Genomic DNA, 131624 nt, shown 5'->3' with positions numbered 1-131624 from the left:
TCTGCTTGGCTAGGAGACTCCATCCCATCCTCGTGGACAAAGACCAATCCTCTGTTGTTCATGGCTCCATCACCTCTTGGCTAGACAACAGCAATGTAGTATATCTGGGCTTGAAGCCTTCAGTGTGCTTAAATTCCAGCTCGTACAGAACTCTGCAGTGCATCTCCTCACCAACACAGGCTACCAGGAATATATCAGACTTGTCTTCCACTCTGCACACTGGCTTCCCACAGACTATCGCAGTCGATATTTATTTATCACTGTGTAGGCCTCAGTACTTATCTTCAAAGGGCCGCACAACCTGAGCACAGGGCCAGTAAAAGATTGTCTAAACTTCTAGGATGAAGACCTCGATCAACAATTCTGTTCTTCTGGGACCATGGAATTCCCAACAAGAAGAGTGGCACTCGTCTGTATGGGAGACAGAACTTTTTCTGGGGACGGGGGTCTGACACTGGGGAAGAACTCTCCCAGGAACTTAAGGACTATCACAAACTTCACCACCTTCTGCTTCAAGCACAAGGTGCATTTCTTTGATCAGACCTTCTCTAACACACACACTGAGCAACGGGAATATTAAAAAGAGAGACACACACTACCAAAACAAGACATTCTGCTGCACAGGCTTCCCCCTCAGGGAAGACGATGAGAGAACAAATAACACATGACAGATGTGTAGTCATGTGGCTTAATGCACTACTGGAAGGTGCACAGATACTATGGTGATGCGTGTGGTTTAAAAACCTATGTAGAACAGACTAGAATAGAAGGTGTCCCGACTGGAGACAGATGTTTTTATTTCGCCACAGAAGAAGCACAGCAATAGCAGAACCCTCCCTGCCAACATTTTTCAAACCTGGCGTAAGGGGATCAGTCACTTTCCTTGCTGATTCTGTGCCTGCCCTTTCTTCTGAGCCAACCAAGGAAGATGTCAGTTGCAACATGGAATCATAGGACTGGAAGAACATAAGAACATTAGAATGGCCCTACTGGGTCAGACCAAAGGTCCATCTAGCCCAGTATCCTGTCTTCCGACAGTGGCCAATGCCAGGTGCCCCAGAGGGAATGAGCAGAACAGGTAACCATCAAGTGATCCATCCCCTGTCGCCCATTCCCAGCTTCTGACAAACAGAAGCTAGGGACAGCATTCCTGCCCATCCTGGCTAATAGCCATTGATGAACCAATCTTCCATGAATTTATCTAGTTCTTTTTTGAACCCTGTTATGGTCTTGGCCTTCACAACATCCTCCAGCAAGGAGTTCCACAGCTTGACTCTGCGTTGTGTGAAGAAAGACTTCCTTTTATTTGTTTTAAACTTGCTGCCTTTTAAAGGGACCTTGAGAGGTTGTCTAGTCCAGTCCCCCATCACTCAGAGCAGGACATAGGCATCTATATAACGCAAACAAGCAACTCCCCTCATACAGACCACCCCAAAGTCATTTTTATACTAACTTCAGCCACAGACAGATGTGAAATGGTGGCTTAGAACAGATCTACTCCCTTGAGCAATCTAGGTCCCCTAAGGTGCCACAAGTACTCCTTTTCTTTTTAGGTCCCCTAACAAATTCTACGAAGCAGCCAGTACTTTGTACAGACAATCTGCTACTGACTGTACAGTGTCCGAGTGAGGAGTCGGGAAACTTTGGGATGTTTCTCAGTCCTTTTAGCCTTCCAAGTTCTTCAGAAGCACCACCCGTACAAAACTGCAGGGGCCACAAGCTAGCAACATCATTCGTGTTCACTGACAACTTGTCTGCCCCTTTTCTTGACTTAATCGTCTGTGCAAGGTTCGTACGCTGTGTATTTTCTGCCTGTCTCTGAGGGTGCATGGGAGGACTTTGCTATCAGTGGAGTTCAGGGGCTGGTAATTTGGGGGAGGGCTCTGAAAACCAGAGAGTTTGGGATGTGGGGCCACAAGAAGGCCATGGTGGGACACAACCAGACTGTCCATTAGAAACCCAGGTGTTTTGGTGAAAGCGAGTGGGTGGTTTGGCAGAAATTAAAGGAGGAGAATGGGAAGGTGCATTGATCAGGAGGCTGTTCTATGTGTAATGGGGGGCCCGGGGGGGGGGGAGGGTTGAGAAACAAGGCACAAAGTCTGGAGCAGCCAGGTGTAGGAGACAAAGGGAACGGTGACGTTAGAGGCTTGGATGGAATGCAGGGTGATGGAGGAGGCAACGCAAGCAGAAATACCGTACTTCAGGGTTCTGGGGCACCTTGGAAGTGAAAAAGGAGACGTGCTTCGTTTAGTGTTTCTACCATAATCACGGGAGCCATTTCCCCGAACATGGAGCTGTTTTTATCTCCCATCCAATGGTGCTGGAACAATTTTCATAGTGCGGGTGCTAAAGGCGGATACCATGTATTTGGGTTGTTATTACAACTTCAAGCCAAGGGATGCAACAGCTCCCCCAGCATCCCTAGTTCCAGCACCTGCATTCCCATCTTGTTCCACATACAAAGAAAGCAGATCACTGGGTCCTGTGGATCTGAGATTCTGATCTCAATTACAGTGGTAAAAATCGAGAGTCACTCCATTGGCTTCCCTGAGGTTACTTCAGATTTCTCCCAGGCGAGTGAGATCAGAATCTGGCCTAAGGTCTGTATTTTCCATTGCACGGGGGCTCATGCATGTTATACTCTCATGTGTTTTGAGTCTGATCCAAAGCCCACTAATGTCAGTGGAAAGACACCCACGGACTTTAGTGGGTTTTGGATCAGGCCCTCAATGCATTTCAGGCTCGTACGAACATTGTCAGGTCTTTAAAGTGTCATTATACTGGAGAATATCAGCTTTCCCCTTCCCTGTACTTCAAATCTCACCCCAGGAAAGAGAGACAGCCAAACAGAGAGCTAAACGTGATAATCATGGAATGTTCTTTCAAACAACTTGCCCAGTAAAAGAGTATCCCTGGAGCTAGGTGGCTGGGCATATGGCACAAATTCAGGCTAGGTTCGGAATTGCATTATAGCTCTCCCTAAAGAAGGCTGCAATATAGTTAAAAGGAAAAGGAGGACTTGTGGCACCTTAGGGACTAACCAATTTATTTGAGCATAAGCTTTTGTGAGCTACAGCTCACTTCATCGGATGCATACTGTGGAAACTGCAGAAGACATTGCTCAAATATGCTCAAATAAATTGGTTAGTCTCTAAGGTGCCACAAGTACTCCTTTTCTTTTTGCGAATACAGACTAACATGGCTGTTACTCTGAAACCTGACAATATAGCTGTGTCCTTTGGGCATACACCAAATATAGAAACTGCTGGGAATCCTCTAACTTTGCAGGTACGTGATGGAGGGTGAGGGGGAGTTAAAATCTAAACAGTAGGGGTGCAAAAGGAAAGAACCACTCCAAATGCATATTGCATTTCAGTGGGCAAATGATGTGGATACAAAGTTGGGGGCATGGATCAAATAAGACTGCTCCCAGGAATGCACGGTAGGTGGCATGTTGGTTTGGGCAGCATGGGTAGGTACAGATGAGCTACCTTCCACACACAGCACCATGCATAGAACGGTATTTCCTGAAGCCTCAGTCACCCAGGTCTGTTTTTCCACATTTCCTTCACCAGCGTTAAGGGACTGGGCCAGGTCCTGCCCTCACTTCTCGCTGCTTTGCACTGCTCTGGCAAACCAGGCTTCAGCAGCCAGCTGGGGATGGTGTAGAAGAATGTGCATGGTGTGTTTTCAGATGCACCCACAGGTTCAGAGCTGGGCTGCTCCGGGGTGGCTGCTACTCGGTGTTCTCAGACGTGCCCCCCCGCTGGGCTTCCCCCAAGCGCCACCCACTTGTGGTGCCAAAGTGAGACACCACTCATGGCAGGTGGTGCATAACACAATCACTCCTCTCCCTTCCGAAGGGCTGTGGTTGACATTTCAACAAGGGGTTAGCTCAGGTGCGTGATGTCCTAGGTCTTGAACCCAGGCCTGGGCTTTGCCAGACAGCTGCTGCATCCTGGCCTCCACCCATTGTCTGCTGAAGGCTGGTAGGCTGAGGTGATGGTGATGGTCCAGGAGCCAGTAGGACTACAGCCTCAGCCAAAGCACCACCCACAGGAGCCCTGATTGGAGGATTGCCTGGCTCCACCCACTAGTCCAACCACTCTATTTAAGCCAGAAGGAGGCACTGGAAGTTTGTCAGAGCAACAAGGTGCTTTCCTGTTTGCCTGCCTGTTCCTGTTTCCTGCTGTACCCTGGCTCCTGCCTCACCCCTCCTTTCGCTACTGTTTCCACCATGCTCCTGCTCCAGACTTGAAGCTTGATCTTTGCCTCCCTGCCAGTTCCTGCCCTTACACCTCACCTCCAATCAGCAGTTACCAGTCCTGGCTCTGACCCTGGCCTCCAACTTCTGACCCTGACTTGACCCTTGGCTCTGGCATTTGGTATCTGACCTCGGCTCTGACCCTCAGCCTCAATTCCTGGTTTTGACTCTGGCTTGACCCCTGGCTTTGGTAACTGGCAGTTGACTCTGGTGCTGACCCTTGGCTTCATTTCCCAGCTTGGTGTCTGCTCTGCCCACTAGACATGACATCTGCTCTGACTACTAGGCCAGGCCACCCACATCCCAGTCCATAACAAGATGCTAGTATTGGAGTCAACTCTTCACTTAGATGATATGGGGTAGCTCAAACCCCTCAGACTTGTGGTTTCAGGCTCCCTGCAGACTCAGGCAGACACCTCTGTTATTCTTGGTTTGCATTCTGAAGGTTTTCTTCACAACCAGAAGATGTGCATTTTTAAAAATGAAATCTTAGATTCTGCACCACAGGTGGGTGCATGCCCTAATTTGCACAACTCCTCCCAATTCAAATACAGCTGGCAACCTAAGGTATGCTCAACTGTTACTCAGTTCCCTGCACCATCCAGTCCCTGCCTGTTGTCTGTTTCAGTTTGTCTAAACTCAACCTGACTATAAGAGCTGGAGAATCAAGGACTAATTGAATGGCATTTGCAAAAGCCACAAAATAATTGCTGGGGGCATGCTGACATTTTGCTGCAGAGAATCTATCCCTGGTATTGCATGGTTACTCATATTACTGTGGATTGTCATATCATTGCAAAGCAATGTCAGCAAGTTGTACTGTGATGTGTCTTTCTTCCCTCAGCACTACTTGATCCAGTCTCTCTCTCTCTCCCCTACACTGCCTGAACATAATGAAACACATTATAGTAGTAAAGTACTTATGGGTGTGTCCCATTGTGCTCAGATACTGGAGGGCATATGGTACATTTATTTGACTTGTTACACCCAGAACGTTACTTTAACACAGTGGATACTTTACCCCACCCAGCTAAGGCTGAAATTCAAAATAGATCCTATAAAAAGCTTTGCATGCTATTATCCCATTAGCATTGTTAATTATTAAGTCTTTACAGGTCTAACAGTGTATATACCCCATGAACCACTTACATTCAACAGATGGGTCGAAAATGATACTGTCAACTTGCTTTTTTTTAAAAAAATTGACTCTTTAAATAATCCACTTTGCCAGAGGCCTCAAAAGACTTTTTGTGTGTGTGGTAAGAAGTACATTTTTTATTTTATTTTTTTTTTCCTCCTTACCTGGTGACATTCATTAGGGTGCTTTCAGCAAGGGAGAACCCAGGTAATGACTGGTCTGCCTTCAGAAAACTTGCAGAGGTGATGACTACCAAATCAAGTTGCATTGTCATCAGCTCCACTTTGCAACAGCATAGCATGTTTAAAATTTTTATTAAAGCTAATGTTAAAAAATATATATAGTACACAGGTTAAGAAAAGAGTGTCTGTACATCTGGGCATCGTGCTTAGATTATCCACAAACACAAAGTTTGCTTTAAAAATCATAAGATACATATAGTACATTATCAGTAATAAGCCGAATATAGGTGAATACATTTAACAATACAGTTTAGATATTAGCATCCAAATAGTTGGGTACATCACTCATGAAAGGTTATACAGAGAGTTGGTTGTGGAAAGCTCATATATCAAAGAGTGCAGATTGTCCCTTAGTCATTGAGAATTTAGGTAGGTTGTCCGTTCAATACAATCCATCAGGGAAGTATTTCAGTTACGTTCCCAACTGTGCTTCTCATTGATCTACATTGGGGTTTTCTCCCAGTGTAATCATATCCGTGCATTTACACCCATGCACTTGACTTTATTGGGATTACTCTTGCGTCACGTTAAGCACGGGCCCACGGGCTGGGTCTTCACTCTGGTTGTATCTACATTGCAATCGGGACAGCACATGGAGGCATACCTGACCTAGCGTCCAAGGCAGAATTGTATTTTGGCACTAGTCCAGGAGTGGGCAAACTTTTTGGCCCAAGGGCCAAATCTGGGTATGGAAATTGTATGGCGGGCCATGAATGCCTACAAAATTGGGGGTTGGGGTGTGGAAGGGGATGAAGGCTCCGGCTGGGGGTGCTGGCTCTGGGTGGGGCTGGGAAGGAGGAGTTGGGAGTGCAGGAGGGTGCTCTAGGCTGGGACTGAGGAGTTCGGAGGGCAGGAGAGGAATCAGGGCAGGGGCAGGGGCAGGGGGTCAGGGGTGCAGGCTCTGGGCAGCGCTTACCTCAAGCAGCTCCCAGAAGCAGCGGCATGTCCCTCCTCTAGCACCTATGTGGAGGTACGGCCAGGCGGCTCTGCGTGCTCCCCTGTCCACAGGTGCTGCCCCGCAGCTCCCATTGGCCACGGTTCTTGGCCAATGGGAGCTATGGGGGCAGCGCTTGGGGCAGTGTGCAGAACCCCCTGGCTGCACCTATGCATAGGAGCCAGAGGGGGGACATGTCACTGCTTCCAGGAGCTGTGCAGAGTAGGGGAAGCCCCTGACCCCACTCCCCAGCTGGAGCGCCACAGTGGGGCAAGCCCTGGACCCTGTTCCCCACTGGTAGCTCAAGGGCCATATTAAAATGTCTAGAGGGCCGGAAGCGGCCCCCGGGCAGTGGTTTACCCACCCCTGCACTAGCCCATGCCTCTGTCTGTGCTGCTGTGGCTACGCTGCTATTTTTAGTGAGCTAGCTGGATCACAGCTCGTTCAGGTATGTCTACACTACATATGCTGCAATTGTGCCTCTTCACTGTTGTGTAGACATACCCTATGAAAAAAGATGTCTGCCCTAGGATTTTACCTTGAGTAAAGATCACAATACTCCCTGCATAGCCTTTAATTCAACCAGCTAACTTGTGTGAAAACAATAAAACTGCCTTGTCTTCACTAGGATTGTACCCCATGTCAGCTAGCTCATGTTAAGAACACATGTTTTTCCTAGTGAAGATAAGATAGTGTTTGCAGGATCAATGCCTTACAGCAGGGGTGGGCAAAATACAGCCCACGGGCTGGATCCGGCCTAACATTTCCATGACTACCATTTCTGTCCAGCCTCCTCTGCCCCCTCATGATCTCCGAGTCCAAGCCACTAAAAGTCCCACGGAGCAGCAGGGCTCTCAGGCAGGCTGCCTGCCTGCCATGGACCCATGCTGCTCCCGGAAGCGGCCAGCTGCTGCTGGCACGTCTCTGTGTGCCCCTGGTGGGGGGAGAGGGGAGGAGGCTCCGCGTGCTGCCCACGCCCTCAGCACTGTCCTCACAGCTCCCATTGGCCAAAAAACGGCCAATGGGAGCTGCGGGGGTGGTGCTTGCAGGCGTGGGCAGGGCACGAAGACCCGCTGCCCCCCTCGCCCCAAGGAGCGCACAGAGACATGCCAGCAGCAGCCAGCTGCAGCCACTTCCAGGAGCAGTGTGGGGCCACAGCATGTAGGCAGCCTGCCTGAGCCCTGCTGCACTGCCAGCTGGGAGCCGCCCGTGGTAAGCGCCTCCTGGCCAGAGCCTGCACCTCGCATCCTCTCCTGCAGCCGCACCCCCTCCTGCACTCCAACCCCTTGCACCAGTCCCAAGCCCCCTCCTGCACCAAACTCCCTCCCAGAGCTCACACCGCTTCCATTAATATAGTAGAGATGTGCGGCCCGCGACGACTTACCAACATTCGTGGAGGGGCCCCCAGCGAAAATTATTGCCCACCCCGCCTTACAGTATGAGGAAGTGACACTACCAAACACCTTTTGCAGAATGTACAAACACATAGAAGAAGAAAACGTTTTAGATCATATAGTCCCTGATTTAGGTAGGTATTTAAGCACATGTCTAATTTTTAAAGTTAAGCCAGGGCTTAAGTACGCTGCTAAATGGGAGCCTCCAATCAGACATTTTAAAAAACCAAGAACATCTAAAAGACCCATATGTGATAATCAGTAGTACGTTATTGGTTCGTGAGGCTTATGATTAACGTAATTTGCTAACCCTTTGGGCTTAAACGACAAGGAGTGGTTAAAAGAAAAGAAACCTCGACTTGAAAGCATTGCAAAAATCAGTTAAATGCCTCTCGACCTGAAGCGAAATCTCAGCCATAACAGAGAAATTACAGCTCACTTTTTTTAAAGTTATGAGTTTATTATTGTTAAGAATCCCTGAAGGCAATCTGTGGTCTCCTCTCCCCCAGCGCAGGCACATACCGTAATCCCCAGTGCTGTTAGTGGGAGCTAAGCGCTAAGGGTAAAATGGACTTCTATATGATTCACCGTCACTCACGAGAAGCTTGTACAATACAAGAAAGAGCCTCTTATGTTTTGATTCTATTTGGGTGGGATTTTCAAAAGAGCTCAGCATCAGCTTAATTCTATTGCCACTGAAGTCAATTTACCCTCGACATCAATGGCAGCGGAGTTGGGCCCATGCTGGAAAGCCCAGCCTTTGGATTCTGGAATCATTGCAAGTTAAATATCTTCAGTGACTATTGCTAGGTCGTGTGTTGTGTGCTGATAAACAGCTGATATGGTTCACCTCAGAGAAGGCTGCATCTCCAGGTGGACAAAGCGGTTCTTGTATCCTGTAGTTTGTATTTCAGTTTAAGGGCCAGACTGTGAGATCCTTATTCACCCTGGTGAGCAAGTTACTCCCCGGGATGGGATTGCTTGTGGGAGTCAGGTTATGGCAAAGACAGAGCTATGGCACTGTAGTAATAGATGCTTTCTGCGTACCTGGAAGGGAGTTTCCCGTCGCTGTCATTCATTCACTTTTCCAAGAAGTATTAGCTAGTTCAATGGAAGAAGTCTTCTGTTGACCTAGATTGGTCCACACAGGAGGTTAGGTTGACCCTAACTACGTCGCACAGGGCACAAAATTTTTCAGACCCTGAGCGACACAGCCAGGTCAATCTAATATTTACGTGTAGACCAGGCTTCATTGTTCACCAACGAAAGGGCGTTACAATCTGTCTCCAAAGGCCCCAGTCCTGAAGAACACGTGTGTAATTTTACTCATTGGAGGAATCTCTAGGATTACTCATACAAGTAACAATACGCACATAGAATCATAGATTTGTAGGGCTTGAGGCTTCTGAGAGCAAATGTGTTTTAACAAGTATCTGGCTGAATGTTTTCTTGTATCACAACAATCATGTCTAATTACCTGTATCTTTCTGAATTCTCACATCCCTGCTGCTGCAATCAACAGAGGCCCTTGTGTTTGATTCCTCCTTGGTGTAAAAGGGAGAAGGGATGCTAGAGGAGAGAGTCTCACCCTACCCCGAAACAAATACCCAAATAGCCAGATTTTGTTCCAGGCCCATCTGTCTGAGAGGGCATTGGCAAAGGGGATGGGCTGAGGGTGGGATTTCTGTTTGGTGGGAAAAGATGGCGGGGTTTAAAGTGGATTGGTTGCATGGCTGGTGACTGAAGGTTGGTCCATACTGAAAATTTACATCGGCACATCGGACTCTTGGGCGGGGGGTGTGTGAAAAATCCACACCCCTTAGAGATGTAGCTATGCCGACCTAACCCCTGGCATAGACAGCGCTAGGTCAACAGAGGAATTCTTCCGTCCAGCTACCGCCTTTTGGGGAGATGGATTAACTTCATCAATGGGAGAAGCCTTCCCGTTGGCGTAGTAAGGCCTGGTCTACACTAGAAACTTACATTGGTAAAGCTACATCTCTCAAAGGTGGAGGTGGGAGGGTGTGTGAAAAATCCACATTCCTGAGAGATATAGCTATATTGACCTAACCTCTGGTGTAGACAGAGCTAGGTTGACTGAAGAATTCTACTGCTTCTCGGGGGGTGGATTACCGACGCTGATGCTGCTGGAGCATTTTAAGCGTAGACATGCCCTTTAGTGTCTACACTGTAGCGTTACAGCGGACATACTTTGAATGGTAGGGTGGGAAGAAGAAGTGCTTTGCTTGGTTTTCACTCTGCATCGCCTAGGTTCTTGGGATTAGAGCTGAGTGGGAACTGGGTTTTCTTTTTCATGGGACAGTCCGTGATTTCAAAATATTCTGCATTCTGAAACTGAACAAAAAATGCTGAAATTTCAAAAAAGAATTGTTTTGTGTTGATAACATTTATTCCAGTTTGATCATTTTATTCTGACTTTGGACTTTTAAAAATTGTTCAAAAAGTAGATTAAAAATATGAATTCCCTTTCAAAAAGTTGTTTCAAAATGAAAAATTGAGCTGTTCTGCTCTGAAAATGTCAAAACAGGACTTTTTCCCCCCAATACAGTTTTTCTAAACATCTCAATTTTGTAAAAACCAGCCTTGTGGCTAAAAATGTCCAAACAGTTCTAGCTGAGATTTTTTTGAATGTAATTGCAAGGGGCCCCAGAGATTGGGTAGAAGTGTCCTTTGGGTGTGGGGTTTATTTTAAACTAAAGCTAAATGATTTAATAAATAAATATATGCTAGTCTTCCATAAATGGACACAATGGGGCCAGATTCATCCCAGGCATGATTACACTATAAATGAATACGCTACTGACCTCCTGTCATGTGGGATTTCATTCAGCAACTAGCTTGGTATCAGTCATGCAGTGTTTCTCAACCAGGGGTTTGCACATCTCTGGGGGGTAAGCAGAGGTCTTCCAAGGGGGTAAATCAACTCATCTAGATATTTGCCTAGTTTTACAGTAGCTGTAGTGAAGTCAGTACAAATTAAAATTTCATACAGACCATGATTTGTTTATACTGCTCTATATACGATACACTGAAATGTAAGTACAATATTTATATTCCAATTGATTTATTTTATAATTATATTATAAAAATGAGAAAGGAAGCCATTTTTCAGTAATAGTGTCACTTTTGTATTTTTATGTCTGATTTTGTAAGCAAGTAGCTTTTAAGTGAGGTTAAACTTGCGGGTACGCAAGACAAATCAGACTCTCTTGAAAAGGGTACAGTAGCCTGGAAAGGTTCAGAGCCACTGAGCTAACTCATCGTTGTGGAAATATGTTGGGCTTTTCTTTTTTTAAATAGTCAAAGAAATACAGCACTCATATTCTACCCAGAATTATACACAGAGTAACACGTATTAATCACTGCTGATAAAAGGTGAAATGAAGTTTTTTAAGCTTTTAATTACAATTAGCCTTTCTAAGGACTTGTCCACAGACAGAAGTTGTACTATTTTAACTATCCCTGTTTAATGTAATACAACGTCCCTGGTGTGGACACAGTTATATCAGTATAAAGCACCATTATACTTTATGCCAGTATAAGGTGATTTATATTTGTATAAATATTCGTGTAGTGGAAGAGGAAAGTATAATGTTCCTTTATACCAGTGTAACGTTGTCCACGCTCGTGGGTGTACTGATATAAAGATTTTGGCAAGAAATCACACTTCTAACTGAAATAGTTAAACACTGTGCATGGACCAGATCTTAGAACTTGATTCGTAGCCCACTGGCGTTGGTAGCAGTCTTTCCATTGACTTTGGTTTGGTCTATATTAGAAAACTTGCCCCAGTGTAACAAAATCAATTTAAAATCAATCTAGTTACACTGGTGCATGTCTGTATTATTTACCATTTCGATGGCAGTAGCATCTAGAGGCTCCAGACCCACTGTGTTAGGCACTGTGCTAACAGGTCAATGACAACCCCTGCCTCAAAAAGTTTACAAACCATAGCAGGGATTTGCAATAAACGAAATAAATCTATTTAGTTACATTGGTGCAAGTTGTCTAGTTACCTCTGGGCTTTGATCTGGCCCTTGCAGTGAAATTCTGACCCCAATGAAATTAATGACAAAAATCCCATTTGCTTCAGTAAGGCCAGCATTTCACCCTGAGCAAAGAAGGTTTAATTTGTAATACTATTTGTAGGAGTTTAGTGAGGAAGGATGGGGATAGATTTCCAGTGTGTGGTGTTTAATAAAGGTTTAACAAAATAGTTTTTAGTCAAGTTGGTTGAAAAATGCAAAAGGAGGGGAGAACTGCAAATTAAAAAAAAATCAAAGTCAATTCCTTTTGTGGATTTTGAAAAGGAATTGTTTTTATTTATTTTGGTTTTGTGAACACTTGTATTGAAATCTTGAAGTTTAATTTTTGTTTTAATTTCTCCCTCCCCTCTCATTTCTCTTTCCATTTTGCCACTGAAAAAGGGAGGATGGAAGAAGGGGGAAAAAAAAGAGAATGGAGGTGAAAAAATGAAAAAACAGCAAACCAAAACCAAATAACTCCCAAAACAACTGCATTTTTCGTTTTCCAATGGTGTAAATAAAACGGGAACGTTTGAAGAAAATCCTGAACATTTCCGATTTGGGTAAAAAGGCCAGTTTTGATTCCTTTTTTATTGTTCCTTGAAAAAAGTTCTGAGGACTCTAGGTTTTCGCAGGAAAGCTCTTGGGGGCATTACTTGTGTCCTGTCCCCAGCAGACTGTCAGCGATTAACGACTCCCAATCATCAAACAAAGGCTGAAGGTGTCAAAGAAAAGCCTGTTGACACACCAGGTTAGACACTACAAGGTGAGACTCTGGCCCCATTTGAGTCCATTACAAAACTCCCCTTGGGGGCCAGGCTTCCAGGCAGGCCTCACGCTGGTGACTCTCCCGCAGCACAGCGGGACACGGGGAGCTGCCAAGTGGGGGTTTAAAAGCCTTTAACAATAAGATCACTTCACAGCTGAGCCGTGGTGAGAATAGCTCGGTTCTGCCCCTGCTCGGGAGGGCAAAGGGGGGGCGCAGCTTGCCTTGTTTTGCGTTGCTCGGTTGGAGGTTTGAACCTGGACCCACGGATCTCAATGGAAAAGCTCCCGCGCACCTCAACGGGGCAGGATTAGACCCGAAGAGGACTGCAGTTTCCAGCGTGTAACAAAAAGAAAACGGTCTCCCCTGAGCCTGGAGATGAGTCGCTTGGGGCTGAAGTCCCACCCGACTCCATGTGAAGGGGACCAGCCCAGCGTGGCTGCCGCGCACGTGGCCTAGGTCTGTGCACCAGGCTGATGGGGAACCCGAACGGAGGCAGAATTGTTAATCATTCCCTGGGCTTGATTATCGCCTGCAACCTCCCTTCCTCCAGGGCTCATCAGCGGGAGCTCCAGGCAAGCCCGTGCGCTGCGGAGAAGCAGGCCCGCGGAGCGGGTGCCTGGGCGTCCCCATGGCTTCCCTGTCTGTATTCTTGGTCCCCCCGAAGCCAAGAGGAAGGCCCCCATTTTGGAGCAGGCCTTCAGGGAATTGCTTTGCTTTAAGGGAGCCCCGCAACGTGTAAGACTCACCCCGCCCTACAGCGGGGAAACCACTGCTGGGGGGGGGCAGCGCTCATGCTCCCGGGGAACGCTTCCCCCCCCCCCCCAAGCTCGCTGCTGTTTTAACTCGCTAGGGAGTCGTTTGAGTCTTCGCTGCATCCTACCCAGAAGACCGTTCCCCGTCTTTGGTTTCAGCCCCAGCCGCGGCACTGCCCCCAAAGGCCTGGCCAGGGAAGCAAAGTTGGGAGAACTTTCCCCTAAGTCCGTTAAGAGGCTTCCCCCGCCGGCCTGGAGAACCGTTGCATTTCCCCCGCCTGTTCAGGCGGCCGGGGCGCTGCCAGGCGCTCAGGTTTCCACCAGGTGAAAGGAGGCGGTGTGGGCTCTGCGAGCCGGGGCCCACCCCTCTCCGTTGCTGGAGGGCAGCTCCCTCGGCGCGCTCGGGGAGCCAGGCGGCTGAAGATCGGTGCACGCCTGCAAAGCAGACAGACAAACACCCCCCCCGAAACGTGCCCCGAGGGGCTCGGCTGCGCGCACATGTCGGGAAGGGCCGGTGCGTGGTTCCCGCACGAGCGCGTGTGTGTGCAAAGAGAGACACGTGCGTGCGTGTGAGAAGACGAGGGCCTGCGCGCCAGGCTCCCGGGACTCTGCCGCGCGCCCCGCACGCTCGCCATGGGGCTGGCTGCTGCAAAGGCAGCGGCTGGGCGGGAGCCCACAGGCGCAGCGCCCAATAAAGCAAAGCCCATTGTGCTGGGGATTGATAAACTGAGCAAACAAGCAAAGCCCCCGGGAAAGCCAGGGTGGCCTGCTGGGGGGGCTTCTACCTGGCTGTGGGGGATGGGGGGAGTTCGGGGGGGCAAGGAGAACATGGTGGATTCCCCCCCCTCCCCAGACGTTAAATTCTTTTGCAAACATTCATGCCTAAGGAGGAAGGGCTGGAACAAAGCGGAGCCGCTCCAACCGGTCGGACAGGTAAGGAGGCTTGTTGACACCGTTATGTTTGCAGCACGCATGCTCCCCGCCGAGTTTCCTGGTGCATTTTCTATTCCACCTTAGGAAACTTTCCCCCCCCTTCTTGTGGGTGCGTGCGGGCCCCGCTCCCCGCTCCGGGACCCCCTGCCGGCGCCGGGGGGGCCCCACCCTGGAGCTGCGGCGCCCCGGCTCGGCGCTCCCAGGGGCGCGGGGCAGCAGGAGGACCCGCCATCGGGGAGCCCGGCGCCCGCCCGCACCATGCCCAGAGCCTTCCTGGTGAAGAGGCGAAGCCCGCAGCCGGCCAGCCGCAGCTGGGATGAGCTGCCGGACGAGGAGCGAGCCGACACCTACATCCCAGGTACGGGGCAGCTGAGCCGCGGGGGCCCCCCGCCAGCCTGGCCCTGCGCTCCCCTGGGGCCAGCCAAGCGCGGCTCAGCGGGCGGGGCGCGTTGGGGGGCGGCTGGCCCCCGGGGGTGGGGGGGGATATGGGGCAGCGGCGCCCGCGGGCTAGGGAGGGAGGTTACCTGCCTGCTACGGACCCGCTCGCTGCCCAGCAGGGGGAGGGGAGACAGACTGACGCCCCCCCGTCCCCGAAATAGATCCAGGCGGAGCTCCCCGGGGACGGGGTGGGGGACCCCGAAGTTTTTGCGAGAGTTTGAGAAGGACGGGTGAAGAGGTTCGGTGGGGGTGGGTCATCGTCACAGCTGGGACCCAGAAATGAACGGCTGGGTGTGGGGGGCTGGGTGTGTGTGTGTGGGGGGGTTGGTTGGGTGTATGTGAGTGGGGTGGGGGTGGGAGTGGGGGGCTGTGAAGCTGGGAGTGTGGGGGGGCTGTGGGGCTGGCTGTGTGGGGGAGGATGGGGTGGGGGTAAGGGGGTTGTGAGGCTCGGTGTGTGTGTGGGGGGCTGTGGGGGTGGGAGTGGGGAGATGTGAAGCTGGGTATATGGGACTGTGGGGGGACTGTGGGGCTGGGTGTGTGTGTGGGGGGGGGTAAGGGGGCTGTAAGGCTGGGCGTATGTGGGGAGTGGGGGGATGTGAAGCTGGGTGTATGGGTCTGTGGGGGGACTGGGGGGGTGGGGGTAAGGGGGCTGTGAGGCTGGGTGTATGTGGGGAGGCTGTGGGAGTGGGGGGGTGTACCCCCTCGATCCTATATGATGCCCCGGGGACGTTCCCCCAACCGTGCTTGATCCAGAGCTCCCCCGGAGTGACTCCCAGTCCCTCTGGGCCCGATCCAAAAGCCCCGCGAAGCCGCGGGCGGGCGGGGGGGGGCTTTCCATTGACCTCCCTGGGATCGGGCCCTAGTGCCCGGGGCAGCGCCCCGCGAACAGCCCGAGGCTGCTGCCCAGCGGAGCCGGCTGCTGAGCGCACGGGGGGGCCCGGGCTCCTGCCGCCTCGCCCTGCGCGGGTATAACGGGAAGGAGGAAGCCCCGGCCGGTCCCGGCTGCGCTGTTTGAACTTTGGGACCATTAAGTGTTTGAGTTTCCGATTGCCCTGTTCGCCGCCCCGCCCGCCCGCTGCTCAAACAGCTCGGCCCGCCGGCCTCCCGCCACCTGCCCCCTGCCTGCCTGCCTGGCACCCCCCATCACCTGCCCCCACCTGCCCCCTGCCTGCCTGGCACCCCCCATCACCTGCCCCCCGCCTGCCTGGCACCCCCCATCACCTGCCCCCACCTGCCCCCCGCCTGCCTGGCACCCCCCATCACCTGCCCCTGCCTGCCTGGCACCCCCCATCGCCTGCCCCCACCTGCCCCCTGCCTGCCTGGCACCCCCCATCACCTTCCCCCACCTGCCCCCTGCCTGCCTGGCGCCGCCCATCACCTGCCCCCTGCCTGCCTGGCGCCGCCCATCACCTGCCCCCATCACTTGCCCTGCCTGCCTGGCGCCCCCCATCACCTGCCCCCTGCCTGCCTGGCACCACCCCCGCCACCTGCCCCCTGCCTGCCTGGCACCACCCCCGCCACCTGCCCCCACCCGCCCCTGCATAGCACCTGCCTACCTGGCACCACCCGCACCACCTGTGCCCTGCTAGCCTGGCACCCCTTGCCACCTGTGCCCTGCCTGCCCACCCCTGGACAGCACCCTGCCTGCTTGCCAGCCCAGCACCCCCCTCCACTTGTGCCCTGTCTGCCCCCTACCTGCCTGGCACCCCACCACCACCTCTGCCCTGCCTGCCCACTGGCATGGTACACACCACCTGTACCCTACCTGCCTCCTCCTGGACCGAGCCCTGCTTGCCAGCCTGGCACCACCATCCCCCGTCATATGCACCCTGCCTTCCCGCCTGCCCCTGGACAGTGCTCTGCCTGCCAGCCTGGCACCCGTTCCCCCACCACCTGTTCCGTGCCAGCTTGTCCCTGGATAGTACCCTGCCTGCCCAGCAGCCTGGCACCTCTCCCTCCACCTGTGCCCCCCCCGCCAGCCTGGCATGCCTCCCTCTGCCTGCCTGTTCGACCCTGGGCAGCATCCTGCCTGCCAGCCTGGTACCCCCTGCCACCTGCACTCTGCCTGCCCCTGGACGGCACAGTGCCTTCCTGCCCCTTGCCAGCTTGTCCACCTGCCTCTGGATAGTGCCCTGTCTTCCTGCCCCTTGCCAGCCTGGCACCCCACCACCACCTGCGCCCTCCAACAGCGCCCTGCCCCCTGCCTTCCCCTGGACAGCACAGTGCCTTCCTGTCCCTTGCCACCCTGGCACCCCACCACCACCTGCGCCCTCCGGCAGCGCCCTGCCCCCTGCCTTCCCCCGGACAGCACAGTGCCTTCCTGTCCCTTGCCAGCCTGGCACCCCACCACCACATGCACCCTCCAGCAGCACCCTGCCCCTGGACAGCACAGTGCCTTCCTGTCCCTTGCCAGCCTGGCACCCCACCACCACCTGCGCCCTCCGGCAGCGCCCTGCCTGCCCCTGGACAGCACAGTGCCTTCCTGCCCCTTGCTAGCCTGGCACCCCACCACCACCTGCGCCCTCCGGCAGTGCCCTGCCCGCCTGCCCTCTGCCCTTCTGCTCTCTGCATGCCTGCTCCCTGCCAGCCTGCCCTCTGGCAGCACCCTGCCTGCCTGTTCCCGTCCAGTCTGTCCCTGGGCGGCGCCCTCCCACTCTGCTCCCCCGACCCTCTTCTGGGATGGGCCAGAGCCCAGCCTGCCATCTGCTGCTGCTGCCCCTCCCCTGGCTGCTGCTGCTACTCTTGCAGGAGCTCTGAACCTGGGCCCCCCCTTTCCCCTGCAGCAAGCGTCCCTCCCTTTCCCAGTAACCCCCCCTTCTCTGCCTCGCCCCAGGAGGGATAAGCTGCGTGCTGCTGAACTACCGCATTGAAGACAGCTGCAGCTTGGAGAGCAATGGCAGCAGTGCCACCAGCACTAGGGAGGCTGAGCGGAGTGATCCCCCGACTCCTCAGCCAGCAGCCGAGACCGGGAACGCAGAGGGGACCCTTCTGGACTTGGCCATGAAGCGCCCAGTGGTCAGATCGAAAATCAAGGTACAGCACTAGCCTCCCATAATACGCCCCTCGGGGGCACAACCAGCCTGGTGAAATACCCCTCTCAACTGGGGAACACAGGCCCAGATCCCCCAAGGTATTTAGGCACCTGACTCCTACTGGAGTTAGGCACCTAAATACCTTTGAGGATCTGGGCCACACCACCTGCCACAGTGATCAGCTGCCACACTGGAGCCTACTCATAGGCATAGTTTGACTTCTGTATTTGGGGGGGAAACTCCAGTCAGGCCAATGGGGCTGCGTGTGGGGGAGCAATGCAGTTTGGAGGGTGACAAACCCCCTCTGCCCCCTCCCAAAACTATGCCCAAGGGCTTACTGTAAAAATGTCCTTTCAGTTAAATAAACACAAAGCTATGGAAATACCCGCCCTCAAAAACCGTGGATGAGATTCGCAAGGCAAACTAAGGGATTTAGACACTCATCGTGTGTTGAAATTCATGAATTGTCTATTAACTAACTACTTGGAAAAATTCACTCTCCGTGTGTGTTTCTTGCGTGTAACACACGGACATATCTGGAGCCTGACTGAGGCTGATTGTAATGGAGATTTCAGCAGAAATGGCAAGACAGAAAAAGGGCAGTTGACCGAGTGTTCTTCCCCGGTGTAAGAGAAAAAGTCGCCCGATCAGAGCGAATGAGTTCAGCCTCACTACAGAGCCTTCCTTCAAAATTTTGCAACTGGCTTATTATCTTTTCCATGAGCCAGTTTCTGCTAGCATTGCTTTGCTACTGATGATGATAAGGATCAGGCAAAATAGCCAGGGCTTCAGGAAAACCTAATTCTCTGCCTCTTCATTATTACATATTATTTGTATTGTGGTTAAATACAAAATAGCTTTGTGTTGCCTTAGGCCCTGATTCTGCCATGATCTCTGTGTAGGTAAAGCCTTGTGTTTGTACAGAGCTGATTGCAGGATCTAGGCCACATATGACCAGGAAGAATAGAATCTGCAGGGAATTTGGGGTTATTTTTTGCTCAAACTGGAATTTCTACGAGGATTTATTTTGCTCACTAGTTTACTGATGACCCTTATATTTTAATCCCCAATATTGTTAAAGCCACAGAGAAGATCACGGAGAAATATGTATCCTCTTATTAACCTTTCTGCAGAACACCCCCAAGCTTTCTAGAAACACCACTAAATGCACTGCAGATTCTCAGGAGTCTGCTAAACTCCCTTTCTGCTCTGACTGCTAAACTCACCTTTCACCCTGTGTTTTAGGGTATGTTTAGGATAAGAGACCCAGGGCACAGAGTGGCTGGTATGGGTCAGCTGACTTGGGCTTATGGGGCTTGACAATTCCAGTATAGACATTCCAGGTGGGGCTGGAGCCTGGGCTCTGGGATGCTCCTCCCACATGGGGTCTTAGGTTCCAGCCCCATCCTGAATGTCTCCACTGCAATTTTATAACCCTGCCTCCCAAGACCCATGAGCCTGAGTCAGCTGACCCAGGCCAGCTGCTGGTCTTTTATTGCAATGTAGATATATCCTTAATGGCCAGCAAGGACAAGCACTGTGGCTATCAAATTAATGTTCAACTATTAGCATAATCAAAACATTGAGCCTCCCCCATAAAGGATGTTCTTCCAAATAGCTGAATCACCAGCATGGGGTCCAGCCACTTCAGATAATCACATTAGCTTGACCTTTCTTGTGTTGGAATCAAGAATGAAAAAATTAACTCATAATAACACTTTCAAGTTAATTAACAGGCCAGTGAGATAAACTGGGGAAGACTATTGTTTCAGTCTCTGTAGAGTCAACACAATGGCATGCTGGTTTACTTTGTAAGGATTATCTTCACAATTAAAACCTCTAGAAACTTTTTTGGTAAACAAATCTTCTGTTCCATCAAACACCGCAAAAGGAAGTCCTTAGAGATACACTGAAATCTTGTTTACACGAGAAAGCTGCATTGATTTCACTAAAGGTGTGATTCTAAACTGATTTAAGCCTTGTCTATATGGGGAAGTTTTTTTGGTGTAAATTAAGGTGTTAATTCAAATAGATTTTATTATACCCTCATAATCCTCTGTGTAGATGCTCTTATTCCGGTATATGGGTGGCTTTTTTTTGTTTGTTTTAGTATGTTGCTTGGAAGGGATTTAAGCTAAACTGAAAATAACCCGTAGCAGAGTGGCTACGTGTGTTTATCTAGGGTAGTGGCTCTCAACCTTTCCAGACTGCTGTTCCCCTTTCAGCAATCTGATTTGTCTTGCGTACCCCCAGGTTTCACTTCACTTACTTAGAAAATCAGACATAAAAATTCAAAAGTGTCCCAGCACACTATTACTGCAAAATGGCTTCCTTTCTCATTTTTACCATATAACTGTAAAATAAATCAGTGTATAGTATATAGAGCAGCATAAACAAGTCATTGTGTGAAAGTTTAGTTTGTACTGACTTTGCTAGTGCTTTTTACGCAGCCTGTTGTAAAACTAGGCAAATATCTCGATGAGTTGGTGTACCCCCTGGAAGACCTCCGTGTACCCTCAGGGTACGTGTACTCCTGGTTGAGAACCACTGATCGAGGGGGTTCTACCTCTCTAACTGTTAACAATTTCCTGTGATGACGAGGCCTTAGTTAAATGGCATAACTCTATCCTGGAGACAAGGACCAAGGTCCTGATCCAGCAAAATACCTAAGTATGAGGAGTCCTATTGAAGCCAATGGGTTACTCATAGGCTTACAGTAAAGCATGTGCTGAAGTGCTTGGCTGGATTAGGGCATAAATCTTTGGAATGTTTTCATTTTTTCTCATGACTGCATGTTTCTATTGTCCCGGTTTATGACTCATGGAACAGGTTCCCTTTTGTCCCATGGAAAAAGCCGCAGGGATTCTGAGGTTGCTCCTTGTCTGTTGAATTGGGCTACAGACTTTGCCCCATAAGTTGCGGAACTCCTGAGATCTGTGTGGACCTCGGGAGAACCGCTGAAGTCTGTGGTCTGTGCCTCCGGTTGTATAACGCCTGGACAATTCTTTGTGACGGTGGAGGGAGTCTTCCTCATTTCTCAATGTCCAACCCAATATCGTGCTAGCTGTATCTCTTCCAACACAAAAAACCCACATTAACATGGCAATAAGGAACCTGGTATCCATGCCTCATTAACTGACATACTACAAATTCAAGAAATCCCAAATAAGGTTGTTTCACATGCTTTAGAAATCCCGTTCTCTTCCGTACACTATCATTCAGTCAGTCCTCTCTCATATAAGTTTGAACAAGAGTTTGAAATTCACGTAGCACCCTTAACTCTGACCCCCACACACATGAGCTTACCTTTTCAGCTCCTTTTATTAAATATATCCAGAGGCTCACAAAATGTTTGAGGCCTTTTCTGCAGAACTCTCCACTCCGAGCAATTAAATCCTTATATATGTCAAATCCTGAGCTGGTGTAAATTGATGTCGCTCTACTGATTTAAATGTAGAGAAGCCAATTGACACTAGCTGAAGATCTTGCCCAAGTCCAAATGGAATAATCTACACCCAAATCTGTGTCATTAAAATGCAATTCCACTAACTGTAATAATCTACAGACTCAAATCACTACAACTCCTTTAGTGGTACTGTAATGTTTTTAGCGTTCTTTTTAAAAATTATGCTTTCAAAACAAACCCTCGGGCACAATATATGTTAGCAAGTGTGGTCTAAAGGGCAGAATTAGGTGCACCCATCCATGGACACCTGGCCGTCCTTTGTGCCTTTGAGAATCAGGCCCTGGATACAGCTGGGCAGATAATTCAGTGTATTGTGAAATGGCACTCTGTTTTCAGACCCAGGTTGTTTCATTGATTATGGGGGCACGGGGAGGGGACATGTAACGCAGGGACATTACGTCGTGTTTCTATCGGATGCGATGGACCTCTGGCCCTAATGGTTTTGGAGACGAAAGCCCTGGTAATGCAGGGAGGTCAGTGTGAGGAATGAGGGTGCAAGGGGTGAGCCTCACACAGCTCACTGCAAGCGGGAAGCTAAGGCCTCAGACAATAAAAGCCGATTTCCCGTTTGCGATACTATTCAGTTTCTCCTGTGTTGTTACTGTGAGGTTTTTTTCACTGTGCAGGGGGAGAATCCCCCTGTTCTTTGCTCTTGCCTGTTGACCCAGAATCGGATCGAACCATGTTTTATTTCCATCCGTTAGTTCACGACGGGCACCTGCGATGATGCGGCGCTGCATAATTGTGTGCTGTGTGGCAAAGGCTTTCGCTTGCAGAGGATGCTTAACCGTCACGTGAAGTGTCACAGCCAAGTAAAGAGACATCTGTGCACCTTCTGTGGCAAAGGGTTCAATGACACCTTTGATCTGAAGAGACACGTGAGGACCCATACAGGTGAGAGCAGCTGGGAGAAGGTTCTGCAGCCTGACTGCGCTGTGTTCTTTTTCTAAAACTAAAGTGCTCTGCCCCCTACAGGCAACAGAAAGCAGTGGTTTGGTGAATAGTCAAAGGGTGCAATTCCACAGAATAGGATTTTATGTTCAGTACAATCTCAGATAACTACGGTTTGGTTTGGTTACATCCTACTCTGCCTCCCCTCCAGACTGGCTGGTTTGAGGGAAGCCAGACAGCAAATCTGACTTCTCCTAGCCCTGAGCACAGGTGCCCCACAGAGCCAGCTGTGGCAGAATCACGCTGCTTTGGGCTTCACAGAAATTGCACCCATTAAAGGAAGGGCTTGTGCTGCTCAGTGTGGAGACATTTAAAGTACAAAAGGCTGTGTGGACGTTGTTGTTCCAGTTTAGCTTCACTCAATTAGGAGCAGGATTAAGCTAAACCAAAATAAGCTGCTTTCAAACTGGAATAAGAGTGTTCACACAAGGGTTTGCACCAATTTAAGTAAACCTGTGCAAGTGTGTACGCAGAGGGAGCCTAAATTGGTATAATCCCTTATGTGGACACTCTTGTAAGAGTGGCAGATAACTGAATTAAGCTAAATAAGTATGGATTGATTGATTTTTAATATTGTCCACTAGAAGGTTGCCCTGGTTTAACTATATTAATCTAGTTACACCAGTGCAATTTCTGAGGGACCCCTAGACTCCAACCTCACCACTGCAGACATTCTTGGGCAAGCTGGCTATCCTATAAAATAAAGGTCTCTAAACCAGCAGGTGTTTAGCTTGTGCTGCAGGGTTTGGACACCCAGTGACTACTGGGCAAGCTCCCTGATTTCTCTCAGTTTCAGTACTAACCAGGACCTTAGGGATGCTACGGTGCAACCTTGATTATCCTTTTTGTTTATGGTATCCCCAAGCACAGAGTCATTAGCCAGGTACCCCACTGCACATCCGGGTGCAATAAGTGTGTAGGCAAACACGGCATTTATGGCTTAGCAGTCGCTCCCACACAGCCACTGACATCTAATTTACTGAGAAAACGTTGGCCAAGATACATGTTTTTCTATTTGAAAAGCATTGTGGGATCTTCAGTTTGTGCATGGAAACCTGTTGGAGACGAACAGCAGGGAACAACATTTTGAGACACACTGTTGGGTTCAATTTGGCCCAGAGTTTAGATTTTGTAAAGATTTTATTAAGGACAAAAAAAAAGCTAAGACCAGCAGACACATTTCCATATGTAGTATAGTGTGACGTTTCTGTTCCCTGCAGTGTTTGCATCCAAAACTTTGCAGCTCTCTGATAGTGCATGAGAATATGAAAGTGAAACTGATACATCACTTTCCATTGCCTGAGATGAATTCAGTGTAAAAAGTAACCAGCATAAATTCTTTCAGTTTAATCAGAGGTAAATTCTGTTTGTTCTAGATACGATTTGAAACTTGACTGGTTTCCCTGAATTCCAACTAGATTTGATGGGAATTGTGAAGAATTCCCACCCCGGAGCGCTGTAGCTATGCTGGTCTAACCTCCAGTGTAAAGGCGGCTAGGTTGACAAAAGAATCTGTTGACCTAGCTATCGTCGCCTGGGGAGATGGATTATCTACTGCAGTGGAAAAAACCCTTGTGTCACTGTAGGAAGAATCTACACTATGACGCTACAGTGGCATAGCTTTGGCACCATAGCTGTACTGGTGAAGCACCTGTAGTGTAGACGTGACCTGACTACTAGTGTGATTGGGGCAAACATTTCAACACTATTAGGAAAATATGTGATTGAGAATCTCCCTCCTCCAGCCTCAGATTAGCTAGATGTTTCTGCTAAAATGATCCAGTAGTTGAGTCATCAACAACGGGGGTGTCCATTAGTTACCATCCATTTATATGAATGGGGGAATTTTACTCCTCTTTTTCTTTTGTTTCTGTCTGCCTGCAGCAGTAACGCCCTGAGCTTACAAAGTGTTTTGCACATGTGTATAAATTAGGGCTGTAAAGTGATTTAAAAAATTAATTGCGATTAATTGCACTGTTAAACAATAATAGAATACCATTTATTTAAATATTGTTGGATGTTTTCTACATTTTCAAATATACTGATTTCAATTACAACACAATACAAAGTGTACAGTGCTCACTTAATATTTATTTTTGATTACAAGTATCTGCACTGTAAAAAACAAAATAAATAGTATTTTTCAATTCACCTAATACGAGTACTGTAGTGCAGTTTCTTTATCATGAAAGTTTAACTTACAAATGTAGAATTATGTACAAAAAAACTTGCATTCAAAAATAAAATAAGGTAAAATTTAAGAGCCTGCAAGTCCACTCAGTCCTACTTCTTGTTCAGCCAATTGCTCAGACAAACAAGTTTGTTTACATTTGCAGGAGATAATGCTGCCCACTTCTTGTTTACAATGTCTCCTGAAAGTGATAACAGGCGTTCTCATGGCATTGTTGTAGCTGGCATCACAAGATATTTACGTGCCACATGCGCTAAAGATTCACATGTCCCTTCATGCTTCAACCACCATTCCAGAGGATATGTGTCCATGCTGGTGACGGGTTCTGCTCGATAACAGTCCAAAGCAGTGCGGACCGACGCATGTTCATTTTCATTATCTGAGTTAGATGCCACCAGCAGAGGGTTGATTTTCTTTTTGGTGGTTCAGGTTCTGTAGTTTCTGCTTCTGAGTGTTGCTCTTTTAAGACTTCCGAAAGCAAACTCCACACCTCGTCCCTCTCAGATTTTGGAAGGCGCTTCAGATTCTTAAATCTTGGGTCCAGTGCTGTTGCTATTTTTAGAAATCTCACATTGGTACCTTCTTTGCATTTTGTCAAATCTGCAGTGAAAGTGTTCTTAAAATGAACAACATGTGCTCAGTCATCATCCAAGACTGCTATAACATGAAATATATGGCAGAATGAGGGTAAAACAGAGCAGGGGACATACGATTCTCCCCCAAGGAGTTCAGTCACAAATTTAATTAACGCTTATTTTTTTAATGAGTGTCATCAGCATGGAAGCATGTCCTCTGGAATGGTGGCCAAAGCATGAAGGGGCATATGAATGTTTAGCATATCTGGCACGTAAATACCTTGCAATGCTGACTACAGAAGTGCCATGCAAACACCTGTTCTCACTTGCTGGTGACATTGTAAATAAGAAGCGGGCAGCATTATCTCCTGTAAATGTAAACAAACTTGTGTGTCTTAGCGATTGGCTGAACAAGAAGTAGGACTGAGTGGACTTGTTGGCTCTAAAGTTTTACATTGTTCTGTTTTTGAGTGAAGTCATGTAGCCAAAAAAAAAAAAAATCTACATTTGCAGATTGCACTTTCATGATAAAGAGATTGCACTGCAGTGCTTGTATGAGGTGAATTGAAAAATACTATTTCTTTTGTTTATCATTTTTACAGTGCAAATATTTGTAAGCAAAAATAATATACACTTTGATTACAACATAGAATACAATATATATGAAAATGCAGAAAAACATCCAAAATATTTAATAAATTTCAACTGGTATTCTATTATTTAACAGTGCAATTAAAACTGCAATTCATCGCAATTAATTTTTTTAGTTCCCATTAATTTTTTTGAGTTAATTGCGATTAATCGACAGCCGTATTATAAATAGTAGAAGGATCGCAATGTCTAAACACAAAATTGCACCAGTTTATCTAAGGTTGGAAATTGAGCAAAATATCTCAAAACTTGTGAGCCAGGGTCCCGAAAAACATGAGATTGTCTTAAAAATCAAGATTTTTTTTTTTTTTTTTAAGTTAGTGTTTTTTAGTTGCCCTCTGGGTTTTGAGTCTTCAGGGGAAACCTTTTACAGCTTTTTCTCAGCATCCACAAAACCTGGAAACATAGGGTGAAACCCTGGCCCCATCAAAGTCAATATCATGAGAGTTGGCAACATCATCTAATTTAAGACAATGATTCAAGAAAGCCTCCCTGTTCAGCTTAAACATGTGCCTAAATCTCACTGAAACGCTTTTGTGCGTTCCTGAAACAGGGTGTTAGGTGCCTAATATGAATTTAAGGTGCCTCGCCTGAGGCACCCACTTCAGAAAGTCTTTGCCTAAGAAAGTGTAAATATTTATTTAGAATGTAAATGGTTTGGGGCAGGGACTATCTACTAATCAGTGTTTGCAGCCTAGCGCAATAGGGTGTTTTTTCTTGGTTTGTCCCAAAGTGTTACTGCAATAAATGTGATTCATAATAATTAATAATAAACAATGTCGTCTGGCCTTGTAGGAATTCGTCCTTACAAATGTGAGATCTGCAACAAGGCGTTTACCCAGCGATGTTCTCTGGAATCCCACCTTAAAAAGATCCACGGGGTGCATCAGCAATATGCGTACAAACAGCGGCGCGATAAACTTTACGTCTGCGAAGATTGCGGCTACACGGGCCCAACGCAAGAGGACTTGTATCTGCATGTCACTAACGCTCACCCCGGGAGTGCTTTCCTCAAGAAAACTTCTAAAAAGCTGGCAGCAGTCTTACAGAATAAACTGACCTCTGTCCTGCAGAGGAACCCTGAAGATGATGAGGAAGATGAGTAACACAGTGGATTACAGTGGTCACATGCAATGAAGTTTACATGTCGGGTATTTTTTCAAACCGCTTTGAAAGGGATCTGTGTAATAGCAGGCATCTTGTCCTTTTGGTGATGACAGGCTGTGGATGATACAGCCTCGACGTGAAATAAATGTTCTCAGCTTAATGCAAATACAAGGCTTTTTAAACATGAGAATAAAAGGGAAAATTTTGCAGCCAACATTGCCTGTGGATAGAGCCCTGCACTGGTACTTGGGAGACTCCACATCAGTTCCCAGCTCTGCCACTGACCTGCTTTGTAACCTTGGGCAAGTCACTTAACCTTTCCGTGACTCAGTTTCCCCAACTGTATAATGGGGATAATGACCCTGATCAGCTTTGTAAGGTGCTTTGAGATCTGTGAGTAAAAAGTGCTAGATAAGAGCTAGGTATCATTAATATTATTCCCAGAGAATCTACAGTAAAATGAAGTTAAGGATGAGAGTATGTATCATAAGGTAAGAAATGCACAGTCAATACACCCAAACAACCTTAACTCTGCCCTGTAGGATTTGTAATCCCAGGTTAGAAAAAAATGAATTTTAAACACATTAGATTTTCTTTCATATCATTCCCCCCCCCCCCCCCCGCTCACCCCCAACTTGGCATGACTCTAGGGCAGAGTTAAGGTTTTTTGGGTGCCTTGACTGTGCATTTCTTACCCTAACATGTTTGGATTTCTTTTGAGTGTAACCTTAACTCTGAATTGCCTGATTTTTGTAATGCTTTGTTTTGAGATCACTATCACATCCCTGTAGCAGTTGTTTAATCCTTTAATTACTGAGACATCTTTTCAACCTTAACTCCATCTTAATATATATTTTTTGTCTGGGAATTTCCCTAGTTCTAAACAATTTTCATAGATAAACACTAAATAAGAAACCCAAAGAGAATGCTACCAGATATTTCTAAGGATTTGAAGATACACGGCACCAACCTTCAATTATTTTAAAAAAATTAAACTTCCAAAGGTGGATTCGCTGGGATACCAAAGGAATGCAAAGCAGCCAGAGGACATTAGCCATTTCACCAGAGTAGCACAAATCAACCAAAGCTTACTGGTGAGTCTGGCCCTTGGTTTGCCATTGACTTATTGGTTTAGAAGGCTGTGTTAGTGAGACCAGCACTTTGCTGTGTGGCGGGAGCAGGGAGAGAAAAACCCCCAGGCCCAGAGTCCCAATGTCTCTGCTTCCCCTTCGCTCCCCCTCTGGTTCCTTCTGGCAGTGCTGGCTCAGTGCTCAATGAAGCCAAGCAGCGGTGCCATTGGGGAGCCTTACAAACACTGATGCCCAAACGAGAGTGCAGCCGCCAAACGGAACCTTTTGAAGAGCAGTGCCAGCTGGGCCAAGCTATCCATCAGTGAGAACTCCTGGCACGTGTCCAGTCTGCCTTGGTACCACTGGGTCATTACAGCCAATAGGACCACGGCTTGCAAATTAGCTGGCCAGGAAGGGTGGCGCTTGGTGCTGTACTCTGCTAAGATCACTCGGGACAGAGAAAAGACTCATGCCAACACTAATTTCTTAAAGGACCCAGTTTGAGTGTATAAACCAATGAATGAATTTACTTGTAAATTAGCCGAAAACTCATTCTGTGCTGGAAGAGTGAGTGCTGGACGTTTGGGGAGGGGACACACTTGTTTTGTATACAGAACAGTGGTTGCATCCCTGCTGTTATGCAAAATGGAACTCTGTCTGAACTACGGAACTGAACTCATCAGCACCTCCATGGTTAATATATGACAATGATGTTAGATTCTGGTTGTGTCTGTAAAAATTAAATTTTCTTTGATTGCTTCAGTCCTTGTACAGACATCTGCACAGGCTTTGGAGGGGGAAAAAAAAGCTTTTGGGTGTTCTTAAGCATTTCTTAATGAAGCAACTATTTTATGCAACAAGACCGGGGGTGCTTGGGGCCTGGAAAGCATCTTAATAAAGTGAAGCTTTGATGTAAAGAATAAGAAACTTACTGTCCTATGTAACAGGAAAGCTTGCGAGGGATATTTTCATAAACAGAATTCCATGTATAAAGTGTCGAGATGAATGACAGAATATTCACTTAGTGACATTTTGGCTACAGATTATATTTTGACTCTTAGTTGTTCCCTGGTCATGACTGTTTCATGCTTCAGAGATGAAAGCTGGCTTGAATTCTTAGGTAGGGCTAGGACCTGCACGAAACAGCATCCAAAATAAAGACTATTATTTTTGAATAAGGTTTGCCTCTCTGCAAGCACACTGATACGCGAGATCGGATAGCGTAAGATTGTAAAGTTTAGGTATGATCAGGTGGGTTAGCAAAATAAAGGTGGATAATTGTATTTATTTGTTTTTTTTTTTTTTAATTGTAGAAATTTTAGGTCAAAATATACTTGACATACCTGTAGTCCAGGAAATAATGTAATTTATTTGGTGGCAAACAGTTCTCTATGGCAAGGGCTAGCACCATTCTTCCCTGACAACTTTATTAAACCGAAAAAACAAAATTACTTCTTCAACCTTAACTCTGTCCTAAGTAGCAGGAATGTAAAAGAAAAAAGGCCCAAAGAGAACAGTGTCGCTTGAAATGACAAACTTTAGAAAGCCAGGGAATGCTAAAGTGGCATTACCTGTAAAAGTCCTTCCAGTGCATGGTTTCCTCTCACCACACTGCAGTCAATCCCCCCCAACAGCCACAGTTCAGAGCCAGAGTGCAGCAGCTTTACAACACGGGTAGCCCAGAAAGTGTGAACTGGGGCTAAGGCATCGGCTGTACTGCAGGGGACCCAGAGGACTGGGTAGTGTTTGAGACACGTTTTGAAATGTTTTGAGCTTGTTTTACCTGAGGCTCAGGAGGAGGCAATGGTACTGGCAGGGTGTGATGGGGTATTCATCCCACACTAGCCTAGAAGGGGCAGATCAACCAACTAGGCCACAGCTGAGGGGAATTAGGTGGCCCAAGTAATCCCCTGAAAGATGACCGAGCCCAGCTGCGAAGGAACGGGCAGGGCTAGGATAAAGCCAGGAAGCTAGCAGTGGAAAGGGGATGCAGTGTGGGGACCTGCATTCACCCTCTGGCTGTTAGGGTGAGAAACCTAGGGAAAGGATGTAGGAAAAGGCCCAGGGAAACAGCGGCCAGGGTTAAGATAGTGCAGGCCTTGGCTGCTGATTAGATGGTCCCTGGTCTGGAACCAGGACTAGAGGGTGGGCCTAGGTTCCCCAACCAGCCACTGAGGCAGTGCCACCAACTGGCCATTGAATAAGAAGATGGCTGGAGACAGTTTTTGTGGAAAGACTTTGATACCCCAGAAGGGGGAAACCATAGTGACATGGCAGGAGGGCCAAGCCAGGAAGGGAGAGCACCTGGAGTCTCTGGGAGAGAGGCATGCAACAGGTGGTAGAAGGGGGAATCAAACCTGCAAAAAGCTGATCCCCAGAGCAACCAGGAGGAGGTGCCCTAGCAGTGAGTAGGACCCCATGACACGGGTTGAAATCAGGATGCTGCCAAGAATGACCTTGAGCGGATCACTGCGGACTACGTGGCTCTGGGAAGAAGGATAAAGGAGTTGGAGGCGCAAGTGGTGTTCTCGTCCATCCTCCCCGTGGAAGGAAAAGGCCTGGGTAGGGACCGTCGAATCGTGGAAGTCAACGAATGGCTACGCAGGTGGTGTCGGAGAGAAGGCTTTGGATTCTTTGACCATGGGATGGTGTTCCATGAAGGAGGAGTGCTGGGCAGAGACGGGCTCCATCTTACGAAGAGAGGGAAGAGCATCTTTGCCAGCAGGCTGGCTAACCTAGTGAGGAGGGCTTTAAACTAGGTTCACCGGGGGAAGGAGACCAAAGCCCTGAGGTAAGTGGGAAAGCGGGATACCGGGAGGAAGCACAGGCAGGAATGTCTGTGAGGGGAGGGCTCCTGCCTCATACTGGGAATGAGGGGCGATCAACAGGTTATCTCAAGTGCTTATATACAAATGCACAAAGCCTTGGAAACAAGCAGGGAGAACTGGAGGTCCTGGTGATGTCAAGGAATTATGACGTGATTGGAATAACAGAGACTTGGTGGGATAACTCACATGACTGGAGTACAGTCATGGATGGTTATAAACTGTTCAGGAAGGACAGGCAGGGCAGAAAAGGTGGGGGAGTAGCATTGTATGTAAGGGAGCAGTATGACTGCTCAGAGCTCCGGTACGAAACTGTGGAAAAACCTGAGTGTGTCTGGATTAAGTTTAGAAGTGTGTGCAACAAGAGTGATGTAGTGGTGGGAGTCTGCTATAGACCACCGGACCAGGGGGATGAGGTGGATGAGGCTTTCTTCCGGCAACTCACGGAAGCTACTAGATCGCATGCCCTGATTCTCATGGGTGACTTTAATTTTCCTGATATCTGCTGGGAGAGCAATACAGCGGTGCATAGACAATCCAGGAAGTTTTTGGAAAGCGTAGGGGACAATTTCCTGGCGCAAGTGCTAGGGGAGCCAACTAGGGGGGGCGCTTTTCTTGACCTGCTGCTCACAAACCGGGTAGAATTAGTGGGGGAAGCAAAAGTGGATGGGAATCTGGGAGGCAGTGACCATGAGTTGGTTGAGTTCAGGATCCTGACGCAGGGAAGAAAGGTAAGCAGCAGGATACGGACCCTGGACTTCAGGAAAGCAGACTTCGACTCCCTCAGGGAACAGATGGCCAGGATCCCCTGGGGGACTAACATGAAGGGGAAGGGAGTCCAGGAGAGCTGGCTGTATTTCAAGGAATCCCTGTTGAGGTTACAGGGACAAACCATCCCGATGAGTCGAAAGAATAGTAAACATGGCAGGCGACCAGCTTGGCTTAATGGTGAAATCCTAGCGGATCTTAAACATAAAAAAGAAGCTTACAAGAAGTGGAAGGTTGGACATATGACCAGGGAAGAGTATAAAAATATTGCTCGGGCATGTAGGAAAGATATCAGGAGGGCCAAATCGCACCTGGAGCTGCAGCTAGCAAGAGATGTCAAGAGTAACAAGAAGGGTTTCTTCAGGTATGTTGGCAACAAGAAGAAAGCCAAGGAAAGTGTGGGCCCCTTACTGAATGAGGGAGGCAACCTAGTGACAGAGGATGTGGAGAAAGCTAATGTACTCAATGCTTTTTTTGCCTCTGTTTTCACTAACAAGGTCAGCTCCCAGACTGCTGCGCTGGGCATCACAAAATGGGGAAGAGATGGCCAGCCCTCTGTGGAGATAGAGGTGGTTAGGGACTATTTAGAGAAGCTGGACGTGCACAAGTCCATGGGGCCGGACGAGTTGCATCCGAGAGTGCTGAAGGAATTGGCGGCTGTGATTGCAGAGCCCTTGGCCATTATCTTTGAAAACTCGTGGCGAACGGGGGAAGTCCCGGATGACTGGAAAAAGGCTAATGTAGTGCCAATCTTTAAAAAAGGGAAGAAGGAGGATCCTGGGAACTACAGGCCAGTCAGCCTCACCTCAGTCCCTGGAAAAATCATGGAGCAGGTCCTCAAAGAATCAATCCTGAAGCACTTACATGAGAGGAAAGTGATCAGGAACAGTCAGCATAGATTCACCAAGGGAAGGTCATGCCTGACTAATCTAATCGCCTTTTATGATGAGATTACTGGTTCTGTGGATGAAGGGAAAGCAGTGGATGTATTGTTTCTTGACTTTAGCAAAGCTTTTGACACGGTCTCCCACAGTATTCTTGTCAGCAAGTTAAGGAAGTATGGGCTGGATGAATGCACTATAAGGTGGGTAGAAAGCTGGCTAGATTGTCGGGCTCAACGGGTAGTGATCAATGGCTCCATGTCTAGTTGGCAGCCGGTGTCAAGTGGAGTGCCCCAGGGGTCAGTCCTGGGGCCGGTTTTGTTCAATATCTTCATAAATGATCTGGAGGATGGTGTGGATTGCACTCTCAGCAAATTTGCGGATGATACTAAACTGGGAGGAGTGGTAGATACGCTGGAGGGGAGGGATAGGATACAGAAGGACCTAGACAAATTGGAGGATTGGGCCAAAAGAAATCTGATGAGGTTCAATAAGGATAAGTGCAGGGTCCTGCACTTAGGATGGAAGAATCCAATGCACCGCTACAGACTAGGGACCGAATGGCTAGGCAGCAGTTCTGCGGAAAAGGACCTAGGGGTGACAGTGGACGAGAAGCTGGATATGAGTCAGCAGTGTGCCCTTGTTGCCAAGAAGGCCAATGGCATTTTGGGATGTATAAGTAGGGGCATTGCCAGCAGATCGAGGGACGTGATCGTTCCCCTCTATTCGACACTGGTGAGGCCTCATCTGGAGTACTGTGTCCAGTTTTGGGCCCCACACTACAAGAAGGATGTGGATAAATTGGAGAGAGTCCAGCGAAGGGCAACAAAAATGATTAGGGGTCTAGAGCACATGACTTATGAGGAGAGGCTGAGGGAGCTGGGATTGTTTAGTCTGCGGAAGAGAAGAATGAGGGGGGATTTGATAGCTGCTTTCAACTACCTGAAAGGGGGTTCCAAAGAGGATGGCTCTAGACTGTTCTCAATGGTAGCAGATGACAGAACGAGGAGTAATGGTCTCAAGTTGCAATGGGGGAGGTTTAGATTGGATATTAGGAAAAACTTTTTCACTAAGAGGGTGGTGAAACACTGGAATGCGTTACCTAGGGAGGTGGTAGAATCTCCTTCCTTAGAGGTTTTTAAGGTCAGGCTTGACAAAGCCCTGGCTGGGATGATTTAACTGGGAATTGGTCCTGCTTCGAGCAGGGGGTTGGACTAGATGACCTTCTGGGGTCCCTTCCAACCCTGATATTCTATGATTCTATGTCCCAGCTGTGTTCAGAGTCCTTTGGAGGGGCAAAGGAACACTTAGGTGTACTGCAGCATCACCTAGGAGCCCTAGTCATGGACCAGAACCCCACTGTGCTGAACACAAAGAGCTGACAATCTAGGTACATGCCACTGCGGAGAAGGGATTCCTGGGAGCCATTGGCTGTCTTGTTTTAGTCTCTTCCTGCTCTTTGCAACAGGGGGGTGATTTTTCCCTCATCCCCTGGGAGTGGTCCCTCCTCACAGCACTTTACAATGGGAGGAGGAAGCCTTCAGTAGTGGTGAGTGTCAGACTTCCTCCTCCCCATTCAGGGAGTGTTTCCCTCTCACTCTGCAGCAGGGAGTGCTGTATTCCCTCTCCACCCAGGCTTGGGGACTGTCTATGCCATGTGATGTATTCATCTCTTAATAAGAACCCTGTGAAGCTTCCTTTGAGAAGGTGCCACAAACTCATCAAGTCTCACCTTTTCTCTTGAAATGCTTAAGGTCCACGCAGACAGTCTCTAGAATCAATTCAACTGGCAGAATGGGGATCTATTTACCATGCAGCAGGGCTACTTTGTGCGGTCTCCTCCCATCTTAGGAAATTAATTACAATATATTGCATCCCCCCCCCTTTGCAGCTGCTCCTGTTCTAGGGGTGTTTTTTTACATTTGACAGGTCTGTATGTGCCTGGCAGTGAGCTTATTCTATTTCCTCTGGAAATAGAAAGCACATCAGAAAGTTATACTATAACTTAAAAAACAAAGCAAAAAACCCCTCAAGGTGAGAGTACCGCTCTTCAAAATGGATGGAGATGAGCAACTACATTAGTGCATGGCACAGGTCAATTCTAAGGTAACTTTCTCTAGGCTTAGAGTAATTGCTTAAATTTGCACTTTAACCTCACTGTCTTGCTAGACTCCTTTGAAAATGCAAGTCCTTAAACTATTCTGGTATAGCTAAGGCAGTACAGCCCTCTGGGTTGATGATGTTACTGGTATAAAGCTTTGCTATACCTATTCTTGCATGGGAAGAGGAATAAGCTTTATCAGTAGATGGCATCTTTATACTATGTGACAGGGTCAGGCCAGATGGCTATAGGAGAGTAATTTTTTTTTTTTTGAAGCAAAAAAGGTATTTTTTTATTTGCATAACACATTTACAAAACAAAACAACAGCATATGCAATGTGTAACACAGCAATCAATCACAATTGTTTTCTCATTAGCTTCAGGGGAGGGAAGTGTTCAAGCTTGCCTGGGCCCAGAGTGGGGGGCTTCCTCGACTCTCGGGGTTTTCCAACCTTCCGAGTTACCTGGTGGTCCAGAGCAAGGGGGCTTCATCGACTCTCAAGGTCTGCCACCCCCTCGAGTTACCTGGCGTCACGCCCGAGTGTCACCAACAATTCCCTCCTCTGAAAGCACCCAACAAAAGGGGCAGGCTGTGGGGTGGACAACCCGGACAACCTGGGTGGACAATTCCCTCCTCTGAAAGCACCCACGTGTGAAAGGACCCCTCTAAGGTGGTGGTGCCCACAGCAGCAATGGCTGGGGCTGGGGTCCCTTACTCTCTCCCCCAATCAAAGGGTCAAAACAAAGGGAGCCGGACGGGGACACCGAGCAGAGAGCCTCGGACAGCACCCACCGCTCCTCAAAAGCATCAAGGGAGTCGGTGGACGCCGCCAAGAGGAACTCCGCCCGGATACGTGAACGGACCAAGGATCGGAAAATGGCCCCACAGTCACAGGAAACTCCATCGGCCAACCTCCTCTCTCTGGTTTTATAAATGGCCATTTTAGCCAGGGCCAGGAGGAGGTTAACTAGGAGATCCCGCGACTTTGTGAGGCCACGGACGGGGAGTGCATAAATAAAAAGGTGAGGGGAAAAATGCAACCAAAAACGTAATAAAAGATTTGAGAGGAGCTGGAACAGGGGCTGCAGCCTGGCGCACTCCAAATATACGTGTGCCAGGGTTTCCCACACACCGCAAAAGGGACAAGTATCTGGGATGGGGGTGAACCGCGCCAAGTACGTGCCCCTGCTCACAGCTCCGTGAAGGAGCCGCCAACTGATGTCCCCAACGGGCCTCAGAACCAAGGTGGAATATAGGCTGGCCCCCCGGGGCTGCTCACCCTCCAAAGGTGGCAGAAGGTCTCGACACTTTGTGTCGGGGCGGGACACTAGGGTGAGGGCGTGAAGGGTGTGGAGCACGAATGTGTATAGGTGTTTCCTTGGCGCGGTTTGGAAGCGTACCGGCTGCAGTTCATGCAGCCGGCTCACTGTAAAGGGGTGAGGGGGTCGATTGGGTCTACGGGGCAGGGGTCCAATTAAAAGGTCCGGCGGGCCTGGGGTAGAGGGTTGGCGGGGCGTGCCCTTGAGCAGGATCCGATCGAGGTAAACTCTAGCAGCAGGCGGCAAAGCGGCCTTCACCTCCTGAAGTACGCGCCGGGGGGTACGAGGTCTGGAGAGCCCCGTGCGCCGAGCGAGCGTCAGGGGATCCAGCCAGTCTCCCCGGTCGTAGTCCAGGAGGTCTCCGACTCTCGTGACTTCTGCCAGGATCAAGCTCTGGCGCACCAAGGAGGACTCTGCCACCTGCACGCAGAGCTGGGGGTTGTGTAGCAGGGGCTCCGCAAGGAGATCTGCCCCCTCGGTGGCCGCCACGGACCTGGTCATTAAAAACCGTTTCCAAGTCCGGAGGAGGTCCTGGTAGAAGACTGGCAGCCCGGAGAGGTCTCACGGAAGACCTTCCGGACAGAGATAAAAGAGCTGCCAGTCATATCGGAGCCCTCGGATGCGGCACAGGATGGCGTGTGCCAGTATGCTCCACGCCGAACTGCCTGCACTATAAAGGAGCCTCTGTAGGGCCTGGAGGCGGAAGACGCAGACCTGAGTGTGCAGACACTTCAGGCCCTGTCCTCCTCCCTTCATGGGTAGATGAAGAACCCCTAGAGGGGCCCAGTGCATTCCTGACCAAAAGAACCCCAGAATCGATGTCCGGAGGTTGGTCAGGAAACCAGGGGCTGGGACCAGGGTGTTGAGCCGGTACCAGAGCTTGGACAGGACTAGTTGATTAAGCACCAGCGCTCTCCCACGAAGGGAGAGACATCGGAGTAGTCCCGTCCATTTCCGGAGCTGCTCTATCACCCCGCCCTCTAAATTTTCCCAGTTCTCCGGTGGAGAGGGATACGTGGCAGAAAGGTAAACGCTGAGGTAGACCAGCGGACCCGCGCTCCACCGGATGGTCTGAAGCGCGGGTGGGAGGGAGCTCGCCTGCCGCCAGTCCCCTACCTCCAAGCCAGAGCTCTTGACCCAGTTGACCCAGGCGGAGGAGGCTGCCGAATAGATGGCCTGGCAAGCCTCCACCCGTGCCAAGTCGCCTGAGTCCTGGACCACGAGGAGCACGTCATCAGCATACGCCAACAAGACCAGCCGCAGCTCCGGCTCCCGCAGCACCAACCCTGTCAACCTCCTGCGGAGGAAGCAGAGGAAGGGCTCGATCGCCAGAGTGTACAGCTGGCCCGAGAGGGGGCACCCCTGCTGTACTCCTCGCCCGAAGCTGACCGGTTCGGTCAGGGTCCAGTTGAGCTTAACCAGACACTCTGCGGAGGCGTACAGCACCCGGAGAAAACCCACAAACTGGGGTCCGAAGCCAAACGCTCGCAGAGTGTTCAGGAGGTACCTGTGGTCCACCCTATCGAATGCCTTCTCCTGATCTAGGGACAGGAGGGTGAACGACAGACCGTCTCGACACCCGAGTTCCAAAAGGTCCCGAACTAGGAAATAGAACCAGAAATAGGTTATCAAAGATACTGCGGTCCGGGACGGTGTAGGTCTGGTCTGGGTGGATCACGTCCGCCCTAGCTGCAGCGAGATTGCTTTCGCTATGATTTTGTAGTCCGTGCTGAGGAGTGAGACGGGACGCCAATTTCGTAAATCGCGGAGGTCCCCCTTCTTCGGCAGTAAGGCGAGCATGGCTCGCCTGCACGAAAGAGGGAGGACCCCGCTCTGCAGAGACTCGGCCCAGACGGTGACTAGGTCTGGGCCGAGGACGTCCCAAAACACGCGGTAGAACTCCACAGTCAGCCCGTCCATGCCTGGAGCCTTATTAGTGGGCATACGATGGAGGGCTTCCGAGAACTCGGCCAGAGTGAGAGGCAACTCTAGCCGGTCTCGGTCACTCGCGCTGACTGTAGGGAGCTCCTCCCAGAGCACTCTGCGAGCGCCAGGGTCGGTTGGATCCGGGGAGAAAAGACTTGCGTAGAAGGCTCGGGCCCCTCCTGCACATCTCCGCCGGTTCCATGAGAGGGGTGCCATCTTCTGCCAGGAGGCAGGTGACGTGTTTCTTGGCCCCCCTCGTTTTCTCCAGGGCATAGAAGAAGCGGGAGCCGTGATCCATCTCCTGAAGGAGGCGGATGCGGGATCGAACAAAGGCGCCCCAGGCCCGATGGTCCTCGAGGGCCCGGAGCTCCTCTCGCTTCTCCCGGCACACTCCGCAGAGGAGCGGGTCCTCGGGGCTGGTGGCCAGACGCCTCTCCAGCTCTAAGACCTCCCGTTCCAACTGCTCTATCGCCGCATTTCTCCATCGGCTGGTGCCATGGGTGTAGTCGCAGCAGAAAAGCCTGGCGCGCACCTTCCCCAGGTCCCACCATCGCGGCGCCGAGGGAAAGGCACGCCGCTGCCCTCGCCAGGCCAGCCAGAATTCCCGGAAGGATGTCACGAAGCCCTCATCCTCCAACAGGCTGTTGTTAAAATGCCAGTAGGCCGGCCCTGGCCTCTCCGCACAGAGGGAGCCTGTCACGGTGGCTAGATGATAGTCAGAAAATGGGGCTAGCCGAATGCTGGAGGAGTGGGCTTGTGAGAGATGGAAGCGTGATAAATAAATGCGGTCCAACCGGGAGTGGCTCGACCGATGGGCTTCCACCCGGACAAAGGTGAACGTGGAAGTGTCATCCGGGTGGTGGTCGCGCCAGATGTCCTCTAGGGAGTGATGTTCGACTATCTCCTGGAGGGTGTCCATGGTGGCCGGGCTCTGCTCGGTCCCCGAGCGGTCTCGCTCCTCGAGGGTGCTATTAAAGTCCCCTCCCAGGACCAGGCACTCGTGAGAATCTAAGGTGCCGAGGAAGGTGGACGCCTGCTGGTAGAATTGCAGCTGCTCCGGGCCCGATGTTGGGGCATAGACGATAACGAGGCTAACCACGAGCCCCTCCATACAGACCTGGAGAGGCAGCAGGCGACCCGGCACGGCCTCGGCGACCCCTAGCACCTCGGGCCATAGGTCAGGGGAGAACAGGGTCGCCACTCCAGCCTGTCAAAGCATAGCATGGCTAAAGTAGACCCAGTCCCCCTACTCCAGCCGTCAACTGTCTTCGGCAGTTGGGTCCGTATGGGTCTCCTGCAGGAAAACCACAGAGTACCCTCCCTCCCGAAGGAAGGAGAGCACCTGGGACCTGCAGAGAGCCAACCTACAACCCTGGTGCGATGGTTGCGATGGTGAGAGGTGTCATGGGGAGGGTTGGGGGGGTCCTCACTGGCAGGGACGCTCGCATCTCCCAGCGGGCCGCGCAGCAGTCCATGACCCATCCCGTAGGTAATTGTTCACGGAAGACGCGGACCTGCTTCCTGCTTCCCCGTCCCTTTACTTTCCCCCATGAGGGCCCTTGTGGCCCGGAGGATTTGAGAAAAGTCCCCCCATCGCTGGAGAGCAAGTTGTACCTTGTTGCGGGAGCCACGGATATCCTCTAAAAACTTCCGCAGCTCTCCTCGCAGCTCATGGGGGGGTGTGGTTACAGTTTCCCGGTTGTTCCCCGGCGGGGCCCTTGGTGCAGCCCTGTGGTCCACTAAAACAGACAAGCAGGGTGTGGACCCCCGACGGGGTGCCTGATGGGCTGGAGCTTCTAGGCCCGCCTCAAGCTCTGGGGCGATAGGGGACGGTGGAGGGAATATAGCAGCTCCTAATGGGTCGGGGCAGGAAAACACAAAGGCCGCTCCCTGGGGGTCATCAGTTGGGAAAGGGAAGGAGACAGCCTCGGGGGCAGCAATGATATTGCAGGAGGTAAATTGGATAGGGGTAGGGGCAGGGGCAGGGGCAGGGGCAGGGGCAGAGGCGAGGTTCTGGGTTTCGGGAGGCAAGCAGCTGGATGGTGGCACCTCCCAATCAGGCTCAAGGGTTAAGGGGGTGGGGAGGGAGCTCTCAGTGACACTGGGCGCGCGTTCTGTGGTGGATTTAGTGGCCACAGGATCAGGAGGTGGATTATCTTCTGTAGGGCCCCCGCCCGGGAAGGAAGTCAATTGCTCCGCACCAATGGGGGGTGCCCCTGGCGACTTGTGCCCTGGCCGCGTGGCGCCGGCTGTCACCTGAGCAGGCTCGGTGGTCGTCAGCAGGGTGCCATCAGCGGCCGGGTCGATGGAGGAGTCCAGGGGCTCCTCAGAGGTGGGAGCAGAAACAGCAGTTGGGGGAGGGAGCATGGGGAAAAGAGGGGTGGAGTGAGGTCGCCCAGATCGAGATTTGCTGGCAAAAGGTCATCCTCCCCCTGGGCGACCGGGGTCAGATCTAAGGCCTTGATCTCCTCGAACATGGAAGAGAGGACACTTTCCACCGCCCCGGGGTTCTCCCCTCCGGCACCCGCCACGACGGTTGCCTCAGGGTTCACGGGGGCTTTGGGTAGCATCAGGACAGAAGGGACTTCCTCGAGGGTCTTGGAGGGGAGGGTCTCCCGTGGAGGGGAGACACTACCCTCCGGTGCTGCCATGTCTTTCCCGGCTGACACACTTGTCCCGGATGGGAAGCACTTGTGGGCAAAGCGGAAGGTTTGGCATTGGTGCCCCCCTTCCTGGTCTTCCGGGGGGCCTCCGCCTCGGGTGGATGAGGCGGAGCTCGAGCCTTCCGCTTGCCTCGCTTCCCCTGGACTAGGGCCCAGCCTCCATGGCATCATCTGGGGGCTGGGTAGCAGGGGTCGTGTCAGGGGGTAAAGGCGATGGCTCAGGGACTTGGGGGGGGGAACGGTGGGGCAGCATAAGGGAGGGAGGATTCTCCCTGGGGCAGGCTCTCTCCCATGCCTGGTGGTATCTCTGCCACACCCTCCTCCATAGGCCCCGATAGATTGTCAGCAGCGAGGGCGGGGCTCTCTCGCTTGTCTGGGCGTAGTAGGGGAGGTGCCTCTTGGGCTTGAGCGGGAGTAGCGGTGGTCCGAAGAGGAGGGGGGGTGGGTTCGGGTACCGGGTGGCCAGGGGTGTCGGCAATGACGGAGCCGATGTCCTGCCAGGTCTCGGGGATCCCAGGTGCCCCTCTTTGCCGGGCTAAGGGGCAGTCCCTCCGGACATGCCCTGACGCCCGGCAGAGGTAGCACCGGGCCTCCCCCTTGGAAAAGCACACCCGGTAACGGGCCCCCTCGTGGGGGACTAGGAAGGACCCTTCGAGTGCCACTCGGTCACGCACCGCCGACGGCAGTAAAAGTTGCACTTGGCAGCAGAAGGAAAAAATGTGACGGAGGGTGGGGTCCTTGCAGCCCCACGGGAGAGGGCTGATAACAGAAACAGGTTTCCCCAGGGTGGAAAGGGCGGGTAGCAGGGCAGCATTGGGGAGAAAAGGAGGGACAGAGGTCAGGACCAGGCGGACGCCCAGGTACTCTAGCGGCTCTAGGGGGACAAACACCCCCTCCCCCCGCCACTGCCAGGCCCCTCTCCACCGCTTCCTGGGCGGCAGCCTCCGATGCTAAGAAGAAAACGACCTTCCCGTACATTTTGGAGGCCGCCACAATGGCCGAGGGCCCCACCACCCTCGCCAACGCCCGCACGTAGGTCTCCACGTGGGTGAGGCAGGCACCAGGGGGCATCAGACACCGTGCTTCTTTGTCATGGTGGGAAAGGGGCCCTGGCCGCTATTGATGATGGCGGAGGTGGTGGGCAGGAGAGATGACGAGGCGGCAGGCGGGGGGGCTGCCGCTGCCCGGGCATACATCCTGGGGGCTGAGGGAGGGACATCCGCAGAGCTGGTGGAGGGGGCAGTGGGGGAGGACGCTGTGGTCGGTGGTGGGGCCGCAGCAGTGGGGGTGGCCCCTGCCATGGAGGGCCCGGTAGTTTTAGCGGGGCCCTTCCCCTTCTTCTTGCCCTGGCCTTTCCCGCCGGCTGGGGGGGCTTCCCTAGAGTCTGGGGAGGCAATGGGCATGGCAGCGGTGGAGTTCACCTCGGTGCTCTTCATTGCCGATGCCCCAGCGGGGGCGGTGACAGGTGATTAACAGGAGTTGGGTCAGATAGAAAGGGACAAGCTGTGGGGTGGACAATTCGGGGGGGGGGCACATGAACCACCGTACGCTTGTCCAGAGAGTCCTATTTGATTGGCTGGTGCTTCTGGGCCACGCGGTGGAGTCAGGGCGAGCAGCTGGGTCCAGAGGCAGATGTTGGACAGCCAGCAAAGATGGTGGAGTGGGGGGGTAAAGATCGTAGTGTGGGGGTTGGGAGGACACAGATGGATCGGGGGGCAGCTCCGTGCCACACCCCCTGTGTCCCTACAAATACAGTTAAGACACAGTCAAGGCCTCCCCTCACACAAGAGCACAGTTTGAAAGTTACTCAGTCTTAGGCCCCCTCCACGGCGATTTGTAAATTCCCCAGGCGGTGTTCCTCCGGTGGACAGCTGTTTCTCTGTCTGTTTTGGGCTTTCTTTTTTGCATTTCAGAAATGCCGGAGCAAGTGATCAGAGTCCTCTCGACCGGAGATGGGTTCGCAGACAAACAGCAAGCGGCTGGGTCTGGGGGCTGGGTCCTTCCACTCCCCCCTTCTGGGGAAGTGGGCCGGCAGGCCCCCCCCCCTCTCGGTCGGGGGGGGGGGGTTTCAGCACGAGCGGCAGCAGCGTCCGAGGGCAGGTGGGGGGGGCTAACAGCCAGCCAGCACTCTAGCAACAGCAGAGAAAGAAAAAAAAAAAAACAACAAAAAGAAAAGAAAGGGGGAAAGCGTCTGGCTCGGTCGGGGGGGAAGCCGAAAGCAGGGGCAAAAAGCAAGGAAAGCCCAGACCAGAGGACAGCAGCAGAAGAGCAGGCTAAGTAGGTCCCTTTTCCCTGGATAAGGTAACAGGGAAGGTTTCAGAACAATCAGGAACCTTCTGGAGACAATTAAGACAGGCTGATTAGGACACCGGCAGCCAATCAAGAAGCTGCTAGAATCAATTAAGGCAGGCTAATCAGGGCACCTGGGTTTTAAAAAGGAGCTCACTTCAGTTTGTGGTGTGCGTGTGAGGAGCTGAGAGTGAGAATGTGGACTGTTTGAGGACTGAGGTGTACAAGCATTATCAGACACCAGGAGGAAGATCCTGTGGTGAGGATAAAGAAGGCGTTGAGTGGAGGCCGTGGGGAAGTAGGCCAGGGAGTTGTAGCTGTCGCACAGCTGTTCCAGGAGGCACTCTAGACAGCTGCATTCCACAGGGCCCTGGGCTGGAACCTGGAGTAGAGGGCGGGCCCGGGTTCCCCCCAAATCCTCCCAACTCCTGGTCAGACACAGGAGGAGTCGACCTGGACTGTGGGTTCAGAAAAACGGCCAAGCTGAGGGCTGCCGTGAAGCTCCAAGGCGAGCAAATCCGCCAATAAGCGCAAGACCCACCAAGGCAGAGCAGGAACTTTGTCACACCTAGTATAACGACATCCAGGCTAGGGTTGTATTGGTATAAGCATTTTACTAATGGAAAAAGTGACCAGTATAGTTGTGGTGTTTACAAAATAAAATAAAAAAAGCCTGAGTAGACCAGGCCTAAGTGACTAGACCTGGAAAAGTCCTGAATAACCTTTCCTGCCACCCTACTGACCACTTTGGTGTAGTGCTCTTCATGCGTCTTTTGACTTCAGTGGTGCAGCATCAGACGCTAAATATGGCGTTAGAAACGGTCTTAAGAACGGCCACACTGGGTCAGACAAAAGGTTCAGCTATCCCAGTATCCTGTCTTCCGGCAGTGGCCAATGCCAGGGGTCCCAGAGGGAATGAACAGAACAGGTAATCATCAAGTGATCCATCCCATCGCCCATTCCCAGGTTCTGGCAAACAGAGGCTAGGGACACCATCCCTGTCCATCCAATTTGCCTGGTACGGAAGTCAGGTTTACCAGCCTGTAATTGCCAGAATCAATCTCTGGAGCCCTTTTTAAAAACTGGCCCCACAAAAATCCTCCAGTCATTTGGTACAGAAGCTCATTTAAATGATAGGTTACAGACTACAGTTAGTAGTCCTGCAATTTCATATTTGAGTTCCTTCAGAACTCTTGGGTGAATACCATCCAGTCCTGTTGACTTATTACGGTTTAGTTTATCAGTTGAGAGGTGATTCCGCCTCTCCTCTTTAAACAGGTGTTTTAGTAAATAAATCAACTGCAGCCAGATGCAAACAGGCTTACCCACAGCCCTTGTTCCAGCTTTGTGTCCTCTGGGCCACCTCCAGAGTGGAACTCCATACTGCACGCAGACATCTAGCGGCTGTGTCATATCCTACATTAAACAATTTCAGCATTCTAACCTTGTGCAGCTGTCGTTAGAACGCTCGGCGCTCTCTTTCCTAGTAGCCATTCTCCTGACTTTTGAGGCATTTGCAACATAGATGATCCAACCTGACTGCAGCTTCGCGCCTGGGGCTTTCCTCTCATTTCCTAGTTTAGATGTTCTTCGGTTGTGCCATCCCTTTGCTATATACAGGTTCACCCTTCCACAAAATATTGCCCATCGAGTAATGCACTTGAAACCACCCACCTAAACACTGCAATTCTGACTTGTGGGACATCCCTGCATAACAGGTAGCATAACTATGGCAGCCCTGACTAGTCATCGGCTCAGCTATCTAAATATGGCTTTTAGGCCTGTCCGGAATGTTAAGGTCACATTCCGGAGTGCAGTCCAGAGGGGTCGTATCATTGCCTGTCCTGTAACCCGCAAAAGGCTCTGCTCTTGTCTAGATGCTCCCAGGCAGCATACAAGCCTGGTCTGAGTGTCTGTGGGTTAGCTCTAATTCAGCATTTCTGATTCCAGCAGCCTGCTTGTTACCCCTGGCCCCACTCTGGTTACGCCTGGCAAGATGATCCCAACACGCTGCCAGTCCTGAATTTCCCGTGTTGTCAGCCCTGAAGAGTCGCAGCCCTTCCGTAGAACATGCAGAGTGCCAATAACATTTGTTGTCTCTTTTAAAGAGACAAAAGCACATTACAGCTTATTGGGGCTGGGGCAAATGCTCCCTTCCCTTCAAGCACAGCTCAGAGTTGGTGTGTTGTGAAAATAAAACAAAATAACACGACATAGGTTGTGACACCAAGTAGAAGCAAGAAAGTTAGAAAGGGTTGCAAACAAAAGTAAAAATACACATTCTAATGGCTAAGACCTAACTTAACAAGCTACAGTCTTTGTTCAAGGTTCTTCCCCATCTTCCAGTCCCAGAGACTTTGAGCCCCTTGGTCGAAGGAACTCCTTTCTTCACTTGCCAGAGCTCTGTTCCCTTGTGTCTGTCCAGTGATAGGTGCCAAGATGGCTTCTCCATACATCTTCCCAAACTTATTGTTTTGTCCCCTGACTCAGGCTGACCTCATGGAGTTCTTCCCTTTCTGTGGACTTCCCATCCCCCTGCTGATCTGTATGTAAAAAGGGCCTCTATTGTTTGTGGTCACAGCATGCTGAGTGGACACACTTTTATAATACAGTAATGTATACAATCAGTTGTTTGAATTACTTCTCATTTGAGGTTTAGATCCTCTGTCTTTATAGTCCAGATAAGGTTTCTCTTTCTTGCTGGGATGCAGATGTCAAGCTATCTTTGCCCCTGCTTGACAGCTTTGTTACCTTTTATGTAATTAGATCTTTGTTGTCTCTGCCTGACAGGCAAATACACATTCCTTTGTCTAGGACAGATTGGGTTTATGCACTGCTTGCCAAACACATTTTAAGAAATAATTCTAGCACATATTCATAATTCTTTGTACACACCCTGTACACGTATCATGCAAGAACGTTAACTATCAGTGAGTTATTAGTTTACTAATATCTAATGAGATACCATTTAGATATATTTCAGAGTAGCAGCCGTGTTAGTCTGTATCCACAAAAGGAAAAGGAATACTTGTGGCACCTTGGAGACTAAGGTGACAAAAGTACTCCTTTTCTTTTTTCATTTAGATATAGCTTATGACAAGTGTTAGGTGCAGTGAGTATGTCAGGCCTGAGAAGAGCTGCTGACACAAAGCAGTGAACCACAAATGCGCATCTGTGTCACAGTTGTCCTTTTAGTTATGAATCTAATTAGCTCTTATGTAAACACACAATTCACAGGCAAGATGTGAACAAGGAAGTGCCATAATAACGGATATGGAGTTTCACTGTATTGTTTTCCACACTGCTGTGTGCTCTGCATGAGCTGCAAATTCAAGTCTAGCTTTCTATTTACAGCTAGAAGCTTATCCAACTTGCTTGAATAAACAATCTCTGTGGATAGAAAGTCCATGCTTCAATAATAGAATATAGCACTATGAATATACTACTGACCCATTTCAGCAGGATGGTGACAGTTAAATGCTCAAGGCGATTAGAGAAGCTACACAAACAGAAAACCCAGTGATAAAGAGGGATTTCAACTATCCCCTCATTGACTGATACATGTCACCACAGGAGAGGAAGCAGAGAGAAAATTTCTGTGCAGCATTTAAATGACTGCTTCTTGGAGCAGCTAGTTATGGAACCCACTAGGGGAGAGGCAATTCCTGATTTTGTGGAGCACAGGATCTGTAGCACCCCGCAAATATGTGGATATCCGCTTTATAGCTGTGGATGTGGATAGCTGTAGACCATGTTGGCAGATTGCGGATGGATGCGGATCCAAATTTTAGATTAGAGCCCTGCAAATCTGCAGCTATATGATTTATACCCATGGACCATGTTTACGGATCACATGTAGACAGAAATTTTGTATCCGCACAGGGCTCTAAGGATTTGGGCCAAGAGGTGAATATAGCTGAACCACTTGCTGATCGCGCCCATAATGCAATTCAATTTAACATCCTTGTAAGGGGGGGAGGGAATACCAAAGAAACCAACCACAGTAGCATTTAACTTTAAAAAGGAGAATTACACAAAAACGAGGAAGCTAATTAAGCATAAATTAAAAGGAACAGTGCCAAGTGTGAAACGCCTGCATGGAAACACCATAATAGAGGCCCAAATTAAATATATCCTCCCTCCCCCCCCCCAAAAAAAACAAACAAACAAACAGTAAGAGGTCCAAAAATATGCCAGAATGGCTATACAGCAGAGTAAAAGAGGTGGTTAGAGGCAAAAAGGCATCCTTTACAAACTGGAAGTGAAGTCCTATTGAGGAAACTAGAAAGAAACAAACTCTGGCAAGTCAAGTATAGAAGTCAGGACAAAAAAGAATCTGAAGAGCAACGAGCAAGACATAAAAACAGCAAAACATTTTTGAAAGTACATCAGAAGCAGGAAGACTGCCAAACAGTCAGTGGGGCTACTGGACAATCAAAGTGCTAAAGGAGCACTCGAAGACAATGCTGTTGAACAGCACCTAAATGAATTCTTTGGATCGGTCTTCACCACAGAGGATGCGAGGGAGATTCCCACACTTGAGCCATTCTTTTTAGGTGACAAATCTGAGGAAGGGTCCCAGGGGTGCTGGAACAGGTTTCATAGTGGGGGTGCTGAGAGCTGTTGAATCAAACTGTAAACCCTGTATATGATGGAAACCACTTCAAGTGAGGGGGTGCGGTAGTACCCGTAGTTCCAGCTCCTATCAACTGTCCCAGATTGAGGTGTCATTAAAGGTGGTTTTGGAACAAATGGATAAATTAAACAGTAGTAAGTCACCAGGACCAGATTCACCCAAAAGTTCTGAAGGAACTCAAATATGAAACTGAAAAACAACCAGCTATGGTATGAAACCTCTTGTTTAAATCAGTCTCTATACCAGATGCCTGGAGGACAGGTAACGTAACACTGATTTTAAAAAAAAGGCTCTGGACGTGATCTTGGCACTTACTGAAGTTAGTCTTAACAGCCTGTACTAGGCACAGTGGTTGAAGCTATAGTGAAGAACAGAATTATCAGACAGCTAGATGAACATGGCTTTGATAAGGGAAAATCATGCCTCACCAATCTATTAGAATTCTTTAAGGGCGTCAACAAGAGTGATCTGGTTGACATTGGGTACTAGGACTTTCAGAACACCTTTGACAAGATCCCACACCAAAATCTCTTAAGCAAAGTAAGCAGTCATAGGATAAGGAGGAAGGTCCTCTCATGGATCAGTTACGCATTACAAAATAAGGGGATGGATCACTTGATAATTGTCCTGTTAATTTGCTCTGAAGTGTCTGGCATTGGTCAGTGCTGGAAGACAGGATATTGGACTACATCAGGGGTTCTCAAACTTCATTGTAACGTGACCCCCTTCTGACAACAAAATTTACTACACAACCCCCAGAGGGGAGACAGAAGCCTAGGCTCACCCAAGCCCCACCACCCTGGGTGGGGGGGCCAAATCCAGATCCCAAGGGCTTCAGTCTCAGGCAGGGAGCCTATAACCTGAAGACCCTGGGCTTTGGCCCTGGGTGTCAGGTTTCAGCTTCAGTGCCAAGCCCCAGCAAGGCGAATGCCAGCCCTGGCAACCCCATTAAAAAAGGGTCGTGACCCATTTTGGGGTCCCAACCCACTGTGAGAACTGTTGGGCTATATGGACTATGAGTCTGACCCAGCATGGCCCTTTTTCTGTTCAAAAGCAAACCTGTTCAGTCCTTTTTGGGTACTGTCTGGTTGGTAGTCTTTAAAATTATGGATTAGCTGTACTTAAATACGTAATTCTGAGTGATGACAAGAAAAGCTCAAGTGTATGATTCAAAGGAATGAAACAAATGAGAAAAGCTGACACATACACAAAGCAACACCACCTAAGAACCACCCCATAGTGTTTATTCAACATTTACAACACTATCTTGTTACTCTCCCTTCTTACAAACTCGTTTTTATGAAATGAGTCTCAAAAGTGACTCCTGTATTTTAGGACTAATTATTAATCAATAAACTTATTTAGTCGACTTAACGTATTAACAGAAAGCAAGATACCTTTCTAGTCCGTGAGGGATATGGTTGCCGTTTTTACTTATTTATTTTATAACTAGCATCAGCTTTCAGTTCTTAAATCGTCAGTTCTTAAATTTCAAAACCACAGACTAAGGTTTCTGAAAAATATTCGGGCATCACTATACATCTCTTCCCCCGCGCCCCAGGTTCTGATCCTGCAATTAGCTCTGCATGGGTGAGCCCCCTTCGTCTATGCAACACCCCAGTGAAATCAGTGGGGCTGTGTTTTGCATGGGACTTATTGCCCAATTGGGGGCTAAGATACAAAGCCTCAGTTTCATTCTCACTTTGCTCTATGTGAGAGACGCAGCTTTATACGAAGGCAGAGAAACCTGTAGGAGAGCTCCCTCTTGTTAGGGCAACCTCTTGTTTTATGTGGTTCTTAGGGGTAGTCTTCAGCTATGCAAATTATATTTCTGCTCCTCTTTTGTGGGCCATGTTTACTAAAGCAACCAACTTGTCTTAACATCCTGAGTGATTGCTTAATGAAGGTTTAATTAGAATTCTTAGCACTTGTAGTTTTTCTGCCTTCATAGGGACACTGTCAACATAAAAATCATACATTGTAAACAGATGAGAGATTAGCAAGAGCTGAAATGTTTAAAATTAAGTCTACTTGTCACTACCTATGCTTTTATTGTTTGCACTTCACTCAGCTCTGACAATGCAAGTTTTGCTTTGGTTCAGAGTCAATTTCACTTTCATGTTCTCAGTTCAAGGGTTAGGTTTCAAACACTGCAAGAGTGTGATAGTTTGCTTACATAAACTTTTAACTGGATTTTTTTCTTTAATTGTGAGAACATTTCTATTGATTTCAGGTTTTATAAAAGCTTGCTGCAAAATGTAAATATTAGCCCAATTTAAGTTGGCCCATTAAATCCTCTTTGTACCCCTGTGAAGTAGGCAAGTATTAGACCCAATTTTCAAATGGACACTGAGGCAGAGATATTAAGTGATTTGCCCAAGGTCAAAGAGGGTCAGTATCGGAGACTATATTAAAACTCAAGACTTCCTGCTTCACTTCTGTGCTCAGATCATACCCCTCTAACTTGTCTCAATTGAATTATTGTTTTTTTCCTTCTCTGTGTATTCTTCAAGGCGCAGGAGCCATTTGTTCCAATACTGAGAGCACAGATCTGAGTCCATGAAATGTGGATGTGCAGGGGAACCATCTTTATAAGAAACCACAATAAGTCCACAATTAACCTGCAATGAAAAGCATAACATCAGTTGTTCAATATCAACAGGCAGGTTCAGTAGACTATTCCCAAGATTAAACTGCATTTTCACCACGTAGATCAATGTAAAGCTAAAATAAAAACCACTAACTTTAATAAGCAATGTTATTCACAATGAAGCACTAGGAGCCTTGTTTTCCAAGGTATGGAAGTGCCCAATGACTTGGAGTTGTAGGTGCTCAGCAATCCTACATATCAGGCCTTAAGGGTCTAATCCTGTGTTCTGGACACTGACAAAATTCCCATGGACTTTGAGTAGATTTTTGCTTGTGTCAGTACAGATTCAGGCCCATGCCATTCAGCAAATCAGGCTGTAAGGAAATGGTTCCTTCTGCATGTTCCACTAACTATCAGACTTGTCAAATAAAACAACATAAAAAGTTAACAGTGAAGAATAAAGTGATATCATTGGCCTAACACAGCCACTAAAAAAAAAAAAAAAAGGAACAGAACCATGTAGCTACTTCCTATATTTCTCAATGAAATGATCCTGCCATAGCATTATACAAGTCTTCAGCTTAACTGATCTGTTTCTTTCCTTTCCTAAAAAGTCCTTAACAGGGCCTTGGGTATCCTGTCATTTTCTCCTGCTTTAATCTTCCCTCTCCAAATCAGGAACTGCCATCCTTCAGGCCAAGCCGACCCTCTTTGGAGTCTATAAACACATGTCCCTTCCTCAGCTGTTGAGTAACGGGCACCACTTCCCTTCACCGCCAAGGAATGGAGTAATGTTCCCGGATGGTTTAAGGAGGGCATTTAACCACATCCATTCAATTGCCAGTGGAGTAAGGCACTCTTCTAGGAGGCAATGAGGGGTGCTTGTTGCTAGCTCATTTCCTTGTCTGCCTGATCTCAAGTTTGATTCCTCTCCTCCCCTTTCACATGCCATGTTCACACAAAGCAGCATGGAGCTGGATGCTTCTTCTCCCCCACTGTGTGTTGCCACGTGCTATGTTCTCACTGTAAACTGGCTTGCTGCGTTAGGGTTTGACTTTCCGTAGGGCTGTGCACCTGTAGTTCCCACTGAGTTCAGCTGGAGATTTGGGAGCTCAGCACTTCTCAATAGTTGTGCCATTTGCTAAGGGCCTGATGAGTGGAAAGTCCCTTGAGTACACTGACAACATACTGCTGACCAAGGGAGGCAGCAGGAGCAGCAATGATGGTGGAATTAACTTAGGCTGGGACAGGTGCAAGTGTGTTAATGCTAGCTGCAGTTCTATATTGGATGGGGGTGACTAGAGGACGTGAGTGGGGAAAATGAAGTTGATGTGAGCACTGCTGCTTGTCTCAGCAGGTAGTAGGCCTACTGACCTGGAAGTCATAATTAGCATCATGGTTTATGGCTCCGGTATATGCTGCAACCTGTAGTGGGTTGTCAAATGTGTTCCGGAGATACGGCTTTGATTTCTCTGAAGTCTTCCAGTCAATCACACATAACTGGCCTCTGTAAAACCAAGCAAAAGAGGAGTATTTTAGTTAAACTACGTGCTAATGAAAAAAATGTGACGTCAGACACATAAGTCAAACACTTTACTCTATTTCTCCTGTTTCCTGCTGATGAGGTGTCATTTGTTATTATCACGTTGCTGGTGCCAGCCTGACTTATGAACTCCTTCTGCACAGGCTGGATTAGATCCAGGGACTAATATAAGTACAAATACCAGTGGCAGTTCTAAATGACACCACTTTGGTTCACTTAGCCCTTTCGTGAAAATGTGCCACTCCATTGCTGTGCAGAGATGGCTCGCTAAAAGAATAGCAGCACTGCTGTTAGCAGGGCAATCTGTGTGATCTCCCCTGTTCCTCTCCTCCAATCCCTATTTCTCATCCTCAACCTGCCTGACCTCCCCTGTTCCATCCCTGGTGCTGCTGCTTTGATGCCTCTTCAGCTTTGCAGTCTCTCTGGCTTCCTCTCCCAGTCCACTCAACCTCCCAGCTGCTATGCGACGTGTCCTACCATCTTAGCCACATAACATCAAATAGGTCAGATCTGGCCCACAAGCCAGCTGTTTGGTCACCAAAGTCATATAAAACACAGTGGGATATAACAGGAGAACCAGCATCTCACCGATACTCAGCCACACAATCTACAAGCCCTGAATAGTGAAGAGTCTCATGATGAACTGCACTTTCAAGAGCTTTTACTCCACTGATGTCTCTCAGGACATGCTGCACACTGGCTAAGTAGCCAGAGACCGTGCTATCTTTTTCCTGCTCCTTCGACGGGACCTCTTCAGATAAAAAGACAGATTCCAAAGCTGCATGGAATAGTTTTCCTTGAAGGAAGATGTCTATGAAAGATGACAGAAAAAAGATCTTTAAAACCCCTTTCTTAATAAGCAATGCTCATATATGGGATAAATATGTATTTTTAAAACTACTATATAGTTGAGACTCTAAAATCAGCCCCACTTTGGTGCTGAAACAGCTTCAAGGGTATAGGAAGGGAACAAATAATGGAATTATTTAAGGTATTAATCTAAATTAGCCTCTGTGTTCATGAATTGTCCTGGAGCAATTGACGATGTAGTCAGATTTATTCTTTAGTCAAACATATTTGCCTTACAATTTCTATGAATCAGTGTTGGCCTGTAGAATGCTTTTGAGCAGTTCATTGTATTTGATATCAAAGCTGTGATGGTTAGTTTTAATTGGATGCATCTGCTACCTGACAGAACATAACTCTTAGGATAAGGTTTGAGTTAGGAATGATAGCTGCTTAAAATGTGCTGTTTCTGTAGAACATTCTTGCTAATATGTTTGTTCATGAAAATATTCAAGAACACAGACGCAGTGTGAATATAGCAAATTCAGCTTTTCAGTTGAGCAAAAATTTATGTAAGAAGTTTCAAAGTATTAACCAAGCTCTAGGTATAACAAGAGCTAGCCAGCACCCCCAAGATTGGGCATTTCAGCAGGACTAGGGTGCCTTAGCCCCACTGACCATGGGGAAAATCAGTTAACAGTCTTTATGAATTAAAGACCTGATATGCACTAGGACTTCACAGAAAAACTTGGAATTCACATATAAAGTTAAGGACTTCAGTATATCAAGCAAGCCGTGTGGCTGCCCAAATGCTGGTTGGTTTGGAGCACACAGCAGGACCAAAGACTCTTAGAGCCTCAGACCTGTTGAGACAGAAAGTGGTCTAAAAATCAGATAACTGGCCAGCAGGCTTTGAAGTTTGCACTCCATGTCTGGGTCCCTGAATGCAAATATCAAAGTCTCCAGAACTGTCATCTCCAGTTATTCAAAAATTCTGGGTGTCCCATGACCCTCAGACAATCAGTTATATAGTGCAGTGAGCCACTTTATTCCCAAACATTAAAAAAAAAATCTTTCTATCTGTAGAAGTGCTAGTCAAACTCCATAAATCAGGTGGGAAGTATCAACCTGTTGCAGATTCTAGCAAGTACTACCAAAATAATGGGGGTTGGAGCAAGGAACTCCTAAATTTTAATCCCATTTTACCACTAAGTACTATTAGGTTATTGGTCCAACCCCTGTGGTTCTTGTAGTCAATGGGAGTATCCCTGAATAAGCAATCAGGGAAGGCCTCAAAATGTGGTCCATTAATACCAGGCATTCTTGTGAAGTGCTTTGGGATTCTGAAATGGATGCTGCTATATGGATATGCAAAGTGTGTGTCTTCTAGGGCCAGATGCGGCAGCTATGCTATTGAGCACGGCCCATTATTTTTAGAAGCACTTTGGTTAGACTTACTTTTAGTATATTCTGCAAAACCATCTTTTCCAAGTTCCAGAATCATCCGCTGCTTCCACCTCTTCAGGTAGAACGCCTGGTCCAAAGGCATGGTTTGCTGAAGAACACTCGTCACACCGGGCATCTTGTGCCTTTGTAAACTGATTTTCAGCAGGTGCTTTCTGTCACTGTTTGAAGGCAAAGCTCTCTTATTGGAGTTTATCAGAGGGACCCAGTTTTTTGGAATTTTTGCTTCAACATTCTTAACTGGAGGCTTAAATTTACTCACTGGTCCATATATCAGATTATCTTCTTCAAACAATGTTTCCGGTGTCTGAGGGCTGGCTTTGGAAGATGTGACAGAACGGACCAAGTTCATGTATCTTTCTTGGTCAACTTGTTCATAACCATTCTCTTTTTTCTTCTTGCTACAAAGGTAGGAGGAGATACACAGGCACACACATGGGACTTGATCTTTGCAAAAATGTTCTGTGAACAGCATTTTTAGTCTCCCAGATTTTCTGGTTAATAGCTTGAGGGATTTCATTCCCTGAAGCAGCATTTATAGATGGTTAAACAGAGTTTTCTTTCTTCTGTTAGGAGCATTCATAATCTTCCATAATTTCCTACTGTAGAAAAAGAATTTCCATGATTTGAAGAGTTACTGCACTTTAGTATCATCAAGCTATCATCTCCCTTTACAAATTAAAGCTGCACAGTATTCATTAGTGCCTTTCATATCAACTGAACTTCAACCACTTTGAGTTAAACAATACAGTAATAGTGAGAAATAATAGCAGATGGACAGATAAAATAAGAGGTATAGACAAGGAAAAAATATTTTCTGATTTGAAATGAGGTGGAGAGCAGGCTGTTGCAAGTGGGAGAAGCTGCAGTGCAGAAGGCTCTGCCTCTTACAGTAGCAAAACTGTAGGAAGGTACAGAGAAGATGGTACTACATGCAGGGAGAAAGAGACAAGCTACATGGGCTAGACAGAAGGAAGTCCCTGGAGTAGAATTAACTGACTAGAGAGGGAAGATGAGCTCTTCGGGAATGGTGGGGACGTGTTTGTTCTCGGTACGTGTGAGAAAGCAGCCAGCAGTTTTATGTACAGCCTAGAATCTGGAGAGCTGAGACTTGGAGAAGCCTGAGAGAAGGGAAATAAAAAATATTCGCAATCTTCAAATACCAGTTTAAGCTGTTTTGGAAAATATATATTTTAAATTAAAAATTTAGATTTTTTCCTAACTGAGAATAAAACAAGTCCTATTTTTAAGCTAAGACATTTTAGGATATTTCTTTAATAGAAGCTGCAGACCAAGATAGTCTAGTTTATAGCCTGGCTTTGAAAAGTATGTTGTAGTTGCAATTTTTGGTTCTGACCCTGAGTAGTTGCACTGAAATAACTGTTTCCTAGTATGCTTAAAATTAAACATAGGCACAAGTCTTTGCACTATTAGGGCTTAAGTTTCCTCTACTGAGAGCTATCCACTTAGCAATCAAAGTTACTTCATTCCATGTTTTGCAAATAAAACATGCAGGCAATATGTATTACAAGCTAACATGACTGCTTTGTTCTTGAAACATTTCAGTATTTTTCATTTCATTCACTGCATTTCTCAAACACTCCACACACTGTTCAAACAGTAAGAGTACTAGGAAAAAAAATACAGAGGTCTTGATCTTATAAATTATTCTAGACAGGGACATCCCTGTGCTCATACGGAGTCCCGATGAAGTCAATGGGGCTCACAGAACAACTTGCAAGATCTGTGCCCAAAAGCGCTTATAGCTTAGTAGATGGAGCAATCCTAGTGACAAAGGACCTTATGCAGTCCCAGTTAAGGTGCTTCCCTTACTAGCAATTCATCAAGGGAATTGCTAGTAATTTTAGGATTACGTCGTGGACTATAAAAGAGAAAGAGAGGGAAAAAAAAAAAATCACAATACAAGCTGTTCCATCCCAGAATTGTTTGCATTGGTTTGTATAATGTAAGTTAACCCCTTTGGGAAACCATAAGGAATGTAGTGGAAATGAAAAATAAATCATAACTTCCTGGTCAATATAGCTATGGTCATTTTTTCTGGTTTAGAATAAAAACAAAGTACTTTTAAAAAGGAAACCTTTCCTACTAAGACATTTTGAATACCAAAATATACAATTTCCCTATTATTACATTTGTACAGCAGAGAGGACAGTATCCAAGCTTAAAGGGATAAGTCAAAATCTTGATCTACTTAAAAAAAAAAAATTAGGATTGTGTTGTGTCCTGTTATGTTTGCCATGTCCTCTTATATCTGTTAGCTCTTTTCCAGTGTGCAACAGTGGGAAATTGACATGAATCTTGCTCTGAGCATCCTGACATTCAGACTCTTGTCAAGTTTAGTTTCCTGCCTGCACACAAGAATAGAGCAGTCAGGTGTAGTATGGAAGGGCAAACCAATCCATTCCAATCATTTTCTTACTAAGACAAAGTGTGCAACTATTGCCAAAATTAGATCATGAGTAGTAACCATGTAGATTGATTTTATGTAATGGGCTAAATTCTGCCCCATTCAATCTCATTGAAATTAATTGCACAAGCTTTGAGTAAAACCTGAACAATATCAATTTTTGTATTACTTCTCATTTTTACTTGGTGGCAGGATGTTTTTCTCCAGTTTTGCTCTTCCTACAGTAGGGGCTTGATCCCTTCTTTTTAGTAATACATTTATTCTTTCTGGTAGTGTAAAGTAGTACTGTACTTTGCATTAAATACACATCAGTTTCAGTTCTTCACAGACACAATTATAAAGTCAGTCCACCTTGGGCTTCTTGTGAACCTTATATTTCATGTTTGCTATCACTGAACAGAAGCTTAACGAATAGAGAATTGATTAAAACAATCCGTTCTTGCCAATAGGTACTCTTCTTTAATCCTGTGACCACTCTTCATTTTTAATAGAATTATTTCCAGTCTCTGATTTAGGTCAGTTACCGGTCATAATTTGCTACTTGCTAGACAAAGAATAAGGAGTGATGTTTGTAAATTATGAAAGAGGTATAAATTCTAAAGACTGTCAAAATATACTACCTTGTGTATGAAATGATGTGAAGTGGTGTGCATAGCAAAGTGATATCTAAAGGTCAGCCGTTGTTACCAGAAGCAAGTTATTTCAGGGAAGCTTTGTTTCATTACAAAAATCTGGGTAGGGAGATAATCCGTTCTCCCTTGCTCACACTACCAATTTTAGGGATTGGGGGAAATTTATAACCTACCTGCTAGCATGCACGTGCCCATTGACCTCTCATGCCGACATACAGAAGAAAGTCTTATGATGCATACAAACTAAAGGACATTCTTGAGTTTTTATGAAGGAGAATACTAAGCTCTATGCCCTAATCACATGATGTTTGTATGTAAAGAACCCATGATCACTTACAAAGGAAAATTAAACTCTGCCTACACTCGCTGTACAGAGAGACAATTAAAAAAAAAAATCTAGTCCTACTCCTTCAAATTCAGTGATAAATCCTGGTCACGTGCCTTAGAGTTGCACGTATGCCAAGAAGACTGCTGCCTACTGGGTGGCAAATACAAGCCACTAATTCCACCTCAGTGGTAACTGCAATGAGCATTACTTAACTTGTTTATAATAGTATCTAGTTCTGATATTGTACTTTTCATCCATAGTGCTCAAAGCCCTTTATAAAGAATGTCAGTAACATTACCCCCGTTTCACAAATGGGGAAACTGAGGCACAAAAGGCAAAATTATTTGCCCAAGATCCCTGAGCAGTCGAGTGCTCTAACCACTAGGCAACACGTGTTGCCAGTTTTCACTACATTGGGGTGAGAGTCCCCCTTCCTGGATGTTGACTTTAACAGAGAAAGTTAAAAGGTCTCTCTGGGGACGTGTGTTGCAGTGAGGCAGCCTAGCCTGGTGACTACAACAACAAACTGGGAGGCGGGAGATCTCGGTTCTGTTCCCAGCCCTGCCACTGGGCTGCGGGGTGGCCATGGCCAAGTCACTTTCCTGGCTCCGTGCCTCAGTTTCCCCATCTATAAAGTGTGGGATGACGGCGCTGTCCTCCTTTGCCAAGCGCTGGGAGGTCCGGGGTGAAGAGGGCTGGACGCTATTAGTACAGTGCCTCCTTCCCTGAGGAGAGCTCTGTCTCCACGCGGCTCGGGGCAGCTCCCCCAGCCGGCGGCAGCGGGAGGCTGTTGCCCCACCGGGGGCCCGGCCAGAGGGGGACACGGCTCAGCCCAGCCGAACCCGTCTCTCTCGCCGGACTCGGGGCCCTTACCCCGCTCCCCAGCCGAACGCCCTCCCTCCAACCGTTAAGACCATTACCTCCGCTCACTCAGCGCCTAGCCTCCCACTACCTTCCCGCCAGAACAGCGCGCCGCCTCTCGGGATTTGTAGTTCTCTCCCTCCTTCCCTCAGCCTATCGGCTGTACAGCGCGTTGATCCGGAGAACTACAACACCCACAATGCATTTCGTCTCCCTCCTCGGCGCGGAGTTCGGCGGTTGAGATTTACGTTAGCGGAAGGTTACAGTTGTGATCGGAGGAGGGGTGTGAACAAGTGACGGAGACGGGTGACGCCCACTTCCCAAGCCGCCCTCTGAACTAAGGGCAGGGTCGCCGAGCGTACATGCCTAGCCGGGCTTTCCCCCCCGGAGCCAAAATGGCCTCCCCAAGCCGGGCGCGTGCTCCCCCTTCTGGGAAACGCGTTTAGGTCTCTATGGTGGGCCGCGCGCGTGCTGCTGGGAAGGTGGGGGAGGTGCCGAGGAGGCGGTGCCCGGCCCCGCTCGCGTGGGTCAGGTGGCCTGAGCCTATATGAGCCGCCGCGGGCGCTGAGGGAAGGGGGTGGCTGTGGGCGAGGAGCGGCGGGCGCTATGGCTGCGCTGCCCGAGGAGGTGGAGGAGAAGAGGAAGGTACGGGGCGGGGCTCGGCTCGGCTCGGCTCGTGTCGCTGTAGGGCGCCCTGGGGGCTCAGCCCCCCCCCTCTGGGGGCTGCGACCCCCCGGCTCCCTCTCCCTTGGGGCCGCTTCGCCCCTTCCGCGGGCTGGATCCTCCTCCCAGTGGGGCTGTGACCCCCAACATCCCTATTCCTTGCCAAGGGGCTGCTGGCTGAGCCACCCCTGCTGGGGGGCGGATGACCCGCCCCCCCCACACCGGTGGGGCTGGCTGCCCGTCCTGGAGCCCCTGGCTGGGCTCTGCCCGGGGGTAGGTCTGTACTTGCCTCCCCCTTGTGCTGCGCTCTTTGCCCTGCCCCCGCTCCCTGCTCTGCTGCCTGCCCCCTGCTTTAAATTCCCCTGTGTGTGTCTTGGCTGTGCCAGTGCCCGTACCACTGGGGCAGGGCTGGTGCTGTAACTAACACGCCCTGGCCCCTCCCCAGGGCACCGTGACGACTGACCCTAGCCACGTGAGACCTGCGGAGGCAGCGCAGAATAGCTCTCCTGGAGCGGCTGAGTGACTTCAGTGTCTTTGAAAGCTGAAACCCCCAATGCCTTAAACAAAATGCGCCCTGTACCCTAGGATTGTGTGTTGATACAGTAGGGAGGAAAAGGCAACATCAGCTTAATACCCACAGCTCCAGTGAAGTACCAAGGGAGTATGTAAGGGCATGAAAACAGTATGCCTTAAGCCAAATACCTGAACTGTGGGCAGGATCTGGTCTCTGTCTACTTATATGGCTGACTTGGTCTGTCTAGCCTCCATGGTTGCAAAGAACTTTCCAGATGTGACCCCCCCCCCCCCACTGTTCCTCAGATGTTATTGTCAACTGCTGGAAATGGCCCACCTTGATTATCACAACAAAAAGCTCCCCCCCACTCTCCTGCTGGTAATAGCTCACCTTAAGTGATCCTTGTCTTTACAGTTTTCAGAGTAGCAGCAGTGTTGGTCTCTCTTCGCAAAGAGAAAAGGAGTACTTGTGGCACCTGAGACTAGCAAGTTTGTTTGGGTGTGGGCTTTCGTGAGCTACAGCTCACTTCATCGGATGCAGCTGTAGCTCACGAAAGCTTATGCTTGAGTGGATTTGTTGGTCTCTAGGGTGCCACAAGTACTCCTTTTCTTTTTTCTCTTTACAGTGTGTATGGTAACACCCACTGTTTCATGTTCTATGTATATAAATCTCCCCACTGTATTTTCCACTGAATGCATCCAATGAAGTGAGCTGTAGCTCACAAAAACTTATGCTCAAATAAATTGGTTAGTCTCTAAGGTGCCACAAGTACTCATTTTCTTTTTGCGAATACAGACTAACATGGTTGCTACTCTGAAACCTGTCATGATGTGCTGTTGTCTTCCTGAGTCTGCAGGCAGCTAAAGTAATGATGGAGGGGGGTAAACTCTTTGAATTTGAACTCTAAAGCTTATGTCAGCACTACTTAACTGCTGATCATTTTAACAGACTGATTGAGGAATGGGGTCTTAGTGAAGCTTGCAAGGGGGTTGGGGAAAATGTGAGTTGCAGGGAATAAAATAGAGGGGAGGAAGGAGGTGATGCACAAACTTAGGGAAAAGGGTGGTGAAACAAAAAGGAGGATGGGGAAGGAAGAGAAACAAAAGGCAGAAATAGCAGTAGCCTTAAAATGGAACAAAATGTCAAAATAAACTATATTGAATGTTTCATGGAAGTACTGAACAAACGAAAGTTCAGGTAATGCATATAAACTGCTGGTGCTCAAACAAGATTACCTCTTCCAGTTAGCATTGCTTCAGTCTTTTCTGGAGTCAGTTTCAGACAGCTGATCTTCTTTCATGATCCAGTCTCCCAGAGTCATGCTATTACCTGTGAGACAGCCATGATTTCTAGATGAAACACAGGCTGCATGTCCTTAATCACAGTCCATGTTGATAGTTTTCTTTTAATGGTTGTACCTTGCATCTTGGAGCAGTGAGCCCTAAGGGACTTGGCATGTTAGCGCTCTTGTGGGAGGACAGAATGCTCACCATCATCATAGAAATGACTGACACTAGCTTAGTGTGGTATCTGCTGCGACATGCAGACTTCTAACAGTGTTGTGCCAATTTAAAACAGAAACCTATTGAGTTATACTTATCTGGCACACCCCACCATGACTCAGAGCCCACTTTACACTTTCTTTAGCTAGCACTAGTTAGTGTTAGCCATTTTTCCAGGATATTAGCCAAGCTGTGTGAATGTCCATTTATAGCAGTAAACTGCCCCAGCATTGATTAAGCCCCTTGGCTGGCATTACAAAACGTAAACTTTTGTGTCCGTGATGGCTTTTAATAGGAGCATTGCCTTTTAAAATTGCCATGCTTGCTATACTTCTCCTGCACACTGAACAATGTAGTGGTCTTGCCCTTAGATCAGACCACCATCACTAGTTTGGCAGGGGGAAGATGAGGGGGGAGAGTTATAAATGTCTGAGGCGGTCTCTCCTGTTGGAGTCTTGGAAACTTTCCTCTAGAAGAGAGTGGCTTTTAAGGGGCACCTTAAATTTAAATGCTCCAGTAAAAATGAGGAAAACTAGAACCTGCACGTATTTTTGTAATACACTTCACAGCAACCATGAAGTCTCACTTGGCTTCCCTTGTGTACTTCTGTTCTAAAATGACACCTTCTGTTTAGAACATGTGGAAGAAAGCAGAAGTTAAATAACTTCTCAGAAGCTCTCTTGCAGTACACTGAGATTATTGGCATGGACAAAAACAGTGTTTTCTTCAGCTATTAGCTCAATGGAATTGTCTTAATGACTAAAAGCCTTCTCTGAATCAGTGTAGACAAAGCCCCTTTCAGCTGGGTTGTGAGGAGGACAGAGTTCTTATGGGCTCTGGGCCAGGAATAAACTTAAAATTACAATACTGCCCAGCCTTCAGTCTGTGATGGAGTTTCCTTTGGGGTCTTTGAGAGACTTGCATGAACATCAAGGGTAGACAGAGCATGGTCTCAGTGTAGTAACTAAACTTCTTTCACTGCTTATTATATCAATATTTCATCTAGAAGTAGCATCATGTAGTCAGAAAACTGGTTCCCTTTTAGGACCACAGATGTTCCTACTCCCTGTCTTCCCTCTGTTTCTTTCTTTGTGGATTTCACTTCTGGTCTCTTCCCCAACTCTGTTGAAACCTGTAATTGAATGGTTATGCTGACATTAAAGTGGCATTAACATCCCAGTGCACTTAATGGGAAGCAGCATTTCAATCACTGTTTCAAGCTGTTTGCAGGGTCAGGGAGGCAACTGTGCTGATTATGCTTGTGTAACCTTCCAATTGTGGCTCAAGGATTAGGTAAGTACTTTAAATAAAAGCTTAGATTCTGCTTGTTCTTGAATGTCTTTGGGCCCTAACTATCAAGCAGGATGGGTGTCTGACCTCTGCTTCATAAGCTAAGCTTCTTGGTGGGAGTTGAGACCATGTGTTTTTACACTGTGATGGAAGGGGGTCAGGGTGTGAGTAGGATAGGCTGGAGGTGGGAAAGGACTGGGAGGAGTGGTGTGCTGGTCTAGCTTGGAGAAAGCAAAGGGAAAGGGTAGAGATGACCATTAGGAGTTTACTTAACTGATTTAAAAACAAACTTAAGTGGCAAGCTGCTTAAAGTTATTAAAAATCCAGAAGGTGTCTAGAGATAGCAAAATGGTACAGAGTTGGAGCAGGTGCCCTCCCCAGCAACTTACAAGTCTGTCATCCAGCAGGGAAATCAAACCTGCCTCTTTCTTTAGACTCCTGGTTTCAAGGAGGTTGAGGATGGAGCGATCATTTCCCCAGAGTGACTTAAGGCCAGGCCTAAACTAAAATTTTAAGTTGACTCAGTTAAGTTGCTAACGGGTGTGAAAAATCCACACCCCTGGGTGACATAGTTAAGCTAACCTAAACAGTCTTGGCAGGTAGTGGAACTATTTACTGGGGAAGAAGATCCCAAAACAGATGTGGGTGAGGGATAAGGTACTGGAGATACTCCCTGCAAAAGCTAGAAAGCTGAGGGAGTGGTAGAGTAGTGGACAGCACTGCCAACCTTCATAGCAGTCAGGAAGATCTGGAAGGGGGTGGCGATTGGGGAATGGGAGAAAAGTGTGTTCCTTTCCCCAGGAGTTGGGTTGGCTTCAAACATGCCACACCTAGTGGCAAGAGGCTGATATACCAGTCCCTAGGCAGGGTCCAGGTGCAACACACTGGTAGGAATTCTAACTCTCTACTTTTTTCAGTAGCTGAGAGAAAGCTGGCTTTTTCCAGACAGTGCCTGCTCCCGCCCAACTTTGCATTGGTCCAGTGGCTAGTCCCTGCAGTATCAAGTGGCTAACAATTTCCAAGACCCATGTGAGGATGGGCCTGTGTGGGATAGGCATACATTTGCCCACTCTCACAGCACACTTTTCAAAGCAGAGGAAAGGAGCAGCAAAAGTAGAAAACGGAACACATGGAAAGGAGGAGGGGTATGTGTGGGGTGGGGAGGAGTAGAATCAAGAGAACAGGAAATGGAATGCAAAGGACAGCATGATCTATTAGAGGAAGGAAAAGTGGTGTGAAGCCAGGAAAGGAATGGATACAATACTTTAAAAGTAACTATTCAGTCAAGTCACTTACTTGACAAACTTCACCAGTACTTCCAGATTTATCTGATAAATACTGTCCTACAGAACTCAAACAGCTCTATAGCTGGTCAGATATTGGAACATGAATATATTTAGCAAGCGCCAGTGAAACTGACTCTATTCTGCTGTTCAATCAGTCCTACCAGTACATGCACTTCAAAACAAGCCCTAAATAGAAGGCAAAGCATGCTACCCAACCAGTTACTGTATTGTTTAGATCAGGGCTTCTCAACCATTTTCTTTGAGGTTGCCCCCCAACATGCTATAAAAACTCCATGCACCACCTGTGACAAACTGTTTTTCTGCATATAAAAGCCAGGGCTGGTGTTGGAAGGTAGCAATTGCCTGGGGCCCCATGCCACAGGTGGCTTAGCAAAGCTAAGCTGCTCAGGCTTTAGCTTCCATCACATCTGGTGGGGCTCAGGGCCTGGGGCTTCAGCTTTCTGCCCTGGGCCCCAGTGAGTCTGTCAGCCCTGCTTGGCAGACCCCCTGAAACCTGCTTGCAGCCCCGCAGGGGGTCCCAGACCTCTGGTTGACAACTGCTGGCTTAAATTATGGGGATAGTACTTGAACAGTAGTGTGGTGTGTAGGTGTGATGGTAATAGGTATTAGCAGGCTTCGTCCTTTTGGGTACACTTTAATGCCCTAGGTGCTCTCAGGTGAAGAAGTTAATCTTTCTAGGACAAGTGGATTGATTCCAGTCCCCTGATGCCCTGGGTTGATACTGGTGGAGGATGTGAGTGGCAAGTGTCAGAGGGAAAGTGACTTGGTGCTCAGATAGTACAATGATGGCTCCTGCTAGGAGAACTAACAGTGCTGCTCCTGGAGACTAAAGAGTTGCTTCCTTCTCCTGGTTGCTGCTGCTGCTGTTAGGACTCTTCTGGGGGAAATGAGTTTTCTTAAATTCTGCTCCACCTGTAGAGAGCACTGCTGATAGATGAGGCTACTGGGACCTATGTTGCTGAGAGGAAGGGGGGACAGGTAAGCCATGCTCGGCAGCTTTCTCCCTGCTTGATGCTAGCTGCATCACATTTTCATGTGCAGTGGAAGGGAGCTTCATTGTATGGACCACTTGTTATAAGGCCCAAACCCTAGGACCTGAGTTTGACTGTAATAGTGCTTGAATTGGTTCTGTCTAAAGAGGCTGGCTGTCATCGTTGATTGTGGGCAGTTTCCGACCCATTCTCTGAGTTGGAGAACTGCACCACTGAAACACAAATGGGTACAAATGATGACGGTGCACCATCCACACAGCATCTCTGCAAACATCAGCAGGGTTTAGGGATTGTTGCATCTATTGCACAACTCCTAGCATAGCTGGAGCAGATCCATAACCTCTATGGCATGTCTGGTTGGACATTACTGTAGTGAATACCCTTATTGCTTAATGGTTCTGTCCTGCATGCAGATCTGCCCATGTGCTGTAAGCCAGGGATTCAGTGCTGCTATACCCTCAAGTCTTGGTGCTGATGACAGGATGGAGAGTCTCAAACCTCCTCCTGAGCTGCTGTGAAATGGGACTGGGTCCTGTTCTGTTGCTGTTAAATCAGTTCTATACATGGAAGGGCTGTGAGTTTTACTTCATCTTGGGGTGGGTTTGATTTAAATCACTAGTCAGGAAGACTCCGTTTAATCATGGGCTTTCTATAGAAAAGTGCATTCTTGTTGTTATAACCTTAATACATATTCTTCACAACTCAGGTGTAGGTTTCATTTTTAGAAGGTGCACACTATACATTTTTAAACAGTGATTTATTTTGAGAACTTTTCAGATTAGTTTTACCGCTATATCAGAAAATGAATGATTGTTTAGTTATTTCATTTACCAAGGTAATTGAAGCAGATATTTATGAAGTCATTGGGAAGGTGAACTATCTCCAATTCAATAGGTTAATCATTAATATTTGGAGGATTTTCTTGCCATGCTGTATTAGGAGAACATCATGAGACATTTAAATTATTTTATTTTAACTAAAACAACATCAAGTATTGTGGATTTTTTCTTCAATAGCAAACATATAATATAAGAAAACAAGCATATGTCCCTCGCTTCATATTTATCTCCAGACTCCTTCTCCTTGTCCAGAACTATTCTGCCCCCAACAATCTTCTATTCATTGGACTTTTTGACTTTTTTTGAAACTTTGCACTTTTAGAGAGAGGTAAGGGATTGACTGTGTACACAAATTTGCAGAGGGACAATAGAGTTGAGGTCTGTTATTTCTCACCTTTACAAATTTATTTTAAAACATTTTTGCTGTTAACAAGCATGTTACCTCTGGAGACACAAATCCACAGTTTGAGAACTGCAAAACTGGTGCATCGCTGGTGGTATCTTATAGACTGAGCACTGAGTCCCATTGGGTAGATAGAAAGATTAACCTAAATCTGTACAGAAGCCTGTGGAACCCCATAAAATTGGGTCCCTAATCCATGAACTATTGGAACTCATTTACAAAAGTTTTCTTAAAAATTACACTATTTTCATACTATAGAATTTATAATCCCTATTCCATGATGAGATAACTTTGAGCTATAATGTATCTTAATTAAAACTATCTTTAGATTGGGTTTTTCTGATAAAATGCTTTGGGGGAAAAACCTATTTAAATAGGTCCCCCGCCCCCTTTTTTTTTAAATTGCTTTTTATCCACCCAGCTTAATCTCACTGGCTGGGAGCACTAGTATAGATTGGCTGCCAGCATTCTGCCATCATGTTCTGTTGTCACGTTCAACCTGAAACACTGGAAGCCCATCAGTAACGCTACTTCCACTAGTGCTAGCATCGATGGAATTACAATAGTGGGATATCTTCAGAACTATGTGGGCACAGCCCTTCTGACTTCTCTTGGAGAACAATCTGGATCAGTAGTTTGCCCTTCAGTCCAGTCACCTCACTCAGGTGCTTAACAAATAAGGCTAAAATAGTAACACTAAACAGGGGGCAATGTCGTCTTGCTCCCTGGGTATGTCTGCACAGGGATAAAAAAAACCCATGGCTGGCCCAGGTCAGCTGACTCAGGCTCACAGGGCTCCAGCTCCAGAGCTGAAAAATTGCTGTGTGGACATTGGGCTCAGGCTGGAGCCTGAGCTCTGGGACCCTGTGAGGATGGAAGGTCCCAGAGCTTTGGTTTCCCAGACAAAGCCCGACTGTCTACACAGCAATTTTTGGTCCCACGACCCAGAGTCAGTTGATGTGGGCCAGCCATGGCTGTGCTGTGGGTCTTTTATCCCTGTGTAGACATGCCCTCAGTTTCTTTGCTTAAAGTACAAATTTAATGTAATTCCAACTCTAAGCTTCCCCAGTTAAAATCCGTGATGGGGAAATGTTGCTATTAATACCTTAATATCTGCACTAATATGCATTGCACATATGTAGTGCATGGTCCTGTTTTCTGGTTAAACGCGTCGCTTAATAGACTGCTTATAAAACATATTAAAATTTCAGGACTGATGTGGCAAAGCAACTGCTGCTTTTGGAACTAACTTTTGCGTGTCCTGATTTTATTCCGGTTGCACAACTATTTACAATATTGCATAACCTTCTGTTTCTTTGTACTGTATATATTCTAGTAAATGAAGGCTTGAGTACATGTTTTACTGAAACAAAAAGGAAATCAAACTAGGTGCATGATGTTTGAAGCATGCAGCATTGCCCTGCTTTTTAATTATTTATAATAGTATCTGCAGGTCACTTAATGTTTAAGATTACTGCTAGTGATGTCCTTCTAGAATATTTCAAAGTAAGTTTTTTCCTGACTAGATTCAGGAAAACCTCCATCTAAAGACATTAAATGGAACTGAGATTTTTTTCTCAATATTTTAAGAACTCTAGAACATAGCACTATAGTGTGTCCAATAGAAATACAGCTGAGGAAGGTTGCTCATAATATTTCTTCCATATTTGTTTCTTGGCTACAATCTCTAAGATCTAGCTGCTAACATATATTTTGTTGAAATTAGGTGATCTTGCTTTGCGTGAAAAGAAGGGTGGCTTTAAAGATAACTGATTAAAAGCAAAGCCACTTCATAAAATGACACCCCTTGTTTACACTTTTAGTAGTGATTGGCTCTTGTTCCAGTGTCCTAGCTAATAACTAAATTTCCTAATCAGGAGCTCTTGCACATGCTTAAAATTGATGAGACAAGTATCTGCAGTATATTCTTACTGCTAGTGTCCACATGCTGTATCTAAGTTCTGCAAAGCAAGTTTACTGATATGGTTATTTGAAACTTTGGCTTATCAAGCCATTATTTAAACAATGGGATCATCTATTGCAGTAACTTAAACGATAACATCTAATTGTTTGGCATCCTTAATATTAGGAAAATGTTACAAATAAGTAGTACTATATAAAATCAGTAACATAATTCAGGGACTTGCACAATAGCTATATGACGTGGATTGCTGAAAGCACTTGACATTGTCATGTGGTGCTTAAAGACTGAATTTGCAGCTATGGTAGGCAAATGCATTTGACTTTGGGAATCTCACTTGCTCTTGATGGTACCAGTTGTGTGTGTTTTTTTTTTTTTTAACTTCATTTCCAGACAAATGAGCATAAGCTGGAGTCAGAGCTGAGGGAACATATCACTACTTCTGGGTAAATTTACGAACTCTCTGTATCGAAACAATCATTAAATCAAAGAAATCCAGTTGTTCAAAATATCCAAACATTTGAAAGCGTAGAAATTCATAATCGAGGCATCTAAGCAACCTTAACTCTGCCCCTCTTGTTAGAGGGCACTCTGCAGGGTGACAGGTGGCGTCCGCCTCCCCACCTGCCGTTCCCTCTACTAGATTGCAGCATGCTGAAGATGAGGAGGAAACAAGAGCACCAGTAGCAAGGGGAGGTGAGCATGCGCCCTCACTAGCACTAATCCCTTCCATCCTCCCAGCCCGCTGCCTTTGGCATTTCCCACGCAGGGCCATGCAAAGATGCTTCCCCTGCAACTAGTCAGCTACCTTGGGCAACTTTTCCTGCTGAGCTGTCCCCAGCACCTTCCACAACCCACTCAGCTGCCTAAAGTGCCACTGCATGGGTGAAGAAGTAATATCTCCCAGCTCTCTCGATCACCCTCCCTAGAGAGGGGGTCACTGGATGGAGGAGGTCCTCCCACCATCTGTTTCTGGGTAGTGGGTGCAGAAGAGGTTCCTTTCTCTTCTCCACCCCTGCTCCCATGGTTCATTGCTGGAGGGCAGAAATGAAGAGGTTCCATGTGTGAGGCCTCTCACAGGTGGAACAGTCCCAAACACAACAGATTCTCTAATCACGTGGGTCTAGATCCTTTAGGAAGTCAAGAGAGACTGTTCCCCTTGAATGCCTCTCATCTAAGAGAGCATGGCCCAGTGGTTAGGGTGCTAGTCTGGGACACGGGAGGCCTGGGTTCATTTCCTTGCTTTGCTACAGACTTTTTTGACTGTTAGCAACTCACTTAGGGCTAGATTCACAAAAGGACTTAGGCACCAAGCTGCCACTTCAGGCATCTAAATCCTAGAATCCAGCCCCACTGGGATTCACAAAACTCCCACTGAGCTGTCACTGAGCCATGTAGGTGCCTGAACTCCCTCTGTGCTTAAATTTTTGCATAAAGGTTCCCAGTCTGCCTGTTTCTGTCTCTGTGGGTGCACGCTGATGCCTAAGCCCCACCATAATGCACGAACTGGGGAAACCTAGGTGTTCTCCACTTAACTTTTGGCTTAGAGGTGGCTTACTGAATTGGGCCACTATTGGTGAGCTTACACAAAGCAGGTGAGGGAGGAGGATTAGGGCCTGATAACTTTTAGCCCAGTGGTCCGGGTCTTTACCTGGTATGTGGAGACGACTGATTCAAGTCACCCTTCCACCTGAGGGCGAGAAGAAATTTGAACAGGGGTCTGCCACTACTCAGATGAGTGCCTGAGTCACTTGGTTTGGGATGTTTGGCTGTGGGTGACTCGGGAAGCTCCGCAGTAGAACAGCTTCAAGCGGAGAAAGTGATTAAAAGTAGCCATTGGAGCAGGATCCTGGGGCTCCCACCTTTCAGGAATGGGCTCTAACCACTAGGTACAGAGTTATTCTCATGCTTGGGTGTCTTTTCTCTCTGGCCCAATGATTCATTATTTATCCACAAGAATAGCTTCAACAGGAGAGACTGAGGGATCCCCACATCAGAATATCTCCTAGCCTACTGCTTAGAGCACTCACCTGAGAGGTGGCAAAGTTCTTTTTAAAATCCCATCTCCCCCCACAAGAGGGGGAGACTGGAACTGGTGGTGTCTCTGCTCCAGGTGAGTACCCCAATCACTGGGCTATAATTTGATGAGGGAGGTCTTCTCTGCTCTTCCTTCTCCCTCCACCCTCCCCCCTCCCCCCCAAAAAAAAAAACTTCTTGCAAAAATGGTATAGCTATTTAACACAAGGAGAGGATTGGCAGCTGAGAAGTCCAAGCAGCGGGAGGTGTCTCTCTCTGCAGCCTGGATTTAGGTGCTGAACGTTGTGAGGGGGAGGATGGCTGGGGGGCTTCGGATATCCCAGGGAAAGGGGTGAGTCCTATTGTCTAGTTTAGGCAGCAAGTCACTTAGCATGCTGGCTTTTGTGAATCGCATTCTGAAGTGCCTGTCTCTCCCCATCCCTTGTGAAGGGGTCCTAGGTGCCAAACTCAGGCTTTGAGTCTCAATGATTTTTCTAAGCACCTAAAAGTGAAGTGTGGTGATGGTGAGCATCACCAAGCCTCCATTTCTTTGTCAATCTAGCCCTTCGTGTGCCTGTGCCTCAGTTCCCCACATGTGAAATGGGGATAATAGCGCTTCTTAACTCAGCGGTGTTGTGAGGAGCAATGCTTTAAAGATTGTGATGTGCTCAGATACTGTAGTGATGGGGGGGGGGGGGAGGCATATAAAATAGACTGCAAAGTCTCAACCCTTGCTCCCCCTTCTCTGATTTCCAGTGGACCCTTCCCAGGATAATGAAACTGGTTTATCCAGTGGTTCTCCACCGTACCCCTGGGGATATGCAGGGGTTTTTGAGGGGGTACATCAACTTCTCTAGATATTTGCCCAGTTTTACAAGAGGCTATAGAAACAGCACTAGCAAAGTCCGTACAAACTAAAATTTCACACAGTGACTTGTTTATACTGCTCTGTGTACTAAACCCTGAAATGTAAGTACAATATTTATATCCCAGTTGATTGATTTTATAATATGGTATAAATGAGAGAAAGCAATATTTCAGTAATAGTGGCTGACACTTGTATTTTTGTCTGATTTTTGTAAACAAGTAGTTAAGTGAGGTGAAATTTGGGGGTAAACAAGACAAGAGACTCCTGAAAGGGGTACAGTAGTTTGGAAAGGTTGAGAGCCACTGATCTAGTGTGATCCCTTCATCTTCTCTGTGCTCCAGTCCATAAGGATGAAGTTTCTGGTTTCTAGGAAGTTGGCTGTGCTGACTGACATTGAGTGTCCACAAAGCCTCCCACAGCTGGGAGGTTGTGGGCTGAAAGACAGTGGGATGTCCAAGATGAGTGTCCCTCAGTTTAGTTCCAAAGTTACCTACATACATGACAAATGTGCTATCTCCTACTCTTAAGCTGACTGTCAAAATAAGCTCAATTCCATAATTCTATAGGAGCCATTGTACTAAAGGAAGGAATCCCACAGCATTTTATTAGTATTGCAGTAGAGGTCAGGAGGAGCACCCAGTGATAGACCAAGGCCCAGCTGTACTAGGCCCTGAACAAACACAAGATTTAAAATTTGCTGTATTTATTTTTGTCCCTATTATGAGTTTCACACATCATGATCCACATGTGGGCCTTGGCTGCTTGAGAGGTCTGCTCTTGTGGGGGTGGGGAAGATACTAGTTGCTTTTTAACAAAAAAAAAACAAACAAACAAAACCAAAAGTTTGATCAGATTTATGGGGGGATCACAATACCCATTTTTACAAATGCATTGATTACTCCAGTCACAAGTCGGGGCAGGAAGGAAGAGAAGAAGGCTTTGAATGGAAGTTCAGACTTGGTCTCAGCAATTGAATAGCAACTTCCTCCTCCGTTAAGACTAATATAAAGTTAAAGGCTCCCCATTCTGCATTGTTAGCTGGGGCTTTAAGGGCAAAGAGGGCCAGCTTAATTAGACTCCAGCTCAAATCACACGTATTTGAGTTCTTTTTACTTCGGAAGGAAAAATCCATTCCACCAACCTGGGTGGGGCGGTAGCTTTTCTTCAGACATAAGCTACATAAAGGGCTAGGACAGGCTCGGCGCAACCAGTTGCACAACTACAGGAAGGAACTCCATGGGATTTGATTACGGTTCAGAGATCGAGCGTGCAACCCCAGGCTGACTTCAAAAAGTGCATGGGTGTCTTCACATCCCTTTTTTTTGAAGGAGAAAATAACTAGCTGTCTCTAGAACCCCAGAGTAAAACAACCTTCATACTATTCTCTGCCCCCAGGCTGAATCTCAGCCTCCTGTTGCTTGCTGAAATAAAGTGGAGTACTGAAAAATGTAGGTCTGCCTGTATTTTCACATGCAGATCTTTGTCCAGTCACCTCCCCTCATAGCCTTGTCTATGCTAGGAAAATGCGTGTAAGCCTTTCTGTGCCCGTGCAGCTACAAGGGTGTGACCAGCAGTAGCAACATTACTGCAGACCTCCTAGTAAGCTCCAGTCTGCATTAGTGCTGTTGCAGCTAACTGCGCCAATGCAGGGGTGGGAGGGGAACCAACAAAAGTCTAGTGCAGACTATCTTTAAGTTGCCAGTAGCACTGTGAGCATATCTGGTTCAGAGATCAAGGCATGTGGCCAGTGGTGAGCCAGAGCTGGTTCACACCAGTTCGCTAGAACCAGTTGTTAAATTTAGAAGCCCTTTTAGAACTGGTTGTTCCGTGAGGGACAACTGGTTCTAAAAGGGCTTCTAAATTTAACCGGCCAAAAGTGGCACCTTAGGCACCGACTCCATGGGTGCTCCAGCCCTGGAGCATCCAAGGGGAAAATCTGGTGGGTGCAGAGCACCCACTGGCAGCTCCCCACCCCATGCCTGGCCCCAGCTCACTTCTGCTCCGCCTCCAGCCCCTCCCCGAATGCGCTGCCCCACTCTGCTTCTCTGCACACCCCCCCCCCCCCCCGCCTTCCTGCAAATCAGCTGTTTGCATGGGAAGCCAGGGTGGGCTGAGAAGCAGGCGGTGGCTTCGAACTCTGGCCTATGGAGGTGAGCGGGGGGGGGGGGGGGGCACAAGGAGGGCTGCCCATGCTGCAGCAGGTAACCCGGGGCGGGGGGGGCACAGGGGAACCACTCCCCACCCCAGCTCACCTCCACCACCCCAGGCCTGAGTTGGAAGCTGCTGCCTGCTTCTTAGCCCTCCCAGGCTTCCCACTGAACAGCTGAATTGCGGGAAGCCAGGGTGGGGGCATGGAGAAGCAGAGTGGGGCAGCATGTTCAGGGGTGGAGGCTGGAGTGGAGGTGAGCTGGGGCTGGGCAGGGAGCTGCCTGTGGGTGCTGTGCACCCACCAAATTTTCCCTGTGGGTGCTCCAGCCCCTGAGCACCCACAGAGTCTGCGCCTAAGGTGCTACTTTTGATGTGATCAGTGGGGGGAGTGTCTGATCCTCCCCCCCCCCCCCCAGCTATGCTTCCCCCCACTCCTAGGAGCCAGAGGGACCTGCTGGGTGCTTCCTGGGAGCTGCCCCAGGTAAGCACTGCCGGGACTCCCCACCTTGCCCCCCCGGCAGGTCCCTCTGGCTCTTAGGGGTGGTTGGGCATCCACTATGGTGGCCCATGAGACTCTCCTGCCCGGTTCTGGGGGCAGTTAGGGGACAGGGGAGGGGGGTGAATGGGGCAGGGGTCCTGGGGGGGGTGGGTGTGTGTGTGTGTCAAGAAATTCAGGGGGTTGGATGGGGCAGGAGTCCTGGGGGCCCGGGGTGGGCAATGACCCTCTTGTGGGGTGAGGAGGGAACTGGTTAAGATTTTGGCAGCTCATCACTGCATGTGGCTCATTAGCACAGGATTACATGCACCTGGAATGTGTCCCTGCCCAGTGGAATGAGCCAGCTGTGGATAACATCTGCTAGACTTTTCTTTCTGTAAAGCTTACTTCAGTCTCTATACTATAGAGAAACTTGTTAAGTTAAAATAGCTTATCTTAGTGACACTAAATTAGCTTTTTATTTGGAATGAACCATCAGCAAAAGTTTGAAACATAGGCTTTAGTCAAGATGCTAAAGTGACTGATCACTTGAATTCATTACCCTTTTTCCCCAGCCTCTTTTGGACCCCTGCACTTCTCTTCTCGGTCACTGTAGTGCAATAGTGAGTCATATGTTGCAAATGTTCTCTAGTCACCAACTAATGCAAAGGCTATTTGTGACCTCCACTTGGCTCTGCAACTTTTTTCCCTACAAAATCTAAAATGACAGCTCACAACTGTAGGACTGGCTGGGTTGTGCAACACTTTCCTTGAAAACTAGCTGAAAGGAAGTTGCTTCCTTTGGCTTATCACACTCTTCACAGACTCAGCAGTTTGTATTGTTTTGCCTGTCAGTCCTGTTTGGACAGCGGAGATAAGGACTGTCAAAAAGAATAAGCTCTTAAAAATCACAGTATGTACCTTGAGGTCTGCTCCTAAAATACCTTGCTAGTAACTGAAATGAAACTAGAAAAGGAGTACTTGAGGCACCTTAGAGAGAACCAATTTATCTGAGCATTACATGCTCAGATAAATTGGTTCTCTCTAAGGTGCCTCAAGTACTCCTTTTCTTTTTGCGAATACAGACTAACATGGCTGTTACTCTGAAACCTGAAATGAAACTGTTAATCCTGTTTAACTCACATTGTTTAGCTAATGTGGAACAGCTTGTCCTTCTCTCCATATGCAGCAGAACTGCACTGAGCCCTGGTTCAGTTAACAAGATTGACAGCTGTGCTGTGGTCCAACTTCATTAAACTGACCACGCCTGACAGGAGCTACTTAGACAGATCTTGGTCAAAACCTCTCATTGTTAGAGGCTTCAGCTGCTCCAGTTTGAACCAGATTAAGCATGAACAGTTTTTTGTGTCCACACTTGCTATGCAGATTTGTGTTCTGAACCATCGACTTACCCCTATGTCAACAGTGGTGCTCTCAAACTATTTCAGTTGCAGTTTCCTCTGGTTCAAAGCAGCTCTTAGAAACTGTCAATTTTGGAAGATTTGAAAAGACCACTAGTGCACTCTGGGACATTAGGGCAAGTAGTCGTACTATGTTGACAATACAAAAGTTCAGACTCCTGGTACTCAGTTGTCAAAGGCAAATTTAAGCCAAACAGTATCTAGACCAGGGTTCTCAAACTAGGGGTTGGGACCTCTCAGGGGGTCACGAGGTTATTACATGGGGTCCGTGAGCTGTCAGCCTCCACCCCAAACTCCGCTTTGCCTCCAGCATTTATAGTGGTGTTAAATATATAAAGTGTTTTTAATTTATAAGGGTGGGGGGTTGCATCCAGAGGCATGCTATGTGAAAGGGGTCACCAGCACAAAAGTTTGAGAACCACTGATCTAGATCATGTGTTGGAGCACTTGACGGTAGCAGGGTGCTACTAGGGGGAACCAAACCATTCTTAGAGTACTACATCTTATGTAGACTACTATAAATGGCTTGGAGCCAGGCACACAACAGATTAGCCTGAAAAAATAAGAATGGGGACCTTAAAACACATCTCCTACAACTCATTCATGTCCTGCAGGCAGCAAATGTGTTCAGAGAAAAACAAATTTATTTGTCTGGCTTTAAAATAAACTGTCTTCTGACCTATTACAGAAGTGAAATGGTCTGCCTTCCATATGGGTTGGCTTTATGGGGCACTGAGCCCTTGGGTGTTTTGCTGCATAATGGCTGATAACCTTTTTATCCTTCCATTTCTAAAAGGGCATGGTAAGGCAAAGTGACTAATACTCCTTCCTTGCTATTCTACAAAATGAGAGGCAGGGAAAGAGCTAGGGTTTAGCACTTTGGTAATATTTAAAAACCCAGATGTTCCAGCAGGAGTGCTGGAACCTCCCCTGCCCTGCTTCTCTCCCTGAGGCCCCACCCCCATCTGCTCCTCTTACACCCCTCCCCACTGTGGTTTGCTGCTTTCTCTCCCCTCCTCCCCACCCAGGTCAGGAGGGACTTGGCTGCAGAGATGGGGCTGGGAGCTGGAGCTGCAGCTGCCCAATGAAGGTAGGAGACTCTGGCTGAGTAGGGGCTGGAGTAGGTGATGACCTGTGGCCTCCCCTGCTCACAGCATCTGGATTTTGGGTGTTCGGTCAGTAGATCTGACAGGACACTGTCAGGTCCCCTCTGCAACTCTCTCTAGTGCATTGTGGGTAAAAGTCAAGAACATTTGGAAGAGCATCTGCTACAAAACTGCTACAGTGTTCGAGTGTTGCGTTCTTTCCTGGGGATGATCTATTCAGAATCCTACTTTTTAAAGGATAGTCTTGTGGCTAAGTAGCTGGGTTAAAGTTCCAGCTCTGCCACAAACTTCCTGTGGTGTGACCTTGGGTAAGTCACTTAACCTCTCTGGCACAGTTTTCCAAGGTCTACAAGTGGGAATACTTCTGTTAATCTAATTAGATTGTAAACTCTGAGGCCAGGGACTCTCGGTGGTGGTCTGTACCACAGCAGGGGCCCAAATTTGGTTAGGCTGAGGCCCTGAGATGTTACTGAACTACAAATGATTACTACAGCTGGCTAATAACATTTGTCTGACTTGCCTGCAGGAACTTTCGCCTCAATGTATAGGCATCTGTAACCTCTGATCCCAGCGAAAAGCTACTGCAGGGATGTGCTATTCCTGTTTGTCCTGGCGTAGAGTATTTCCATGATCTGCTTGCTGAGCCTAAGTTGACACAAAACCCCAACAACCTAGGCTAAGCAGAAGGAAACTTGCTTTTATATGTGTCTCTTTAAAAAAAGAGAAACAGAACCTCATGCCTGAGGAAGCCTTAAGGCCTTAGCTCTCTGGACAGGGAGGGAAGAATACTGAATTGTTCCAGTCCCTGCAAACTAATCTGGCCTCTTTCTGTTGCTTCTTGGTGTGTAGTGTGGGGAGAAGTTCTGAAGATTAATCTGTTTTTTGAGTGGGAAAGCTTGGGCTTTGTCCTTTCAAAGAATGTCTGAGATTAGGATCGTAGGAATCCAGCATGTACAGCCCACTGCTTTACCAGCTGAGTTGGCGATTCAGCAGCTTAGCAAATTGGCACATGCTACAACTAAAATGGTGCTTGGTGCTGAAACGTTACATGGAAATGGGAAAGTGTCCTGGAAAGGAGGAGGAAAAACTAGCTTTACTTCTTCCTTTGCTACTGCAGGGTGTATGGTACAGGCCTGAGTCTTGACTTAACTACAAAAAAGCCACAAATTGTAAAACATCTGGAGGGTGAAGTTTGTCCTCTCCTGTTCTGTTGATGCTCTGACCCAAAATATTCTTGGAGCACTCTTAGCCCTTAATTAAAGGATTTGGGGGTGGTTGAATCTAATAGATCATTCCTCCAAATGGTCAGTTAAATAGATGTAACCAATTCTAGGACTATAAAATCACATCCTCACCCCTTGCTTCCACTCCTAATGGTACTTGCGGTGATAGAAACCTGCCAGACTTCCAGTTAGCAATTGTCTTCCAGGGTAGACAGCAAGGTCTGAATTTGTAACGGTGAGGGGGAGGGCAATTCAAATAATATGAAGGTTTTCTTAAGTTGTGAAGAAGCAGAGGGGCCCAAACTGCCCGTTCCTCTCGGTTACCTTTAGCACCCAAAGCACATTTCATCAGCCTGCTATCTAAAACATGATGGGAACTAGCTGAATCTGAGAGCACAATGCAGGGTGTTCTGAAAGCAAGCTTAAATTGAAGTGCTATAATACTTCCTGCATCTCTTGCCTGGCCACCTGTTCCTGGCTCTAATGATCAAACTGATGCACCTTTAAATTTGTGTATGAATCTTGTTATAAGACTTCAAACTCTCATCTTCATGGAGACACTAATCTCTGCAGAACTAAGGGAAGTTGTTGCCAAAACAAAACTATCTGAAATCAGTTGCATCCCAGTCCTCATGTACAATATTTATGGAAGTGGGGGTCAAAGTCTTTTTTGGAAAGACTTGTATAATTGGCTCTCCATATTTCCATACAGCTTGGCCTATAAACTTCAATCTCATCCTAGAGCAGAGCCCACTGCCTGACTTGAAAGGTGGTGGCTGTAGAATTACATATGAACTCTACTTTTCATGTAGAGACTGGAACCATATTTTGCAGTGGTGCAGTTAAGTGCTAATTAGGATTTGAATGGTGGGATGGGCCGTGTGCTCAATGCTGTGACCACACTGCAGGTGTATTCCCTGCTTGACAATTTAGCTGTGTCGTGTGGACATAGCCTTTTAGTAACATGGCTGTGTTGCTACAGCTGTGCCACGAAGTCATGCTGCATAGCTGCTGTTCGTTGGACTCTTGTGCTGACAAACTTCCACTGCCCCCCAACGAGCGGCATTTGTGTTGTCGGCAGGAGCACGCTCCTGCCAACAACACACTGTTCACACTGCTGCTTGTTGTAGCAAAATTTGTCTTTCGGGGGGACGGGACATCTGAGAGACAAGCTTGTCGTTCAATTGCCAGTGTAGACATAGCCTCAGAAAGGCCAAAAAAAAACCTCTGAAAAGGGCAGGCGAAAAGATACAAGCAGAATGGTGGGAAGCACATATTGGGTTAGTTACCAGACTTAAATCTCTTAATTTTTTTTTTTTATTTGGAGCTGGGGTTGGAGAAGGACTTGTTTGAGTAAGCAGTGGGGGAAATGGCTCAATGGATGGGAAGTGTGAGGCTGAGCAGCTGAAGGGGGTGCTTTTGTGGTATGAGAAGGGTGGCAGGAAGAAGAAACTGACTTCTGTACTCCATACTTATTGTAGCTTATGGTAAATGGTACAGGTAGTGTGCGTTATCCAAATGAAGGATGCTCACAAATGAGCTGAAGACTCTAAACTGAAATTTTAAGGAAAAGTTGTGACCAAAAAGACTGCAGGTTGGAAAGATGGGGAAGTGTGCTAGTATGGGGCAGAGTTAGTTATCTGACTTCTATACCCCCAAACATCTGCATTTTAAATAGAACCTTAACTTTGGATCTCCCAGTCTTCCAAAGTCCAGTTTAATAATTAAACTACCCCATTTTTAAAAAAGTGAGCTCTAAAAGTACAACTGGGATTGTGCCTTAATTTACACGCTGATAACCTGAAAAGACCCTTGATCAGTTTTTTCAGCTTGTTTTTGATTTAAAGTCTTGTCTGTGTTTGCAGACTCTACAGTGACCAGAAAACTAGTAAATTGACATCCTAAGACTAGAAACCGAGCAGTGGTGGAAGGTGCTTCTAATTACTTGCTCTTTTAAAGATGTAGTTACAAAAACTTACTGGTGGTTGAATATTGAAAGAAACAATGTCTCTAAGCTTCAACTCCCCTGACTTCAAATGTGCAAGACCTTAACAAACATCTGTGGTGCTGGTGTGTGCCTCTGTCCCTGCCCCAAGACCCCCAACAAAATCTAGGAAGAACAGACTTTGTTCCTGATAAACAAGCAGGGAAAACTTGAAAACGTTTTATTTTATAGATAAAGGCAGAAACCAGGCTTCTGAAAACCCTTTACAGGTACCTTAAAGGACTCTTCAAAAGGCTACTGATTATGTCTGTTTAAACTTCAAGTTCAAAAGCTTCTTCCTATGTGTTTAGAGTGGGGGAAGACTTGTGGTTCTTTTGCATCCCTTCAGCTAAAGCATACAGTTAAATATGACCATGACACATCAGATTCAAATCTTGAGACATTTTCAAGGTATTAAGAATTTCTGGTTGTGCACTGTCTTTATCAATTTTAGATTACTGGCAAGACAAGATTAATCTTGACTTCTGACTTTAACTTGTGTTTCAGGTGAGGGCTGTGTCTGTGGATCTAAATATTGATCCTTCCCTCCAAATTGACATCCCAGATGCCCTGAGTGAAAAAGACAAAGTAAAGTTCACTGTACATACTAAGGTAAGTTCATGGTGAAAGGGGAAGGTGGTTAATATACACACATGCAGTCTTAAAATCCACTTGAATGAGGCAAGTAGGACCCTTATCCTGTTGTCAAATGGGTCTACACCATTAACTCCTAGATTTTAGGCTTTCATTTAAGAAACAAACGAGAGAGAGAAAAACAAACGAGAGAGAAACTGCAGGGCTTAAACATAACAGCCATACTGGATCAGACCAAATAGTCCATCCAGCACAGTATCCTATCTTCCAGTGGTGGCCAGTGCCAGGTGCTTCAGAGTGAACAAACAGAACAAGGCAATTGCGTGATCCATGCCCTGTTGTCCACTCCCAGCTTCTGGCAGTCAGAGACTTAGGGGCAGTCAGAGCATGGGGCTGCATCCCTGACCATCTTGGCGAATAGCCATTGATGGACCTATCCTCTATGAACTTATCTAAGTCTCTTTTTGGACCTGGTTATACTTTTGGCCTTCACAACATCCCCTGGAAACTAGTTCCACAGGTTGACTGTGCATTATGTGAAGGAGCACTTCCTTTTGTTTGTTTAAATGTGCTGCCTATTTCATTAGGTGACCTCTTATGTGAAGGGGTAAATAACACTTATTTTCTTTCTCCACACCAGTCATGATTTTGTAGACCTCTATCCTGTCTCCCCTTTTCTGAGCTGAAAAGTCCCAGTTTTATTACTCTTTCCTTGTATGGAGGCTTTTCTATATCCTTAATCATTTTTGTTGCCCTTCTCTGTACCTCTTCCAATTCTAATACATCTTTGGAAATCGGGCAACCAGAACTGCATGCAGTATTTGGGCATGCCATGGGTTTATATAGCGGCATTATGATTTTTCTGATCATTATCTGTCCCTTTCCTTATGGTTCCTATCATTCTGTTAGTTCTTTTGACTGCTGCCGCATGCTGAGCAGATGTTTGCAGAGAACTATCTACAATGACTCCAAGGTCTTTTCTGAGTGGAAACAGATAATTTAGACCCCATCATTGTGTATGTATAGCTGGGATTATGTTCTCCAATGTGCATTACTTTGCATTTATTAACATTGAATTTCTTCTTCAATTTTGTTGCCTAGTTACAGGTTTGTGAGATTCCTTTAACTCCTTTGCAGTCTGCTGTGGACTTAACTATCTTGAGTAGTTGTCATCTGTAAATTTTTGCCATCGCATTGTTTCCTACTGTTTTCAGATCATTTGTGAATACTGTAAACAACATTGGTCCCAGTACAGATCCATGGGGATCCAGCTATTTACCCGTCTCTGTACTGAAATCTGACCATTTATTCCTACCCGTTGTTTCCTATCTTTCAGCCTGTTACTGATCCATGAGAAGACCTTCCCCTCTTATTCATAACTGCTTACTTTGCTTAAGAGTCTTTGGTTTGGAACCTTGTCAAAGGCTTTCTGAAAGTCCAAGTACATTGCATCTACTGGATCCCCCTTGTCCACATGTTTTGTTACTCTCTCTCTCCTTCCTCTCCTCTTCTTCTCTCCCCCCTGGAATTCTAGTAGATTGGTGGGGCATTTCCCTTTACAAAAGCCATGTTGACTCTCTCAAGTTGTGTTCATGTGTGTCTGATAATTCTTCTTTACTATTCAACCAGTTTGCCTGGTACTGAAATTATGCTTACTGGCTGTAACTGCCAGGATTGCCTCTGGAGCCTTTATATTTAAAAAAAAAAAAAAAATTAGTGTTGACTATCCTCCAGTCATCTGTTACAGAAGCTTATTTAATCAATAGGTTATATACCACAGTTGTTAGTTCTATAATTTCATATTTGAGTTTCTTCAGAACTTTTGGGTGAATCCCATCTGGTCCTGGTGACTTATTACTGTTTAATTTATCCAAAACCATCTCTAGTGACACCTCAATCTTAGATGGTTCCTCACATTTGTCACGTAAAAAGAATGGCTCAGGTGTGGGAATCTCCCTCACATCCTCTGCAGAGACAAGTGAGTCAAAATTCACTTAACTTCTCTACAATGGCCTTATTTTCCTTTAGCACCTTGATTGTCCAGTGGGCCCACTGATTGTTTGGCAGGCTTCCTGCTTCTGATGTACTTAAATTTTTTTTGCTGGGTTTTTTAATGTGCCTCTTTTGCTAATTGCTCTTCAAATTCTCTTTTGTCCTGCCTATTTATACTTTACACCTTAGGAAGGGGAAGAGAACTGTCAAAATGGAAACCAAGTAACTGATGCAGGGTGGTGGTTGTTGTCTTCTGTCTTCAGACAGATCAATACTGCCACTCTTAGCTTTGCTAAGCAGTAGTGGATGGAAATTAACCTCCCCATGCCTCTGTTTCCTTATCTGTAAAATGGGGATAATAGCTGCCTCATTTTTGTAAAGTTTTCAATCTCTGCTGAAAGCACTATGTAAGAGCTAGGTATCATTAATTCTGGTCCTCTAAAGTGGCATGGCACACTTGAATATCCTGTTCCTACAATGATCCTGTCACTGCTAGGGGGAGATGCAAAGAAAGCTCACCTTAACTGAGCACTAGCCAACACTAGAAAAGGCAATTAGGTGTGGCGTTTACTAGTCAAAAGGGCTTGCTATGGAAACTAATGAACAAAACTGCTTCTAAAAGCACTAGCTTTTGAAACAGTAGGACTTCTGAATCTCTTGTCTTCCAGACTACACTACCAACTTTTCAAAGCCCAGAGTTTTCAGTTACGAGGCAGCATGAAGACTTTGTGTGGCTACATGATACGCTTGCTGAAACTGAAGAGTATGCAGGATTTATTGTAAGTGTTTTTGTTTAGGATTGAATTTTATAATGGGGAAAATCTAATGTGGTGCACCTAAAAGGAAATTAGTAAGGCTGCTAACCCTGCTAAAGTAAATACTGCTAGCATTTTCTGTCTTGGATCTTAACTATGCAGATTCAATGTGGTTGTAACATAGCTTTGCTTTTATCTTCCCTGAACTGTCTGAAAACATGGGGCCATACCCTGCCCTCCACTCTTGTAAGCTCACAGTATGGGAATCCTGCAGGTACTGCAGAGTGTATTTGTCCCATGTTGGTATCATTCCTTACCCTGTAGAAACCCTTCTAGAGAGAGCCATTGGTTGCCCTGCTTTGAGGACTTTTGAGAACGTGACACCTCAGTGTAGAGTCCGAGGGTAGCAGCTGGTGGAGAACCTCAATTAGTACAGCTTCTCCAGGAGTCATGCAGATGATGGGGGTAAACGGGCCAAGAGGCAATACAGAAATACAGGCCCATGTCTCCCCATCCTGTGACACAGGATTTGTGAGCACTCTGGATGAGCCCCATTGCATCCACAAACTGCACTACACACAACCTGGGTAAAAAGAGCAGCAGTACATTAGTTTACAAGGTAGCTATGGAGACTCCAGGAACTTTCACTACAGAGTGATAGGCACTTGCGACTAATAGTCTATTTTATATTGACTAGATACCTCCAGCGCCTTCCAAGCCTGACTTTGATGGTCCCAGAGAGAAGATGCAGAAACTTGGGGAAGGAGAAGTCTCTATGACAAAAGAGGAATTTGCAAAAATGAAGCAAGAACTAGAAGCGTAAGTATGTGTAGTTGTGTGTATAAACCAAAGTCAGTTCTGCATCTTGATGGAGGATCTACTTTCATAGTAACACCTCAAGCCAGAACCTTATTTTAAACAGGGTTGGTGCAATTTCACCATAACGCCTTTAATCCATGGTCTCTATTTCTAGAAAGTCTTGGACTTGGTTAGATAAACCATATAAATGCATAACAACCTTAGTACCTTTCCCAGCCCTGGAGAAGAGCTCTGTGTAGCTCGAAAGCTTGTCTCTCACCAACAGAAAATGGTTCAATAAAAAGATTATACCACCCAGCTTGTGTGTCTAACCTTCATAAAACATCTTTTGGCCATCACTGTGTGAATTCTAAAATATACTGGAAACAGCCAGGTGGAGACAGGAATGCTTGTTCAGAAGCACTAGGCCAAAACATGAAGCAATAAATAAAATTATTTTTGTCAGAGCAACACTTTATGCAGTGAAGTAGACAGTAAAGACTACATGTCGTCTTTGGTGCTTAACTTTGAGATTTGATTTCCCCCCCCTTGGTCTTCCAGTGAATACCTTGCTGTCTTTAAGAAGACCGTGTCATCACATGAAGTTTTCCTTCAGCGACTTTCTTCTCATCCTGTGCTCAACAAAGATCGCAACTTTCAAGTTTTCCTAGAGTATGACCAGGATGTAAGGAATCTTCCTCCATTTCCTCTGCACTTCTGGGACAGGATGTTAAGAATGCAGTCTGTTCCTATGAACTCATTTAGAATTTGCTGTAGTTGTAACACAAATGATCATTTAAACACACAATCCTACATAGTGTTTATACTGTTATCCATGTAGGATTGCTCAACCAACTTCTCAAGAATAGCATAGAGCCAAAATCTATTTCACTCAAAGCTTTTTTTGTCCGTATTCATGACAGAAATCTCATTGCCTCAAAATATAAGCTGTGACATACAAACCAGACTTGATTGACTTAAACACTGACTTTAAATCAGGACTTAAATCAGCAGATGGGAAACATTGATTTAAATCTTGTTTTGCGTGTGTACCTTTCAGTTATCTTCCAAAAGAGGCTGATTCTTATGGGTGGTATAATTTGGTACTACTTTTTGCTAGCTGGGAGGATGCACTAGATCATGATTTGTGTCAAACTACATTTAGATGGAAATTTGGAATTTGATTTAATGCATAAACAGCATTTAAAAAAGCTTTAAATAAAAGCCTTAAATGTTCTGAATATGTAAGAAGTAAGCAAGTCTTAAATTTAAGAACATTTTGATAAACTTATTCAAGCAAGCATTCACTGTAGTTAGGGAATTGACTTGACTTTCTGGTTGTCATGTCCTTAAAGATTTTAGAACTTGTAGATCTTGTTACCATACTCAGGTGTGTGTGTTTTTTTTTAATAGATTGGGAGGTGGGGGAACAAGCTTTCAACCCCCACTTGTATTCTACACTTTGAATAAACTAGTAATTGAATCAAACTGGTTGAATACACAAAAATGAAGAAAATAATCTCTTGTACCTGTAGGAAAGGCTACTGTTAAACTGGTTTAGCCCTTTAACAAACTTTGATTCCAGGTGCTTAGCCAGTGACTTCCTTTGAGACTTCAGCAGCAAACATACTTCTCAAATATTCTTGGTTTTAAGCATTATAGTAATTATAGGTCTTAACATAGGTTATCATAATTCAGAACTAATTTTAAATAGGATTATTTTTAAAGAAGAATGTACTTTAAATTAAAAAAAATATTTTTATCTACCCTGATAAAATTTAGCTTCAGAAAAGCCTGTGCACCTCAAACCCTATGTCTTTCTCCAGCTGTAGGGGCTCCTGTGTAACATGCCCATTACACAGCATCTCTGCTTTGTATATTCCCTCTTTATTTGGAGGGATTTAAGTACAAGCTATTGAAGTAAGGTGCATTTTGAATGCACCTGCAGCAATGGAAAAGACTGTTATAACACCTTGTTCATAAATGAATTCAGCACAAAGACCAATTGAACTCCCATGTTTCTAGCAATAGTTTCCATTACAAGAAGACCTCTCTGGTGCTACAACTTGAAAACAGGAATTCTAGAGGAAACTTGCAATTCAATCACTTTAAAATGTACCTAGAACTTAGTGCAGTATGAACATCACTTTGTATGGTGCAGTGACCACAGCAATACAATATTGATCTTGAAGCTTGTCAGTGAACTACTTATTACTCCCCTAAAACAATCTCGTGTTGTGTTGTGTTTTTAGCTAAGCGTTCGGAGAAAAAATACAAAAGAAATGTTTGGTGGCTTTTTAAAAAGTATGGTGAAGAGTGCTGATGAAGTCCTCTTCTCTGGCGTGAAGGTAAGATTTGCTCCCCTTCCAACAACCATCTGATACCTTTTCACTCTTGCTTTCTACTATGTAGGATTGCTTTATTCCTAGTGCTAGGAGAAACCTACTTTGTCAAGAGTATATTCAATAACTTACCTACCTCATATTTGCTATCCAGTCTGAAGGATCAGTTAAGCCAATCCGTTGCAGAGTTGAGAGCACTTGATTGTGTCTGAATAGGTAAAACCTGCCTGCATAGAGGAAGTACGTGACTGGCAAGGTGGGGATGAAAGCGACAAATCCCTGGGCTCCAAGGATATAAATACCGCAATTGGGCATCTAAGGAGCAAGGTTTTTGTTTTGTTTCTTCCCCCTCAAAATATCTAAAGTTTCAGTACACAGTGAAGAGTCACCTAGTAATACCCTGCTAAAGAAACTGCTCTGAGTAGTTAACTCTTGGGCAGAAATGTGGTGGTCTGCTGAAACTTCTGCATATCTAATAGTACTGGAATGCCTCCACTCAGCTCCAGAAACCAGTACACCCCACTGAAGGGCTGTTGGGAATCGTTTCAGCAAAACTTTCCTGCATACAAGACAGCCTATTATGGTACCAGGGACTGCACTAGTATGAACTCCTTTCCTCTCTGATTCAACCCATTCATGCTGTAGGAAGTGCTAGTACTTTGAGAAGGGTAATCTCCTCTTTCCCCAGATTTAGGAACACCAGCAAGTATTACACTGTAACTCAACTCAATCTCTAGTTACAGCCCAGTATCTAAACTCCAGAGAAAGCTAGTAGAGAATTTTCCAAGGGCTGCCTTCAATTTGCCATAAACTACTACCAGTATGCCAGATAATCTCATCACCAGTCTGGTCTCAGACCAGGAACAAATGATGTTGGTGGCACTGATTTTCCTCCTCCTTTTGGCCTTGTCCAAAGGCCATTCAGCAGCACTCAAATTGCTGGGCTTCTCCACAACATTAAATATAGCCTGCCAGGGAATCATAATGTCCCACCTCAAACACAGCAAGGGTTAGTGGGATGATTGGGATAGATTCAGTGATTCTCCTGTGTGTGCAGCCAGACTTGTGGTGGTCACCTGCTCCTCTCCAAGTGCTGACTCTGAGCAGTTGCAAATCACACCCCCCCCTCCCCCCCACTAAGATAATAAATAGTGGCCTACAATGGCAGCAAGATGCAGGGCACCAATTGGATCCTCTTTACATCACAAGCATGTAGCACCTCCCAGCTATCCAGGGATTTGGCTGAGATTTGAACCAGCATAAAGAACTGCCAGCTGAAGATGTGTCCTGGGAAGGACACAGTGGTGCTGTTTAGCAAGTTCTTTGGAAGTGCTCCCCTCTTGCTCACTGTAATAAGCTCCACTGAAGGGATCTGCTCTGCTCTTTCTGATGGTCTGAAATCTGTTCTCCTGGACTCACTGCTTCTGACTAAACAAAGTTGACCTGGTCTTCCATGGGTAAATTAGTTTCCGGTCTTCGTTTGCAAAACTCTACATGGGGGTGATGGCTGGTACCTGAAGGACAGCCTTGCCCTGCCACAACACAACCTCTCATGATAGCTGCATTCCATTAGAACAGTGGTCACCAATCCATTGATTGCAATCGACTGGTGGATCCTGGGGACTCTCCCAGTTGATCACGAGCTCTGGCCATGGCAGTGCAGTGGGGCTGCTGCTAAGGCAGACTCCCTGCCTGCCGTGGCCCCATGCTGCTCCTAGAAGCAGCCAGCACAGGCCCTGGTGGGTGAGGTAGGGAAGCAGGGGTCTCCACATGCTGCTCCTGCCTGCAAGTGCCACTCCTGCAGCTCCCATTGGCTACAGTTCACCTCCCCCAAAGCTCCCATTGGCTGGGAATGGGATCTGCAGAAAGTGGCAGGGCCAGGGGCCCTTTAGCCCCTTCCAGGAGCAGCGTGGGGTAGGCAGGGAGTGACCCAAAGTGCCATCCAGGGGGAGTAGCACCCCAGCCCTGTGCCCCCTCCCAGAGCCTGCACCCCCTCCTGCAGCAACATGCTCAGTCCAGAGCCCCCTCCCACACTGCAAACCCCCCAGCCCAAAGCCTGCACCCCCTCATGAACCCCAGCCCAGTGAGTGAGGGTGGAAGAGAGCAAACAATGGAGAGGGGGGTCCCTCATCACTTCTGCATAAAAAGGAAACTTCTTTTTTAAGCAGCTTTGGCTGTTTCATTGTGTATACTATGAAGGGGAGGCTAGAAATGTGTAGCCACACTTAATGACAAGATTCACTACATAGGGGCTAAGGTTTAAAGTCGCTTACCGAACTCGCTGGTAAATGAAGGAGATGCTCCTGCTCTAGCCGTGCCATTGGTCTAACAGATCATATTCTCTTTTCAGGAGGTGGATGACTTCTTTGAGCAAGAGAAGATTTTTCTTGTAAACTACTACAACAGAATCAAGGATGCATGCACAAAAGCAGATAAGATGACAAGATCCCATAAAAGTGAACTTTATTTATACAAACCTTTTCTAGGTAATCTCCGTGTATGTCACTAGAGACAAAACTGAAAGCATTGTCCTTGTTCCTGCAGATGTTGCAGATGACTATATCCACACTTCAGCTTGCTTGAACAGCCTGGCTTTAGAAGAGCCCACAGTCACTAAAAAGTAAGCAAACCCACTAATTCCGTGAATACCTGATCTTGGACTTCTGTGTGCAGCACTCTAATTGTAATTGTTACACAATAAACTGAATCCTGGCTTTGTCTGAGGTCCCCTCCTTGGTAATTAGTATCTCTAGTGTTTTTATTTCTGTTTTTTTTTAATGGGGCTATCAATATGGCACACTTAACTTTTTTTTTTTTAGCTGCATATCCAGTTCCACTTGTTTTTAAATAGAATCCTAGTTGAATCCAGCCGATTTGGACTCTTGGTGCATAGGATGTCTGACCAAGTTTTAGCCTTCTAGAATCATAGAACTGGAAGGGATTTCGAGAGGTCATCTAGGCCAGTCCCCTGCACTGAAGGCAGGACTAAGTATTATCTAGACCATCCCCGATAGGTGTTTGTCCAATCTGCTCTTAAAAATCTCCAGTGATGGCGATTCTACCACCTCCCTAGGCAATCTGTTCCAGTGCTTCACTACTCTGACAAGAAGCTTTTTTTTCCTAATGTCCAAGCTACACCACCCTTGCTGCAATTTAAGCCCATTGCTTCTTGTCCTATCCTTGGAGGTTAAGAACAATTTTTCTCCCTCCTCCTTGTAACAACTTTTTATGTACTTGAAAACTTATGTCCCCGTCTTCTCTTCTCCAGATTAAACACATCCAGTTTTTTCAGTCTTCCCTCATCGGTCATGTTTTCTAGACCTTCACTCATTTTTGTTGCTCTTTTCTGGACTTTCTCCAATTTGTCTACATCTTTCCTGAAATGTGGCATCCAGAACTGGACACAATACTCCAGTTGCAGCCTAATCAGCAGAGTAGAGCAGAAGAATTGCTTGTCTTGCTTACAGTACTCCTGCTAATACATCCCAGAATGATGTTTGTGTGTGGTGGATTTTTTCTTTTCAACAGTGTTGACTCATACCTTGTGATCCACTATGACCCCCAGATCCCTTTCTGCAGTACTCCTTCCTACGCAGTCATTTCCCCTTTTGTATGTATTATACAAAATGTTATAGAAGCCCTGTCTAACATAACTAAGTTTGTACCCTGTGCATGACAAGCTTGCCTGTAAATGTGGCATGTGTCCACACATGGCCAGTACTCATGGTGGCAACTAACTATGTATGTCCTTTGCCTGGAGCCTGTAGTCTGACACATGACTGTCTTCTGGTGATGTCAGAATTTTTAGTGTGGAAGGTACCCCTGACTACCTGTAAACAGGTTGGCCAGTCTTCCTTCTTCCTAGCTCCTGAATACATCACCCTAGAGTACATTGCCCTTAAGACATCTAGAGGAGCAGCCACAACGTGAGACTTCCTATATGCTGTTAAGGTGCCTGGGATAGCTATCAGTATCTTCCCAGAATACACAGATACCATTCGTTGGGCGTTTGTGGGTTTGGACAAACACTGACTTATAATTATGTCTATACCGTGGCTCTTTTCTCAATGCAAGTCAGTGATTTGTTAATTTATCAGGCCAGCTTTTACTGGGAGAGAACAGTTATGTTTACGAGGCCTGAATGACTTGCGTAAGTGTGGCGCAATGCAAAATATCCACTTCAAAGTGGTGTCCTGTAAGCATTGTTAAACTCTTCTTTTGTGGCTCTAGAGCATAAAGACAAGCCCATTAGAACAAAGCTTACAATTTGGGTAGATTCTCATAAGTAGGTTAAAGCTAAAAGCTCCTTGCCATATTATTACACTGTCTGTCTTTTTCAGTCCTGATGCATTTTCTTACCTGTACTTGAATTTCCTCATTCAAATAAGGACTTGTCTAAACCTGCACCTATACCAGTATACAAACTTGTGTAGGTTTCTGCTCTAATGGTAACTAATCTTGTGTTCTTTAAGTGCTACATTACAGATTTCCATGAAGTATAAATAAAATGATTTTGTCCTTTGTGCTTTTTTCTTTTCCGTTTAGGTACTTGTTGAAAGTTGCTGAGCTCTTTGAAAAACTGAGGGTAAGAGCTTCTTTGAAGAGCTGTAAATCTAGGTTTTGTTGTCTCTTGTTACATCATTCCTATCTACTCCTTTCTTCTGTAGAAGGTAGAGAGTCGGGTGTCATCAGATGAAGACTTAAAGCTGTCTGAACTGTTAAGATACTACATGCTCAACATAGAAGCAGCAAAGGTGAGCCACTTCTGCTAAAGCTCGTCCTGTATTATTCACTGAGCTTAGTAACTTAATTAACTTGCTATTTAGCACATGAGCTTGTGCGTAATTTTTCCAAAAAAAACCCCACAACAAGGAATGCAGCCTGAGTCTCTCCCATGTCCCCACCCTTGTGCCTGGAAAAATAGACATGCTGTGCATGTTTTCTGGGCTTTAATCCAGAGGAATGGAGTAGGGAAGTTCAGAGCAAAGTGAGGGGACCCTTGACAAGCCACTCCTCCCTCCAAAACCAAGGGGCTGCTAGCTGACAGCTTACATAGTTTAGCAATTGCAGTCAGATGGGGAGACTCTCAAGAAGTCAAAACTCTCCCCCTTTTTTTTAACCACTTAATGTAAGAGAACAGATCTTCAAGGTAGGAGGTCAAGTCTACCAGCCATTTTAGTTTGTCTCAAAAAAAATCCTTCAGGTTTCCTTTTGGATTGTGTTTTGCAACATTTTTTTTAAAATCCTAGTTTGTAAGATCAGACCATAAGTAGCTGTACCAACTTGAGTCTTGTTTTTTGCCTTTAATTGCAACAATCTCAGGTTGGATATTCAGTGTGCTTTCATGACAAAAGGCTGTTACAATCTTCCCCTAAGCTTTTGACTGACACATGGTGGGACTGGACAACAGGATGGATCATTCGATTGCCATCCATTCCCTTGGAAGCATTTGGCATTGGCCACTGTCAGAAGACAGGATGCTGGGCTCGACGGACCATTAGTCTGACTCAGTATGACTGTTTTTATGCTCTAAGTCCCCTGAGGGTATGTCTACACAGCAAAGAAAAACCTGTCTGGCCTGTGCTAGCTGACTCAGGCATGCAGGGCTCAGGCTGCAGGGCTCTTTCATTGCTGTGTAGATTTCCAGGCTTGGGCTGGAGCCCAAGCTTTAGGACCCTCTGTGATGGGAGGGTCCTAGAACTTGACTTCCAGACTTGGGCTGGAAACCTACACAGCAATAAAAGAGCCCTGTGAGCCTGAATTGGCTGGCCTGTGCCAACCATGGGTTTCTTTGCTGTGTAGACCTACCATGAGCTGTCACCACTTCCATAAAGCTCTAGGGTGGGACTTTCAGAAGTGCTTAAGTGTAGTCCTAATCCTGCTCCCATTCAAGTAATAGTAAATCCACAGAGTTCAATGGGGAGAGACTAACTCAGCACTGAGTTCTTTCAAAAACCACACCCTTCATGTTTAAGATTAAAAATGGCACCTGCCTCCTACCACTTCTCATTGCTTTGTCATGGATTTGGTGTAGAGTTCAGATTCCATTAGATCAGGTTTATGGTGGGACCTTCTATGTACCTTCGAGAGCAAACTTTATTGCTGGTCAGTGTTCCATTCTGATCGTACAGGTGATGTTATGAAGGAGGGTGCCACACTGGGCTGGAGAAGATAGAAACCCTAGTATAGCTGGTGGTTTGCGTCAGGCTTGTACCATGGTGTGTGTGGAGTATAATGAATGTTACTGCATTGGCTCATTCAGAGAAGTGCAATTCAAACACTCTAGCCACTCAAACAGTGGCCTCAGTATCCTTTGTAGTTTTACAGGGCATTGTTGTTGCCTTATAACAATTCTTTTGTACAAAATAGTGTTCTGTTCTGTAAAGTATTTCTAGATTAGTTTAAATACAGTGCTAGTGTATCTCTAGGTGCTTAAGGAGTGACATTAATGGCTTCAGAAAGTCCTGCCTAATCCTCCTTGAGCAGAAGAATTCTGTCCAAGATATGGATGCTTGTAAGGAAGGAAAGGCAACCCCAAGGTTCTGAAGATGTGGATAAAATTCCTTAGGATGAAGGAGAGAGGGACAGTAGCTTAACATTTTAAAATAAGTGTAAAGTGACTCTCCTGGAGCATCTATTGTAGGCATCCATAAATAGCTGCTCTTGAACTGCAAAGCTACTTTCAGTCTCCTTTATGTGCTTTGAAGAAAAAGAGGTAGGATAAGTGCTCTGCTGGCCTATAAGTACAGTTTGTGTGAGGCTTATTGCTTGCCTTACTCTGTAACCAAAGCACAGAATCCAGAACCAATTTCTCTAGACGCTGTTGATATAAATAAGAGTAACATCTGACTACTCTTTTTTTAATTTATTTTTTAAAGGATCTCCTATACAGACGTACCCGGAGTCTTGCAGACTATGAAAATTCAAACAAAGCCCTGGACAAAGCTAGATTGAAAAGTAAAGATGTCAGACTGGCAGAAGCACATCAGCAAGACTGCTGTCAGAAGTTTGAGAAGCTTTCAGAGTCTGCAAAGGAAGGTGCAAACATTACCACGCACTAAATTCCATTGATCGTCTGCATCCTTCCAAGGCCTCTTAGAGGGAATTTCTCCATAGTAACTCCACAGAGCACTGTGGTCCACAGCTCACTCAGAAGTCCCATTTCTCCTCACTCTTCTCTCTAGACTAGCAGGCTTTCTGAGTAAGATAGTCAAGTGAACAAGTTTTACATCACATGGACAAGTCTCAGCATCCCGAAATATTCCTTTCTAATAATTGGTGACCTCAATTAAACGTTCAGTCATCTGGTGTTCTTCAAACTAAGCAGATCATTGTAATACTGAAGAAAGAACGGGCCTATTCTTATGCTGCTTTTATGATCCTGTTTTCCTTTTGGATTGAAGCTTTTTGTTCTTGCTATCTCCCTCCCCCAAGGGTAACTTTGGAACTAAATCCCTTCAGCTATGCGAAGTCAAGATGCCCGAATAGGTGTAGATCAGTGGTCCATTTAGAGCATTATTTGAGTCATAGCTGTCTGGTGTGAGAGGTATCTAATGGAAAACAAGGTGAAACTTTTCTGATCAGAGTCCAAGCACGTTAGTAAAACATGCAAGAGGAAAGTGGTCTTGGTCCCAACAATCCCTGCTCCCAAGGCTGTTCTTCTGGCTAGGAGGGGCATTCTAGGGCAGAGCTTACTGGTCAGCCATACCCTCACGGGATCATCTGTATACCTTTTGCACAAGGGCAGGAGTGATCTGGGAATGCACATGCTGTTGGCCAGAATGTAAATGTACATGACTGCAGCTTCTCTTGTGGCCAAATAGTAGTCAGAGAACTGCACATGCCACCAAGAGTACAGGACTGAAATGTCACATCTGGAGTGACTCTTCTGAAGAGTTTGACGGAAAAAAGCCTTGACTTTCATAAAAATCAAGTTTAGTACATGCATCACAAACTGAGCACACGTTAAGATGCATAACAGTGCAACTCTAGAGCACTGATGTGATCTAGCAGCTCGAGCAGAGAACTGAACTCAGTCAAGTCGGTGACAGCAAGTCACTTAACCTCTTGGTGCTGCTGTTTTTTTTACATATTAAATCATTACTTAAATCCAGCGTTTACCTCCCACCCAGTTAAGGATCTCTAAGCACTCTGCAGAGTACTAACTTTGCATAAAAGTTCCTGTAGTACTGCAGCATGAATGACTAAAACTCTGGCTACTCTAATAACCTACTGCACATTGCATTCAACCACTGCTATTTAGGAGTATGTACCTAAGTCTAGAGTAGTGTGTTTTTCTTAAAGCAAAAACCAGTTGACTCCCCTTTCTGCTGGACTATCTAGAGTATCTAGTCAATGTCTCTCTAACTTAATCCTTTCATTTATTTCCCCAGTCTTTTGTGTATGCTAGGGATTCTGCAAAGATGTTAGGTTCCTACTCCAGACAGCTTAATCTAGGGCTAAGCACACAAGGGATGAGGGAAGGGATGCAAATACATAAGCAGATGAGGTGAATGAAGCACTGTGTAGTGGGTGCTGTGTTTGGGGGGGCCCCCATGCTTCGTGGTGGGTTCTCTTGTGCTTTTAGAATGTCTGGCAGTCCAGCAATGGGTAGTCCCTCTTGCCTGACCTATTTCCATGCAGAGAGGAGGTGTGACCCATTGTCTGCCAGCCATTCCAAGTACCTTCCTAGATCAGGTAAGCGACACTTTTCCTCTGCTGATTCCTTACATGTGGAATCAGCCCCACGTTAAGCAGGGTTTAAATGGGGTAGCTCCCTTTCTCCTGTGGTACAATCCTAGAGTCAGTCTCCCTGGGCTGTTGTACAGGTGCCACTCTATTGCTTTTATACTCTCCTTCTAGGAGGAAACAGGAGGCTGTAGGGCTATTCCTTGGGTCTACTCTCCAGAACTTCAATTTCCTGGAGACACTATCCTTCAGAGGAGGAGCTAGGCAGGGGTATCAAACTTGTTCTGAGTGCTGAATGCTGCTTGTAGTCTGAATCACACTAGGATGGCTTGACTTGCAACCATAAGAATGTAAACTTTGCCAATAAAAACGCTGAGTTTGGCAGACTGATACCGTGTGCAGTGAGGGTGGGGAGTACAGGGCAGGTCCTTATGTTCCCCGCTTCCCCAGAATTTAATGTTCATATATTCCCACCCTCCTGTGTTTGTAGAACTGATCAGCTTCAAGCAGAAGAGAATAGCAGCCTTTCGTAAAAATCTAATTGAAATGGCTGAGCTGGAAATCAAGCATGCAAAGGTAAGCGTGCTCTTTCCCTAATGTAGAAAGTGCATGGCTGTAACACTACGTTTGGGACCACGTAAACTGCCAAACCTTTTCCCTGGTGAAATTTCTTTTTACTCTGGTTGCACATTAGAGGATTGTTCTTTCCTTTGTAAAGCTAAGAAATTACATTTTTAAACCTTTTTAAAAATTCAGTTTGAGTCAAGTACTAAAACTAGGAAAAGCCAGATTGGTTTGGCCCCTGTGTGTATGATAGTCTTTAATTACATGATTGAAAAAGTTAGTATGCAACAGGCCTCTGCCTTATTCTGTGTGCAGGATGGAGGATGCTCGGGTATTGAATACCCAGTGCAGATAATGAGGCTGCTTGAAGGACCCCTGCCTCATTTGCTGGAGTAATTGAAAGGTGTAGAGAATGCTACAGGAAGAAGATAGGATCCAGTTCTCCTGGGTCTCTTCCACAGACTCTCTGTGCTGATGCACAATCACTTAAATTCAAAGGTGGCCACTGTGTTCCTCATCTTCTGAGAGCCCAACTTGAGACACCTCAGCACTCAGACCTCCAAATAGTCCATGGGAGCTGCAAATGCTCAGTACCTCTGAATAATCAGACTGCAGGTATCTCATGTAGGGCATTAATCATTCAGGCACCCACAGTTAGTGGATACTTGCCTATCCTGGCCTTGAATCTCCCTGCCCCTCAGTTCCCAAGCTGTAAAATGGGGATGATACCTCCTCTCACAAGTTGCACAGAAGATCTTGGAAATACTTGTTTTATAGTGAGCACTGAATGAGATGGGCCCTGTGGGTGGAGGAGGATAGTATGCGATCTCATAATTAAGGTCTATATATGCACACTTCAAAGGGCAGAATTAACATTGCACAAGCAATCTTACTTTTGGTACTTCCTTACTTGATTGCTTGTCTGTGCAACTTTAGTATCCTTCTAGTGGTCTTTGTAGTGATGATACTAAATGTAGCTTTCAGACAGAGTACAGAAAATTCAGCTTTTCCATTTCTGAGAACATCAAAACTGCTAAGCTCACTTGTTTCTGGAGTGAGAATTGATTTGGTGCCTGTTTTTGATCCCATGCTTCTCACTCAGAATTAACTGTCTTCCCTTCCAGAACAGTGTCTCTCTCCTGCAAAGCTGCATTGACTTGTTCAAGAACAACTAAAGCGCCTTAATGTGAAAACAGCATCAGTTGCACTCAACAGCCATGGGAAAATTTATATTTAGCTTGACTTCATTAGGTTAAAATATATAAATACACTGTTTCAAACATTTTTGTTTGACTAATACTTAACCATGTTGATGCCAATGTATTGGCTTCCATGGTAGAAATGAAATCTGAATTGCATACAAATTACTTGAATGTAGCTAATTTCTTGTTGAGAGTTAATATCTCAAGGTAAGCAAAAAGTACAAGTACTAGATTCCAGAATGTTGACCAGTTTTCTAATGATAAAATGGGGCAATTCTTTCCAAGGGTGACACGTGAATGAAATCAAGGTGGTATTGCAATCTGTCTCTAGCCTAAACCATGTTAAAGAAGTTCATATTTGGGAGGGTCTTATGTACATTCTTAAGCAATTTTATAAGGTAAAATACATTCCACTTCGTAGATTTCTACTACAGTGTATTTTGGATTTCTATAACGGCATTCAGTATTTGTACACTCAGCAAAAATAAAGATGTCTAATACTGTGAAGTGTGTTTCTATAAACTAAATGGCCTTGTATAATAGACCATTTGTATATGGGATTTAAACCCCCAAGTAGTTCAGGGGAAAATTGTTTTCATATCATGAAAAGCTGTTATACACTGAAATATCATTCTAACCTGAGATTGTTGCAATTAGAAGGCAACAATAAGACTGAAATTGGTACAGCTGCTTATGGTCTGATTATCTTCTTACAAACTAAGATTTTAAAAAAATGTTGCACAACGCAATCCAATAGGAAACCTGAAGGGTTTTTTTTGAGACTCTTGAACTAAAATGGCTGGTAGACTTGACCTCTTGCCTTGAAGATCTGCTTTCTTACTGTACTTTGCATCCTGGCACTTTCCTTTCCTCTAACAGGTAGCTGAGCTCAGGTTGGTTGTCGTAAAGAAATACAACATCTTGGTAGGTTTCAGATGTTATGTCTGTATCCACAAAAAGAAAAGGAGTACTTGTGGCACCGTAGAGACTAACAAATTTTATTTGAGCATAAGCTTTCGTGAGCTACGCTTATGCTCAAATTTGTTAGCCTCTAAGGTGCCACAAGTACTCCTTAACATCTTGGTATGCTCAGGGTGGCAGGTGGACTGGGTATTGTCAGTGCAAGCGTAGGCAAACTGATCTCTTGTGGGACAACCTTCTGTAAACAGCTGAATTTCATTATTCCACCGTATACTTTGTGCATGTATAGTGCTTTTCATCAGATCTCAAAGTGCTCTTTACAAAAGAGCAATATCACTGTCCCCATTTTACAGATGGGGAAACTAAGGCATGGAGCTATGATACACCTTGCCCACTGTCCTCCAACAGGCAAGTGGCAGAGATGGGAAGAGAACCCAGGTCTCAAGAGTTCCAATCCAGTAGCTTTAAATCAATCAGTCACCACATGACCTAAGCAGGATCAGTTTAGCTGGGCAGTAAAAGTGTGTGGCCCTGTCTAAAAAGCAGTTTGGTAACCATATAACTAGCCACACTCCTCCCCCTGCTCAGTTGCTACATCCTGTTCTTGTGTCCCTGCCTCCATCCAGCATTAGTCCTTTCACCTTTCCAAGATGGGTGGAATCTAACACAACAAGCAGTCCAACGGATCTGCTCTGTTACTTGTCCTATAGGCCCTAGAGCAGGACTGTGGCCTTGTTCCAGGTGCAGCCTTAAGACAGGGTTCTGCCCTGAAGAGTTTGCAGCCTGACAGGAATGGTTAAGTAGGTGTAGCACTGCTGGGAGGGGGGTACAGGAAAGGATAAGCCAAGTCCTAAAATGGGCAAAGTATACATCTGTGTACACCTTCTTTTTAAAGAAGGAAAATAAACTTGCCTGGTTGGTGCTGGCTTATGAATGTAGAGGCTGAGTAGTCTCTCAAAGCCTGCTTTACTCTTCTTATAAACTCAGGGTTTCATTACACACCTGTCATCAGTAAAACACTAAGGCGTATCCACTACACCTCCTGTAGCCACAGTTCATCTAGCTGCAGATGTTTTGCCACCTGTTTAATTGGCTAGTGTCTGGCTCTGGTAAGAGCTGAAGTTGCTTGCTTCTGACATTGTCCAAGAGGTTTCCTGGGAAGAGGGACAATAGCACTACCCCCCGTGTATCTCTGCTTTTTAGTAGTGGTTTGGTCTAAACCTTTCTCCAGCCCTCTCCTGCATGGGTTCTTGCTGTGGATTTAAGAAAACACTACACTGGCCTCTTTTGCTCCCCCAGGAAAGAGGTGGGATAATCTTTAGCAAGAACTAATATTTAAAACTGTAGGTCTAAGTGAATCAGTGGCATCAGTAATTGTCTAGATCTGGTGGGTTTTATCCAGTTGGTTCATGTCAAAATAGTAAACTCCCTTGCAGTAGCATTGCTCATCACCATGGTGATGAGCATTTCTCTCAGGCTCTGGCGTGAGTACAGTTTGGTTACAGGATCCTGTCTGTTTCTTCTGCCCAGATCACTGATCAGCCTAAACCATATAGGGTCTCTGTCCTCAGCTTCTTCCTATGGTAAAAGCTACAGCTGTCCAATGCTCTTTCCCATCAGTTAGATTTGGGATGAGGTTTCCTGTCTCAAGTTTGGGTATATTTCATGCTCCATTGTGACTTAAGCCTATGTCTACAGTAGCACTTATATAGGCAAAACTCTTGTCGCTCAGGGGTGTGAAAGACACACACACACCCCCCGGGCCGAAATAAGTTTTGCCGGCATAAGTGCTCATGTGCACAGTGCTACATTGGCAGGATCGACTCTCCCACTGACATGACTGCTGCTGCTCTTTGAGCTGGTTTTATTGTCTACGGGAGAGCTCTCCCGTCAGCATAATGGGGCTATATGAGCAATCTTACAGTGGTGCAGCTGTAAGCTTGTAAGCGTACGCATGGCCTTAGACAAAGCCTAAAGGTCATGGCCTGTCTTGGCCGCACATCGTCTAAAGCAGGGACCCCTTGCTTTGAAGATTTATATGGTTTGCAACAGCTTTCCAAGCTCCCAGCCCACAAGTAGTTCATCTGGGCCACCTCTTGCAACAGGGGGGCATGACTGTCAGAATTGACAATGGGGCTTTGGGTTGCAGAATTTGTAGCAGTCTATACTGCTTTCTCCCTCGTGCCAGGGGCTATCAGTGATCTGTTTGAAAATCCATGTGTCCCACCAGCTGACAGCCTAGAGCCGGTGAAATACGAGCCTGACAAAGGTGCCTTGAAACACTTCTGTCACCAGCTGAATTGTGGGGCCAGTGGAAAAACAGAATTACCAGGAAAAGTGGCTATTGGTTGGCCATGTTGCCTTTCTGTAACCACCTTATTCTCTGAAATAATATTCCTCCCTTCTCAAAAGCAACCTGCAAGCAATAGTTCCTGGACTCGAGTGGGGCCCTCCCTGGTCTGAATGGGTGCTGGGCTGCCAGATGACTTGCCTACTGCCCCACAGTCCTCAAGGGGAGTGGTCCGTTGCAGATCAGGCTGTGGGCCTACCCTGAGCTGCCTCTGTCCACCTTCAGAGGTCTGGTGGCCAGCAGTTTGGCTGGAAGAAGTGAGTACAGTATATTCAGTGACTCTGCAGAGAGTAATAGCAGCCAGCAGAGGATGCTATTGTATTTTTTCCTGAGAGCAGCCGCATCTTGAGAGGTGCGTGTGCGGTAGCAGGCAGATGCTCTGTGCTCCCAGAACCTCACTCCATATGCTGTATGTACCTATAGGGAGGGAGCTGACTGGCTTTCAGGCCAGTGAAGGGCACTAGTTCTCCAGCAAATACCCACTGGATGCTCCTGGCTGAGCCTGGTGGCTACTGACCTGATGGCCATAGTGATGCTACGGAGGGGCAGCTGCTCCACCATAGTTAAGATTGTAACTGAGTGTCCACTATAAACCTGACTTCTGTCTACTCCTAAAGTTAAAATAATCATATTACCCTGAATTTTAGTGGGTTGGTTCTGTAACCCTGGGAGACTGTCACCCTGACAACTACTGCGATTCACGTTAGGGCTTTATTATCTGGGCCACTTGAAATATATGGTGGGTGAATGCAGTTCCTTAATTCTGTTCTTTTCCTTGTCGCTTTCCAACGTACAATTGATTCCCCTAGCTGAGATCTAGTGCCTTTTAACACTTTGGGAAAGGACCTTGCCTAAGCAGCGTTGTTGTCTCTTGCAATATTTGGTGTTTTGTAAAGCCCCAGCTTCTGGAATCAGGTGAGTGGGGGAGAAAAATCTTATCCTTCCCCTCTTCTTCCTCTCCCCCCACCCCCATTTTTTTTTTAATGGAAGTTTCTAGCTCTCTCCTGGTTGGGTCACATCTTCAAACTTTTGTCCAAGTGCATTGAAAAGGCTAAAAATACAGAAAGCGAATAAACCAAAACCTAAAATATACTTTTTTTTTTTTTTTTTAAAGAAATCTCTTGGGGAGGTTTTAAGCCAGTCTCGTCATTTTTGGACGCTGGCGGTTGGCAATACAGCATAACACAACTCTGTGAGTTTTCTTTTGGAAGCACCCTGAGGTACATCCTCTCTGGTGTATTTGCTTGATCTTTTTTCAGGGAATGCTGCGTTGTTCCATGCTGGGGCAGTGTTAAAGTTAACAGCGTGTAAGTGCCTTGTGTGAGAAATGTGACCATAACTCTGCATTTCCTGGGGTTTGAATTTTCTCTCTAAAGCTAGCATTGGAAAGTTTACACATGCTTCAAACCCAGCTTACGCATGCAACTTTAATGACAGATTCCCATCATTGATCAGTCATTGCAATGCTGTAATTTAAATGGCTGATCTCCACTTACGTTGTGCTGATGTAGCTGTTTCAGTTAGAGGTTGGGGGGTGTGTGTGTGTGTGTGGTGGGGGTGTTTAATGGAAATAATACTGGTGGTAACCCTCTGGTGGGTGTGGTTCTAGCCGTATAAAAGGTACATTATGCTGGTATAGTTACTCCCCTGCCTGCACAGTAATAGCTACATCCGTATAAAACGCACATCAGTGTCACTGGGGAGGTGGTCCTGCTTTAACTTGATCACAATCAGGCCTTGACCTCTGAAAGGGCCCTAGGTATAATGGATTTCCTGATGGGCTGTGGGAATACAACTGGTTGTGGGTTCCCCCCTAGGGTGACCAGATGTCCCGCTTTTATAGGGACAGTCCTGATTTTGGGGCTTTTACTTTTGTAGGCCCGCCCCCACCTCCTGTCCCAATTTTTACATTTGCAATCTGGTCATCCTAGTTCTCTCCTCCTCCGGCCTCCTTTCAATCCTGTGGGTGGCAGGCTTGGACAGCCTTCTACAGCTGGTAACTAACTATGTGGCATGGATTTGCAGCATGACTATAAGTATCAGTGGGTTGCTGGACAATCCAGCTGTTTAAATGGCACATCTGTTAGGCTGCCATTTCTGCATTCATGCAGTAGGTTAGAGAAATGTGTTGGCACCAAACAACAAGCTGCTGCCCACACAACCCAGCCATCCATAAATCTTGTGGGCAGTCATGATAAGATGACACAAAAGACAGTGAGGCAATGTTTTCTAATTGGCTAATGTTTGCTTTGATTTGATTTTCCTTGGAGCTGGACCTTGCCTAAGCCTTTGGCAGAACAAATGGACCAAAATAGAGGTGATAAGGTAGGACAGGAGGAGGTGATGTATGTTAAAAATAAAGAGGGTTTTAAAAACCACCTCCGTGACTCATGGGGGTCACACGGAGAAGCAACAGCAGAACCAGCTTTCAGGTATGATCCTGCTCAAGAGTTTCTGTTCTGGTTGTGCTTATCCACCAGCTTGCCTTTACACATGTGCATAGAGCTGAGCCTTTGCATTGGTGTTAGCAGATCGGGGCCTGAGATCACATGCAGTAGAGACTTTTGCTGCGGTGCGTGGCTTGTAGCTCCACAGTCACTTCTCTCTCCTCCTTTTGAGCTCGGTGTAGGAATATGGGCAGTCGTCCTGGAGGACTCATCCAGTTCTACGCTGTTCAGTGGGGCTTATCTGCAGAATCTAATGCCACATCTATGCCAGGAAGTTGCACTGGTAATTTCTGCCGGCCTACAGCTGCTCATCCTGCTGTGTCACTAGAGCACGTCCGTATTTGGCTGCCTTTGCCGGTGCTGCACAGCCTCAGTGACTGGTTGAATTGGCAAAAGATGTCTGGCACTGTGGGGAAATGTCCGTTTCTCCCATGACACTGTCTAGTGCGCTGCCTCCTGCAAATTGTTTTTGCAGTGCACTGGGGGGCAGGAGCCAGTGCTCCTCAGGAAATTGTGGGAGTTTGGGGTCAAGTTCCCATAATTCCCTCTGTTCCAGCCCAGAATTGTTGTTTTTTGCATCCTTTTAAAAAATTCCAACAGTGCTGCCCTGTAACTTGCTCTTCCTCGCGCTGGTTTTCAACCTCTCCACTATCTTGCTGGCAGAGACGCTGACCAGATCAGCCGAGCTCTCTGGTCTGGTTTTTGAGACGAGGTGGATGGTTCTTTTGTGTTTGGGGAACTACAGCTGTCACTAGGGCTGACGGGTGTGCAGCAGTGAGAATGATCCCACTAAGGAGGGGATAATGCTGTAAGCATTCACTCACCAGCTGCATGCCCCAACGTGGCAGTTTTGGGCCTGTGAAATGAGCATCAGGGTGTGTGTGTGGGGGGAAGGGGGGGGGTCAGATTGTGGAAGGATCAGCTGTAGAACTTTTTGATATGTAAGGCCACGTTCCTGGATCTGTGGGTCGAGCTTGCCCCAGCTCCTCATCCCAGAGATGCTAGAGAATGAGAGCTGCTTTGGCAGTGAAGAAATGGGTGGCCATCACGCCGTAGAGAGCCAGTTTGGAGCTGGGAAATCTCTGGTGGGATGATTTGTCCTCCAGGTGCTCCAGGGCCATTCAGCGGGTTCTGCTATGCAGGGCTGGGACTCTGGGCAATATGCAGGAAATAATAGATGGATGGGAGCATCACATCCCGTGCCTTACCTCTGAATACAGAAACAGAAATGGGGGACTTCTCCATAGTTACACAGGCGCTGGTGGAGCACCCAGGGTGTTTCACTGATTTTTAGTGTTGGCTGGTCAGGGAGGGTGTATAGCGCTTGCCTCTTTAGGAATACTGGACTCTTCCAAAAGCAGCCAGCAGGGAGATTTTTTCTGGGCTGCCACATTCACACAGGAGAGGTTGCAATACCAATTGTGAATCTCTGGGACCCAGCCTGCCCTTTGGTTCTCTGGCTCCAGACGCCAAACGCAGGGCACATGGACAACAGCAGCAAGGGAAGGTTTTGCTATTGGCTGAGCAGATGCTGGCTGACTATGGAGCGTGCCTTGGGCTGATTAAAGGGGCGATGGAGATGGCTTATGGCCAGGCTGGATCTGAGAGAGCCAGCCGTTCCCACTGCTGTTGCTGCATGTTGTGTTTTACAGAATATTTGTGATGCCAAGGGGGAAATATAACCAGCACAGTGGAGGGAGGAAGTGGACATTCTGTCGGCGCTTGCAATCAGCCTGGCACAAGAATATTTACCAGAGCTCACTGGGCGCTGTGCAGATACAGGAGGAGGCCTGAAGCATGCTGTGCCTAGAGTGTGCTGCTTTGTATTTTGTGACTACACAGTCCATGGCCAGCTTATGAACTTGTATGAACTTTTCGGAGTCTGATGAGGGGTTACTGACTGGTGGGTTGCAGCTCTATTATAGGAGTTTGTCAGTGGGACTCAAAGTGGAGCATGGACGTGTGTGAAGCTGTGCTGACACAAGGCACGTGTTACTGGCAAAGCTCTGTAGTGAAGACAAGACCTGAGTTTAATTTTAAGAAACATTGTTTCTCACCTTCCATCTGGGTGTGAGCCCTGCAGTGTGTGTCAATGCTGGTAATTCACTGTACGGCCATGGGGTGGGAGGGGAGACCATGGGTGTCCCTCTCTCTCTCTCCCCCTCCCCAAATCCCAGGAGCGAGGAGAACAGGAAATACAAAGGACAGGTGGGGCTGGTTCACAGAAGCTGGGCATGTTAGTGGGAAAAGCCACTATAGAACTTCAGTGAAGTGTTGGGTGCGCTCTCCACTGGTGGGAGGAAGGATAGTCTTGTGGTTAGAGACTGGGCTAGGACTTGAAGAGCTCTAGGTTCAACCTTTGGTGGTTCTTTGGGTGCTGTCCCTGTGGGTGCTCGACTCCAGGCAACAGTGTGTCCCGGTTCTGTCCCAGACTGTGTGACCTTGAGAAGGTCAGTTCAGCAGAGGTGCTGGAACTATGGGTGCTGCCGCACTTCCTAGTTTGAAGTGGTTTCCATCATATACAGGGTTTACAGCTTGATTCAATGGGTCTCGGCACCCCTGCGCTTAGGCCCAGATCCTCCAAGGTATTTAGATGCCTAACTCCCATTGGTTTCATCAGTCTCTCTGTGCCTGAGGTCCCCATCTGTAAAATGTGGGTAACTATATTTTTCTCCCACCCATAAATTTAATTGTCAACTGTAAACTCTTTGGGGCTGGGACAGTCTCTCTGGAGCAATGGGGCACTGCTCTCAGTCAGGGAATCTTACTGTAATATAAATTTCCAATAACAGCACACTAGAATTTCCCAGAAAGAACCAGGAGCAGGCCAAGAACATTCTGGTGGGCTTTAATAGAGGATCTGGCATGTGCAGTCATCTTAGCAAAATCGATCATAACAAGAGAAAGAGGAACAGCTTCTGCAGACATCACGTGAGCAATGAACGCTGCCGAGCCCCCGTTTGTGGTCAGAGGGATCAGGGCGTGACCCAACATTCTGTGACGACAGCCAGCTGTAGCGGAGGAGGCTAGCTGCTCCATGTGGGATAGAGCTACTGAAGAAAGTCCTTTTTCAATTTGTGCTTCTCTGAAGAAATGGTTGAGACGCGACCATGGCCAAGGAGCGCTGATCCCAGACCCCAAGAAACTGGTAGAAAATAGAGCTGACTGCACTGCAGCCAGGATCTCAAGGGTAATCGCTTGTGTAGTGCTTTAGATCTCATGCAGTTCACTGCCTTTCCTGAAGGGGGAGCTAGTTTGCATCCCGCGCCTATCCTCCTCTGTAACCTTTATGTTGAAATATCCCCAATTAATATTGAGTTCAAGACAAGGGGGCCATAAAATCCAACTTAGGTTTCAAGTTCGAGCCTCTAGGTCAGTTACAGAAAATTTGCTTAGTAGAGGACCACTAGGGGACACTTTAATGCTAAAACTAAACTTTTTTAAAAAAAGGAAAATGATCAGCTAAGCAAACAGGCATGCAAATGCCACTTACACAAGACTACAATTAATTATACTTACACCATTCTATCCTGGAGTGTATCAGTGGGGGACCAGCCCACTGACAGAATGGAGGACAGCTTTATAATCCTGGAAGCTAACAGTAACCTTTAGATGTCAAGTGGAACTCTCCCCCAATTTAGCAAGGCTACTCCTTTTATAATCCATTGTAACACTAATTAACATTAAACTGACCCTTATCACAATTATATTTCTACCACCTCCTTATTGGCTACTTAAAATACACATTATTTCAATGGACAGTTGCCCCAGTGACAGGTTTCAGAGTAACAGCCGTGTTAGTCTGTATTCGCAAAAAGAAAAGGAGTACTTGTGGCACCTTAGAGACTAACCAATTTAGTTGCCCCAATGTCCTTTCTATTTGATAAATATAGATAACATTTTAATAAGACATTCACAATTCTCCAAAACACTCATTAAAAACCTTGCTCAAACTGGTTCTTAGCAAATCATAAAGGTCACCCAAGCCTGGCTCATGTCCTTGCTACCTCTTACTTGCCCATAACACTGTATCTCCAACTTTTTCTCATGCTAGGAAATTCAATTCCCCATAATCCTCTACACTCAAGTTGATTTAGGCCCCAATCCTAACTTGAGTGTAAACCATCCTATAGGCTACACCCCTCTCACATTGCGAGACCCTGAATTAGCTACTTCCCATGAAGATGTTTACTTGTTTCTGGTATTTATTATCATTTGTATTAAATTGGCACCAAGCACCCTGCACTGAGATCCAGGGCCCATTGTGCTGGGTTTAGGGCATACACAGTAAGACCCAGATCCTCAGAGGTATTAAGGTGAAGCCAATGGGAGTTAGGCATGTAACTTCCTTTTGAGGATCTGGGCCCAAGTGACAGTCCCATCTACGACAGCTTTACAGATGGGGAGCTGAGGCACAGAGAGATTAAGTGACTTGTCCAAGGTCCCACAGGGCATCTGTGGCAGAGCTGAGAATGGAACCCAGATCTTCTATGTCCCAGTGCAGTGCTTTAACCAGCCTCCTCTCATCTCTTCTTGGCTCAGCCACTGAAATGGAGGCCTTGCCCCCCTTCCTCTGGGGAACAGCTAACTCCTCACAGTACAGAAGCTGGGCTCTTGCTTGGCTCTTTAAGTCACATAGTCTCAGCATTGGGTTTTGTTTCCTCAGACAGTCTGTAAAGTCTGTCTCGCTGCTGTTTGCCAACCTTCCCAGCCTGTTCTGTTGAGTGAATGTTTTTGTGAGTGGGGGTCAGTGTGTGCGAAAGGAGTGGCAGAAAAGCATTTCACATGCATTTAAAACTAGCCTGCCATGTGGGTCTGAATTGTTTGTCCTATTGCAGGGATCTTGCGTTATAGGGTTAACACAACTCAACTTTCCTTTGAATTTGTGAACGTCTGTTTTAAAGCAGGCTCAAGACTCTCTCACCCCATCTGCCCTCCCACCTCCTCCTCTCCTCCCCCTCCAAATCTGGAAACTCTGTGTATACACTCAGGGCTCATGGTTTATGCCAGGGAGCTGCTGAAAGATATTCTCCTAAGCTGCTACCCATCCAGTTCTGGTTGTGGAAAGCACTTGGGTACATGCTTTAATCCATCCCTGCTCAGGAAAGTCCTTTACCAGAGCAGAAGCACATACCTCAGTATCTTTCTGAATCAGGGCCCAGATTCTGGGCTGAAGGAAAGCAATGCATGTTTGAATTCAGGGAGATATTGGAGGAGCTCGTTCAATGAGCTGGTTACTTCTACCCTTTTCGCTTCTGCTGGGCACGCTTGATTCCTCCCTCTGAGAACACATTGCAGGCAGACCCTTTAAGTGTAAAGCACCAGGTGGTTGCTTAGCTGTGGCCAAGGGGTGTGATCTGAGTTTTACTTGCAGTCTTATGTATTCACAAGGTAGGGCCTGATTTTCACTGGTGTAAATGAGTGGAGCCCTATGGACACTAGTGGAACTATGTTGATGTACCCCCCGGGAGCTGTCTTCTAATAATATAGAAAGCGTTTGACTTGCTGTGTCGGCTGGAAAACAATCAAGGTCCAAATCTGCATAAACTCAAAGCCAAACTTGCTTCTGGTTACACTGAAAATAAAATATGGTGAGCAAAGAAAACGCTACTGCCACCGAGGCCTCTCCTCTTGTTGATAGGCTACTTCTTTTAAAGGGCCAGATCCTCAGCTGCTATACATCTGACTCGCTCCTTGGTAGTGAGTGTAATGCCGCAGGGCCACTGAGTGATGATCTTGGTTCCCCAGCCCTCAGCCTGTTTTCCTTCACACGCAAAGGGGTGTGTATTAAAAGCTGGAAGGACATTTGGGGTAAAAGAGCTAGAAGCGACTAAAGCGTGTGAGCTACAAAGCGGTGCCACTTTAAAACTTTTCATACTGCTGCAAGGATTATTGGCACAGGCCGGTTATTCAGTAAATGCAAGATTGTTGCTATGGAGGACAGGAAATCCTTCGTCTGCACTGTGGGGAAAACACTGGAAACTATCCTACTGTAAATCACAACCAAAAGGCGTTTGCCTGGCATGTTTTCCTAAAGTCTAATTTTTTTTCCCCTGCCACTTTTGCACATATTTGCTCTGTCTCTGAATTCCCTTATTGCATGTTGAAGAGCAGGGGACAAAGGAAATCAAACAGCTGGCTGGAACTCACTAACACAGCCCTTGCAGTATTATCTGCAGCAGGGAACTCCATATGGGCATTAGTATATTAGCAAGAGGCATATATTAATACCATACATCTGTGACAGTAGCTGTTCCTTTCCAGCTCGTTTACTGCTCCCTGCGCCCACAATCGCTCCGTGTGAGGAAGAAGGCAGTGTTCTCCTTGGTCTTTAATCTGTGCGGCACTCCTTCTGCTGTCCTCCTTGATGGGAGGACCGCCCATGCCCAAGTCCATCCACCTCTACCAAATTAAAAGGATAAATATAATTTAAAAAATTATCTCTAGACAGCATCTTCCATTCGCTGAACTCAGCTGGAGCTGCGAGGGTCCACCACTTCTGAAAAGCAAGGCAGAAGCGTTTCAGGTATCTCCATGGCTCTTGGGATGAGTGGTTTTGGGACAGGGAGCCACACCCCCACAGAAAGGGTACAGGGACAAAACTGCCTCTTCCGAAAGAAGGTATGAGAAGAAATCTTGTGAGCAGAAACCAAGGGCTAGACTCCACTTAGTGCAAATTGACATAGGTCCATTGCCTTCAATGCAGCCATGATGGCTTACACCAGCTGGTCCAGAGTTTCTTGGCCCAAACAGATTTCCTTCTCGAGGAGTAGCATGCGATCCAAGAACAAGAATCGCTGTTTTATATTTACTATCCTACAGTATTCTAATTCAAATACAAGAGCTACATAATGCATATGATAAAGCCTGGGGCAGGGGGAGGTAGAGACTAAAGAAAAGTAAAGCACCATGCTGCAGAGAGGTGGTTTCTAGTGGGGAGCAGCCTGGGGCCAGGAGGGTCTGATCTGAGATTTACAAGTGGTCTGATGGGTTTGAAAGTTAGGCCCAGCTCCTCAGGTAGGGTAAATCATAGAATCACAGAAATGCAGGCCTGGAAGGGACTTCAAGAGATCAGCTACTCCATCCCCCTGCACTAAGGCAGGACCAACTGTACTAAGACCATCCCTGACAGGAGTTTGTCCCTCCGTTCATGGGGATTCGACAGCCTCTCCAGGTAACCCATTCCAGGCCCCGTATGAAAGCGCTGAACAGGGTGAGGTCCGTGGTCATGCATGTCTCTTGCAGCTGTTCTATAGTCTGGATCCAGCCCCTGGGAAGGTTCTGCCTTCTGCCCCCCTGACCGTCCCCCGTTGGTCAACACTATGATTGTTCCAGGGGAACGTGGCTGTTGTGGTCACAGGCAGAGAAATGATCTCTAAAGGGCTGGGACCAAACCTGGAGAGGGTTTGAATATCCGGGCAGATGCTATGAGCTGCACTCTGTATTGCTGGGGAGCCAGTGGGGAGACCAGAGCGATGTGTTCAGGGCAGCCTGCGTTGCTCAGCTGATGGCTATCACACTTGGTACCAGCTGGAGCATTTTCAGGGCGGGTGGTTTAATTCCTAGAGATGGTGAGGAGCAATAATGAAGCCTGGAGGTCACAAGTGCAAGGATCCCCCCCGGTCAGGTCTGTGTCTGAGAGGCTGGGGTACAATCTTCTAGCCAACCACAGACAGAAGTGGGTGTTTTTGCCACCACGGCTATTTGGGCATCTAGTAACACTGAGGATTCAGTCATAAAGCACCCCAAGGAGGCAGGTCGGTGCAATGATTGGACTGTGTGTTTAGGCCCAAAGGGGAGAGGTCGCCGTGCTGGTAAAAGGGTACGGCATGTGCAAAGGGGGACTTTAGTGGGGCTTGTCGCATGTCACCCCCACGGGGAGCGGCCTGCAGAGACAGGACGTGAGGCAACCCTTACGGTGGGGTGGCAAGCCAGCATGTGGGGCCCACCAAGACCACCAGAGGCAGAAATCAACCCTGGCCAGTGGCACCTACAGGCTTAGTTGCTCTCCAGGAAAAGGATGGACTAGAAAGGGCACCTGAGTTACTGTCCATGAGGCTATCAATGCACCTCTCTTAGGCTGCCCCCTCCAGGCCACATTACGAGCTGCTCCATTCAACCAATTGGACCTGGTGGATTTGTGTGATGGCTGCCCTCTTGGCCAACCCGCCGGTATTGAATTGAGGACTACCAGAGCTATGGGCAGGAGCTCGAGCTAGAGGCTGTAACAGCCTCTTCTGCTCTGAAGACTGGCCTAGAGAGGAACCCATAGCCTACGCTCCCCAATGGTTTACACTTGCCCCCTTTCCTTGCAGGCAGCTCTGGTGAATAATCCTGTCCCTTAGGGGCATGGCTGGGAGTTAGGAGGGAGCTACCTGGTGTTGCAGCTGAAATGGCCAAGCAACTGAAGTGCCCCCCAACGCTTTCCAGCTGTGTCATGGACTCAGAGGGATGTTACCACAGGTCTGGTGCGCTCCAGTGACCTCCTGGGCTGGTGGGTCTGCTGCGCTGTTAAAGGGATGTGAAAAGACTCCAGCTGTTTTATGACCATGCCATTCTGACCTGGCTTTGCCTTTCACTGCAGGAATGGTTGGGAGCCGGGTGAAAGTAAAGTAATGGGCAGCGCGGGCGGGTTTGTTTGTGCAGCCAGCGGGAATTCTTGTGACTGACAGTGTTGGCAATGCCGCTGGTCCTCGCCTTGTCTGTAAATATTTGTATCCTCCCTACGCTATTGGCAGGCTGTTATTTACACACAGGGAAGGTAACAGATGTCACAGCAATTAATTTTCCAAGCTGCCCACTCACGCCTGCTGGGTACACAAGGTTTCCAAATCCCTTTACTGGCCTCCACGGGGCCGCAGGAAGGGATAGCCGAGTGAACAACTGTGGCATTTCTGCCTTGTGGATCGTGCTGCAGGAGGGCATCTTCCTAACCCCATTATGATGATGATTTATAGAGCACAATGCTTATATATTGGTTAGCACCCACTACATAAAAAACATCCTCTGCTCCATGTGTAAGGTGTAATAAATGCTCAGGCGTCACTGTGCTCAGGAGATGAGGAGAGCAATTTGTATTGGCTGTGCATACATGTTTAATATCTTTTCTCCCCCCCTTGCCTCAGTATCATGTGTCAATGAGTTCCAGAGCCTGCACGTGCATTGGGTTTTTAAAAAACCAATTTCCCCAAGTTGATTTTAAATTTATTGCCCAAAGGGGGGGAGGCAGGGGGTGGGAACTAGATGGAGGTGTGTCTTTGCCCTTCCTTGCCATGCCAACCAGCAGAGTTCCATTTACAGCAGCTGAAGTTCTGGTTCCAAGACAATGAAGGAATATGGAAAAGTCAGGGCTAATATTCTACTACTGTTCATATTCCACCAATATTTCACTCTGATGCACAATACTAACGTTACTTAGCACTCTGAACCAGTACATCTCAAAGCCCTTTTCAAAGGAGGGCAGGATAATTATCCTCATTTTACAGATGGGGAAACTGAGGCACAGAGTGGGGCAGTGACTTGTCCAAGGCCACCAGCAGAGGTAGGACTAGAGCCCTGGTCTCCTGAGGTCAAGCCTGGTGCTCTAACTACTAGGCTACACACTAGTGTTTTTATTGGAATTTTACTGGTGTTTTCTGGGAATACTTTCACAGAGTTTGGCCCTTGGATGCCATCTGAAAGCTGCTGTCGAAGAGTTAAGCTGGCCCTTCAGGGAAGCCCAGCTGATTTTTCAGGCACAAGTGTGGATTGTAGAGCAGAAATCAGAGAAGAGTTTTCTAAATATACTGCTTTTCCAAAGGGTCTGCCAGCTCCCAACTGTAATAACAGGCCTCTTCCAATCAAGGGTTTCTGATGAAGAAGAAACCCAAATCACAAGCATAGTTCAGGCTGGCCAAAGTGACCTCAAAGGAGAGGAGACGCTATCTGATGTCATTACACTTTCCATCTGTGTTACCGAAGAGATGTTTGTCCTTGGTTTAAGCCACGTAATGCTCATACCATGCTGGGAGGGAACTCTTTGTTTGATCTATTCAAAGTGAAAGTCCTTACTGAAGGCATGCCAGGAGCAAAGGAAGAAAATACATAAATCAACAGTATCCTTTGACGTGTCTGAAGGCAGCTGTTACTTTTATTGATAAGTGTCTCTCTGTCCCCTGAAACGTACGATGTGCATATCATATATTCTAGGTTCCTTACGAAACACAGCCAGGTAATTTTTCTGCAAACATCCATCACGCTTTTAGAAACGACTTTCCTGCTGTTGAAAAGGGGATGGATTGACAATCCTAGAAGTGAGTCCACTATCTTGCTCCAGAATCGGTACAGTCGGGGTAATAGCAGTGCAAGTTTTCTTTCTCTTTCCTGGGACAATGACTCTTGTGCTAAAGATGTAAGTCACTCGCTATATCCTTTTGTTTTCCCTGCTGCTATATTAGGGCTGCCAAGTGATTGCAATGCAGACTCTTGTTTGCTATCACCTGCATGAGACTAACAATCCCCTTCACTTAGGTCCCCAAATAGCTGTCAGCTGCTGTAGCTACCTTGAGCCATTACTGACCTGGGTGACAAGTATGATAGTTTTTGCAAGCTCCATTGCATTGCAGTGACAGCCTAGTGGAAAGCATGCTCTACTGGGACTCTGGAGAGCCCCAGTTGTGTCCCTGACCTGCTGGGTGTCCTTGGAGAAGTCACTTCCCCTCCTGTGCCTCAGTTTCCCCATCTGTACAATGGGGATAATGTTACTGAGCTCCTTGGTAAAGCGATTTGAGATCTCCTGATGAAAAGTGCTAGATAAGAGCTGGGTATTATTTTGAATGGTACTAACAATAATATCGTGACCTGTCTCACTTCAACGGAGCAGCGTTGTTCTTTCCCATTCATGAACCCAGAACGTGTGGAATATGCCAGTTTGGCAGGACTTCAGATGAAGTTCCTGATTTACCCACAGACCAAGCTTGGCCTAAACAGACGCTTTTCTATCCTATGCCTGGGTTCTGAGGAAGATGGGCGGCCTGGATATTAAAAGGTGGCTGAGTCTCCATGTGCGTTCCTCACTCGCTGTGACTTCCCCCAAAGTGCTTAGTAAGGTCCTGGTCCAAAGCCCACTGAAGTTAATGGGAGTCTTTCCATGAGTCCAATAGGCCCTGGTACCAGCTTTGAGGATGGCTTTTTGTGACCATCTATGAAGCTCACCTGGGGCTCTCAGGAATCCTAGGCATGGCTTTCAGTTGCTGTGACCTGGGCTGGATTCATCCTGCAATCCTAGAGGTGAAAGGGCTCAAATCCCAGTGCCATTCTCTCCATCTTTTGCTGAGGAACGCTGAACCCCAAAGCTGGGTGTGAGATCTGAGGGCAAACTCTCCCCCCCCCAAGAGCTTCTACCACCACCGTCAGGAAGCTGAGGTTCTGTCGGGTCAGGAAATACATTTCACCTAACACATGGGGCTATGTTTGACCCACCAGAATACATCGCTCTTTTTGTTTATGGCAGGCTGGTATAAATTTACTTCCCTAGTGCTTTCTTTTATGGTGGCTGCCCGATCTTCCTTTTTCCCTTTCTAGTACAATACCGCTTCACCTATTTGTCTTCTCTCCCTTGTGCCTTGCTTATCTGACTTCCAACACACCTCGGGGAAACCTTCAACCTGGACCAGACCCTCAGGATGGGTAAATTCGATTTAGATCAGATGAGGATCTGGCCCCACAGGTTTCCTGTCTCTCTCTCTCTTCACTCTTAGCTTAGCTTCACTCTTAGCTTGTTATATTCATCTCTACTGGAGCACTGAGAGGCAGATGCTGAGTGCTTAGACATGCTCATGGTTGTTGCTGCTGAAGAAATGCTGGGATCTGAGCATTAGGTCACGCTCCACAGGCCTGAAAGTGAGCTCCCGGTGGGCGAGTGGGGTTGGCTAACGTGCAAGGAAAGTTTCTCATGTAAAGGCCTACTCCCCTCAGCGCTCACCCTTAATATCCATTAAAGGACATTGCAGCCCTGAGGCTGGGAATTTCAAAGGATCCTGAAGGAGCTTGTTTCCTGTGCAAAATTTTGACAAAAATGGTGCGGAGTGGGAGGGAAACTGTTGGGTTTTTTTCCCCATGGAAAGCAGATACTTTCCGTGAAAATTCCCATTTTGTTGAAAGCTCAATTTTCGGTGGAATATTTTCCACCAGCCCTAATTTTTAAATGAGCAAAAAATTTAAAACATGAGGTTGTTTCAATTTGGCAGGCTTTGAAACACTCATTTTTCAATTTTTTGTCATCCGTTTCCCCCCTCCCCCCAAGCTTAACTGAAATGGTTCTTTGACTGAAATTTATTTTTTTTAGTAAAAGAAAAACCATTGCACTACACCTTTTTGATGAAAGAAAAGAGAGGTCGATCTAGCAAAAGTCAACTTTTCTGTGAAAATTTTTCATTTATAAAAAGCCATTTTTGGACACTCTCCCCCAAAAAAGTGTGGCCCAGCAGTACCCATTCCACAGGGAGAGAGACGGGCTCTGGCGGGGATCTGAGTCACTGTCTCCTTACTGCATCTGATGAAGTGAGCTGTAGCTCACGAAAGCTTATGCTCAAATAAATTGGTTAGTCTCTAAGGTGCCACAAGTCCTTCTTTTCTTTTTGCGAATACAGACTAACACGGCTGCTACTCTGAAACCTGTCTCCTTACTGGGGTGGTATGTAAATAGCTGGAAACCTGAAGTCATCCCTCTTCTCTCACAAAGCTGTGAATTGCAGAGGGATCGTTGGGTATTTTAGTGGTCTGCCAAACTTACATAGTCCTTTTATTTTCTGTTTAAGGCCTCGAGCCTGTAGTGAGCTCAGGGAAAACCAGGGCTCTGCGTGGGGGCAGAGAGCTATCTGCCTGTTCACTGCAGGAGCAGGGAATCAGTAGCTGCCTTACTATAGCCTTGAAATGAAGAAAATGATTAGGGGGCTGGAACACATGACTTATGAGGAGAGGCTGAGGGAACTGGGATTGTTTAGTCTGCGGAAGAGAAGAATGAGGGGGGATTTGATAGCTGCTTTCAACTACCTGAAAGGGGGTTCCAAAGAGGATGGATCTAGACTGTTCCCAGTGGTAGCTGATGACAGAACAAGGAGTAATGGTCTCAAGTTGCAGTGGGGGAGGTTTAGGTTGGATGTTAGGAAAAACTTTTTCACTAGGAGGGTGGTGAAACACTGGAATGGGTTACCTAGGGAGGTGGTGGAATCTCCTTCCTTAGATATTTTTAAGGTCAGGCTTGACAAAGCCCTGGCTGGGATGATTTAGCTGGGGATTGGTCCTGTTTTGAGCAGGGGGTTGGACTAGATGACCTCCTGAGGTCCCTTCCAACCCTGATATTCTATGAACAGAGAAAGATGGGGTGGGGGAAGCCTATCGCCTTGCCTTTCATGGGCACCAAATACCTGTTCGCTCCATTCCAATGTGTAGAAAGCAATGAATGAAACCACACAGCATGCAGTGATCTGAGAAGCCCAAAGGAGAAAATGACAAGGATGTTTTGGTCTTCAAAGGGGTAAGGAATCTGGCTATAAGGAACGTGATCTGGTATTCCTTTTGTGATTTAAAGAAGGAAAAATGTGCTCAGCTATTTCCTTCTGTCCAAATAAGGACACAATAGCCCCCCTGCAATAACATATGAGGCATTACTCATATGCTCTGGAGTAATTCAATTAAAAGCCCAGCTTTAAAAGGGCAGCTCATGAGAAATCAAATGTGACATTTAGAGGAATTCGCCTTCTGTAGGAAAGCCAGCTGTGATTTCAGTAACTGGAGACACCTGTGTTATTAGCAGGAGAGAAAGACAAGGCCATGCTAGAGATAGAACCAGATACCGTCAGCCCATAAGTCTTCGCAGCTATTAAACTCCAGAGGCCGGTTTGTCTTTTTGGCATGGTTTACATGCATGGTAATGATTGCAGGCACTCAGCCTGGTTTACAGGGGCTCCCAGCTATTTAGGAAGCACACAGGTGAATGTGAAAGAGCCTGAGCCCAAACCCGTTCAAGTCAACGGGAGTCTTTCCATTTATTTCAATGGGCTTTAGATCAGGCCCCTAGATTACTTGTTTAAGGCCTATTCCTATAACCTTGTTTCTCAAGAAGGCCTATCCTTAGCCCACTGGGGAACTTGGCTAATATAAGGTCTGATCCTCATTCAGCTGAATATCTGGGTCTTGGTGCAGCAAGGGAAGGCATCTAGATGCAGGGCAGCATCCATCTATTGGTTGGGGCATCTGTGTGTGTGGTCCTGTATCTCTTCCCCACCTCTTTGTGTAACGCCTAACATCACAAGCTCTTTTTCTCATCCGACGTAAAGTATCCCCAAAGCTTGGACTATGCTCAATATCTCCAGCACCGTTGTCATTGGCACTCCTCGCTCCTCCTTTCCCCCAGCTTCATTCACAGCCCCCTCCTGTCCTGAACCACACACAGAACAAGTGTGTGTGTGTGTGTGTTTGTAATTATTCTCGGCCTCTCTTCCATCTCCGCTCCCCTCTCCACAAAAAGCTCCCACAAACCAGCGCCGATTCTTATTGGTAAAGGAGCGTGACGGGAGACAAAGCATCAGTGGTGGTCTGGGGGAACATTGTGCCTCTAGGGAGCAGAGTTTTGCCACAGCAAAGAACGGTTCTTGTGAAATGTGTCTCTGTCCACTTGTGCCCTAAAACGATGAGTTTCCATGGTCTTTTAGGGCACTTTATATTCTTTTAAGCAGATGATACACCGCTCTAGCTATCTAGTACCAGATACCGCCACAGCGCTACCAACAAGATGGCCCAGTGCTGGGGTGAGATTAGCCCATGGATGAAGAACAGCTGTCTGTACTTGAACCTGACCAACATAGAGGGGATGCTGGTGGTCAGGAGAAAGCACCTTGAAGAGTTTGCAGCTGTGGTACAGTCTCCTTGGACTGAAGATGCACACCCACAATTGATCAGTTCAGTCTGTAATCTAGGAGTCCTCTTGGGTTCTTTGCTGATGCTGAGCTTTCACATAGCAGCATCCACATGTTGCCCTTTCTACCATCTCTGCTTGGCTAGGAGACTCCATCTAACACTGGTGGATGAAGACCTGAGCTCGCTTATTCATGCCCTCGTCACCTCTCCGCTGGATTACAGCAATGCAGTATACATGGGCATGAAGCCTTCAGCACCCAGGAAACTCCAGCTTGTACAGATACTATTGCGTCTCCTCAGCAACTCGGACTACGGTGGGCACATCACACCTGTCCTCTGCTTGCTACGCTGGCTTCCCATAGAATATCGAATCACATTCAAGGTCTTGGCACTTATCTTCAAAATGCTTTGTGACCTGGGCCCAGGTTACCTACCAGATGGACCAAAGCTCCGGGATGAAGACTCTGCTCCACAGCTGTGCTATTCTGGCACCATGAAACTGTCACAATAACAATAAAGCTTGTCTGTGCGGGAGACAGAACTTTCTCTGGGGGCGGTGTGATGGGGTGTACCAATCCTGCACTGGACCAACAGGGCCTGACCACTCACTGTAGGCCCCTCGCCCCTGCTGCGCATGCTCCAGGTGGCAGGGACAGATAAAAGGAGGCTGACCAGCTCAGTTTGGGCTGGCTGGGGAGGAGGAAGGACCTGTGCGGCAGGCTCCTGTAGAGACGCACGGGTGGGAACTGTGGACCTGGATGACCAGCTGACTGCAGAGACTGACTGGGACGCCGAGGAGATGCCCGAAATGCAACTTGCAGTAGGAAGTGACCCAGGGAATGTATTGGACACCGGTGCTTAAATCCTTAATGTGGAATTTCCTATCTTCATAGGGCCCTGGCTCGGAATCTGGTGGAGTTGGGTGGGCCCAAGTTTCCCTATCCCCACCCCACACTTGCCACTAAGTATGGCTACTGCTTATTTACTCTGCCCTGCCTGGGGGCCACAAACTGACTGTTGTCCTGCCTTGCCCAGAGGGTCAGAACTCCCAATTGCCATTGTCTGCCCCAGCCAGGGGAGTCCTGACGATTGTGTGATGGGGTGTACCAACCCTACACAAGCCAATAGGGGTGGTCCCACTTGACACACAGGGCCCCCCGTGACAGGCGGTGGGGGATTGTGGAACAATGTCCCCCAGGAACTAAGGACGATCAAAACCTCACCTCCTTCCACTTCAAGTGTCAGGTGCACTTCTTTGCCTTTGCCTTCTCTAATGTAAACACAGCGACAAGGGGGTGTATAACACCCTGCTAAACTAAAACTCCACTGCACACACTTCTCCCTCTGGGGAGAGAATGAGAGAACAACCATCAAGAGACAGAGGTGTAGTTACATTGATTAGTGCTCTACGGGAAGGTTCTGAGATACTATGGTAATGAGCACTATGAGAACCTGTATAGAATAGTATTCACACGTGCAACAGTGTATGTGTAAAGTAAGTGCACAAGGACTGGTTGGAAATCCGATCTCCAGAGCCTTCTGGGCCCCAGTATCAGTCAAGTGGTAGGACTTATATGGCCCCTCGCACCATGGTACCGGGGCACCTCATAATCTTTGATGTATTTATTCTCTCAACATCCCTGTGAGATAAGGAAGTGCTATTGTCCCCATTTCCCAGATGGGGAACTGAGGCACAGGGAGGCTAAGTGTTGCCCAAGGTCCCCAAGCAGGGAATTGAGCCCACGTCTCCAGTATTCTGGGGTGGGGCCTCAAACAGTGAAGAAGGAGGACTTGCGGTTATGGGTCAGAGCTCCAGGCTGGTGGCTCCCTGTTGAAAGTTCACCTCTGAGTTTTTCGGGAGTGTTGTAATCCTTGATTTGGTTTACATAAGCCTACAGAAGCCCCAGGAGGCTGACTACATCCACGTAACATGCTAAACTTTTTTTGGTGCCTACCTAACTCCTAATCGATCTTGACATATTTACGGTGGCTTCGTGTGATGCTGTCAGGAGCTGTTACTGATGCTTGATGGCTCTGCCATGCCTCTAAGTTGTGAAGTTTACAGGCCACATCACTTGTAAGGGTTTAAAGGTCCATGGGAGACTAGCCCACTTTAGGGGCAGGGCAACAGTGCAGTCCTCAGCAACAGCATTTCAAAGGTGGCCCCACCGCTGCTTCCACACCAAGCTTCATGTTTCTTGTGAAACAAAGGTGTTAAGAGTCGCAAGTGCCCCAAAAGTGCCTGGGAAAAGCAAGATTTCAGGTGTTCAAAAATAAAAACAATTCACAAGAAAACCATCTTGGGCTGTTTGAAAAGGACTCGCCAGGTCGCCTGTATCTTAGTCTTGAAATGATGTGGTGGGCTGGATTCTCAGCTGGCGTAAACTGGCATTGCCTCAGTGACTTCACTGATTTACTGCAGCGGGGAATCTGGTGCAAAATCCTGATGGCTCTTGGTTTTATCTAAAAACACCCGCTGTGGTCAACAGGGATTGGCCTCACTTTCACCGCTGGGAAATGCAAAGGTGGAGCATTTTTTAATGTAATCTTGAATCTCAAATGTAATTGGTGAGGATTGAAAAGACCCTGGGCCCGATCCTTGTCTGGTATAAATCAGCAGAGCTGCACTGATTGGGTGCCAGTTTGCATCAAATGAAGATCTGGCCCTATATATATATATATAAAAATGTGCATTTAGATGGTTTTGGGTGGCACATCTTGTCTACTGCAGCATCGGGTGGGCCATGCTTATTGAGCCAAATCTTGCCCACAGGTCTTTGGCTAGGCGGGGCTCCAGATGCAGCAGTGAGGCCGGTGCTGTGTTGGCCGTGGTACGATTATGGGGCCCAAGTAGGGCTGTATGTGTAAAATTGGTGTGGGATGATTCCTAGGACCACATATCTAGAGCATGCTCACGCTGAGGGAAAACAATGGAGGGACTCTACAGATGCATTGCAGGTGTGAATTGCGAAGCAGAACACAGTGGGCTACCAATGAAGTCGGGAATTACACCAGGGGTGAATTTCAGCTCAAATGGTTAAAGTTTGGCAAACTTATAAGCAACGGAAAGCAGGCCTTAAAATGGAAGGTGTCAGGCAACCTTAATAATACGTGGTCCTAAAAGTCCCAACCTGTAATGTAACTAATTGTGTTTGTGGTTATATTATAGTCTATACAATGCAGCCCTAATAATATGTCCAAATAGCGCACTCTCATGTAGTGAGTGGGTACAAAATAAATGTGTATCACAAACTGTGCTTGATTTCTCTCCATAAGTGGGGCAGAGGATACATTTCTCATGGCCTCGGTACAAGGACAATTGGGATCACGTTGGGTTGCTCTTGAATCCGCTGTGCCCTAATTCTTGAATGTAGCTCTGAATCCCAACCATACGAATATATATATGTAGCACACTGATTTTAGTTCACTAGGGGCGAAATACCCCTGTGTGCATGCCCTAGCGTGAAGACTATAAAGGTCTCGTGCTGATATAGCACCGACAGACCCCGGTCGTCGGTGGGCGGGATCAAACCTGGGACCTCTGGAGCTTAGTGCATGAGCCTCTACCGCATGAGTTAAACACCACCTGGCTGTTAGCTAAGGCTGTAGAGCAGACTCATTTTCTCTCTCTCTCTTAGTGGTCTCGGTGGCACTAGATGGGAGAGAACACCACCCCCAGGAGGTGTGTGGGTGACACTGGCCCTCTTCCCAAAGATGAATTTCACCCCATGTTTATGAGTCCAGCTGATGGCTTTAGAAGAGGCTGCAGAAAGGGCTCCGTTCTGAAGAGCCCCCTTTGCTCAGTATTATTAGTACGACAATAGCATCATAAGGGGCCAACACAGCGCTAGGTGCTGGACGTCCCCAAGAGTCGGTTCATGCCGGTTCAGGCCCTAAAGAGCTCAGTGTCTAAGTAGGCAAATGGGGAGAGGAAACAGCCACAGAGACTTGGCTGCAGGCCACTGTGTGAGCCAAGGACAGAACCCAGCTCCCCTTGGGCCCCTCGAAGGCTCTCTCCATTATACTGCACTGCCTCGTGGTTGCAGGGGATGGTCAATGCCACGTTTTCAGCAGCGCACGATGTTGTTGTGTGGCAGGGCAGAGTGCTGCACAGGGGTGGTGGAGTCTCTGACCCTGCTGTCCATCTGAAACCGAAGCAGGGTTTGGCATAAAATAGCTCATTCCGTTACTGCCGTTCACACTAGTTTGGCTGCAAAACCAGTTGATTTGTGTTTAAAATAAAATAACAAAAGGCGAAGAGGTGACGTTGGGAACTTCTCAGGCTAGACAAGCACCCAGCACTGCCTTTGGGCCAGTCAGATGAACTGTTTTCCCTGTGGTCAAACCAAGCTCAGGCAGTGACCAATCAGGATCTCCTGCTTAACCAACACAAGGCTCAGGATGTGGCTGAGAGAAAGTGGTGCACTGGGCCAGGATATGGGCCATGACTGTTACAAACTGAATCCTGAGGCAGGCATGTCCCCTTCTCTTTGCACAGGGCCAGCAGCTCCCATTGCTCTCGCTGGAGAAGAGAAAACAGGGTTCTTTATTATTCTCCGTGTTTGCTGGTAGGTGCTGTGGAATTTTGAAAATCTGATGCTTCATTTCAGGGGTGCAGAGCTGTTTAGAAAACATGGCTCAAATATTCTGTTAATCAGAGATACTGGGACCTGGGACTGGGTGTGGAGGGGAGACTGGGAAGGGGGAGACTGGGACTTGGAGAGTCTTGAGGGGCAGAGTAGGATTGGCTGGGCAAGGAGGTTGGGACTGGAATGAGAAGCCTGAGGAGTGGAGACAGAGAACTACAAGATAGAGACAAAGGGACTATGCTGCTTTGATCATGGCTGGATCTGGATGCCTTTCTGGAGGATACACTTTAGACAAATGTGAAGTTATTGGAGTAACTGGATGAAATTCTCTGGCCTGTGAATACAGGAGGTCAGACTGGATGGTCCCTTCTGGCCTTAAACTCTCAGACTCCATGAAAAACATGCAATATCACAGCCAGGTGAGCTAAAGCAGGGCTCTGCCTTGGCTCATGATGGTTTGTCCAGCACTGCAAACCGCAAAGGAAAAATAAACTCATGTCTTGTCTGAGAACATCAGGAACCAGAGGCTGTGTGAGTCACATGGGAAACAGACTCTGGATTGCTTGGATCGAGGTCCCAACTTATCTGAGCAACCTCAGGTCAAGTGGTGCAGATAGAAGGTTTGAGTCTAGGAGCTTCTCTATCCTGGGGGAACTCGAGTGGTCTCTGCTTTGCAAACACCAGCTCAGCTAGACTGGGCTCTTGCAAAACAAAATAAAAACAATAAAAGTTTGTCAGATCTGGGAACAAGTCAACTTGGTGGTGGTGGTGGTATTGGTATTTCAGATCAAAGATTCCAGCTGATGTTTTCAAAGCAGCCAGAGGGATTTAGATACCCAATTTCCATTAACATTAAGGGGCGGTGAGTCTCCAGAAAAGTCCAGGAAACTTTGAATATCTTACCCTCTATTTTTGCCCATTTCTAACTAGTATTGGTATCACTGTAGTCCCTGGAAACTTGAGCAGTTTGAGGCTGCGTTGTGCTGGGCATGGTCCATACCCAGAGAATAAGAGGCAGCCCCTGCACTGAAGACTTTATTGTCATTAATAGGGCTGTGTGAATAACCAAATATTCGGTTCAGGTCAGAAAAATTGACCAAAAAAATCATTTTGGGTCTACTCAAATTCCAAAACAAAATGTCTTTCTGAAATGAACCATTTCAATATTTCTGAAACTCTGGTTTGATTGAGACACTCCACTAAAACCAACCCAAAATTTGTGAATTGTGTCAGTGTCCCAATTTTACATTTTTCATAAAAAAAAAAAGTTTTGGATAAAAAACGTCACCCACTTCAAATCCCGAGTCTCCCTTTCAGGAGTCACTCTGTAGCAACCCACTAGGGGGCGCGAGAGGGTCAACAGTTGTGGGAATTTACCAGCCTGGTAAAGAGTTCAGACTATAATTAATTAAGAGAGATGGGTAGGGCGCTCTATAAATTCCTCATTATCGCATAAATGGTGCTCCAGGCTGGAATTCTGTTCAGGCTTCGGCCCAAAGCTCTTCCATTTAGCTTTAATGGTGCTTTGGGATGATTTTATTTTTGATCCTACCATGGGTCACCAATCCCTAGCGTCACAAGAATAATTGTGAATGTTCTGTAAGGAATAAAACGAGCAATGACACATGAATAAGGCAGCATGTAGAGAATCAGGTGGACATTAAAAACTATCTCACTGTGTCGCAGAAGAGGTCAGGATGTCTTCCCTTCTCCGGCTCTTTCTTTTGGGCTACATGGCACTCCCTTGCCTTGCCAACTTGTAAGGTTTTTCTTTTTCCCCCCAGCCTAAAAAAAATAATAATTACCAAGTAAGTCAGCTGAAAACTGCCACCAGGGAGTAGTAGAAGCATGACTCAGCCTTTACAACAGCGAATGCTAACATGCCTGGGAACTCGGGGGAAATCAGTTGTTGATCAAGGGTTTCTAAGTGCCCAGGAGGTGCTCAGTGGCTTTTTTGCCTTGAAGTCCCTCATTTCCATCCATTTCTGATTGGAATAAGTGACTGCTTTTCTGACTGGACAGTGTTAACTGGCCATAAACAAACTGAGTATGGGCGGGGGGGTAGCATGGGGGAAGCAGGAGCATATTTCCCCAAACTATTACATATGCTTTGAAAGAGATTGATAAGAATATGAAATACGTGGGACAAAATATCCCCCATTCCTGAGATCCCACACACTGGGGAAGCAACAGGGGTAAACTTCACAGGAGGTACGTGATTTCCACGTTGTCTGCCTGTCAAAAAAGGGCTTAGAACACAGAGTGTAATGTTCTTTCTAGAACTTGAACTTCAGTTTAACAACAATCGTTTATCTACAGCTGGCCGAAGTTTGGCCTTGGGTGTGTGTGTACAGCTGCTATTGGTTCCAGGGCCAATGGAGGCCCTGACCTAGGAAACCATGTGAGAGTGTACTTTACCTTAACCATGTGCCTAGTCCCACTGGGTGAGCATATCCAAAGGCAGAAGCATCTGTCTGTCTGTCTAATCACCACCAGCTAGATCCCTGGAGATCTTCCATTCCATCCCTTTAACTCTTTACTTTCATGGCCTCACATCAGTGCCACCATCATACTGGGTGAATAGAGGATGTTCTCTTACGCCACAATTTTAAGCAGCCAGTCGGGTTTCTTGTTGAGCAATGCATGGTATGCCGACCTCTCCAGAGAGCAGGCTAACTGCTGCTGGAGGTTGGGTGGGACTAGGGCATGGGGGCTGATGGGATCCCCGACTGACGGCAAGCAGAACTTAGCCCACCGCACATACTGTCTCTACAGTCCCTTCTGGCTAGAGCTGTGCAGAATTCACAATGGGGTTTCCCTGCGGCATTTTCACCACTATATTTCATGTATAGCTATGTTCTACTTCGAGCAGGAGTGAATTCAGGGAAGTTCTCTGGCCTGTGTTATCCAGGAGGGCAGACTAGTGGAGCACAATGGCCTCTCCTACCCTTAGCCTCTATGAACCTATGCAATTTTGCATCCTATTATTTGTTGACTAAACGGTTGCGAATCCATCTGCTTTGACAGGCTTTTAACACCTCACGTGAAAACCTGGCCCAGCTTTGTTTAACAAAACCCCCAGTCAGTGTATCATGAACCTTTCTGCTACAATGACCCACAGGGGGTTTGTTACAAAAGACCAGAAACTGAAAGGAGCAGAAATGGAATTTTCAAAGCGACTAAGTGAAGTAGGAGCCTAAGACCCATTTTCAAAAGTGACTTAGGAACTAAGGTCATGTCGACGCTACAGTCAGAAGTGTGAGTGCAGTATGGGTAGACATACCCGCGCTAGCTTTATCTGCCCTACCACAGCTAAAAATAACAGTTCAGACATGGGGGCATGGGCTTCAGTACCTCTGACTGCACTGGAGAAATGTAGACACACCCTTAGTCTCATTGAAATTCAGTGGTGCTTAGGCTCCAAAGTATCTAAGTCACTTTTGAAAATGGGTCTTGGGTGCTTTTGAAAATGTGACCCTAGGTCTCCAAGCTAGTCCCTGAATTGGGAGTGTGCCTGCCTTAAGAAGAGTGTGATGACTTTCATGACCATGTAGGCTTTGACAGCACTGGGGTTTTGCCATGATTCCAACCACTGGTGTAGACAGACTAAGATGCCATTTGCACCAACGCAGCCTAACCTTGCTCGAAACTGGGGTTAGTAGCACGAGTGCAGTTTTCTTTATCTGCACTTGGGGTTTGCACATGTCTAGTGCCACCACTGGCTGCATCAGGGTGGATCCCAAGCCTAGACAAAGCCCGGGTACTATGGGCATCCTGTATTGTGAAACAGGACCTTGGGTCATGCATGTGAAGTGTTTTGGGCTTCACTGGCTGATTGTACAGAAAAGGGGAAGGGATATAGAGCACTGACAAGCCTTGCAATCTTGTCCTGAGGCTCGTGATATTTGGTGTGTGTCTGAGAGCCCCTGCGCCTGGAGTCACATGATTACAACAGACTCTCAGCCTTCATGTGTTCAAAAAAGTGGGTTTCTAGCTCTCATGGTTGCAGAGAAAAGCTGGAAAACAGCAGCCGAATGCCCTCAACAGCTCAGACATCTGAAGGCAGAGAAAATGTAGCCAAAATTGTTATGTTTATAAATCTCACGATACTTACATGAATCCTCCTATTGAGGGGGGTTAGACTCATGATTTTTGAGCAGCAGGGACTGGCAACGTGCGGCGTAACACCAATGCTGTAAATGGTGCCTGAGCAGTGATCCAAAACCTTTCCCGTAGTTCTTATGGTCCCAACTCCCTCTGAAGCCAATGGGGACCCATTCCCGTGACTTCTCTGGGAACTGGATCAGGCCCTAAAGGCACGAGTCCTAATATCTATGGGTCAAAGTCTAGCTGCTTCCTCCCCGGCTGGTGCCGTGCAGGGTAGGAGAATGCAGTGCCTATTCCCTGCCAGCGCCGGCCTGCCTGCTAGCAATCACAGAGGGATTCTGGCCAGCTTCTTAGGCAATCCTCGAGGAGCCATACATGATGGCTTCCTTGTGCCACCCCTTCAAGTGAGCTTTGAGCCACCAGGTAAGTATCTAGCTAAGCTTTGGAGGAGGTAAGCCCCTCGCCCACCAGTCTGTGTATTGCTAACTTAACCCTACCTGGGGTAAATCTTAGCCCTGGCTCGGAACTACTTATTTTATTGGTCTTTGGAATCTGGCCAGTTGTCCACATGCTGCAAGGGAGGACCCTGGTCACCTGCTGCTAAGGCTTTCATAGAATCAGCATGATAGGGCTGGAAAGGACCATGAGAGGTCATTTAGTCCCTGCTCTCATGGCAGGACTAAGTATTATCTAGACCATCCCTGACATCTCCAGACTGAACAAACTCAATGTCTTCAGTCTTCCCTCATAGGTCAAGTTTTCTAGACCTTTAATCATTTTTGTTGCTCTTCTCTGGACTTTCTCCAGTTTGTCCACATCTTTCCTGAAATGTGGCACCCAGGACTGAACACAATACTCCAGTTGAGGCCTAATCAGCGCGGAATAGAGCAGAAGAATTACTTCTTGAGTCTTGCTTACAATACTCCTGCTCATACATCCCAGAATGATGTTTGCTTTTTTTGCAACAGCGTTACACTGTTGACTCATATTTAGCTTGTGATCCACTATGATCCCTTTCCGCAGTACTCCTTCCTGGGCAGTCATTTCCCATTTTGTATGTGTGCAACTGATTGTTCCTTCCTAAATGGAGTACTTTGCATTTATCCTTGCCCCTGCGTGCATTTCCCCTGTTCTCAGATCTCACCTGGGCTGCTTGCTCCTGCTGGCAACGCTCTCCCCACCGTGTTTGCTGAGTAGCTTATTCCCCCAGGCTGTGCCAAAGGTGCGGGAGGCTCCCCGGGTCTAGAACCTGGAGCTGCTCATCCCTGGATGGCTACTACACCCAGAGCACCATCCGACTGCTCTGGCAAAGCAGCCCTCAATGGGCTGTGGGCCTCATGGGGCCAAGCACTGCAGGATGGCCTGATTGGCAGTGCTCCTGGGGTCCCTGGTTGGTCCAGGCGTACTACTTAATCCTGGAGGAGACAGCAGGAAGGTGTTTGTGCAACAGGCGGAGTCCTCAGCTGGCTGTTATGACAGGCCCTGCTCCTTTGCTTTGGTCCTGACCCCTGGCTCCGGCTCCTGGCTCCATTCCCACTAGGCCTGATGGCCCATGGCTAGGCCATGATATAGTGGGTCGTCACCTCTCGCGCAGAGCACAGCGTGTATGATCTGGTTGCATCTTGCCTAGTGTTTTCTCTGCTGCCTGCAGGCAAGAATTGCACAGGGGTCGCGACTGGCTACTGTCTGTTTCTGCCTCTGTGTATTACACACGTTTCACAGCAAGGCTCTCTCTCCATGCATGGATCTGAGTGTGATGAAGCTGGTTGGTGCAGCTGCTGCTTTATACAGGCTTTATGAATACTGTCAGGGTCCTCTGTTTAACAGCTCCTGTCCTTCATTAGCTTGGGGAGACTTTCTTTTTACATCTATTTATTTTTCCCCTTTGGCTGCTTTCTCTGATCCCTTTTGCTTGTCTGCATTTTATCTTCCCCCTTCAATACCATCCTGGCTGCTGTGTGCTTTCCCAGTTTAAAAGGATGGCTGAAGTCACTGGGAGTTTTTCTGTTGACTCCAGTGGACTTTGGATATCAGCCCCCTGGTACAAACCGATTTCATCGGGTTTAATCATTTCACCCCACTCCACTCCCCGCTGCTTTTTAAAAAGTTCTTGCAAGTTTGACATAGCAATGTGTGTCTCTAGCCTCTCCACTGCTCAGGCACGTTGATTTGTTATTGTACGGTTGCACCTAAGCCCTGTGCCTCATTTAACAGATGGGGAAATGGAAGCAGATAGATTTAGGGTGGGATTTTGAAAGAAGTGTTAAAGAGAGTTGAGTTGAAATTCAGTGGGAGTTAGGTGGCTCATATCCTTATTTTATTTTTCCCTGGGAGTGCTCCACCCCTGCTCCACCTGAAAGCCCTGTCCTCTTGCCACTTGCTCCTCTCTGCCCTCCCCCAAGTGCCTCTCCCAGCCACCAAACAGCTATTTTTTCCCGTGGATGCTCCAGCCCCAGAGCAGCCCCGGGGTTGGCGCCTATGCCCTTATGATCCTTTGAAAATCTTGACTTGTCACGGGCCTGCTCTCCACCTTAAGATTAGATCCACCTAGCTACACTGCTCAGGGCTGTGAAAAATTTCACACCCTATGCATCAGAGTTAGGTCCACCTAACCCCCACTGTAGACGCAGCTTGGTCGACAGAAGAATGCTTCCTGGAGGGGTGGATTAGCTACCTGGATGGGAAAACACCTTCCACTGATATAAGAAGTGTCTACTCTACCATGCGACAGGGGCACAGCTGCAGGGCCATATCTGTGCCGCTGTAGTGTAGACATAGCCAAAGTCTGAGTGTTGCCAACATTAAAGTGTTCAAAATAGCATGAGTCGGGTCCCCCTTAAAAATTGTAAGATTATCTTAAAAATCATGGGATTTTAAAAACGAATCAAATTCGGGTTCTTTTTATTTGCCCTCTGCTTTTTGAACCTGTAGGAGTCACATTTTCAAGATTTTCTTCACAACCATACAGGCTAGAAGCTCTTTTTAAATTTTTAAATGAAAGCCAAGATTTTTATGTACAATCACTTGCCTCCCGGAGCTGGGGCTTTACGACCAACACCAAACATTGCGGGACTCATGGTTGAAGCTGGTGGGGAAATGGTTGTATTTGTTTCAGTGAAAAAATGTGGACGAAAAGGAACTCCTTTTTGGGTTTTGCTAACATTTTTCTTGGAAGATTTTACACTGGAAAAGAAGAAAAGTTCTGGATTAACCCCTCCCGCCCACAATGTTGACAAAACTGGACATTTCTTGCGAAACTTCCCATTTTGCCAAAGAAGCCAGTTTCCATGGGAAAAATATTTTGATTTGACTTACAAGAGGCGGCGGAAGGCATCTGTACCAGAGCCAGGCGGACGGTATTTTCTTAGTGGAGAGACTGCTTTGTAAAGTTATACGGTGATACCTACAGACAGCGGCTTTCTTCTCCTTACAGATGCTCATTAGTTACCAAACGGACACACGTTTCCTAATCTCTCCCCTGCCCGCCAGCCCTGGCCCTCTTGCGAGTTCTGACCTGGCAGCATTGTGAGTCTCTGAGATGACTCACGTCAGTGCCTGGTGGAGAGAGAGAGGGCGAGCCCACCAGCCTGTGAGGTAACAGACTATTCTTTGTGCTCAGCTGCTTAAAGGAGCTTTATGGCTCCGCTCAGAACAGGGCGAGCGGGGGCTTCCACACAGCCCCTCTTTGTGGTGACGTTCTCCCCTGGTGGAAGGGGGGCAGGGCTGAGCTTTGACGAACATGCCGCACATCAGGGTTTCCATTTTGCTGCCGGGGGGGGAGCTGAACAAACACAGGAGGCGTCCGGGCTGGCGGAGGGCAGCGGTGCTCCAGATCCTCGCAGGGCGACGGAGCAAGTTGTCTAAGGTGAACGTACAGACCAGCAGCCGAGGCCCCGAGCCCCTGCAGAGCGCTGGGAAGAGAGCCGCTCGGGAGTTCCTTGAGGGGACGTTTTTTAGTCCGAAAACGCCGATCCGTTTAAACTGATGTTTTTTCCTGCAGAAACATACCAGCTTTGACCAGACTTTGGGTTTCTGGGGTCAAGGGTGGAACTGATAGACAGCAGAGACCCATCCGCCCCAGAAGAGCCATTAAGCCAGGGTTATCCGTCAGGATACAGAGTCTGTCTCTTCCCCTGTGTCTACGCAGCCTGTGGCAGTGAGCCACCGAGCCTGCTCGACGGACTTGGGCTTGGAGGGCTCACGCAGTGGTGCTAACAATAGCTGTGCGGACGTTACGGCTCGGACTGGAGCTCAGGCCCTGAAGCCTAGGGAGGAGGTGGGCTAGAGAGGCCGAGCCATGACTTAAAAGCGCAAGGGAGTGCCATGTAGGCCGAAAGAAAGAGGGCCATATCTGGGTATGGAAATTGTATGGTGGGCCATGAATGCTCACAGAATTGGGGGTTGGGGTGTGGGAGGGGGTGAGGGCTCCGGCTGGAGGTGCAGGCTCTGGGGTGGGGCAAGAAATGAGTCTTTCAGTGTGCGGGAGGGGGCTCCAGGCTGGGACCAAGGGGTTCGGAGGGCAGGAGGGGGATCAGGGCTGGGGCAGAGGGTTGGGGCATAGGATGGGGTTGGGGTGAAGGCTCTGGGCAGTGCTCACATCAAGCAGCTCCCAGAAGCAGGGGCATGTCTCCCCTCTGGCTCCTACGCAGAGGTGCGGCCAGGCGGCTCTGCGTGCTGCCCTGTCTGCGGGCGCTGCCCCTGCAGCTCCCATTAGCCATGGTTCCCAGCCAGTGGGAACTGCAGGGTGGCACTTGGAGCAGGGGCAGCATGCAGAGCCCCCTGGCTGCCCATTTGCATAGGAGCCAGAGGGGGACATGCAGCTGCTTCTAGGAGCCGTGCGGAGAGGGGCAAGCCCCAGACCCTGCTCCCCAGCAGGAGCTCAAGGGCCAGATTAAAACATCTGGAGGGCCGGATGCGGCCCCCAGGCCGTAGTTTGCCCACCCCTGGTACTACACGGCTATTTTTAGGGCTGCTGCATGACCCTGAGTCATAGAATCATAGAATATAGAATCATAGAATATCAGGGTTGGAAGGGACCTCAGGAGGTCATCTAGTCCAACCCCCTGCTCAAAACAGGACCAATCCCCAACTAAATCATCCCAGCCTGGGCTTTGTCAAGCCTGACCTTAAAAATATCTAAGGAAGGAGATTCCACCACCTCCCTAGGCAACCCATTCCAGTGCTTCACCACCCTCCTAGTGAAAAAGTTTTCCTAATATCCAACCTAAACCTCCCCCACTGCAACTTGAGACTATTACTCCTTGTTCTGTCATCTGCTACCACTGAGAACAGTCTAGATCCATCCTCTTTGGAACCCCCTTTCAGGTAGTTGAAAGCAGCTATCAAATCCACCCTCATTCTTCTCTTCTGCAGACTAAATAATCCCAGTACCCTCCGCCTCTCCTCATAAGTCATGTGCTCCACCCACCTAATCATTGTTGTTGCCCTTCACTGGACTCTTTCCAATTTTTCCACATCCTTCTTGTAGTGTGGGGCCCAAAACTGGACACAGTACTCCAGATGAGGCCTCACCAATGTCGAATAGAGGGGAACGATCACGTCCCTCGATCGGCTGGCAATGCCCCTACATATACATCCCAAAATGCCATTGGCCTTCTTGGCAACAAGGGCACACTGTTGACTCATATCCAGCTTTTCTCGTCCACTGTAACCCCTAGGTCCTTTTCTGCAGAACTGCTGCCGAGCCATTCGGTCCCTAGTCTGTAGCGGTGCATGGGATTCTTCCGTCCTAAGTGCAGGACTCTACACTTGTCTTTGTTGAACCTCATCAGATTTCTTTTGGCCCAATCCTCTAATTTGTCTAGGGCCCTCTGTATCCTATCCCTACCCTCCAGCATATCTACCTCTCCTCCCAGTTGAGGGTCAAGTCCGTCGAGCTGGGCTCAGAGGCTTGCTGTTCAGGCTGCACAGACGTATCTTTTGTGGCACTGATGAGTTATAACAAAGTGGAGCAGCTTCAATATGAGAGACAGCACAGCTGGCCCTAGACTTGCCACTAGCCCAGCGGTTCGGGTGCTCACGTGGGACGTGGACAATTTAGGTTTGAGTCTCTCCTTTCCCCGCAGGCGGAGCAGGCCCAGAAACCCAGGTTTCCCACATCCTCTGCTGAGTATCGTAACTACTGGGCTGTAAGTTATTTCAGGGGCTCTCGCTCGCTCTGGTTTTTCATAAGAAATTTCAGCAGGTCTCGCCTGCATCCTGCCGAGGAACAAAATGGGACGGGTTTTCCAGCCAGGCCTAAGTGGGTGTAGTTTCATCACCTTCAGTGGGCTTGCATCAGGCCCTATGCACAGAACAGCACAAAACCAGAATGAACGCCCCGCGGGGCTGTACTGCTTTAGGACTGGTGCCTTCTTCGTGATTTGCTTTCCTGGTCTTGGGTCTCCGACCATTCCCACGCTGCCCCATTGTGTGTTAACTGTCTCAAGGGCTCACAGCCTTCCAGTGGGAAGGTAGCTGGCCCTCCCTATACGTCCTTTGGTCAGTACATTTCCTTAATGGATCTCAGTTTCACATGGTCTCACTGGAATTCCTAAGAAATTGACAGTTGTCCAATGTAGGGGACCCCAGTTCTCCTCAGCTTCAGCTTGTCAGCATTCAGCCTGACAGTCTGCTCCCGGCACCTGTTTAGGATTTGCTGCAGCTTGGAATCGTGGTCCTGGGTTGCTGGTTCCTTGAGATATCCTTCTC

At 47.2% G+C, this 131624-nt stretch overlaps 3 protein-coding genes across 4 annotated transcripts; 2 read left to right on the top strand and 1 right to left on the bottom strand.

The window, feature by feature from the left end:
- The first annotated feature begins 14649 nt into the window (after positions 1–14649).
- On the top strand, positions 14650–27483 carry OVOL2 (ovo like zinc finger 2). The gene is made up of 4 exons (XM_074947193.1): positions 14650–14830; positions 17744–17943; positions 22113–22302; positions 26572–27483. Exons 1-4 carry the CDS (start codon positions 14731–14733, stop codon positions 26880–26882), a joined length of 801 nt encoding a protein of 266 aa, XP_074803294.1. The 5' UTR covers positions 14650–14730; the 3' UTR covers positions 26883–27483.
- Positions 27484–48604: 21121 nt separating this feature from the next.
- MGME1 (mitochondrial genome maintenance exonuclease 1) lies at positions 48605–58192 on the bottom strand. 2 transcript variants are annotated; one of them, XM_074949714.1, is made up of 5 exons: positions 58054–58192; positions 53740–54347; positions 52084–52306; positions 51327–51459; positions 48605–49983 (listed from the first exon to the last, which is right to left on the bottom strand). In XM_074949714.1, exons 2-5 carry the CDS (start codon positions 54278–54280, stop codon positions 49822–49824), a joined length of 1059 nt encoding a protein of 352 aa, XP_074805815.1. In that variant the 5' UTR covers positions 54281–54347; positions 58054–58192; the 3' UTR covers positions 48605–49821. The 2 variants fall into 2 exon arrangements, with proteins under 2 accessions (XP_074805815.1, XP_074805816.1); XM_074949715.1 differs by lacking the exon at positions 58054–58192 and adding an exon at positions 56979–58030.
- A 305-nt stretch (positions 58193–58497) lies between these two features.
- Positions 58498–96102, top strand: SNX5 (sorting nexin 5). The gene is made up of 13 exons (XM_074949713.1): positions 58498–58639; positions 79174–79278; positions 81921–82031; positions 82705–82826; positions 83367–83490; positions 85058–85153; positions 87498–87603; positions 87692–87767; positions 89693–89732; positions 89815–89901; positions 92026–92185; positions 94326–94411; positions 95524–96102. The coding sequence occupies exons 1-13, from the start codon at positions 58601–58603 to the stop codon at positions 95572–95574; spliced, it is 1203 nt and encodes a 400-aa protein (XP_074805814.1). The 5' UTR covers positions 58498–58600; the 3' UTR covers positions 95575–96102.
- Positions 96103–131624: the final 35522 nt, after the last annotated feature.

The sequence above is a fragment of the Natator depressus genome, chromosome 3 (genome assembly GCF_965152275.1).
Source record: "Natator depressus isolate rNatDep1 chromosome 3, rNatDep2.hap1, whole genome shotgun sequence".
Taxonomy (NCBI): Eukaryota; Metazoa; Chordata; order Testudines; family Cheloniidae; genus Natator; species Natator depressus.
This window is presented reverse-complemented; position numbering and strand designations above follow the sequence as displayed.

Bases quoted from the DNA above. Each gene is read 5' to 3' on its own strand.
- SNX5 (XM_074949713.1), top strand. From the start codon at position 58,601: ATGGCTGCGCTGCCCGAGGAGGTGGAGGAGAAGAGGAAG. The intron at 82,827-83,366 runs GTAAGTATGTGT...TTGGTCTTCCAG, and splicing joins ATGAAGCAAGAACTAGAAGC to TGAATACCTTGCTGTCTTTA. The intron at 94,412-95,523 runs GTAAGCGTGCTC...CTTCCCTTCCAG, and splicing joins TGGAAATCAAGCATGCAAAG to AACAGTGTCTCTCTCCTGCA.
- MGME1 (XM_074949714.1), bottom strand. From the start codon at position 54,280: ATGCTGCTTCAGGGAATGAAATCCCTCAAGCTATTAACCAGAAAATCT. The intron at 51,460-52,083 runs GTGAGATGCTGG...TTGGTTTTACAG, and splicing joins GATTGTGTGGCTGAGTATCG to AGGCCAGTTATGTGTGATTG. The intron at 49,984-51,326 runs GTCAGTAGGCCT...TTTTCATTGCAG, and splicing joins ATGCTAATTATGACTTCCAG to GTTAATTGTGGACTTATTGT.
- OVOL2 (XM_074947193.1), top strand. From the start codon at position 14,731: ATGCCCAGAGCCTTCCTGGTGAAGAGGCGAAGCCCGCAGCCGGCCAGC. The intron at 14,831-17,743 runs GTACGGGGCAGC...GCCTCGCCCCAG, and splicing joins AGCCGACACCTACATCCCAG to GAGGGATAAGCTGCGTGCTG. The intron at 22,303-26,571 runs GTGAGAGCAGCT...CTGGCCTTGTAG, and splicing joins ACACGTGAGGACCCATACAG to GAATTCGTCCTTACAAATGT.